The following is a 144,179-nucleotide window of genomic DNA, read 5'->3' as shown; positions in this document are numbered from 1 at the left end:
CGAAAGACTAAGGGAGGTAAACCTGAAATTAGCCACCAAGAAATGTGAATTTTTCAGAAGGAAAGTGAAGTACATAGGGAACATCATATCAGAAAATGGCATAGAACCAGACCCTGACAAGATCAAGAAGGTAATAGATTGGCCAACACCACAAAACCCAGACCAAGTACGACAATTCTTAGGATTCGTGGGGTACTATAGAAGATTTATTGAAGGATTCTCAAAGATAGCGAAACCCCTCACAGACCTTATGCCAGAAGGAAACAGAAAAGCTAAGAGAAAAGGAACATCACAAGAACTACCCACTAAATGGAAATGGAACAAAGATCAAGAAGAATCATTCAGAATTTTGAAACAGAAATTGACATCTTACCCAATACTTGGATAGCCAGATTTTTCATTACCGTGTGAACTACACACGGATGCATCTGCTATCAGCTTAGGAGCCGTACTTTACCAAACTCAGGACAACAACAAGAGAGTAATTGCTTATGCCAGCAGAGGACTATCAAAATCAGAAAGAAACTATCCAGTACACAAACTCGAGTTTTTAGCTGTCAAATGGGCCATCACCGAGAAGTTTCATGACTATCTGTACGGAAATAAGTTCACCGTTATAACTGATAACAACCCATTGACTTATGTTCTCTCATCAGCTAAACTGGAAGCCACTAGTCAACGCTGGATTGCGGCACTATACAATTTTGAATTCGATATCTACTACAGACCAGGATCTCAGAATGCTGATGCTGATGGATTATCGAGAATTCCAACTGATACGATTAAAGCCATCTCCAATATGAATCAAGTTTCACTGATAGAATCAATTTCCGTTTCACCTGAAGTCATAGACAACAATCTACCAACACTTCCAGACCATTCAGAAATTGATATCAAACAACAACAATGCAGAGACCCAGTCATCAGATTTTGGTACCACAACGTAAGATATCAGACCAAACCACAGAAATTTCAACTTCCAATGACGAATTATAAAGACCATCTATTTTTCCACAGAAATTTTGAAAGACTCAAGATCCAAGATGGCATTTTAGTTAAACAAACAGCAGAAAACAACAGGAGGAAAGTTCAAACTATTTTACCTCACTCATGTACCAGACTGGCATTGAAACTACTTCATACCAACATGGGTCATCCAGGACGAGACAAAACGAATGCTCTGATAAGAGACAGGTTTTGCTGGAGAGGCATGGGAAACGACATCGAGTATTTCATAAGGAACTGCAAAAGATGTATCTTGAGGAAATCCACAACAGAAAGAGTCCCATTAGTGAACATAACATCTCACCACCCATTAGAAATTCTGTGCATGGATTACCTTACCCTTGAAACATCGAAAGGAGGATACAACAGCATACTCGTAATCACTGACCATTTCACCAGATTTGCACAAGCCATCCCGACAAAGAATCAAACAGCCAAAACCACCGCAGAAACTTTATTTCAACATTTTATTCTTCACTACGGAATCCCAAACAAAATTCATAGCGACCAAGGACCTCAATTTGAATCACAGATCATTTCGGAACTTTGTAAAATTATGGACATCAAGAAAAGCAGGACAACACCATATCACCCAATGGGGAATGGAGTTTGCGAACGATTCAATAGAACACTACTTAAAATGTTAGGAACTCTGGAAACAACTCAAAAAGCAGACTGGAAAACTTACATCTCATCAATAGTGCATGCTTACAATTCAACAAGACAGGACTCTACAGGATTTTCACCTTTCTACTTAATGTTCGGCAGAGAACCAAAATTACCAGCAGACGTCATTTTTGGCTTACCCGATTCTTCAGAAGACAGTACAATGGATCAGTACATTGAGAACCTGAAAACAAACTTAAAGGAATCTTACAGAGTTGCTGAGCAGTTTATCGAGAAGTCACAACAGAAACAGAAACATCAATATGACCTAAAAGCCAGAAACGCAGAAATAAGACCAGGAGATAAAGTTTCAGTAAAGAGAGTCGCATTCGAAGGAAAACACAAACTGTCCGATAAATGGGAAGAAACACCATATGATGTAGTAGACCAACCTAACCCATCCATCCCAGTATTCATAGTCAGTAATGGAGAAAGAACAAGAACATTACACAGAAATTTACTGTTACCATTCCAGAATATTGACACCCCAGAGCAAGAATTGTTGAAGCCAAAACCAGCACCACGCCGAATCAAAACCAGAGCTTCTAAACAACAGAAACAACAAACAGAGAGTGACAGTAGTGAGTCAGAGGATGAATTTGTGACGGAATCAGTAGTGGTTGTAAAACACAACACCGGTACAGCTGATACCCAGAAATCACAAACAAGACAAAGGACAGATAGTTCTACTATGATAGAAAACCAAGGACAAGGTCACGGAATGCAAGATGCAGGAAGAAGAGAGCTCGAGCACAGTACAAGTCAGGAAGACAGAGTACAAGAGATTGAAGATTCCAGTGATCAGACAGAATCAGAAGTTCATCATACTGAACCTAAGGAAACACTACCGGTAGTGACCAATGAAGAAGAGACAGAACACAGAGAAACTGAGGAGACAAGAGCGACAGGAGATGCAAGTGCACCTTTAAGACCACTGAGACCATTAAGACCCAGAAAAAGACCCAAATGGATGACCACCGGAGAATTTACCATCAACAACCAAGTAACAACCAACAGTCAACAACCTGAATGGAAGATCAAAATAGACACTTTATTAGCACTGGCAGATACAGAAATATTTGAAGGATTTGACAAGAAGGATTTATCACAAGCCATGATTAATGTTATATTAGATGAGTAGTTTAGTCAGTCAGAAGTCCATAGTAACTATTATTTTATGCTTGAATTACAATATTATTTTATTCTGTTTTTATAACTTAATATATTCTTTCCTTGTAGATATCCGATTGAAAGTCGAATGTTGAGGACAACATTTTTCGCAGCAGGGAAAGAATGTGACCGCGTGTTTTTATCAATAAAAGTATTACTAAATAAAAAAACCATTTGAGTTATTGTTTTTAATTTTTGTCCATAATGTACTTCCATACTTAGTATTAAGAAAGAGCGTTTGTATATATTTATTACACTAAGGCTTTTCCATAGTATATCCCATTTTGGTCAAGCATGCTATTCATGCATGGATGAACCCAGGTATTTGATTGGATACTCTGGTAAGAACTTTACTACTGAAGTATTTTTAGACACTTTAAAAAAGATCCTTGAATTGAGCAGTGTGTTAACTGTCTCTAGAACAATTTATTGATTTCTACAGTTTTGACTATTCTGAATTAGACCTTATGGACATTGGACAATATACTAAACAGGTCAGTTTATTAACATTCTTAACATTATTAATTATGAGCATGCAGTGTGAAAGTTATGTGAATGAGATTTGAGTAAAGAGTTATTTTTCATGAGTTTTATATATTTTGTTAATAATCAGTCAGACTTACTTTGTGATAATTTATTATAGCTATGACTGACTGTGAAGGGAATACCCGGTTTACAGATCAGGTTCATATACCATATATTTGGTAAGATTTGTGTCTAGTGAAGTTTGTGTATATTGTGATGTCTATTTGTGTTGTAAATAGAATTTCTTTGGATACAATGAATAGAGATGCTTATAGAGAAAAGTGAATTATTTTATGGTAATGAATTTGCATATAATATAATGCATGAAAAGATATTTATGATCTTTGAAAGTTATAAGGAAAATGGAATTATTTCCTTGAGCAGAATATTCAGTGTTTTATGATATGTTTGTGTATGTGTGTTTGTCTGTGAATTTTTTGTTAAATATTTTATTTACAGAACCTTTTGTTTGTTTGTAAACAACACGACCTGAATAAATACATTGGTGATATAGAACCCATCTTACTCTCGTTGTGATTAAAATCAACGTCTACACGTTAACCACTATACGCTTCGGTTTCTTCTTGTTGGTTGTGTGTCAGTTTGCTTTTTAAAAAAATGAATTTTTGAGACAAAAAATATTTTTCCACTTATTATTTCATTTATCCTGGTTCGGTTTTTTTTGGCTTCTTTCACCCAACTGTTAAACTTTTGTTTTTATACTAAATTTGTTCGCGAAATGCTCTGTTTACTTGATCAACACATAGGGCTCACAGCGGATGTGACCGATCAACAAGGGATACTTACTCCTACGCACCTGTTCCCATCTCTGGTATTCTGTGGGGTCCGTATTTATGCCCTGCTCACATATTTGTATTTGTAAATTTTTCGACATAAATCAATGCTCATTATCCTCACTTTTTTAACATTCCAGAAATATTCGACTTTTAAATAGAATGGGCCCAGACTCCATTTAGAAAAAACACGGTGGGTTTACTTTTCCGTAAAATAAGCACAAAACATAGGATAGAAACCTGACCCATTCATATTCAGAAATAAATTCTTATGGCTGGAATCGTTTAATATTAACGTACTCATTTACCACTAAATAATTTTAAAAAACAATTCTCAATCAACATTTCTTACAGTACAATACTATTATATGAATCAAATATGTTGAAGATGACATTACCGACAACATAATAGTAGAAAAATCAAACATTTTCGTCATAGAGCAGGTGATTGTCCTCGCCTTATACACTTTCTCTCTCTCTTTTATAAATCTATGATAACGAGATTAAAATGCAACTTAAGTAATATTTAACCTATTTTCACACTATCATCAGATATCAGAACTTAAAGCTAAGAATCTGAAACAGAGTCTATGAAAATTAAAGAAATTCAAAAAATATATAGTTACGAAAAATAATTGATTATCAGTGATATGCTTTAATTTTTATGTAAAAAGATCCATGCATTTCTTCAAGAGATGTGGTACCCGATTGTTCTCTTTTTATTTCATGAAAACATTTTTTAATATCCCATGCAATCTCTTCTTGACGCTTATTTGGCTGAATTGAAATTTGTAAGCGGCATTAAGATTTGAAGCTCAATGCGTTTTAATCATTGTGTTTTCTTATCAAAACTTTGAATGCATATATATACCACTTATATTTACAAAACTGTGTGTATATATCAAGTCAAAGAGTTGAAATTGATCTTTAAAATTGTGACACATGGACCTCCTATGGACTGGGCCAGATTTGAAATGTAAGAATAGTCTGGGGAAGAAAATATTGTACAAGACTGTTGTAAACACAAGGTAACGTCAATAAATTATTTCACTAATTGCACTAGGCTAACTGCTATATGTGTACTCGAAAAAAGTATAGCTGTCATGACAACAAAGATAGCCTTCTGGATATTTTCTACGCAAACCAAAAGTAGCTCCGGAAAAGTTGGGTAGGTACATATTTAATGTGATTGTCAAGATATAACGAAGACCTTGTGGTCAAATTTGATAGCTAACGTTTGATAAGGACTTATATTAAACAAAACAATAAATGTTTTATTGAAGTAATGTCAAGAGTCCATATAAGTGGCTAATTAGTCGAAAAATGACCACCAGATTCGTGAAAAACGCGTGCTACTGATGTTTAAGGAAGGGTGGGTGACACAAAAACCTAATAATCTTTAAATATACCAAGAAGAAGTTTCATATTGGTTGAAGTAGTTTTATTATTACTAAAAAACCGTATATAAAAGACATTTTTGTCTAAATGTGCAGACAGAAACTTCGAATGACCCAAACAAAAATAGCTAGTGATCCAAATCAAGTTGATTTTCGATTAGCACTTTGTATACAGTGTATACGGTATGTCAAGTCCGTTGGCAGCTTTGAGTTGAATAACATTGTTTTTGATGAGAGTTGTTCCTAGAGGTAGAATGAATTCATTGTAAAAACTTTCTGTTAATGTTGACACCATAGAACCGGTATCCACTAAACATGGTATTTTAACATTACATATACAAATATCAATCACAGGACACTTTCCAATAACACGATGAATAAACGATGAGTCCTGCTGACTGTCATCTATTGCCGGACTCGCTCCAATAGATGTTACATGTTTTCCGACGTTTTGGTTGCTGTTTCCCGGAGTTTAGATCTACAATTTCTTTTGATGTGGCCAACTTTTCCGCACTCAAAACACACAGGTGGAGGACGTGAATATATAGTTTCGACTTTCCTTTGCTTGTTGACCGGCTTCTCGATCTCTGATCATACTTGTGAGATAATCTATTTGCTTTTGTTGCGCTTCAATGATTTTGTATAACTGTTCTGTGTTAGGCGAATCGGATGAATGGGAATTTAAATTTTGTTGATCCTCGATAGTGTTCGGCTGGTGTACTTGCGCAGCTGCTCTATTTTCTGTTGTTTCCTCTTCTTCACTGAACAATATGATTTCATCTCTGAAAGTGTGAAAAGTGTGAAATTCTGTAGGGTTATTCCGTAGTAATTTCTTTGCTTCTTTCCTAAGAAACGGATCCTTAAGTCCATTAGCAAATTTTTCACACAGAGTAAGTTGTTTATTTGGAAATACACTTTTGTCTTTTCTGAGTACGATTTGGTATAAATCCAACAGTGCGTATGAATAGTGTCGAATTGTTTCTGAATCTTGCTGATTTCTTTCAAAAAACTTCTGTTGTAGTAAAGTGACGGATTCTTGGTTACAAAATGCTGATCGGAGACAGTCTAATATAGCATATGGATCCTGTCGAATTTCTAGTCGGAATTTTATTTCTTCTTTCGCTTGGCCCTCTAAGTGGGAATAAATCAAATCAACTTTCTGTAGATCAGTGTATTTCCTTGCCGAAAATGCAATGTCAAGGTCGTCAATCCAGTCGTGAATCGAAATGTCAGATTTCGATTTTGGCCGTCCAGAAAATGTCTTGATTTTTCTTGTTTCTGGTAGAAAAGTTTGTTTCTCAATAATGGTTTTTGAATGTGAGTTGATTTTCGCTTCTTGTAGTTCCATTTCTAGTTCACGCACACGGTGTTGCAGTTCTGCTTTCCTCATGATTTAGACACAGGTGAATGACACAGGTAACGGTGAATAGTACTCACAGTGGAATTCTCTCAATCTATAGTAAGCCGTTGGTGCATGAAAAGTACTCAATGTGAAATTTCTTTGTCACAATAATAGCGTCGAACATTTAAATGGCTGATATCACGAAGTGAAATAAACTTAGCTGCATTTTCTGATATCTTTGGAAATTAAATTCCTACGGTGGTCAATGTCTGTAGATGATGTTTTTTCTCGCAGCGCCATGATGTAACCGAGCAGTTAATGGCAAATGATGACTCAGATGTTGGTATCCATTTTATTTATTGAAGAATTAGAATAAAGACATTGACCACAAGATGCATCTGATATCGGCTGGATATAATTTCTTCTTTAAAAATGTAATACTGCCCAATTTTGATTAGTTTTAACGGTTACTTATACTCAAGGTAAATTAAAACTATTGGATAATATCAAATGAGCCAATGAAATTGAAGATAAAAAATATTTAAGAGTACTTTAGATGAAACGAAAAATAGAATGATTCCAAAACGAATAAATATATAAGATAAATTATAATAGTAAATTTGGTCTACCACAATACCATTAATTTTCATTAATTCATAATTATCTCCCCTAGAAGAGGGTTTGTCCCTTCATTTGTACAAACCTGTATTCACTCAAAGATACCAGTTTGGGTGAAATTGGCTCAGTGGTTCTTGAGAAGAAGATGAAAATGTAAAAAGTTTACGATAACGTTAACGGCGACAAACAAGGGACAAATTTTGAAAAGGAAAGCTCAATTGAGCCTTTTACATGTAATAACATAATAAAGAAAAGCTTTATCTTGAAAATCCATCGTTGTTAACTAAATTACGAGGGCTGTTCAATAAATAATGTCCTGAACTATATGACATACATTACAGATATCATATGACATTAAACTTGACTTTCTCTCATTATTGAATCTTCCATGAATTAATAACAGCTTATGTGACCACTTTTCATCACATAGTTTCATCGTGAGGAGCTGGGAAACAAGGGCTTTTCGAAACACTGCATTATAAATGAATGGTAAAGAATCAGTAAACTAGAGTGAAAATAAAAGCTTCGTTAAAGCTGCCGTAAAACTTGTTAAAATCCCAAAGAAATATTTATTGAAATATGTGACATTTACAGCAAACAATGCCTGTTTTATAGACAAAAGAGCAGGCGGATTTCAATAATGAAAAATTATATAATGGGCATCGAAAATGGGTACTCTCCTTGCCAACAAAAATTATAACAACCTATGTACTGTTCGCCAAATTTCAACAAATAATATTTGATGATGTATGATTGATTTTAAGACACATAGCAAATTTGATAGACATCACATCGGGGGTAGTTTACACTGTATTTAAGATACGTTTGACGGTAAAAAAAAAGCTTAGTACTCAAAGGTCACCCTATATTTTGAAAAATGAGTGAAAACGATAGTGTATACGAAAGTCTTAACAATTATTTTAAAATATCAGTAATTGTAGTTATCCACGTTTGTTTGATTTTCAAACAGATATTGAAACTTGAATCTATTGCTTAAAACCCTAAAAACAAAATTTACCATAAGATGTACTTGATAAAAACGGCGAATGTCTGACAAGTGCACAGGTATGCAAGAGCACAAAGACAGATTTATATGTAATTTTCTTAAACAATAGTGGTATTGTTGTTCAAAATCGTAATTTTAGAGACAGTTTAATTTCTTGAGGAGTCTAAAAAGCACTTTTTGGCCAAAAAATCAAAAGTTTTATTAGATGAAGGACCTATTATCAGGAATCCACTACATTGAATTTCTTCAAGACAGCGTCCAAACCCGCATGCCCTGAAGAGTTAAGAGATTTTCGGGATAAACAGAAAGTTAATATTTTTTCACATTAACAATATTCGCCAGATCTGTCACCTTTTGACTTCTTTCTATTTCCAAACTTGGAAAAAAACACCTTTCAGAAGGAAGAAACAAGTTCGGGAAGTCATTGGATCTGCCATTTTCCAGTATACTAAGGGTCATACCCAAAAATGAGTTCTACAATCGATCAGAAATTGGATAAAAAATGTTACCGACATGTACTTTACTTAAAAGAGATTAATTGGTAAAATCACGAAGAATAAATAATTGAAAAGCGTTTTTTGCTTCTTTCTGAACACCGAGGACATTATTTATTGAACAGCCCTCGTACACGCCGTAAATTGCAAAATAAAGTCGTCGCAATAAAAATGGTTAACAGTAACGATTGTTAATTAATTGACAATACGTCATCGATATATCTACATGTACAAGTTTAGTTGAAAACATCAACAAGTGAATCCTTCTTTTCACGTATAAAATTTTTAACACAAATAATAACAATGTGCAATTGTTACCTATAGAAATTCCAATTGATTGTTGGAAAACATGGTCCATAAACGGTAAAAGATTAAAAATATGGTAATAAACATATCAATGACACCATTTTTATCTAAATTATAGCTTGTCCACGAACTTTACGGACAACCCTTGTAAATAGTATTTTAAACTTAGATACAATTTATACAATATGTTGAGGTGTTCAGGGTCCGCTGTTATAAAACATACTTAAGTCTGAGAATGCTCTCAAGTCTAAGAATTTTCTCAAATCCAAAATTCTCAGACTCAACAGCCGTCATAAAAAAATGAGAAAAATAAAAATACTATATGTCTTTTATTCTCAAATTCCCGGCTGAGTAATACTCAAAGAGTTGAGTTGAGAATTTTTTTTGAGAATACTCAAAGTTTTATGAAGGCGGACCCAGATCACAAGAAAGGATATTGCTTACAATTCAGCGGTAACACATAAAGACCATAAACCGAGAACAGACTTAAGTCAAAATTTCAAAACTATATAACTTTTAAAATAGTTTTGATAACAAAACAATTTTTTACCATATGTAAAGATTGGAATATTGTGCTAACCTACAAATCTTTAAATTTGTATGTATCATAAATCTCAAGCCACTCAAAATCATAGTTTTGATTTAAGCCTATTCTCAGTTTATGGTCTTGGGGCCTGATCTCAAAAAACTCATAAATATTGTCAATCAGAAAATCAAGCTTCTGTTTAATATCAGCTTCAGTGTGTATATAAAAAGGTGTTCCTTTGTGTGTATATAAAGAATTAAACTAAAAACTATTGATTGTTACAGGAACGATAAGAAAAAAAATCATTTAAGTTTTTCCTCATTGAATTTCAAAAGAATTTGTCATAAAAAAGGATCGACGATTTTTCTTTTTTTTCTGTATGTCACAGTAATATTCATGTATCTCCGACATTTAAAATCGAGTTTCTGTGTCAATAAAGTGAATTCCTGTGAGTATATTTTTACTAACAAGACAAGAGAAATGATTCTCAGTATTAAAAATACCTATTTTATTTTCGAAAGTTAATACCATGTGCATAGGATTTCGCATATATTTCCTGTAAATCTAATTCAAGAGAAAAGTGCCGTGTTTATTTCTAGTGCTTTAATGATGTGTAACTTGTACAAGCATAGCAAAATTAACGTTAAACATAGACATTAAGTGTTTGAATAATTAATTTCATAATTTTCCCACGATACTGCTTTGATATGCTTCGGCTTATATACTCACATTGTAAATACTAATTCCAAGAGACAAACAAAAACAAGCATATATTTCATTGAAAATAGTTGGTGGCTGATGAAGGTTGCACTAACATTTTTTTTTGCGTGGAAAATGGGGAGATGACCAGGGCAATAGTTTAACTACACTTGTAATGGTCGAGGTGGGCGCCTGCATAAACATTAATGCCAAAGCCTTAAAAACTTTTTTTTTTTATTTTGCATCATTGGAGGTACCATGATATAAATATTAATAACTTGTGAAATATAAGTCAAAATCAAATAATATTATAATAATTTAGAAGTTACAGATAAATTCATTATTGTAATATAAAAATGCTGATCATTACTTTCGAGGAAAAATCTTTAATCACTAAAGAAGTTTACCGTGTGTTTTTTTTCAGTATGCTGTATTAAAAAAATTGTTTTATCTATTTCCGCATAAACAAGGAAACGTGGAGGGAAAATAATTAAAGATACCAGACATGATTTGATCTATGGAAAGGATATTTTGAGTGGGGTCACATCATACTGGGGAATAACTAGTATGTTATTTTGGTGCAATTTGTTAATAATCAATTGTTACCTTGTTTTATTGAAAACTTAACTGATTTCCAAATATGCTGTAAAATGCTGGAACAGTTCCAATGAATTCACTGCTAATGATAATAAGGCAACATTTATAAGGCATAGACTTATCATAAGGTTTAATAGGTAAGTACATGTACATATTTTTTGTGAATATGTATCTCCATTTCTTTCCTTAATAGGATTCGGTATAGAAAAAAAAGGAGCAAGAGTGAGAGGATTAGACAATTAAAGTGCACAATGTAAGTTACAATGTTGATTTAACTTTTTAGAACTCTTTCATTCATCGCTATGGGATTTGGTATGTCGTTCCTTCGCTTTTTTATGAAAAATGAGCATCAGACTAAAAACGATGATGAATCAAGAAGTGTCTCGGAGGAATCTGACTCAGATGCAGATGAAGGATACTGTGTTTCCGATGCTTCGAAGAAAACCCATGTTACAAAAGGTATTTGTATCCAATTCTTTCATTCTTATATTCAAAGACAAATTGCATTAAAACAACAAACAGCCCTTAAACATAAAACCACTCATACATGTATTAGATGAAATCAACAGGATAGACAATCCTACTGCAGAACACGGGTATGTTAAGAAAGCATATAAAGCATTTCTCGGGAAATTCAGACTTTTTAAAGAAAATTAAGCTTGATAATTTACCAAAACTAAAGATAAACGTAAATTATTATTAACGTTTGCATAAAGATAAAACAGTGTATAACAAAAAGACGTGCATGAACACCACGCCATCACGTGACTTCTATTATTAGCGAAATGTTCTTTAAGGAAAAGCTAACAAAACAGCAATAACCCGTAGTCTAATTATTTTTTGAGTAAATAATATAAACGAAAAAAGCTTTTTTGCTGCCAGAATGCTAAAATAATTGTTCCACACATTTACAATCGTAAAAGCCTTAAAGAGTCTTCAGTCATAAAATTTTAAGAGATTTTTTTCAGTGCTCGGGAGCTCTATAAAGCTTCCAATCAACAACAATCGGTGGTTCCAATTTCCATCGCACACAGGTCAAATGTCTGATATCAACGCCAAGGACATAAAAAGAAGCAAAAAAATGTTGGAGGAGACTGGATTCCAATTCTTGATTCCGCAATTAGGTACGTTTACCTTTGAACAATCTCACTCATCCAAATAAATACAAACCCCGAAATATGTTACTATCCCAACCCCCACCCAAAAAGAAAATTTCTCTTTCCTGCGATTTTCGTTTCGTCCAAACCGTGTAGCGTTTCGTGTAAACTGATTAGCTTTTCGCGCAAAATATTAAGCAATGTAAGCTTCAAAGCGTTTCCTGCAAACAATGATGTGAGCGTGCGAGAAGTGTATGAAAAACGTGCGACTTTTGTGTAAGAATCGATTTATTTTGAATATGACTACTGATGAATCGACCTGCTGTTCTGTAATGTTTGTAACAATTACTTTTCGAATATATTTATTGTACTTATGTATGTATTGAAACTTTAAACAAAAATCAAAATCGACGAGTATTTTCTTTTAAATACATACATATTTGCTTGCGGCGGGAAATATAGCGTAATTTCACTATAATAGTGAAATACCACTATTATAGCGGAATTTACGTTTCGCCCCAACCTGTTTATGAAAACATTGTTGAAAATAGCAGGCTAACAAATGGGTGTACAGTCCTTAGCATTCATTTAACATATTGTATGTGCAAAGATTTTTTTTTTGTTGATAAATGAGTACATTTTAGCTGAGTGACTATGTTCTTCTTGTAAGAATTCACTCATTGTTTTATAACAGTCCATGCATTCAACCAACTGCGAGCGGAATCTGCTAGATCCTCAAATCAAAAGAACATGATAAATAGCTATTTTCATGAAATACTGAAACAAAACAGAAAATCGGTATTCGTCGTAACCGGCATAATTGGAATGGGTAAATCTCGTGCAAGTTTGTTATTGTTTGAACGATTAAGAATTATGAAAGATGCAACTCCCTTCGGTGTTTCAAATATTAGTGAACTTGAGTTAATTAAAGTTTTACCTGACATCAGAATGGCAATACTTGTAGACAGATTATTTGATCAAATAACATCAACGGAAACCCTCAAAAGAAGTATATTAAGTCTTAACAAATTAATGCAATTACTCGATAACTGGACAGAGAATAATACTCTTATAATATCAATGGAAAAAGAAGTTCTAAATTACCTTCAAACCTGGCGAAAGAAAGAGGAGTTTCTACAAAAAAGCTTGGTCGTCGATTTTACTGGGAAGTTGGATATAAAGACCGAGGACGAGGACATATTCAATCACATAAACGACATGGAGGGGAATTGTTTTTCTTGTTTGTCTACAGTGTTACTGAATCCAGGTTTGAGATTCCAATATCCAACAGACTTTCACAGGTTTCCTTCGGATCCATTTTGCAATGATTTCCTGATCCAACAAAAAATTGCAGAGTCATTTGTTGGTATTTATCTAGAGAAAAAAGATGGATGCTTATATATCAGTGATAGAAGAATCCGTAAGATTTTGTGCAAAATTCTTTTTGTAAAAAATCCAGAAGGATTTCTTAAAATATGTCCTTTTAAAAACTTGATAGAATATGCAGTGCAAGGCGAAGTTTGCAACTTAAATGAGGTCCTCCTAGATACGCTGTTTTTGCGCCTCTTTACTGCTATAAGGGAACATCCGTCTTTTTCTCTGTTTGAGGATTTCGTACAAATATGTAAAACAGAAAATCAGGAGAAACATACAAAAATTTCCGATAATACAAAGGCAATTTTTTACGAATCCCTAACACCAACGTAGCTCATTTGACAAATCAATTAGTAGAGAGTGGTGGGAAGTATTTTTTGTCAATCGAAGAATTGTTACTACACGATATTTGTTTTTTCGCATGTAACTCTTCTGGAAAATCAAAAGATGATCTCTCTAGATTGTCAGATGAAGGAATAACTCGATATAGATCCAGCCTTATGGCAATTGCTTGTGAGTTTGAACCAAAAAAGTGCAGTTTGGAATATAAAACAAATATTTGGGACATAGGCAATATTCCGAACAGATTACTTGAATATTTTCTGAAGAGTAAGTATATGGTTGACACACTGTTGTCGAAAACCTTTATAAGGGCAGCTGAACAAAACTTTCGCTCCGAGTTTAGCCTCAGCAATGACTCTTTTTGGATAGGGTACCGAATTAAAAATAGACGTTCTAGCTGCAAAAAATTTGTCATTGTCGTTCGTAGGGAAAGAATTCCACAAACAAAAGATGAAACCTTACCGTCAACGTACTGTGGACTAGAAGTTCTTGTCAAAGGAAAGTTTGATACGGATGGTGAATCAAGAGCAATTATGCAAGAAGAAGCTAAATACAAACTTGATGAACATTTAACAATAAACGACTCGATCATAGACCAATTACTTCAAGCCCATAGTAACATTACTGGCATAACAACCTCTCCTGTTTTGTCAATGAATTACAACGGAGACAAACCACATAAACTAAAACCTATTTCGTGTATTGTAATATTATGCCACACAAAGGGTGTAGTTCCAATGGGTGAAAAACCTTTCCCTACTTACATACATGGCTTTCCCGTGGATGTACGTGAATCATGCCCGGCCACCTCTGCAACACGTCCTCCTCACGTTGGAGACACTATCAAAGCAGACACAGGGATGACCAAGGGAACCTTAGGAGGATTTGTTTTTATCGGAAGTAAAAAAGTATATTACTTAACTGCTGCACATGTCTTAGTGCAAAAACATTTCCTGAATGAAAATCTATTTAATCGTCCAAATGAAATAGATACAAAAATATTAAGAAAGGTGTCCCAGGAATGGCAAGAATGCGGTAAACTAGAAAGAGGGTATTTTGGACATATAGTTTGGCGAAATAGAGTAACAGTTGATGCTATACTTGTCAGTGTCGATCATGATGATCACAAGCCAAAGGATACATGTACCTTTCTTCCCCAAGAAAACGTAATTAATGCAGGTAAAGTAGGCACAATTTCAAATAATCTTAGCGGAAACCACACCTTAAGAGAATTGAAGTATTGTATTCTTGCTCTTATTTTTCACTCATCAATATCCAAATTACTAAACAATACCTTTACTTTAACCAATATCTCACCCCGATTCCTTATTTGTAGACTTATAAGACTTTAACAATATATCTGACGAATATGTTTTTCTTTGTATATTTATATGATTTGTGTATATCACAATATGCTATTAACATGATTATTAATCTCTGCGTATTGTTATATAATTTACACTGCTACCTTTCCTATATTGTTCATTCTCACATCTCAGTAATACCATCCTATGGACACATATATCTGTATGATACACCTCCTCAAAAAGCCTAGATATAAAAATTTAATTAAACCCATGAGGCCTTCATTGTGCTTAATAGCACGAACTTTTTTTAACATCAATTAAAATTGTAGAAATATTGGAATTTGTTCAATGATTTTCGGTATATTGATATTCTTGAATTCTAATGATACCACACTTTTTGCTTCATAGGATTTTCAGAGGGTTCAAAACCATATTTTACTGGAAAAATAAAAGAAATTCTAAAACTGGACACGTCATTGGATATAGTAAAATATGGACAAAAAACGTTATGGACAAAGGGAAAAATGACAAGTTTCAATGCATTTAACAAAATATATTTTGAAGCAAATGATCCTGGTGAATACTTTTACAGGAATTATTACGGCCAAATTGTCGTTACAAGCAACAGTGGTAAATTTGCTGATCAAGGAGATTCTGGATCACTTGTTTTCACCGTAGAAGATTACCAAGACCCCGAATTGCAATGCATAGGACTTCTCAACGCTGTTAACCTATCGACTTTTGAAGTATTTATAACACCTATTAGAGCTGTACTAGAGAGCTTAAAACTTGATTTAAATGCATTCACAAGGCTTGATCCCCCATTTTACTTGAAGTATTTTAACATTATTCAAGAAACGCAAGCTTTGCAAACTGAAATTCTTTTTAACATCGAAGAAAATACAAGAGAATTCAGGACCTCGAATCTAAGAAATGCTCCAGTTTCATCAATGCAATGAGAGAGAATAATAAAATAACTAGTGCAGTTAAAGTTTTCAAAATGATTTAAATTATAAGGTGCATGAACAAATAATAGCATTTGACATGAAATCAGAACTATTTTTTTCTATTTTTTTTTTGTTTTAATTAAGACGACACTTTGAGGGGTGATCAAGGGTATGTTTAGGAAGCATTTAAATCGTTTATTTGGAAATTTAATCTTTCTGAAGAAAAATAATGTTAATTAATTGCCAAAGCCGCTTGATCACTCCTCCGTGGCACCTGATCCAACCTCTGATGTTTCGGGGGTCCGTGTTTGCTTTGCTCTTATTTTGTATTGTTTTATGGACTTTGAGCTTGAATACTGTTCTTTATCTCCATATCCTTCTTGTAAAACGTAAACATGATTAACTATTACATAAATATAAAATAATGTCTCAGGCAAAAACGTGCACAAGCACCAAGGCATCACATGACTTTATCAATAGCAAAATGTTCCTTAATTTTAAAGCTACAGATCAACAGTACCCCCGAGTTTAATAATTTCCGTGAGTAAATAATATAGTTGTAAAAGCATATATTATGCCTAAAAAGAAAAAAAAAATATTCCATTCATTCAAAGGAAACCTTTCCCAGTGTTTTAATTTTTTTCTCCTGTAACGCGAGATTTTTCTTGAAACCATTCTTCACTCGGTATTCTAGCATCACTTTCCAAGTACTTAAGAAGACAAGCTTTCAGTATTTACAAATCTCATGTTTTGACATATCCATCTTACTGTCGTTCTTTTGCATTTTTAGTCACGAATGCAATGGAAAGGTTTACCTGGATACGTGTACATAGCTGACAGTCTTCGAAAGAAAATAGCCCCGTGGAGATCCGGGTTAGACTAGGTCCTCAGTAACCCCTTGCTTGTCGTAAAAGGCGACTAAATGGGGCGGTCCTTTGGATGAGACCGTATCAACCGAGGCCCCTTGTCACATCAGGTGTGGCACGATAAAGATCCCTCCCTGCTCAAAAGCCTAAGTGCCAAACATAGGCCTAATTTTGCAGCCCTTTACCGGCAATGGTAACGTCTCCATATCAGTGAAATATTCTGGGGAGGGACGTTAAACAGTATACAATCAATCAATCAATCGAAATAAAATATAATCAACACAATGAATTACCATGCCTGTTTGATAAATCTTAATTCCGGATAAATTTCAAATAATTGCTTCAAAACTATATTTTACGTGTGTTTGTACATATTGTCATAGCCATATTCTCTTTTTAAAACAAAAGATCAATTTCCAAGTTACGCTGATGTACCCTAATTATGTCGTCAGTTGTCAAATTTAATCGAAAAAACCCAAACAATTGACGAAATAAATTGTATTTAACATGTAAAAAAAATAATTGTAGGAACTTATATTTACAATGATGGCCCTCTTTGAAAATAAATTTTTATTTAACAAAATGAAGTTTCATTCTGCCCCGTATTTGGAATGTAAATTAGAGATACGCTACACATATGTCGCTAATAAAAACCAACATGGTCAAGGACGGATACTTGTATGTCTGATATTTGTTGTTTAACCACCATTCGGTTTTTTTTAATGAATTTATTTCATTTAGTCAGGATTACGTTTAATTTATGTTAGACTAAGAGTATATATAATTCGCAAACTGTACAGAAATAAGGCATAGTATGAAGGCCTCAAATTAAAGTGAATTATTTGAAATATTTGTAATAAGATAACAAGATTTAAACATTCTATTCATTTTAGCTCACTCGAGCCGAGTGCTCAATTGAATTTTTTTTATCAAAATGTGTCCCTTATCTGTCGTTTTCGTAGTTGATGTCGTCGTTAACTGTTCACATTTTCATCATCTTCTCAAGAATCACTGGGACAATTTCAACCAGACTTGCCACAAAGTATCTTTAAGTAAAGAAGATTGAAGTTTATTCAAATGAAGGGTTACCCCTCTTTCAAAAGGAGATTATTATGAGTAAGTGAAAAATTAATGGCATCTATTATAAATTTTAGGAATCACTGGGCCAGGAAAGATAAACTCATGTGGAATCATTCTTAGGTAGCGAAGATTCAAGTTTGTTCAAAACAACATCCCCGGGGTTAGGGTGGGGTTACAATAAGGTATCAAAGTTAAACTTAGGAAAAATCTTTAAAAATCTTCTTCTCCAGAGTCACAGGGCAAGGATAGATGAAATTCATGTGGAATCATTCTCAGGTAGCGATGATTCAAATTTGTTCAAATCTTGACCCCGGAGTGGATGGGGCCGCAATAGGTTATCAAAGTTTAACATATCAATACATAGGAAAAATCTTTAAAAATCAGCCAGGACCAGGAAAGATGAAACTCATGCAGAACTATCTTTTGAAAGGGAAGATTTACGCAGGACGGTTAAGGTTGAAGTAAGGAGGTGGGCCTAATTTGTTCGAGAAATGTTTACTGTGACTTCACACACAATATAAGGTCTTTAAAATACCACATAATAAAATAATTTTTCTATTTCAAACAACTGGATAGCTGTTTAGTATATACAAATTTGCTATTACATGCAGTTTTGTCGTTTGTGTATTCCTACACAACAGTTTTTAAACGATGCATTGATTGCAATGCACTTCTCAATGTGACGTCATCTCGCAAAAAAATGCAGTTTGTACACAGTGAGAGGCTGATCAATTCACATTTTGTACAATGAAAAATGTCTTTTGTACTCAAATAAAATATTAATTGCAATTAAATAAAAGGCCCATATCTTGGATGCGATTTTTTTTTTTTTAGAATTTTATTTATAAACTGTCCGTACCTACTAAAGCCAAGTGATCCTGTCGTGTGTTTGTATGCAAATTCATTGAAATAGAAATTGAATGGTCCTAATAAATCGATTTATTGCAAGTGCATACCCTCAATGTATCTTGTAAGTTCTTTTTATACACAAACTCAAGAAGCATTAACATATTTGAAAAGTGCTGCGAACCTCATGAAATCTTGCAAATAAATTAATTACAGCTATTTTTATTGTAGTTGATAAGCAAAATATTCCACCTGCCGTCAAACATTTTAAATTTTAGCAATCAAAAAAGTGAATCTATACAGGTTCGCAGCACTTTTCACAAACTACATATAGTGTTAAAAAGATTTTAAATTAAACTATGATTTTTAACTTGGTTATGCCCTTGCAATATAGGAATTTATTGATGACCCTTAAACTGCAAGTCTAATTGCTAAAACCATGTGCCATCGACATCACGTGACAAGTCTAAATGAAAAATCTAAATGTTCCGAACATGTAGATTTAAACTACATTACTTTTTTGATATTAGTGAAGTCCTAAAAATAATCACCCTACCAAATGAAGTATGTATTTTTTATCTTTAAAAAACGCCGATATTTCCAATTGTAACCATAACAGTGCTGCGTAATCATGACCCATTGGGCAAGTGTGTGGCCACATATGGTGATCTAGGTTTTACATAGAAATTCATGATGAAAATCGTTGAAATTCTTCACAAAGCCATCATGATGATTGATCAATAATTAAAAGCATAAAAATGTGGATTTGAAATTCAGGAGAATAGAGAAGCCATAAAGTGGACAAATGAATTAGGCTATATCAACAAAATTTTTTCATCTTATTAACAACAAAACCATAATGTGTCACAAAATCATTCCAAGGAAGTGTAGATTTAAGTTTGTTAAATACTTAACCCCCTTCCCCTTAACTAATTTTTAAAATATATTTAACGTTAAACCTTTCAATACTGAACTACATGTAGTTTTTGGTTTTCCGTAGTAAGTTGCTCAGGTGAGCAATGTGGCCCCTTGGCCTCCTGTTTTTAGAATTTTCCGATGTGTTAGAGTTAAAAAAATGAGTCTAAACATTGGTTAATATGAAACAAAAGAATGTTTATTTCTTTAATCAATGCATTTTTTGTTGACTTTTCATATAGGTGTGCATTGCCCCTTTTAAAATGAGGTTTCTCCACAAAAATAGAGTAAATTCAATTGAATGTATTATATAGCATATAAAAAGATTGTGCATAACAGCCAGGTAGATCATTTTTGAAAGGGGGGGGGAATTCTTTGATTTACCTGTAAAGGTAGACAAGCAAAAAAAGGGTGTTTCCCAAACTCGAAAATCCTATGACCGGGAAAGGGAGGAAAAGAAGAAAAGACTTGCTGTGCCTTTCAACTCGACATTTAGATATATTGACGACGTATTGTCAATTAACAATGGTAATATCGATACGATATGCATTGTATATTGGTGAGCCTGAGATAGAAAATACCACAGAGTCTGACACTTCTGTTTCATACTTGGATATTTTACTTGAAAAAGACGCTAATGGTTATCTAACAACCAAACTATATTATAAACGTGATGACTTAAACTTTTCTATCGTCAACTTCCCTTACCTATGCAGCAATATACCTTATTCACCTGCATACGGAGTATATATATATCAGCTGATTCGATTCGCAAGAGTATGTTATACGTAAGAACAATTTCTAAAAAGAGGTAAATTATTGACAAGCAAGTTGATGAAAAAAGTATTTCATCAGTCTCGATTAAAGTCATCATTTCGTAAGTTCAGTGGTCGATACAATGACCTTGTCAGCAAATACAATTAATTTTTGAATTTAATGCTGAATGACGTTTTTCATACCAATTGTTAGTCCATTATTTATACATTGAATTGACGACGGATGTTTCCGTTATTTCCTGATCATGATAAGGAGCACACGGCGGGTGTGACCGGTCAGTAGGGGATACTCACTCCTCCATGGCACCTGATCCCACCTCTGATGTTTTGGGGATCTGTGTTACTCTGCTCTAATTTTGTATTGTTTTAGGACTTTGAGATTGAATACTGTTCGGTATCCCCATATCCTTCTCTGCTGATGTTTCATATGAATGGGGTTGCTGTCACAAACATGGTATTGTTCATCGTGTTATTGAAGGAAAAGACAATTTTATGGGTAAAACATTTCTGAAAATAAAAATGACATATTGAAATTTCCCAGCCACTAGAAAAGCTTTTTGGTATTTGTTGCTTAACAAGGAAGTTATTGTTTAGATACACTTGTTATTTTGTATAAATTTCCTTGTTTAAAATGATGAGTGGACATTGGATTATACTATGGGAATTGTATAGTGATGGTATTTATTTTTTTAAGAAATTCTTGACGCTATGATTTTGCGTTACATTGCCGTTTAATGCAGTCCTTGGATACAAAACTTGATGATTTTAAGGTGAAGTAAATTGAGTTCTATCATATCGAATGGAATGAATCTTCACCTATCAACAAAACAAATATTTTTACGTAATATTATATTGTGGTTATTGTTAATTTCTATTGAGAAATATATCCAAGATTGACATCGTCTACGAACTTTTCCAACATTCCTTGCATTTTGTACTCTTTAATATATAAAACCTCAATTCTTGAAGATAGTATAATTCATATTTCTTAAATAGTAAAACATACACGTCCCTACGTTCCCCAAAACCTTGACAATAAACAGATAAATATTCAACGACATTTGTATATTTTAAATGATATAAGATAAGCTTTGATGAGACCGGAAGATTTGTATTTTTGTCTATAACTCGACTCTTTATTCCTTTAGTAAGGGAATCCTTTGCAACCTCTGTTATATTTTCTTTTGTGTCTTGTTTTAGTCCGGTTATTCTTGACAAAAAATCAATTTGATGTTACATACGCTGTGGTTGCGAGTCGTTTGCCTCCTCTTGATCCGCCTCTAACTCTTCGACTCTCTATTTAAAGTTTTCTTCTGTATAGTTTGGATTTCATCTTCCACTTTCTGATGTAAAGTTTGTAAGACATGTGTATTATCTTTAATGGATTCAAGTATAGATCTTATTTTCTCTTTCAAAAACTTAGTAACGATACTTACGAAATTTTTTTGATGTCTGTCTTTTATTTCTGTCTTTAATTGACGTATCTCTTCCAGGACAGCTTTAATTGAGGTCTGCAATTTTTGTGAGTCAGAATCAGTTTTTATAGAGGCAGATGACCTTTTGGACCTTACCGACATAATGACAGCAAAATTTTTAACAACTTAAGAAAACACACAAATAAACGCACACTTTGGGATAGGCATACAGGAAAATCACGCACTTGTGTTTCGGTTTCCTACTGGATTGGCATCAAGGAGTTTATTGTGTCTTTGAAACTGAAAAAAAAAATTGGGATGCAAAAGAGCAATATACATTCATGTTGAAATCAAAGGCATATTAATATTTTTCAGAAAAGAAACTCAGATTCAACATGTAATGCAGCTATGAAACCGCTTTTACAACACTAATTTCATAATACATAGAAAAAACTATTTTTATTGGAAATGGTATGAGAAAAATATTTTTGGATAATGATTTACTGAACGAAGGTAGCCCCTTTATGAACTTGATTGCTTTTAATAAAACATGATATGAAAGTTCATATTCTTGAATATGATGCGGTCTTGGTAGTTGTTATAGTATGAGATGTGGAAGAATTACTCTTTATCTGAATGGGTCGATCCTCCGTAAAAAAATATTACTAATGAAATAATAGCAAAAGAAAGACAATGTATGGCACGCCAAATTCACAAAAATGAGATAATCATAGTTTCACAATTGATAAACTAAGTTTATCGGTTGTAAACTATAGTTTACGTACTGAAAACTATAGTTAACAACGTTAATCTATATTTCACATCTGTAAACCATAGTTAACGCGATCATCTATGTTTCACAACCGTAAACTATACTTAACACCGAAAACAATCATTTGCGATTGCAAAACATAGATTATCTGATAAATACAGTTTCACGATTTGTAAACTATAGTTTACAAACCGTTAACTGTAGTTAACGATCTGATAGATATAGTTTCACGGACGAACCCAAATTAGTATCCCCCACTTTTCAAGCGGGTGACAAAAAGTACAAAAATTGGCCGAATTTCAAAATAGGACAATTTTGCCTCTGGATATATCTTTTACGGGATGATTTTGTTCGTCTACACTGATTCTGGTTCAACCGTGAGCTTTCCTCTTATTGTTGAACCCAGATTCTTTTAAACCTCAAGACACAAACACGAGTTACTAATTTGTTACTTTTATATAGAATCAGCAAAGAATATACTTTTACATGAGCTTGGGAACTATCAGCACCGAAGGTCTGATTCCAACTGACTATAATTTTTCACAACAAATCAAACATACTGAACAAAGAGCGAGTAAAATAAAAGGATTAACAAAAGTATATAGAAATCAAGTATCAAACAATTATAGAGCGAATGGTGACATTTTAGCGGCATGTATGTAATAGAATTAAAGATGAAAGATTAAGTGTCAATAAATATAAATAGAAGTCAATTAAGGGATTAACTGTCCATCTCTGAATATGCCTCGGGTGGGATTAAGGCTGTGTGGAATTTATATAATTATCACATTTGCCGAAATATAAGAAAAGTTTTGACAACAATTTACACAAAGTCCGAAAAGTTAATTTACAAAGTATTTTATAATAAGTCCGAAAATGTCATATTTTACACCGTAACACATGCTTCGCCTTCGCGTAAAACACGTCCTCGTGTTTCGATTTTCTTTTCTTTTTTTCTCTCAATAAAACCGATCTTTTCTTTGTCTTCCCTGATGTCTGCGTGGATGAAATTGTTGTTTATTTTCTACGAACACGGCTAGCAGATGATCCCTTTCATCTTTCAATGATCGGATGGTCTGTAGCAGGGCGTTGTTATCCTCCCTTAATTGTTTTGCTGTCTGCTCAGCTTCTTCTTGAATTTTCACTACGTATTGACTGTAGTCCTTTCCGATGTTGTTTAATTTCCTCTGCATTAAGTCCATAAGGACTTTGTCCGCCTGGGCATCTTCTTTCAGTTTTCGAATTTTCTCACGAAATATGTTATCATTAGAATTGTTTGATTGTTCTTGCATCTTCTTTTTCATAACCATATTTTGATTTTCAAGTTTTTCGGTTTCACATTGCGCTTTTGATAATTTGATCACCATATTCTTATTCTCTTTATTTGACACGCATAGCTGGATTTTAACATTTTTCAGCTCAGCTCGTAGAGTACACGATGTATCACATATTGAACGAAAATGATTGTCTCGAAGAGAACTGAATGGTAATTCTCGCAGAATTCGTTTGTTTTCAAGATACTTGCACAGTCTTTTCCTGTCTCGAGCTTTCCTTTTGCTTGGGACTGGTCCTTCATCTACGAGTTTTGGTGCTGCTTTCTTCATCTGTGTAAAACACGTCCTTGAATAATGTCCAATTCTGTGACATCGGTAGCACTTCTGGTTGAACGCATAACAAAAAACGTTTGGATGCACATTTCCACACCTTCCGCACACTGGACGCTGACAGGAAGGAAAGTAAAACTTTTTCTGTCTCCACTGCGGTCGGAAAGAATACTCCATTGCTGTCCTAATACGTCTGCTTCATCTGTATCTGTACTGTCAATTCTGGAGAAACTCGCTGTTTAGCTTCTGTAGAGGTCCAGGATCTGACTACTACAAAGTATATGTAGCAGCCCCGGGTGTCGTTACCCTTAGGTTTCTCACACCAAGTTTTACGGGTTGATTTTCGTCCGTCTACACTGATTCTGGTTCAACCGTGAGCTTTCCTCTTATTGTTGAACCCAGATTCTTTTAAACCTCAAGACACAAACACGAGTTACTAATTTGTTACTTTTATATAGAATCAGCAAAGAATATACTTTTACATGAGCTTGGGAACTATCAGCACCGAAGGTCTGATTCCAACTGACTATAATTTTTCACAACAAATCAAACATACTGAACAAAGAGCGAGTAAAATAAAAGGATTAACAAAAGTATATAGAAATCAAGTATCAAACAATTATAGAGCGAATGGTGACATTTTAGCGGCATGTATGTAATAGAATTAAAGATGAAAGATTAAGTGTCAATAAATATAAATAGAAGTCAATTAAGGGATTAACTGTCCATCTCTGAATATGCCTCGGGTGGGATTAAGGCTGTGTGGAATTTATATAATTATCACATTTGCCGAAATATAAGAAAAGTTTTGACAACAATTTACACAAAGTCCGAAAAGTTAATTTACAAAGTATTTTATAATAAGTCCGAAAATGTCATATTTTACACCGTAACATATCTACAGAATATATATTTATTCAAACCAACTTTCTTTTTTCTATATCTCTTACATATTTTCTGTAAGAGGTCTTCAAAACAGCATATGTATATGGATGAATTTCGTACGTTTTACGGAACGTCTTAATGACGTTGTGAATTTTAATACTTCTGAATTCTCATAATAAAGTGGAAAATATTTATTAATTGATGAGTATTCTACCAAAAATGCATATTATAATATATTAGAAATAGTACTTCGATATTTTGTTAATAAAACAACAATAACTTTAAAATTAAAACATCAGGTTGAAACAACCATAGGTACTTGACAGTGTGTCCGTTACATTGTAAGTGTGTGCGGTACACGTAAATAATTAGATACATTATAACGTTTCATTATTGACACTGATAATGTTTTATATTTACATTACCAATGTCTTTGTCCGAGATGAAATTACAAAAAGTCAATTTACTTTATTTCTACATCGATGTACTGGTTCATCGATATAGGCGCGGTTTAAAAAAAAACACGTGCAGGGCGGGACATATAGAGACAAGAAGCTAGGCTTGTAGCACGTGGATTGGCGGAATCCAGAGCATATAAATATAAGGAATAACTGTCACATTTTTCGATTTCATGACGATGATCAATCGATAGGCTTGCGTGATAATTTTATGCATAAACGCCTTCGCCTTATGCATTTGATATTTTAATCAACCTGTATAAAGCCAAGTCTTTAAATGAATAAAACATGAAAATGATCTCATTGTTTCTGTTACAGTTAACATATTAATTTAAATTTCCCGCACCACAGGATTTCTGTGCTATTTTCTGTTCCATTTCCGTTCTATTGTATTTTTAACCTGCTTACTCTGTAAATCAGAAAAAAATATAATTGTCCGCTCAAATTTTGTCAAGCTCCGCCTTAAAGATTGCCGAGAAAAAAGTAATAATATTATTATTTACCGCCTGCCCGCTTGTACCTTTTAAAATCAAGTGTCCGACGAACAAGAAATCAAATTGGAGTGGCTTTAGAGACATAGGCATCGGAACCAGAAATTGGACCAATGAGGGCTTACAAGTAGCTGCCGTAATCAATTTTTTGCAAGGATATTTATTCTTTTAATTTTAATTTTGACACAATTCCGCCAGGTGGCATCATTTAGTGAGCTCAGTGTTCACAGTACATGTAGGTCTAGTTCTATGGGGGGGGGGGGGGGGGGGGGGTTCAGTGCAATTTGTACTGTAATGCTGAATATAATTTATATATTCAATATGAAATAATAGATATCATACAAACTCGCAATTAAAAAATAAAAGGCAAACAATATTCAACGAATCTATGCACGTTTAATTCTATTGAAGTACTGCATGGCGAAGAAAATGAGGGGGGGGGGTGTTTACGATATTCAATCGTAGAAGTATATCCCTACCTCCTGACCGGGGTACATGTATCAAATCAACTTTCGCCATTCCTGACACAGATTTCATTTTCAAGACCATTTCACTGTTTACCAACAATCACAATCATTTAATTATTTTATATGCCACTTAATTACAAATATTCACCATCTTGGATACATATTTGAGGAAGGGCGATCCTTTTTATACATGTATGTTAGTCACAGAAGTCAGAATTATAACTGTTTAGTCAGTCAGCTCATCACTTTGTCGATTCGAAGTGTATACTTTCAAACAAGATTTGCGATAACACAGTGGATACGATGATAATCTGAAAAAATAGATTTTGAATAAAAGTTTTGTACTTTTTTACCACTCTTTTATTAGAACATTTGACTTAATTATTCATACATATATTAATCGCAGAAGCAAAGCAGGGAAAGGAACAGAAAATCTCTCCTTTTTTTAAGATTTTGCCCATCATGAATTTATTATCTATGTAAAGGCCGTCTAAATCTCTTATTTTACGGTATACCTATACGTTTATATACGTTGCCTTTTTAACTGCCAGTGGATGCTTGTTGTTTGTCAGTTATAGACACCCCACCCTTAAAGGATGAATACACATGAAAAACAAGGCCACTGGCTGGGCTGTGTCACAACTGACATTGTGTCAATGTTTTACATTAGCTTATTGTACAGGTATTGGTAAGAGTTATCTTTATTTGGGCATTAGGAGTTATCGATTATTTCATTTACGCACTATTGGTCACTGGGTTGTACTTGTTGCTATTTTTTATCAACGTATACTCGTCGAACCCGTTTGAGTAGTTTGGTCAGTTATTTATACTGCTGGGTGTTGGCTAGTGTTTGTCAGATGAGGTCTGGACGCCGTGAGTTGTACTTTACCCATGCTTAGTGATCTTGGGTGTGCCTTTTATGTAACCCATGCTGTGTGAACTTGGGTGTGTTTTAGCTGTTTCCCCTGCTGTGTGATCTTGAGATTTAGGGATGTTTGTAGCGGCGTTGAGAGCAAGACCTGGGGGCCGACTGTATGGTTTTTATGTATAATGCCACAGCTCAGTGACCAAAATTGTATATTAAGCTTTTGTTCTGGACGGGAGGATTGGTGTATGTGTGAAGCTACTTAGGATATGGTGGACCGGACGGGACACTATGGTGGACAATATGGTGGACCGTGGATGACGTTGGAACGTGGTGTGAAACTCGCGTGACAACTATGATTGAACTTTCAGCCGTGTTTTTTTCATTGTACATATGGAGATAAATTTATTGTTTTTATAAATCTTGTTGTTTCTTGGTACACATGAAGTCTTCCAAAATACTATTTATTTTGGTTTGTAAGTTCTAATTTAAAGAATCCAGCACAACTTGCGGTCAGTTGTGACAGGCTGACATATTTGAAAATTACGATTTGATGAATATATTGGAACATTTAGATCTACAATTTTTTTTATAGGAATAATTTTTTAAAAGCATAATTTACATAATTTTAATTAATTTGACATTGTGCTCTCTCTCTCTCTCTCTCTCTCTCTCTCTCTCTCTCTCTCTCTCTCTCTCTCTCTCTCTCTCTCTCTCTCTCTCTCTCTCTCTCTCTCTCTCTCTCTGGGACATGCTGACTACATTTTAATATTCCGACTAAATGCAAAATATCAAATTATGAGCAAAATGTAAACATCAACGTATTCAGTAAACATATAAATCTAGATCTGACCTGGTATATAGTTATGTAATTGTAGACATCAACATTAATCGCTCTACCCGACAATGCAGCTGCGTGATAATTTGTAACAAACAGAATATGAGTAAACCTACATATTTTTGTTAAATAGTAATAATGTTATTTATTAAAAATTATCCGCATTGAATTTTTCAATAATTATTTTTTTTAACAGCTAGAATTATTTTATTTACAGTCATCATGTGTACGCAAAATATTGCAAGTCCCTGTACCGCTACTTTGACGTCATTTTCTTCAGACTGTGACGTCAAGAGAAAAAGACGACTTGTCAAATGTTTGTAATGTTCTAAATTTTGAATTTACCGGGTGGGAGTAAATTATACAAAATTTAGAACATGACAGTTGAATTTATCGGGTGGGAGTAAATACACAATTCAGAACATGACAGTTGTCATGTTATAAAGGACAAAATAGGGTAACAGCCAAATCTGGCCCCTTATTTGATATAAGAACCAGAACAATGGTAGAATTGTGTAAATTGTAGTTCAGAAGTTAAAATGATCCTCACTTTAATACAAGCACTAATTTTGATGCAAAGCTTACATGGAAGCCACTAGAGGGCGCAGAAATAGGGCATTTTCTAGAATATCCTCAATTCTGGTGAAATTTTATCATATTTGGGATACATTTCTCTTCGGAAAACATAGAGCACAAGTTTGCCTATCTGAGATTTGTGCTCTATGTTTCCCGAAAGAAAATGTGCTGTAAAATTGATGAAAATTTGCCTACAAATGAGAAATGACGGAAATTGACCCATTTCCTGACCTCACTTTGGCCCCTGTATATTCTAAATCTTAAAACCAATGCTCATTTTGTTGCAGGGGTGACAACAGGTTTTTATACATAAACTGTTGGATTATTCTGAAAGACATCCAAACTTGGGGGCCAAATACTGCTCTTACCCTATCTTGTATTTGTTGTATATCTTGTATCTTGTATTTACTCCCACCCGGTAAATTCAAAATTTAGAACATGACATGTTGATTAAAAAAATTAGTAAATAGACCTATAACGGTTATAACCTGGCTTTTGTTGAGGGCTCCTGTTAAACAATGATCCAGAACAGATGCAAATGTGGAAAGCATAATTATATAGACTAACGGGAAAACATTTCTCCATTTTTAAAAAAAAAAATGTTTTAATTTTAAACTAATAGACTGTTAAAAATCTGTTTAGCCTACCAATATTTACCACGTATACATAATGTATTTCTGATAAAAGCTATTTATGGTTGTGTTTATATAATTTACAGTAACTTTTCTAATGATAGATTAAATCCTTGCAATGTGATGTTTCAATAACATGAAATTATATAAGGTAACTTTGCTTTCTGAATGCGCCAGCTTACCAAACGACATTCATGAATATTAATTTTAAACATGGGGCGCATTCCTCTCGGAGAAAAAAAATGTTCAAAAATACGCATAAGATACCAATGATTGATTTTATACTTGATTTTTTTTCCGAGAGGAATGTGCCCCATTTGAAATTTGAAGAAGAATCTGTAAAATCGGCGAAAAATTCCGGAAAAACTCAAAACGTTCTAGGTTTAAGCCGTTATGATGAAATAGCCAACATCCGGTTTGACTAAAACTACCCACGCCTGCATTGACAAAGTCGAGTAGATAGGGAAACCACAAATAGTTATAATGAAAACGATGATTTATTTTTTAAGAATTCCGTAGGCCACATGTAGTACTTTCTGACTTTTGTTCTTTTGAAGACCATATAAGTAAAGATTCTTTTATATTATGTGTGACATTTTGGCCGATTATGTCATCAAATATATTTTTTTTTTCTGTGTAACAAGTCCGCGTAATTTTTGAACGGCCCTCGTATATATTTTTGTTGGAGAATCTATTTTCTTATCATATCCTAGGAATATTGATTATGGATTTCAATTCATATTTTTTAAAACAAATTTTACTCACTCAACAGACATTGCCAAAAAATGAAAATATATTAAAGAACTCTGGGTAAAACTTACGTTGTTTTTTCACCTCACAGTCGTATATTTTGCTCAATGTTTCTAAGTCTTTATACATGTAAATGAACCTGACGTTTTCTTTCATTTTTAAAAAAGACAACGATTCAGTCAACGAATCAGCACGAATGTCATAAAAAGCATGATAGAAGAAAATATTTCATTGACTTTGTAGATATTTAATTAATTAAATATGATCTTATTTTTATCAATGCAAAAAGGTCACACGATATTTTGCTCCTGCCCATTAATGTGTAGGAATTTTTCAATAATATTTTTTTTCAAAGTATTTTACATAAAGAAAGATAATATCTATTGCGATGATTACAATGAAGCGCATTGAAGTGGTAAAATTTTCCGTTCGAATGGAACGTTTTGAGCTATATTTAGAGTGTTTATTGTCATCTTTTGATACGCCCATTTCTTTAGAAATTGATAAAACGGTCAAGTTGTTTCTTCAAATACCTGTAGAACAGGTTTTCCATAAATATAATAGCCAATCAAATTGAGGATCTAAATAAACACCGAGTAAACACGTGTTCGACCGAAACATGTGTTGTGGTAACTTCAATAGACATGATAAGTTCAAAAGTATGTACATATTCGTTGCAATTTGTGTTTAACAGAAGCGGGGAGTCTCTAACTCCCTCTTCTAATTTTTTTAAAGCTCCATTTCAGTGTAACTCATGATGCTTGACGCGAAGAATGGGATGTCCTAAAACTACGACGAATATTACTTTCTCGTTTCTAAAAACATGGGCGTGTCATTATGTTATAATTGACCTTCAAAACATGACTCAGAACTTTTCATCCAAACGGAGAATTTTACCACTTCAATGCGCTTCATTGTACGTTCAGTAAAACATGTATCCGATACAAGTTATTTATCTTAAAATTACGATATATAAGTACAAAAATTTCAAGTTATCTGTACTGTTGCTCAGTATATAATATAACACGCAATCTTAAAAAAAAAATCAAGTGCAAGCTACTAATCGTGCATTTTAAGCAGACAACAACAAAATACTAAAGGTATTTTTAAGTTAACAATGTAATAATTTAAAACACAACAGTTACTGTACTTTGCGGACATCTATTGCGTAAAGTTTCCTGCGGATTTTTTTGTTTTACATATGACTTTGGCCTTTTGCAATTTTATAAGATATAGTTGTCCCTCTTTGATCAGACTAAAGATTTTAACACTCCTTACTATGGACGGTACAATTGATAGTCAAGTATTATACATTGTAACTTAATGATTGTGATTTTTCATCACTCTCTTGATGCTTAAAAATGATTGTCTGCTTGCTATATTTTAAGCTGATGGTAACAAATGTTTTTTTTTCTCTCTAAATGCTCACATTTTTCATGCGAAGATTGCATAAAATAAAGATATCGAAGTTGCTTTTGTTAATTGTTTTTTTTTAACGACAAATGAATGATTAATAAAAAAAACAAACAATCAGGTACAAGTTATTAATCTTAACATTAAAATTTTAAGTACAAAAAAGGTCAAGTTATCTGTACTATTGCTCAGTAAGATGCACACTGACCGCTCTTTCGTTTGCGATTTCAAACTATGCTTAATGAGTTTGTCTATTTTTATCTACTTTTCAAAAAGTCTTTGATATAACTCATATTAAAACTGACAAAAGCAAAGGGAAAAGATCAGAAAAAAAATTAAATATTATGTTGAGGGAAATTTTCGCCCCCATTTTATATTCGCCCCTACTCTGTTTGGGCGAATTAAGAGCGGGGCGAATTTAAAGAATACAGTATAAAGGTTTAAACAAAAGTCTAACTGGGAGAATTTAAGACGGGGCAATATTGTTTGCAAGAATGAAAGGACGAAAAAAAAACGGGGCGAATATAACCTTGTATACAGCATATAACAGAAAAATATTCATGGAGTATTGACTTCCTTTCAATGGCTGATGAAAAACGGTTCTAAACGGTTTGAAATCAAAATTGTTTGTTTTAAATACAGTGGATAAATTAAATCAAAGATACCAATGAGACCAAAAAGAACAGAATTACCAAATAAAATGAACATATACTGTTAACATCTCATCAAATAGGAATACAAATCATGCACGTCCAAAGCAAAGGAAACAGGTTATGTTTTTAAACACTGATGTCCTCGTATGACAGTTTTAAGCGAGTGCTTAAGTTTCTGAAATGCAAATTAAATTTCAAGGTCAAGAGATGAAAATATTGTTACGTAAAGAAGGAACTTGTTTTCCATGAATATATTTGTGAAACAAGACAGTCCAAAAACAAACAATTAAAATTTAAGGGGAAACCTCAAGGTAAATGAATCAAATGAACGGTTTCCAGGCTTAAGAATGTGAAAATTAAAATTCAAGCAACTCTTCCAACATTTTATGTATATATGTTATGGCAAAGTACTTCTAAAGAGTATAAAACTTCAAACGTGAATGTCACAATGTAAAAATTGTCATAAGAAAGTATGGTATTGATACAGGAATAAATCAGACGAGATATATTGAGCGTCTTGATATCCCTGTTGAATTGATTGATTGATTGTATATTATTTAACGTCCTTCTCAAGATTTTTTTTTATTCACATGTCAATTGAGACTGTAAATTGTGTCTTATACTCGGCAATAAGCAGGGGGAGGGGTCTTTTTTGGCCAGCACCTACTGTGACACAGATCTTCGGTTTATCCATTTCAAACATTTGGATTCGAACCCGCGAGATAGGGATAAACTCCTCAAAACGAGGGTCTAGAGCAGACTCTCTAACCACTGCAACACGCGATCGACTCCCTTTTTATGTATACGCAAGGTGAAAATTTTAAAAGAGTTGGTCAGAGGTCAAAGGCAGAGGTCAAAGTAAACAAATGTCACATCATGTACATCATGTGCATTGTTACACTGCGGACTGGAAATATTTCCAAAACTACCGGCATTGTCATTACATCTACAGGGAAAAACTGTACCTAGTTTTCTCATAAAAAATATCTTACGAAAGAGTTATTTTATTTATTACATTTGAAATAATTCATTTATTAAGGAGAAATAAGATTAAATATGTTATATATCCTTTTTATAAATTCTACCTAATGAGCATTTATTTTAAAGCACATTCATACTGTTTTCTTATCTCTGCGTAAGACTGAGTACATTTCATGAAGACAAAATGATAACCTACATTTGCAGCTGCAAAGTGAGGTCATTTTTGACATCAAGAACAGATTAAACCAACAAATGCGAACGAACTAATCATTTGACTGAAATGGCAGGCGGCATACAGGGTCAGTTTAATGAATAATCTAAAAAAAAAAAACATATGGATACTTTTTTTTGAAAAAATTGGCTGAGAGAGAGAGAGAGAGAGAGAGAGAGAGAGAGAGAGAGAGATCCGTTAAAAATATGGATACAGCACAAAACGCCTTATTCCGATTATTTTTCAGTGATTTTCGTTGGATTGGCAGTGATTGTATCGATATCATCTGGGGGTACGTGAGATTTTAGTAAGATAAGTTCATTGTTAATAATATTTCTGAATAGAGGATATTATATGATCTACAAAAACACTCACCTTAAAAAAGATTTAAATTTAAAGCATAAACTGTTGGAAACAAAGAAAAGAGAAAGCGTTTTGGCTGTCATATGGAACAGCAAGAATTGTTTTTTTTTCTTTTGCAATTATTACTTACATTTTACAAAATCTGGTGTTAAGTGTATATTGACAATTTTTGTGTTCATGTTTTGCATGTTTTGCGTAAATCGAAACACTTCAAACATGGAATGAAAATCCTTATAACGTCATATCAGCAGAATATTATAGGGCTCGAACACACCCACGAAGCTAGGTTAAGGACTCAGAAAGGTATAATCAAACCTCGGCTGCACGGGGAAACTTCATATTAGTTTTCGCTCAGCATTTGTGATACGGTTGCATATTTACCGCCTTGGGAAAACGCAACGTAACGTCATCTAATACAGGATGTCAAGTTGTTGAACTTTAAAAGTATACTTAACTGAAAGTAAACGTGAATAAGAATATTTAGTTTTGTTCTTAAACTACAATGTGGTAAACATATTTTGCTAAAGTATGCATATGGATAAGAAACCTGAAATAGTGATGTACTAAGGTGTTTTTTTTTTAAATGCACAAATGACAGTTTTATTCATCTCAAGTTTATATAATTATTTTATTTCTGATTTTTGTATAAAATTAAATAACTTATTTGAAATAATTTCTAAAACTTTGTATTTCCCGGTATTTCCCAGTTTGGCTATGTACCACTAGTAATTCTCACCATCGGCTTTTTCGGCAATCCCTGCCAAGGATTGAGAAAATATTTTGAAGTGTAATCAATTGTTATGTTTTCTGAGGTCATAAAAATCCTTTACAAATGCACTGGAGTGAGATATAGTTAAATGTTACCCAAAAAATTAAAAATATCAACTGCTGGAAGCTGTATCTGTTGTTGAGGGAAATTATTTCATACCTTGAAATGACTAGAAGCTCTTTTTTTCATTTAAGACAGATTATTTTATTAACATATTAAATAATCTCATTTAATTGACGAAAAAAGTCTAGTGTGATTTAATTGTATGCTTATAGTTATACTAAGTACAAGTTAATTTGGTTGCAACATTCCTTGGTACGACCTATCTAATATCACACAATTTCCGTTTCCGTTGTTTGGAGAAATCGCAGTAACCTGCACAACAAAATTTTCGTAAATTGAGAAGTATCGGCTGCCATCCGCGGTACTACGGAAAATATGCCACCTGTACGAACTCGCACGGCTACGAGGGGGAGAAAAGAGTATACACGGAGCTTCATAACGCCTTCCAGGGGCAGGGGAAGAAAACGGAGGGAGGGCGAAAGGACAGGACCACATGGCCTTGACACGCAACATCGACCAAATTCCCACACCAGCGGGGGCCATCGTCAATGTGGCCAGTCAGAGCCAGCCTCATGGAGACGAATTGGTCGGGATAACTACAAACCAGGAAATTGGTGAGTCTGATATTCTAATGGCACCCACTGAAAATTTTGTTGGACCGACTTTTAGTATTCAAGAATATCAACCAATTTTGAACACTTGCGCCTTTGACCCGATCAATGCACATGTCCCTCTAAAGCTCAAAACAAAAATTTGGGAGGGACAATTCATAAATTTGTCCCTGCTCTTAAAATCCGCTAGGGAACTGGTGGACCACGAAAATACACAAGATCATATTCAAATACGCAACGGCACTATGTGCCTTGTCAAGCAAAAATCAAACACTTTCCTATCTATTGAAGAATGGACATCTGCATTCATTATATTTACAAGTATTATGCTGGAAAAGTATAGAACAAGGTCTCAGGAACTATTAAAATACATGCGGGATGTAAGAATTGCAGCATCCCGACCTACAGGTTGGTTCAAGTATGATGAACAGTTTCGCCTACTCAAAGTGTCTAACCCCCAGTCTTCTTGGGGGCAAATAAACAGCGAACTGTGGCTATTGTATATCACGAACAACAGTCTAACTCAGGCTCAAGATAGGGTTAACCCTCAAGGCAAAGTCAATCACACAAATAACATGATTTCAGCCCAACAAAACCATTTATCATCTAGTGCTAATGCTACCCAATATTGTCATTATTATAATGCTGGTAAATCATGCAGGTTTTACCCAAATTGTAGGTTCAACCATGCATGCAATTTGTGTGATGGGGGACATGCAGCATCCACTTGCAAGAGCACTAAACAATTCTAGTCTTGTATCATCAATTTGTACACTGGGAAAAACTATTAATGTTAACATATTGTCTCACTACCTACATAATTTATTATAAAGAAAAAACAGTTATTTTAAATGGTTTCAATCAGGGTTTCAAATTGCAGTACCGGAGCGCCAGAGATTATAGGGAGGCAAACAATCTAAAAAGTATTCACCAACAAACAAATATTGCACAAGAAAAGATAAACAAGGAAGTCTCCTTACAACGGGTGGGGGTCCCTTTGATCATCGCTTATATTGGCATGGTGCACCATTAAAAAAGTGGCCGCAAGATTGATAAAAAACGCAGGAAAATAAACAAGCAGGTCAACAAATTCATTACTGAATTGGGGGGGTATATTACATGATAACATATCAGTCAACAACATAGGTCTATTTTGTTATGACGGGACACACCTCTCTGATGAGGGCAATCAGGTGAAGTTAAATAATCTTAAGTCGGGTGTGCTTATAATAAAACAATTAATGAATTAAACATGGGTGGTTTCGGTGCATAGGGTGTGGAGGAACATCATATCGATGTCTGTGGCGGGTCTGGGGGGATATAAGTGGGAAGTTTTCAAATTATCTGGCCTTAGGGTTTCCCCCCATCTGTCATCTAAGACAGAGGGCGGTTTGTAAAAAGCAAATTTTTACATATGTACGTATGTGTTTTGGAAAAGTGTGTCAAAGATTGGGGTCACTCAAGTTAGACAGTCTTGGTGCCCACTCCACCTCTTCACACAGGAGGGGAGGCTTAGTCCTGGAGTACATGGTAAAGTACTAACAACCAGGTGCAATCACTGGGAAACGGGGTAAACGGATATTTTGAAAACTCTTCCAATCCCAAATGGGTGGTATTTTCATAGTTTGGGATTTTTGGTACTGGCGCTCAACGCCGGGCCACCAGTTTGCCCGTTATACCTGCTAGGTTGGTATACTGGATATCCCCTCGGACCCTGGGTTAACACAATGTGGCCATTTACTTCCATTGTCCTTTTTTTCTTGTCAAATTGTAAATTGATATAGTATGATGTTTTGTCTAATTGAATAAATTTGGAAAAAGAAACATGTGTTTGTGACTGTGTCATGAGAACAGTTAAGAGAGAAGAGGAAGTACAAACTTATATGAAATACAAGAGTCTGTGGTGTCAAATGCGTTTATTTTGAATGGTCAATTAAGACAGATTATTTTATTAACATATTAAATAATCTCATTTAATTGACGAAAAAAGTCTAGTGTGATTTAATTGTATGCTTATAGTTATACTAAGTACAAGTTAATTTGGTTGCAACATTCCTTGGTACGACCTATCTAATATCACACAATTTCCGTTTCCGTTGTTTGGAGAAATCACAGTAACCTGCACAACAAAATTTTCCCCTCCCACCCTTCCCAATAAAGTAATAATATATATATAGATATATATGTAATAGATATAATTTTAAAATGTCCTTAAATTCAATAATCTGCCGTAAGAATTTTATCTTTCAGACCCAACACTTTCACCTTCAATAGGAGCAGTCCAAAAAAAGCCGTGTGTGATTCAATGGATCGTGGGTGCCTTTTCCAAGCAGATGACTTATGGAGACATAGACATGACTTTTGCTGCGATCTATATACTTTAGAAACGTTTTATTCAAGTTATGACCTTAATTTCTTCATTCGTCGCATTGTGTTAGGGGGGTCGGGTCTGGGGGGATATAAGTGGGAGGTTTTCAAATTATCTGGCCTTAGGGTTTCCCCCCATCTGTCATCTAAGACAGAGGGCGGTTTGTAAAAAGCAAATTTTTACATATGTACGTATGTGTTTTGGAAAAGTGTGTCAAAGATTGGGGTCACTCAAGTTAGACAGTCTTGGTGCCCACTCCACCTCTTCACACAGGAGGGGAGGCTTAGTCCTGGAGTACATGGTAAAGTACTAACAACCAGGTGCAATCACTGGGAAACGGGGTAAACGGATATTTTGAAAACTCTTCCAATCCCAAATGGGTGGTATTTTCATAGTTTGGGATTTTTGGTACTGGCGCTCAACGCCGGGCCACCAGTTTGCCCGTTATACCTGCTAGGTTGGTATACTGGATATCCCCTCGGACCCTGGGTTAACACAATGTGGCCATTTACTTCCATTGTCCCCTTTTTCTTGTCAAATTGTAAATTGATATAGTATGATGTTATGTCTAATTGATTCAATAAATTTGGAAAAAGAAACATGTGTTTGTGACTGTGTCATGAGAACAGTTAAGAGAGTAGAGGAAGTACAAACTTATATGAAATACAAGAGTCTGTGGTGTCAAATGCGTTTATTTTGAATGGTCAATTAAACGAATAATGAGTACATGTTATTTAATGTTAACAAATAAGATGTTGATAATGAACTTTTAGATGAATAGAAAATAATTCACAGGACAGACTATGACTGCATTGATTATTTATGATATAATGGTAGGCCCATGACTATGATCTGGTCTTATGTTGAGAAACTCTTGATCAAGCTAGGTCCTAGGTGGGAAGAATTTAAGTAATTGGAGCACAACATACTTATTAAAAAATTCTAAGAAAAAAAGCTCCCATGACTTTTATTTTAAATACTTAATTTAATAATGTTAGGGGACAGATTCAATGGACATGGACATAGTTTCAACTTAAAAAAAAACAATTTAAATGTTTACAATTCCTAAATAAGGCAATTCAAAAGTTCAGCAAATTTTTAACATTTGTTGATTTATATAGGAGATAGGAGATACAAAACTTAAAATTGCCCCGTGGGGATCCAGGTTAGAATAGGTCCTCAGTACCCCCTTGCTTGTCGTAAAAGGCGACTAAATGGGGCGGTTCTTCGGATGAGACCGTATAAACCGAGGCCACGTGTCACAGCAGGTGTCTCACGATAGATATCCCTCCCTGCTCAAAGTCCGTAAGTGCCGAGCATACGCGTAAATTTGCAGCCCTTCACCGGCAATGGTGACGTCTCCATATCAGTGAAATATTCTGGAGAGGGACGTTAAACAGTATACAATCAATCAATCAAAACTTAAAATTCTTTAAGTGTTAACAAGATCCGTGCCTTTTTTTTTGTTTACACATAGGTACATATATTACACAACAATTCAGCAAATCACTAGAAACTGACTAATCGTACTTAGAATTATTTTTTTTTATTTCATTTAATTTAATATGAATTGATATATTTAACTTCGGTAAAGTAAAAAAAAATGGTGTATGCTTTGTTTGAATGTTTCAAGCTCTAATTACGTCCTGTGACGTAAAACTAACATCGTTGTTACAACGTCGACATCTTACATTCAGCTGTTTGATAATAATTTACTGCAGTTTAAAATGGAAATTTTTCTTTTAAGTAAAACAGTGTCCATGTCCCTATACCAACTAATAAATTCTATTGATTAAGTGACATGTTGTATATCGGGGGGATTTACAAATTTTTCTATACAACCTGTCATTGTTGTAAATGTCTACCTTTTGCCCCTTCTACAAGAAAAAAAATTATCGAATTCTGACAATATTCCCATTTTTGTGCTTGTCCGAGATTTTTTCAAAATACTCCCCCCCCCCACACACACACACAGAAAAACTATGTGCCTGCATATATACTGGCAAAATTATTGAAGATTTCCTTTGCACAGTGTTTTTTTACCGTCTGAGCCTATATTGACTATGTTGATATAAGGGAGCAACATTAATAAGAAGTATTATATACTCAAAGTCTTGTACCGGTGTGTACTTGTGTGTAAACATCTGATAATCTCAACAACTACGTTCTTTTATATTCTCGTTATACAGCTGTTATACTTGGGAAATGCATTTTAGATTTTCATTTTATACACATACATATAATAATTCAAGTACAAGGCTAATAATTAAATATAATATACTATAAATATTTACCCCAAAGCATTGGAAGAAAACACAGCAGCTGATATGACGGGAAGTCTATGCTTCCAGGTGGTGGCGTTGCAAAAACAAGAAATTCAATGTAGTTTGGCGCGAAATTCAGTCAGTCCCCTTATTTTACATCGGTGTATAATAGAAATATCATTGTGTTTATACGTTTTAGGTGAAGTACCTCTCATGTTTAATAGTATTTAAAAATTCATGAAAATTCCATAGAATCAAGAATACGTTATTAATACATAAGTGATTGTACATCAGTTAGATAAATTTTACCGTTTTATATTTAGAGGCTAGACAAGGTCGAGGTAATTTCCATTTCCATTGACATTCAGGATAAAAAAATACTGTAACTGTTCCCTCTCATGTGATACCTACTTCTTTTTCAAAGCATTTAATGTTTTCCTCTAGCATAAAGGATATCACCACATAGGGTCTACTTGTACAAGATGATATTATCAAATTCACATATGAAATAATTTTAAAACGAATGTTGGTTAATCCGATAAATTTCATTTACCTTTTTAGAATTTTTTTATGAAATACGTAAATTTGATGTGCTTCTTCATATTCTTTTTTATGGTAAAACTGTTACTTACAGATACAAAATGGTACAAAAACAAGTTTTGATATTTTACTTGGAGAGAAAAAGAATAACACCTTTTACATATATATTTTGGCTCAAATCTGTTCTTTGATTTGAAGCATTTAAAAGCTTATATTATCGAGCTTGTTCTGGAAAATCGAGCTTATTTTTAATATATTTTGAAATCTCAAATTATTATTATATGCATTTATTTTACTACATTTGTCAATTGTCATTGTGTAAAAATATAAATGAAATTATTGTTCTGTAATAGTTTTGAGAAGCAACCAAAAAAAAAATCTAAATATAATCCCCTCTCGATTTTAGACTCAGGTTACCATTTGTATTATACTGTAAAACGAGAAAATTTGGCGCATACATATTTTAGCGCAAACGCAAGTGGGAATGCATTAGCGCAAATAAATTTTAGCGCTTGCACTTGTCAGTAAAATAACTAAATTTGATTTTTTTTATCCACACCCGTATTTGACCTTTTGGTTAGTCAAGCACGGAAACACATTAGTACTTCCGTATATCAGTAAACATTCGTTAACTTTACCGCGGTACCTGTTGCTATCACAAGGACGTGGCACAATATTAAATATTAATTTCATTAAAGAAACAGAGTATTTACTTGTTTAAAATCATATTAAAACAATACATGCATCGACAGAAAATTACTTAGATAAAACAGTAATCCTAATCAGGTATTGCCAGCAAGCTCAATTACCATGCTTGATTGCATTGTTTACCTCGAGGCGATAGATGATTGACACGCCAAGAAGCCAAACTATGAAGGTGCTAATGATAATAATCGTGTAACAACTACTGGGGTAACAATAATTTAATTAAATTATAATTTAGCAGAATTTTCTGTCTTCCGAACATGTGCAGTACTAGTGTGTATAGAAAATCCAATGACCCTTCGACATTACGTAATCGCGTGTTCCATTTACATGTACTTATGTAAAAGCTTTCAACACACACAAAAAATGATATTTAGTAATCTTTTAGCGCACAATAAATTTTAGCGCTCAGGGGCTCTTGCGCCAAAGGCGCTAAAATAAGTAGTGCGCCAAATATTCTCGTTTTACAGTATTATCTTCTATTTTTCTTACATCTAAATACAATGTATACAGGTGTACATGTACATGCACATGTATATGACATATACGAGAATATACTTTGAATATTTCATCTGATCTGTAATCAGAGAAGACTCACACTCGAAGGTATCTTTCTTTTCTGGTTTTTGACTAGATGAAATATTCAAGGTGCATTTGCTTATACACACACATGTATGTCTCACATGATGAGGTGTAAGAGATTTAAAAGACCATATATAACTTTCCTCATCACAATAATTATTGTGCAAATTTAAAGAAGTTCGCTTCTAAGCTTTGGGCTGAATTTATCTTAAGGAGGCTGAGGGTCAACATATTAACAAATAAAGATATAGTTTAAAGGAGCTGGTTGGTCGTAAAATTTTTCTTTGCCAAATGGCAGGTAAAGATATCATATCTAAAGAAATGTTATTTCTGGTGGATAATTTAGCAAAGAAAAATTTTACGACCAACCAGCTCCTTTAAACTATATTTTTAAAAATTATGCATAATGTTTTCATTGGTTCTTTCAAGAAGTTTGGCTTTACAGTGTCTATTAAACTATATTTAGTTCAAACTCGATGATTAAATCACATACCAAAAGAATGATGTGAGAAAGAATATTTTGTGGCGGAAGGTTTTTTTTAGGAGAAAGTGTTTAAGGTAAGTCACTCCTGAAATTTGTTATATCAAGGATTTTTAGAGAAGTATATTTTGGATAAGTACTCATAAAATGTAACTCAAAATTGCAAAGAAAAAAAGGGGTCAGTGTGCATCCTACTGATCTACGGTACATTTAAGTTGACCTTTTTGCACTTAAATTTCATCTCTTTGGTTAATTACTTTAACCCTTATTATATTTGATTAGATGTAAGCATGGCAATAAATTTAATCTAATTTTACGTAAAATAGTTTGAATAATGTTTATCATTAAACAAATCTTGCAAATTAATGCGCGTTAATTATTGTGTGACCTTTTTGCACTAAAAAATAACATATTTGGGGTATTAAAAAACTTAATAGGCAATAAAAAATTTTCCTATATCAAACTTTTTACGACTTGAGTGCTGATCAGTCACAAGTATCGAGTAGTTTAAAATAATGAAAGAAAAGGGTGGGGTCAGTGATGTTAATTTTGAAATATTAGTCAAAATATGTGATTTTCAGGCAAAAAATGGTGTAAATTTGACCTTGACTTCTTTGATATATTTTCATTTTTTGGAAAAGTTTGTTGAGGGAAGGTGTAAAACTTAGTCTAAAAATATAAATTAAGACCTATATTAGATATTTTAGCAATATCAAAACGGAAAATATTCTCCGAGTAAAAGTATGCGAGTCTAAATTTCCATTACATTAAATTTTATAAATGTGCAGATTTGCAGAATTTTCTGCTAAATATCCTTCCACCAAAAGAAATAGTCCCTCATAAATCTTGCTTCCCTGTAGATTTTTGAGCAGTTTTTTCATTGAATGTTAAAAAATTTACATTGTTGAATTTAAATATGTTATAAAAATGGAATTTTAAAAAGTAGTTTTGAAGTAAAAGCTTGTGCGTGAACTTTTCTAAAAAGCTGACGAGTGACTTACCTTAAATTACCGGGTATGTTAATTTTGGATTCCTATTTTTACACGCAGCCTGCCCAGAGATGTATTCTGCGCATTGAACTGTTTTATACTGGTTCAAGATTATCAATGAAATAAGATGTCATTAATTCTATCATCATGCTTGATAAATATAGCAAATGTATTGTAAAAATGAAGGGAAAAGTGGTTCCATTTGGCTTAAAATTAGCACTATTTGTATTATCTAAGAATTAACATCACAAACACCCAATTTTGATTCTTTTCTGAAAACGTAAATTTAATAGATTTTATATTTTATTATTATAACGATATATTGATCATTTTTCTTTAATTTATAAAAAAAAAACATCTTCACTATCAAATAATTCTCTTTTTTGCGTGAATTTTTTTTTTATTTCAGAAAAAAGAACATGTTTACGTGCAAAAAGGTCAAATAATTGAACATAGGGATTAATTTGAAAAGAACAAGGTACAGTTTCAATATAAACTAAGCCCTATATTTTTCTAAAATATGAAAGTGATATAAGAAATCAAAAATTATTCTATCTGAATCATAGGAATCCCTGCAGTAAGAATACATAAATCATTTTTCTCATATGTCCTCCTAAATGCTAATTGTGACGTCATTCTATGCATTTTCAAGGTATTTTCTTAAAAAGTTGCAGAAAACAGCAATTTTTTAGTGGAATTTTCTTTCAAAAATCAAATACACTGCAACTGTCGCCCAGAAAGATTTGGAGAGATGTGATTTTTCATTGAAATTTACAAAATATTCCCAAAAACGGTGGCAGACAGTTTTTGAAAGGAAATTAAGCACAGAAATGAATCATTTTGTGAATTTTCTGCAATAAACTTAGAAAAGTACCAAATTAGTGATATCATTTTTCCAGAAAAGTCACCTTTCATTCCAAATTCTTTATCGTTTTATCATATTTATCTGTACTCAAATATTGTTAAAGGCAATTTCATAAATTTTGAAAAATATAAAAATTTTTAACCCTAAAATTTTTAGGGCACAATAAAGCTCAAACCATACCTTCTTTTCTCTTAATTGTCACAAATTTAAATGTGTCTATTTACGAAGATATAAGACCTTGTTTGTTCTCAAAAAATATTTTAACAAAAAATATTGGATGAAAAACAAAAAAAAAATATTTGTACAGCGCATTTACATTGCAAAAAAGTCAAATTAAATACTCTGTAGCCACAGCAGAAGTGCATTAACCCCCGAAGTTTGTTTTGAATTGTAATTTTAAAAAAATGCGTATACATTCTAAAATATATACTTGATGGAAATTCTCATGACTTTTTTATGGCAGGATCCAAATTCGTTAAATAGAAATGGTTACATTTACATGATGTAACTGCATTTGAAAAACAAGCAGGGACTATATTTTGACAGAATCGTGGCGTATGAAAATATTTTCTTTTCTGTCTCTCAAAATTATTATCATAGTACATTGAGTTTAGATATCATTATTATGCAATCAAATACTATAATAATAATAAGGGACAAAAGTTCCTAAATATATCACATAGTTATAATGATTTTTCAAACAAACTAAAACTATGTTTTAGCATAAAATCCGTAAAAAGTATTTTTTCTCTTTGTAAATTGTCAATTTTTTAGGGGGGTAATTTTGTTTCTTTATGTGACAAATTTACCATATTCGAAAATGAGAAAAAATTAGATATAGGAAGAATATATTTGTTAAAATAACTAATTATCCTAAAAAATCAATATCCATTTTTTTTGGTTAATTTTTAATATCATCTTATAGACCATTTATGGTTGTATCTTTAACATGCCAAAAAAAAAATAACCTTATCAATGCAAATAAGGATAAGATTGGCGACATTGTATTTTTGAGGTCTTCCGTCTTCACGGAAGACCTTCTAGTGATTCTACTGTTTCTTATTATTATTATTCTTATTTTTTTTCCCCAAAAATTTGTGCAGGCGATTTCTCGAAAACTATTCGGTGGTTATGTACGATACTTTCAGGAATTATGCGTCATTATATGAACTTTGTTCCTCAGAAGGAAAATGTGGAATATTCACCTTCGGTTCCAAGTTATTGACAGTTTTCTGATTTTAAAATGGATTTTTGTCCCCCCTTTTTTACGAAAATGGTCAAAGATATTAACTGGAGACTTGTTAGAGATAATAGATGATGACTTTTAGATATGTGAAATCACCTTTTCGTGTGTCGTTAGAACTTCCGGTCGCTAGCGGAAGTGAATTTAAAAAGTCCGTATTTTCTAACTTTTTTGTTTTTCAATATTTTTCATTTATTTTTTGGAATGTAAATAGAAACCGTTCTTATTATGCTAACTATATAATTTGTTTGAACATTCATAAATCCTAACCGTAGATATTAACATTTAAAAATCTGAAGCGGGTCCAATATGGCGGCTGCCTATGTCAACTCCGACATTTCGCAATAGGTGGTTTCAGAGGCAGCCAAGCGTTTGCTTGAACGAAAGTAAATAAGGATAAATGAAATGTAAAGGAATACGGGGATTATCACGGTGTAGTTACGTTGCAATTCTGTGTCAAACTAAGTTTAAATCGATGGTCGTCTCAAACGTCTTCTATAATTGATTTTGGCTGGTTCTCAAAGAAGAAAAAGAAAAGACTAAATGTGCAAATGAAATACATACCTACTATCATTTGTTTTCGGAAAAAAACAGATCTTAAATCATAGTTACAAATAATAGTTTTAAGAAACAATATCAATGTATATAGTAAGAATTAAACGTATCCACTGTTTTCTTCATGCACACTTGAGTCATATTATACTAATAGGAAAGACAAACATAGTAAAACCATTTTTTAGAAGAATTGAGTTTATATTAATATTCTTGTCTCAAAGAATAGATTTAAGTTATTGAACATGAATGATATCTGACTCCTTGGCCGTCTTAGGGCGACACATGTTTTTCGGCGAAACATTTCAACCTTTTCATGAAAGTTTAACTAATAGGGACAGTTCAGTATGAGGATAAACAGAAAATTTTTAAAAGTAAAAAAATTATAGCAGTTTCGCTGATTTGGTGTTACTTATCTATTTATGCATAGAATTTGTAAATGTGTTGAAAACAATTTCTTTACCTTGAAATTTTAGCTATCAGAACGTTCTTTTTTATTTCCATTGAAGCTATCACACCTATTTAATTGGACATTCCAAAGAAAAGGCGCGAAGATTTACTTGTGGCGTTTGGTGCAAAATTATTAATAGTGACAGCCTTTCATTATTCTAAGACAGATGTACTGTTTCAGAAGTATATAAAAGTAGATTTAGAGCTGTGGTCCCAATAACGTTTTGTTTTGAACATATTTTATTGTATAATTTATACAATGGGATTGGTAACAAGTTCTTGCAGCTTAAAAAAACCTCTCCCTGTAATATATACAATAATTAAATTAGTGATTGCCAAAATAACAATTTAAGGTGTAAAGTTATACATATACATGATAAATACAAAATATTTCAAGTTAATACAAAATATTTCAAGTTAAGACACTTACTAAAGATTCAGAGTTCTTGCAATATGTAGATCTATAATGATACATGTAAATGATTACAATTATAACAGTTATTTGGGAAAAAAATATATATGACAATAATGAAAATAAAGAATAAACATGATCACAAGTAAAATTCTCGCATCATAAACAAACAATGTTGTACAGATATGATTAAATGACAAAGAAACAGAAGAAGAAAAACGGATCAAAATCTACCTGAATCATGAATGAACCTTTGGACACAGTGAAATATTTTATGATTCACATCAACTGACAATGAATCATTTCCAAATAATAAGAGATGGGAGTTGACTATTGCCAAGTGATTATATTGTAAAATATTGTTTAAGAGGCAATTTCTTGGCCGCTCATATTTTTTACATACAAAAAAGAAATGGTATACATCTTCAATTTGTCCACATGAACAGTTAGGAGAGTCAATTATATTTCTTCGATAAAGATCATTATTAAGTATACTACTGTGCCTTAATTTTGTGTGAATTATATTTAAATAGCGTTTCCCATATGAAAAATACGAAGGTGGCTTTGAGGGATGTGAACATATTCTTGTTTTAAATTTACTAATAGAGGTTGTGTCTCTCACGTCTTTAGAAAGGGAATTCCAGGTATTAATTGCAGAGGGTACAAAAGATTTTTTAAAAGTTTCAAGTCTACATTTGGGAATAGAGTAATCTTCTGTGTTTCTTGTATTATACGTTGATTCAATTCCGCGAGTTTTTGGAAATATTTGTTTGAGATAATCGGGTACAACATTGTTGTGTACTTTAAACATAGTGGTTAATTTAGCTGTTCTTCTTCTTGTAATTAGGGGTTCCAATCCTGTCTCTGAATAGAGAATTTCTCTAGAAATAAAAATCGGGAGACCAGTGATGGTTATTGCTGCAGCTAGCTGGACTTTCTCTAGTTTTTCTATATCGTAAAGTGTACAGCCGTCCCAGACAACTGAGGCATATTTGAGATGGGGCCTGACAAAAGTTGTATACATTTTTAAAAGAGTGTTTCGTCCAAGAGTGAATTTGAGCTTTTTCAAAAGGCCACGCTTTTTATATGCAGTATTTACAACGCTATCAATGTATACAGACCAGCTTAAATCTTGTGAAAAAAGTAAACCAAGATGCTTATGTGAAGATTCAAATTCTAACTGACACTGTTGAAAGTAAAGTTTAGGAAGCTCAAAATCTTTTTTTAGTGTAAAGAAAACAGCTTTAGTTTTTAAAGGGTTGAATTTGAGTAACCATTTTTTGGACCATTCGTCTAAAATATTTAGATCGTGGTTAATGTTATATTCTATACTGGCAACATTTGACGAAGAATTCTGTAGGGAATTGTCATCTGCAAATAATCTACATAGTGACAACATGTTTTCTGAAACATCATTTACATAGCTTAAAAAAAGTAGGGGACCAAGTACAGAGCCCTGCGGTACTCCGGCATTGATAGTCATGCTAGAAGATAAAATATCTTTATACAATACTTTCTGGCTCCTACTATTTAAATAACATTTAAACCATTCGTAAAGATTGCCGGATATTCCGTAAGTTTGCAGTTTAAAAAGAAGACCCTTGTGCCAGACTCTATCGAAGGCTTTTGATAGATCGCAAAAGACCATACAACATGACTTCCCCTCATCAATACTTTTAACTATACTATGGTATGTTTCCAGCAATTGGTAAACAGTTGAGTGGCCAGGTAAAAAACCTGCCTGATACTTGTAGAACAAATTATTTGCATGGAAATGGTCATACACGTGTTTAAATATTATTCTTTCCGTAATCTTACTAACGCAGCTCAATAAAGAGACCGGTCTGTAATTTGATGTTATAGAAGGGTCATCTTTTTTAAATAGAGGGAGAACATGAACTAATTTCCAGGAATCGGGAAAAGAGTTTTCCTTCAGAGACTTATTAAATAACATACAAAGCGGTTCTGAAATAGTTAGAATTGTTGATTTCAACATTTTGTGACTAATGCAATCTGGTCCGATAGCTTTATTTACTGGAAGTATTGATATTACATCAATTATTTCCTGCTTTTGAATGACGATTTCACTTAGCATATAGTTACACAATAGGTATTGGTCGGGTAGGTTGTTTCCAATGTCTTCAATATTCGATATAGAGGAGAAGTATTTATTCAGTGCTTCAACTTTTTCAAGATCAGTAAATGCAGTTGAACTGTTTCCGTTATCAGAAATAAAGTGAATAGGGGGAATATCTGATGAAAGTTTGACCCCAAAAGTGTCTTTCATTAGTTTCCAGTATAATTTGTTGTCATTTTTATTCGCATCATTAATTTGTATATCAATATTATCGTAGTAATTAGATATTGCATATTTTTTTCATATTATTCACTTTGTTTCTTATTTTTCGAAAGTTAGCCCAGTCTGAATCTTTATCAGTTTTTAACGCCTTATTATGTAGTCTATTACGTATTCTGATGTGTTTCCTTAAAAGTGAATCAATCCACGGTTTATCTTTGGGTCTAATAGTGATAGTTTTTTCAGGTATGCATTCACGAACACATGACAGATACTGTGAGGTAAAAAGCTCAGTGGCTGTGTCTATATTTTCTGATTTGCAAATTAATCTGTCCCAGTCACATGATTCAATTAAATTATTCAATTTTTCAATATCAGCATTTTTATACTGCCAAATTTTACGTTTATATGCACGATTGAGATTATAGTGTTGAGGAATTGAGATATAGGTCGCTTTATGATCAGTTAAAAGGGAGTCTATATTTAGAACACCTGACTCATTTGCGTCAACGTTATGTGTTGTTAGAATCGGGTCAATAAGTGTTTGCGTGGTATTCGTGACTCTCGTTGGTTCATGGGACTCTCGTTGGTTCAATAACGTAATAGTAAGCGCTTTGGATTTTCATGCTGGCGACCCGGGTTCAATTCCCTTTGTTTCCATGAAAGTTTCATCACTTTTTCAGCTCGACTTTGCGGGGTTTTTTTCAGAATCGGACGGAAGACCTCTCGTTGCTCGCAACGAGTTTCTTTTCTAGTTATTATTATTATACCATAACTTAGTAATGTTGTCTTCTTGATTCTGTTAAATTTCGATATGTTTTTTTTTTTAAAAAGAAGAAATATTAGGAGAATCCTATCTTGAAATGATCCTGCTAGATAAAATTATATGAACAAAAAAAAAAAAAAAAAAAAAAAAAAAGATCGTATACAGTTTATATACAGTTTTGACTTACCAAGTTTTACAACTATTCGAAACTAAGTAGAAAGTGAAAATTTCATACTCTTGTCATTTACTTCAAGGGTTGATCCAAAAGTAATGTTACAACTTCGATAAAATTGCTTCTATTTTACGTAAATTAACAATATTATAGATGGTTGAAGCTATATTTATTTCAAAAATTTCCTAAAAAAATTCAAATCATGATGATGTATACTTTTCAAAATAGCGAATTACATACCTTGTGCGATTAAGGTAGTCACCGCACCTAAATAACGTCCTATGACGGATACACGCCGTCATACATGTACATTAACGTTTCCCATTCGTTTCATTAGAAATATTTGAGATTCACGAACACATTCAACAAATTTCACTTTCTTTGAGAATTATTGGCACTTTTTGTAAACTCATTTTATTTATTATTTAGTCCTCTATGAAAATTCTTGGAACAGTACCATATGACAAACTTAAAGTTTCTCATCGCTTTCTTTTTGACGTTGAAAGTCAGACACCATTGAAAGTTTCCGTCCGACCTGCGATCTTTCGGTCTTCCTGTTCCCTGCAGATCAATCCATGACCCATATGACCCGCCTAAAATCGTTGAAAGTCTCTTATTTAAATTCTTTCTGCTGTGAGTTTGATTTATCATTGTAACTGCCCCTACTGGCGATTTTCCGATTTTAAAAGGAAAAAAATGCATTACAGCTCCTTTCGGCGTTTTATTTAATTTTGACTTCTCCATTGTTCAATGAATCAAATTTAAAACAACATTGTTTTTTACCAAAAAAATAGCAATGACGTCATCTAATTTTTAACTAACGGCTAGACAATGTCCTAAATGTTGTCTTTTTCAATTTTCTAACAATTTACATTTTAAAACGTGACGTTTAGTTGTCACGCGGCGACACCCTCTATGTTTAATGTTTTAAACGTATATAAAATGGATTCTATGAAACATTATTGAATGAAATTTTAAGCTTTGATTAGATTTATTTCAATACATCTTTTGGTACATAATATTTGATAATTAACATTTAATTTGCCAAATATTAAAGAAATGAACACAGTGAAATTACTTTTGGATAAACCCTCCTCTTGTCTTCGCCCGGTTTCGATGCCTATGCTATGTATCCAAAACACTTACATGTATGTATAATATGGATTTACATAATGGTATGACTTTCAATATAGATGAAAAGTAAAAAAAAATGTAAGTACTGTAAAACGTATGAAATAGAAAGCCTTTTCATAGTTTTGAAAAATCAAATTGCCCTCTTTTCTAAAGATAAATTCAATGCTTTAAGTCGTTCACTTTTAGCACCCCCCTCCCCCTTTTACTTCTACCTATTAACGACTAGAATTTTTAAACAGAAACAAAATAATGATATTAAAGAATTATCTCTCTATTTTTTCTGAAAGACTCATTTCCCTTTTATAACTTTTATCAAAACCTAAGATATTGAAATATTCAATATTTCATACCCTGCAGTGACCTCATCATTAAAAAGTTACCCAACAATGATCAATTATTTATCATACCATTTATTTGTTAGAACATTGATGAAGCTTTACATTTTTTTTCAAAGTGCATTAATATGGTCTATATTAAGGCACTTGGAAAAAAAAATTCAAAGTGCACTAGCTTGGTCCCAAATTTAACGCACTTTGAAAAAAATTTTCAAAGTGCGTTGTAACACTGCACTTTAAAACCTGAGAATTTCCATTATATAAACTAAAACTCCAGGATGAAAATCCCCATTTTTACTTTCCATGGTGATGGTAATATCATCACCAAAAATGAAATTTGTATCAATTTCAATTTATACACAAAATAAATAAAAATATTCCAAATCAAAAAGGAAATCCTTCACCACCAGACCCCTGTCCTGCTTAGCTAAACCACTGCCATTGAATGAATGAAATGAAACAAGAGTTCAGTCACTGTTTGTACTGTCTCTTTTCTTTTGTCAACTTATTAGACGGGTAAAAAAAAAATTGATGACAGAACTCCCATTGCTATTATCGGACTCCTCCAGGTAACTTTTGGACAATTCAATGGCAATGTTTTAAGTAAGATATACGCCTCATACTTTTCAATATGTAAAATTATCAGCCAGTTTTCGGCCCTAACGGGCCTCCAACAGTCTAATGATTTTACATAAATAGAACAGTATTCGGCATATATCCATTACATATTTCAAACTCGGCCTGTGGCGCTTTTTATTCCAATGCTCCCACTGCGTTTGATAAGCATTAAAGGCAGAAATAAAGACTATTAAAAACCTTAGGATATATCGGACTAAAATTTGGTATTGAAGGCACTCCTCTCTGTCTCCAACTGACGAACAAATAATTTTGAATAAATCAAATAAAACTTTGTACAAAGAAGAAAGTAGGTGTCACACAGAAAGAAAAGATAAAAGGACAATTTTCTATAGATGGACGTTTAGTAAACCATTATGTTACATGTAGGTAAAAACCGTTACTACGAAAAACACCATAGATCCTTGTGGTCATGGTGTGAAAACTACTTAATTGGATAAAATCCACTCAACGCCAATTGATAATTCGATGAATTCAAAATGCATTTCTTGGAATGTTTGATAATTTGCTAATCAAACGAATGATCAGAAAGCTTTCAGTTAAAATATCACAAATTGCAAAAAAACCAAAAAAAAAAAAAAAAAAAAAATCAGATCAGTAATTTAAATGAATGTGAATATTTAAAATCTTCTTATCTAAATTTTCATAACGACACTATACCCCCTTAAGTATTTCCCTGTTTTTGCAAGAAGTGGAAATCCGACTGATGAAGCGTAATGTGTTTTACAGATCCTCTTTACTGTTTAAGTTGTCAAGGCACAATTGCACCTCGTCACTGTCACACAGTGGTAAAATGTGAGGCTGACCAGGTAATTCGTTGTACATATCTTTTGACTTTTTAGGGATAATTTTTCTTGTAATTGATATTTTATTTATAATATCTTTTTCTCTATTTTAAGCAATATATTCAAAACCATCTGTTTTTTCATGCAATTGATTTTTACATAGGTGTGCTTCACAGAAATGTACACAACAGTAAATGGACTGACCCTATTTAACACCGGCTGTCGTAATCCATCGGTAATTTTGTAAACTTCTCTGTCTCCATGTTTGAATATTTATATACACTATTGATACAAGTACAATCCCTGCTAGAAACTTTGTTTTTTAATAAAGGATCAATGGCCTTTAGTAGCTTATTTCAGTGTCAATCTCTCCAATATAAACAACACAAATTTATGATGGAAAAAAAGGATGAACTCTTCAGAATTATTCCCAACTTGAATTTACCATGTATAGGAATGACCTGAATAAACTTTTCCACTGCCCTTGAAGTATTTTAATTACTTCTATTTCCTTATTAAATACATAAATTGCGTTAATTATCATCCGAAAATATTGAATGTTATATACCTTTAATCAAGTGCAACATATTCTTGTCTGTCTCAGAGAATGTATCAGGATAATTTAAGGGACTCCGACCCTCAGCTAGGAAGGACAACTCTTTAATTTATAATTGAATTCAAAAAGTTTTTAAATGAAGCTTGAAAATTAAATATTTTCATGCAACAATTTTCATTATATACCTCTCAATGTGCTTCAAGGTTCTTTGCAAAGCTCCATTAATCACTTCTAATTTCATATCATGTTAATAAACAATGGTATCTAAAAATGCTTTTTCGGGATAAAAATTTCTACTTTTAATTTGACCTTTCTGAGAGGTTCAAATTGAGGCACATTGAGAAAATCAGAAATAAATGACATGAAGTGAACGAAGAAAGAATGAACAGACACCTAAATTCCTATATTCAAAACATTTAACGCTCATAGTGCACTTGATTTGAAAATATCAGCCAATGGGCTGGTCTTTAAATTGGATGTGGTTGTTTCTCCTGGTATCCTACTTTTTATCAGAGATGTGATCTTGAATAAGCAAACAATCATAAATTCCTTATGCAAATTCATAAATGAAAAATGAATTTATGAATTTAATGATTGTTTTTCTTGAAAACAAATTTAAATAAATACCCTTTGTTGTACATTTTTTCTTGTATAAAGCTGTATAATATAAAATAAAGTGGTGGAAACTGTAAAAGTGTATAAGAAAATAGCGAAATGGTAAAAACCATTCACCATTATTTTATTAATGTAAAATGTCAAGAAAACGAAGAATAAATCATCTCATTGATATAAAAATAGAATGATCTTAAACAAGGCCAAACCACGAACCTCTGGGATCACTAGAGGCTGGATCCTGTGTATTGGAAGAGTAAACTAACTGTTATAAACATATCAGCAATCACATCAACCTTAATTTTTTTTCTTATCTTTAAGTTTTGCAACTCGACGTCTCTGGCAGAAGATCCAGAAGATCCTAATCTCAGAGTATTCCATCCTCACATCACTGAATGTAAAGAATGCTGCAATAAAAGTGTGTGTAATAACGATGGATGTGGTTCAAAAGGTACATGTACTGGAAATTAATATTTGCAATTTCATTACAATTTTCAGACAGGAATTATTCCCGTGACATCCACTTTTTTTAATTTAACATTAAATGCGTTACATCGAGTGGTCCAGGTGGCGCAGTGGTTAGAACATCAGTTTTAGAGTCACAGAGATCCATTATGGTTCGAATGTATTGCGGGGCAAGGCAATCAGTCTTTCTGATTAGACTGTATAAACCGAGGCCCTGTGTAGCAGTAGCTTTTGATAGGAAAAACAATAATCCCAGGATAGTGCTGACCTTTTCAATATTTCATTTAGGCATAATAAACATAAAAACAAGAAAAGAGTGCTCAATTTATCTTTCCACTGATGAAATCTATAGAAGGGTTAAAAATGGGAAAAAAATTGCATAATTTTAATGATCAGTAAATGTTATAATTTTCTAAAATATTATTATCTCCCTTCATTTTTTCTGCCGCCTTTACATACCGACACATATTTCTATGAAAATCTTCAAAGATGGGAATATTGTTAATATAAGAATACTTACAATTCCATATTTACATTTCTCCTTTATTTTCTTTTATAAAGAACAAATGGGTGTTTTCTGGCAATACATGTACACGTGTATCTTTTTGGTAATTGTTGTTTACTTTTTGTAGTGGTACCAAAAGCACAGCTTAACATAAAGGGTTTATTTCAAAATAGGAATAATCACATTTTTGATAACGACGTTAAAAGTTACATAATTATTGTGATAAATGAAAAACCAGAAGTCTCTGTCGAGACTTTACATGTAGCTTTGTTGGTTTATACTTATAACAAAAAAAAGGTAGCCTTTGAGACTTGAAACTATAAAACAGCAATAAATAGAAAAATGATCCTAGATTATTCACTTTTTGTGGCAAAATTGAAATAAGACTACAACTGAAGGAATAGCTTTTAATAAAATTAAAAAAAAAAATTCAATTCTCCTTACTATTGCAACATCATTCATCAAAATGAATTTAAAAAATGCAATAAAGACAATAACGTATCTTAGTGTAGTCTATCTGCATGCCACATTGTATTATAGTCAAACTAAAACTATTTGTACAGTGTATTTGCATTTATTTTGATAATTTAAGAAAATTTTATATTTTTAGTAACCGTGGCAACACCGTGAACTGAAATCAGAAATTGATATACAGAATTATGTTTCTAAGTGTAGTTTACTTGTGTACCAAGCTATATTGAAATCAGATCAAAACTAGAGAAGAAGTAGCATTTCACAGAATTTATATTTTAGTATCCATTGTCATCGAAATCAAAAATTGATGCAAAAAAGTATGCTTCGTAGTGCAGTCTTCTTGTATGCCAAGTTATATTGAAATCAGACCAAAACTGTAGGAGGAGAAGCATTTTGAAAGCATTTCACAAGTATTTTTACTTTTAGTAACCACGGCGAGATCGTTCATCTATACCAAAAAACCGATGCATAGAATTATGCATCTCGGTATAGTCTACATGTACTAGTGTGCCAAATTATATTGAAATCAGACCAAAACTGTACGAGGAGTAGCATTTTGAAAGAATTTCACAGAAATTTCTATTTTTAGTAACCACGGCAACATCGTTCATTGAAATTAAAAACAGATACAAATAACTATGTGCATTAGTATAGTCTACATGTGTGTGGAGTTATATTTAAATCGGACCAAAACTGTAGGAGGAGTAGCATTTTGAAAGCATTTCACAGACATTCTATTTTTAGTTACCGCGGCAGCGCCGTTCATTGAAATTAAAAAACCGATGCGCAGAATCATGTATCTTTAAATATTTTACATGTGTGTCAAGTTATATTGAAATCAGTTCAAAACTGTAGGAGGAGTGGCATTTTAAAAAAATGTTTACAGACAGACAGACAGACAGCTAGACATACATACAGACAGACGAACGATGGACGCATTACTATCGAATAAGCTCTTCTGGTCTTTGACCAAAGGAGCTAGTAAAGGGCATAGATATAAGAAAAAGGCCATATCATATTAGGGATCAGGTGCCTTGGAGGAAATAGCGGCCCCTTGCGACCGATCAGACCAACAGTGAGCCCAATGTATTCATTTAGAAGACATATATTTCAAAACTTCCCTCATCTATAATTCTTGGAATCAAAACAGGAACTGTAAACAAGCTAAATGTTAAGTCTTACTCTTACTTTCATTTGAAAATAAACATTTTCTGTTTCAAATCTTTTTAGTTATACATATATTTTATTATAACAGTAACCTGGTCCTAAGGGTCGTATCACGTCGAGTTGACAGGCGCGGATCGCGTCGAGTTTGATCTGATGATCCGCGCCTGTCAATGAGACGTGATACGGCTCTTCGGATCAAGTTACTGTTCAAATGATAAATTTATTATATGCTCCCTCATAACTAGTTAAAAAGAGCACAAAAACACTTTTAGATCAATTGTATAACATTTATCCATAACACAGAGCATAATTACAAGGGACTTTTTACAAGCAAGAAAAATTACATTATGTTTCTGCGTACTACGTCATCAGTTTCAGAGAGTGGTGATATGGATTCAGAAAACTGCAGTGTGGTGATCCGGAATGTCGGATCACGATGTCACGTGAGAGCATAAAATCAACAGTAAAATTGAGTGATACACAGTTGGTATATAATAAATGTAGTTATCTTATATACTTTCACAGGTTATCCAGTAAACAGGGGACCATTATGTTTTACTTGTCCACAAACAACAGATCCTGCGTTATGTGAAACTATCGATGTTTGCAACGAGGACGAGGTAAAATATTCCAAATAAGTATTAATTTTTTTTATTTTCCAATTTATTATATTTCTAGTTTGACTTTTAAAGAATTTATGCTAATGCAGATGTCCTGTGTTTCAGTTGTTCATTTTTCTTTCTTTGAATCTGTTTTAAAATTGAAAATACACATATATAAAGTTTTTATCCTAGATATATTTAGTAAAAAAAAAAATAAGGATAACGAATGATATTCGATTTCAAAAAATGCATTACCAACACACGTCGGGGTGGGATCAGGTGCCCAGAAGGAGTTTCCATTCCCTGTCCACCAATTACACCTACATGTACCATGCATGAGCACTACGTTTTGAACAGGTACGATGTACGTTGCCAATTCCAGTACTGAAAAGAACCTGAAATTTGAATTAAACACGTTCGTCAAAATGCAACCCGTTGAGAAGTATTTTTTCTAACAAATTAAAAACCACTATAAGAAAATGTGTAGTTGAACGTCAACTAGTCATAAACTAGCAGTAAACTAGTTTTCAATTGATTACTCGAAAACAGTTATTCACTAGGAATTGAATGATGCTTTTCTTGAAAACTGTCAACTGTTTTGCATTAAATGGTATTGACCATCAATTTACTGCTTTTCAAAAAGTTGACCACTGGTTGAATATTAATAGTTTGAAAATAAAAGGTAGAAAAGAGTTGACCATAGTTGAACACTACAATTTTTAGCTCACCTTAGCCGAAGGCTCAAGTGAGCTTTTGTGATCAAAAGTTGTCTGTTGTCTGTCGTTATCGTTGTTGTTGGGGTCGTTGTCTTAAATTTTTAACATTTTCTTCTTCTTCTTCTCAAGAACCACTGGGCCTATTTCAACCAAACTTGCCAAAAAAAATCCTTGAGTGAAAGGGATACAAGTTTGTTCAAATGAAGGGCCATGCCCTCTTTTAAGAGAAGATAATTATGAATTAATAAAAAAGTCAGTGGCATCTTTTAAAAATAGATTTCTCAAGAACCACAAGGTCAGGAAAGATGAAACTCATGCTTAATCATCCTCAGGTTGTGTAGATTCAAGTTTGTACAAATCATGACCCCCAGGGTTAGGGCGGGGCCACAATGGCTAAACTAAATTTTACATAGGAATTCATAGGAAACATAATTCTAAATCTTCTCAAGAATCACTGTTCCTGGGAAAATGAAACTTTTGTGGAAGCATCCTCAGATTATATATAGATTCAAGTTTGTTCTAATCATTACCCGCGATGGAAGGGCAGAGCCGCAATGGCTGATGAAAGTTTTACATAGCAATAAACATGTACATATATAGGAAAAATCGCATCCTCGGGTCGTGAGGATTCAAGTTTGTTCAAAACATGACCCCCGGGGTAGGGTCAGGCCACAATGAACGGTTTATTCCCTGAAAGTCTACTCATTATAAAATTATTTAATTATCACACTCAATTAAGAGGCCCTCTAAGGGGTACAGGTAGAGTTAACCAGTGTTACCTTGATGTGATTAGATAAATACTTTAATATTTACTGATAACTTTTGTACTCAAGTTCAAGTTTAGTTAATTCACCCAAACTAAAATATTTTTATAAATCTGGACTTCCTTAATACATGTACCATAAATAAACTTAAAATTATATACTTGATATATGTAATTGAAAGCACCGAACAAATATGAATGCGCCCATTACAAAAGGGCCTTATGTCATTTTTGCTAAAACAGAGAAATAACGTCATAAAGACGTGACGTTGCAGACTGACGGTGAACTTCGACGCAGATTTTTTTCACCACGTGTTTTGACGTTTGACGCATCCAGACTTTTTATCGCTGTTTCCAAGATGTGGAATTTATTTTAATGTATAAATTAATTTAATCAATACCCGAATCTCCTAATCCACCGACTTTAATAGGTATAAATAAAAAACATTTAGAACTGGTTTCTTAACAAACATATCTATTATATGAATGCGTCTCAAATACCAATTAATAGTTTTCCTATATACATGCATAATTTATAGATCGAAGCTGTAGACAATGTGTTTTTCTGATAGGATAATAAAACTGTATACTCTAGATAAATAAATTTTAAATACATATTTATACCAGTTTATGATACATGTAAGACAGGGGTATATTGTTAAAATATTGCAAAGGAAATTTGAGATCCCCTCCACCATTCAGTCAATGGTACATCGCGATCGCGTCGATCACATGCAATCATTGATCCATCGGTGCATACTGCTTAAACTTTTGTTAAATTGTTTGTACTACTGTTGAAACTAAACATACATCTTGTACATTTTACAAGTTTAGCAAAAAGTGTGTAAGAGCGACCTTAAAGATGTTTGTATTTTTTATTTATAGAAAAATACATAAATAAAATATAGGAGAGATAACTCTGATGTCAACAATCGATGTAACAGGGATACCAGAGAGGGACTTTTGCTCCCAGATTATAAAAGAGATCTTTTACGACCAAATAAAAACACTTTTAATGGTCAGCATAATTATGATTTTTTAAATAAAAAATATTGTTGTACTTTGGGAACAAGGTCCCGTTAATGTAGAAAAGGAAAAACAAAGAAAAAAAGGAAAACTGTAGTATTGAACAAATGTACTTTCTAATTTTTTTATTCAAATTTCTTATCCATAGCTTTTTTTTAACATGAAATAATTTAATAACGAATTTTATTTAAAAAAAATATACATGTATAGTATCTACCGTATCATGAATCATGATTAAATAAATTAAACTTTATAAATGTTGTTTTGCCTTAATTATTTTCTTGTTGCACTGAGACACTTCAATTTAGAGATACCGGTATTAAAACAAGCAAAAACATCTAAATGAAAAAAAAAGTGTTCTAAATGTTTTAACTAAAACAGCTAGAGCTGGTCAAGTAAATCTGATGAGAGAGAGAGAGAGAGAGAGAGAGAGAGAGAGAGAGAGAGGATGGAAGGTATAGATAGAAATATTTATATTGAATCCATTTATCTTATATTGAGAAATGTGAAACTCTACTGAAAAAAGATGAGTTTTGAAAACGAACAAAAGAAATGTGATAAAATACTGTAAAATGAAAGAAAAAAAAAATCTTTTTTGTTATCTAAACTACATATATGGCAATTAATTTTCAAGATCTCCAAATTTAATATCCATGTAACTCTATGGTACTTACGTGTTTTTTTTTTTCCATACAGAGTTCAAATGTTTTAAGCATTATCTGCAAATTAATTCCTAAAGCCATGAAGAACTTTGTCTTTCACAAAAGATCGATCAGCATTGAATGTCTCTTAACAGATCAATTACCATGCTAAAAACCCATTTCATCACGAGACTTATAATCTAATTTCAGTTATCAGTGTGGTGTATTTTGTTAAACCTGTCATCAAATTATGGATACATATCATTATACATGTATAAGCACATATTATGATTTTTTTTCATTTGATAGACAAAAAATCCTTATAAGTTCAGGGTCAGGTTTTATTTCTTCATGTAAATGCTGACATAGAATAAAATTCAATGCTGAAAATAAACAGCATAAAACCGCTCGGCATGCTTGCATTTTTTTTTTTTTTTTTTTTTTTTGGCTGCAGTGCAGGGGATGGGGGTGTCCTTTTATATTTCCGTAACATGTAAGGCTTTACAAGGCTTAGCATATCAAAGCTTCATACTCTGTAAAATTCACTTTATAAAATAAAATTAGAAAAACAAAATCATTAGAATGAAGGGGATTTTTTTTAAATTAAGTCATAAAATAATATGATGAATTTTTTAAGATGCTTACATCCCTACAAAAATCTGACATTTCAAAACTCAGCAAGTTGTTCACAGACAATTGTCAGGAAATACATCATACAAAACAGTCATATTTAACTGACTGTATATTTAGGCATGGATAATTACATGTTATTAATTTTTAACTCACCCCTACCCCAACAAAATATATTAAAATGCATGATTCAAGAAATATTTCAGGATATAGCTATTATTGATTTGTCTACTGGATATATATATTTTTTTTAAATTAATGAGAAAAAAAGAACGAACCAATTTTGTTCGAAATTCTTTTAAAAATTATTTATATGGTTTTTCTTTAATTTAATTCTATTGGTATGCCTCTAAAACCATCCAATTAAAAAAAAATAACCAGATTTTGTTAATCTTGGGTGTCATTATATACATGACAAACAAGATTGGATTCATAGCAATTTAGTTCCAGGCTCGTAGTGATCATGATCGCTAGGCGATTTTAAAAATGGCAGTTCTCAGAATTAAAGATACAAATATAAAATGAAGAATACCCGGTAATATGCAGCATTATTTCAAACCTAAATAAAAAAGTTAATACACAAGTTGTAGGGTTAATGGTCCTGGGTGTAGGAGAGACACCCCGCCTGTGCACCTAAAACCTGGGAAGTAAAAAATATATATATTTAATTATTTTAACTCGTGTTCACAAGAATTGTAAGTTTCTGCCATTTAGATTTTTACCCCCCCCCCTCACCAACGCACGCATAATCCTACCAATATTAATCCTAGGTCTGACAACCTATTGTGTAATTGAGTGCGGGTTATAATTCATTCATTTGCTTATAAAATTTCGACCTTTTTGATTGGTAAATATGAAAATAGTTTTACTGCTAGAACGAAAAATATTTCTTGTATCCTTTATATTTTTCAAACAGCAGTGTCATTTTTGACCCTATGCAGACAGACAACCTTAAAGATGCAGTGAATCAACCAAATTTCCCTTGTATTCACTGTCTATTGTATATCGTAATAACATGATATCACACTTCATAGTTTTTCTGTCTTTATATAAAATTTAGAAAAAAAAAACTATCAGACAAATTTTCACTTCGCAGTAGCATTTAGGTAGCGTATTGTTGTTTCATATATATTTTTTTAAAATTAATTTTCACATGTACGGTAACTTGAGATATATTGTTTTATGCTGAATTCAGGCAATAAAATTACATATCGACTTATCGAGAGCAATGTTTAAATTAGAATAATTTTCTAATGAATTCTGCAGGCTTATCAATTGACTCTTGCATGGATTACTAGTAAATATTTTTTTTATTGAGAAAATAGTTGTTCAAAAAAAAAAAAATGAATGCATGTCGTCCACTGCTCAGGTCTCCTCCTGTGAAATGTAAAAACAAGCACTCACTCATAATTCTATACACCATTGATGAATCCATAATATATATACAATGTATATAACTAATAAATAATTATTAATAATTATAAAAGAGACAATGAGATAAAAATAATGTGCATGAGTAAATATCAAATATTATAGAACTATTAATTACAGTAGTAAAATTGCAGAAGAAAATAATTTACGTTCACTCTGAAAACGTTTGACGTTGTTGAAAAACATGACGTCATTATGAACCTATTAAAGTATCTTCGATAAAAATGAAGAAAAAACCTACTTAGAGTGGACGTAGGACCATGAAAATTCATATTTGACAACTTCTATGCTTACTCTATCAAAATCCATGAAAATCTCAAAATGCATAAAAATTGCCATAAATGCCCTTTTTCCATGGGCGCAATCATATTTGTTCATATAATAAATATTTTTTATTAAAAAAAAAATCTTCAAAATTCAAAAACGAATAGTATTACACAATTAAGACATGTAAATAGAATTTTTGACAACTTATCTTCAAAAATAATTTCAAAAATCTAATTAATTGTGGTGGGGTTGGGAATTTAAGAGGCCTAATATTTTAAGTTTTAAGCTTGCTGTTAATAAAAGTACAATGTAAACATCTTATAAAACATGTCATGAAAAGCAAGATAAGCGGTGTTATTAATTGTTTGCTAAAAATTATCTATGAAAAATATACACCAATAAATATGTATAAGATATTTTTAAAAATTATAATAAAATTTGCTGTAGAATTCCTCCTTTAATAAATACAGGTATGGATAATTCAGGTATATTCTACCTGTACCCCTTAGAGGGCCCCTTAATTGAGTGTGATAACTAAATAATTTTATAATGAGTAGACGTTCAGGGAACACACCCAATGAACGATCAAAGACTATTCTCAAGAACAGTTAAGACATTATCAGTCATACTTTTGTGGAAGCATCTGCAGGTAGTGGGAATTTAAGTTTGTACAAATCATAACCCTGGGGATAGGGTTGGGCCTCAATGGACAATCAAAGTTTAACAAAGGAATATATGGGAAAAAAACTCTTTAAATTAATCTTCTTTTAAGAAGACCAAAGGATTGATTGTTCATATTTATTTGGAAGCATCCTCAGACAGAGTAAATTCAAGTTTGTTCAATTCATGACCTTTGGGGGTAGGTTGGAGCAACAATGGACAATGAAAGTTTAACATAGGAGTATATACGGACAATCTTCTCAAGAACATCAAAGCCATGGTTTGTCATATTTATTTGGAAGCATCCTAAAATACATTATGTAGTGTAGATTTAAGTTTGTTCAAATTGTACCCCGTCCCCCTTACCCTTTTTGCCTTTAAGGGGTAGGTCTGGACCACTCATGCAATTAAGCTTTTCATACATGTACTAAACTGATTTTTGCTTTTTTTGCCCTTGGGCCTCTTGTTTATGTAACAAGAAAACATAGGATGAGTTCACCTTGCATCGGACACATACCTTGCTTCGGACAACTTTAAGCAATAAAGTCTCTTACAACTTAAGAGTTCTGTGTATTTATTTGTTTCTGTCATAAAGATGAAAATTTAAATTTTTTAATGATACCGATTGTTTTTATCATGTTGTGATAAAAATACCCCGCAAATGGCCTTGAAGTTACATATTTTACATCATCAAAGGGGAATAACCCGAAATTTATGATTTTGCAATTTTTGGAGTTATCATTTTTTATAACTTCGACTTCCACGGAACGAGAACACTTCGGTGAATTTTGTCAGGGATTGGTAATTTTACATAAATTATGAGGAAATGTCACTTCAATGTTTGTTTAATTCTTGTTAGAGCTAGTTTTTACTAGTATGCCAATTTCGCCGTACATCGGACACAAATTAACCATGCATCGGACACTTTTCGATGCAAAGGTAAGCACTACCATTTTCATACATACCCTAGCTGACAGCTGTTTTTTGTGGAAAAAGAAAATGAAAACTCTATATTTTCAGTCAAAATAAAAGTTATCGATATATGACGTCTGGAATTTGACTCAATTTATTTCTACAAACCAGAGTATGATAAACCATGAGAAAAAGGCGCGAATTACCGCATTATTAGCATTTTAAAGCATTTCTAAGGCAGAGTGAGGTCTCTAAAATCGTTCTACATTTGTGCAATAATATCGTGGATTAAATTTAAGTTGAGGGTTATTTCTTAGATAAAAGATTAAAATATATCCATATCAAGGATTTTAAAGCACTGTGATAAAGGTTTGATATTTTTCCGGTCTCCATACCGTTTGTCCGATGCATGGTGAACAATGTCCGATCCATGGTGAATTTTCTGTTTTTCCTGAAAACTCGAATTTTGGCATATAATTGTGTCCTTAATTGATATTTTAATCACAAACTAAATGTTAAACTGCATTTTGATAATTTTCCATCGGTAGCGATATCGCTAGAACTTGTTGAAGTACAAGGGTGTCCGATGCATAGTGAATTCACCCTATTACAAAGACATACATGTAATAATGTACATAATATAACTCGTAGGTCCCAACGGCTGTGTACCTGTTAAAGAATTAAAAACTCCTATAACTTGTCGAGCATAAAGTATTTTTTGTGCTTTTTGTTGTGCTAATGGTAAAATATATACCATTGCTTTATAAGACTTTATCTGCTTGACTGCCGTCACGAGAAAAGAGCACTTATCTTTTGACGTCACAATGCTTAGAAAACGACGTCAAAGTCTCAGTATTTTAAACACGGAAGTAATTTTTGTCGACTGCGTTTCGTGAACAAGAGATAAATTGGATATCAAAGTGTAACAAAAATTCTATGTGTATTTGATGCTGACATTTTTTATATATATTTAATTTCATAATAATATTTTTACTATTTTATAGTACATAAATTTATTCATAATTCTGTTGAGTATATCTAAGTTGATGTTCATATAAGCGACATTGGACATGCACAGTGCTACATGGGAACACCGCATGTACATGTATTATCCTTTCAGTCCACCACATGGCAAAATGCTTGTGGCATTTGGTTTAGAATCACTAAATAAGCAATTGATCTTGTCTCACTGATTCAATCCCACAAATTAGAGTTCGAACGGTACCCAGTCATAGCGGTACCTAGTATATGCAAAACGTCACTTGTTTAATTCGGCACTTGTAGAATATGTGACATCTTTATACTTTTACCACTTATTACATTTATCGTAGTACAGTTTATTTTTTGACTTTTGATTCATATTTTTTAGACAAAAACATCAAAAAGGGTAACATTTCTCAAAATTTAACTACTGCATACAAGTATAAAGTATACTATTAATTTTTAGAGGAAGTAAAGTATTAATATTTTTTAACATATTTTTTTTCCATTTTAGCCAAATAATAAATGCTACTCTTACATATCTATTGCAAAAAAAATTTACTTCCTCTATAATCAATATCAAAATCTAAAAATAAAAAGTGCCATTTTGACTTTTCTTAAGCATGTGTTAAGTGCGTGCCCTTCTGCAAAATCCCAAAGTACCGTTTTCAACATATGCCTTTTAATTTGTGTGAGACAACAGTGTGAGATTTTTCTGTCTTACACTGTGTATTGCTACGCAGCGAACGATAACGTAAATAATCCTTTACATAAAGAAATTGTAACAGTTTCAAAAAATATCAAATATACTAAAAAATGTTATTTAATGTATTAAAATAAACTTATTTCCATTCAAAGAATTAGTCGTATTTTCACTTTTTAAATGGTACTTTTTAAGATCTTTTTTAGATCGCGCAAAATGAATCTGTACGCAATCGGATAGATATGTTTTTTTTTATTCCTAGCTGTTTATTTATCAAATTAATTTACATGGACTGATGATACGTTTAAACTATTTTCAAGTACGCTTTCTCTGATGGTGTTTAAAGATTTTTAATTAGATGGAAAATGGGAAGATTACATTTTTAGCCTCATGACGATGTCATTGACAGGCCGTTAGTTTGTTTGAAATAATGCAAGAAAAATAATCATTCATTACATACTCGCGTGGGATAGTGAAATTCCATCCCTGGGCCAAGATTCACTCATTATCCCCCTCAGTGGAATGTCACTATCCCACATGAGTATGTAAAGAATGATTATTTTACGCTAGTGTCGCACAAGATGCTGGCACAAAAAGTATCCCTCACTGCTGATTGGCCTTGATTGTCGAGTATGTTTTATTTTACAGTTCGCCGCCACACCCTTGTGACGTCTCAAAACAAGTGAAAAATTTCTTTGAAAGGGACGTTTTATGAACACACATACAAATAATTATCTTTTTAACCTGAACAGGGTTCACTTCAATACTATTGGTTGCTTCTTTACCTTAACCAGATACATCTTTTGATAAACAAGTAAGCAACCGCATCCCAATGAATCATTTCTTGGAACCGTCCAGGTTAAAAGATCAACTCCTATAGTGGTCAACATCTTTAATTACTTTTATCTTTAGAGCTCTCATCTGTTACACTGGGTGAAAAAAGGGGTTTCCCATCATTGGAAACTTTATGGAAACCACATGGAAACCTCAACCTTCATAATTCCCAGAGGCCAGGTTATTCCGCTAAGTTTCCTTGACATGGAACTACTACGCTCCGATTCTATAAGGTATCCTGAACCATGGAAACCTCTGTAAACCTGAAGTTTCTCGAACATCCTTGTAGTTTCCCGTAATGGGAAACCTGAAGATTACACTTGTTTCCAGAATCAGGAAACTTGATGTAATCGGAGCGTTGTAGTTTCGTGGAATGGAAACTTGGTGGAATCTTTAGGTTTCCTTTTAATTATCTCTCTCCGCAAATACACAAAAATGTGTCACAATCTTATTTTGCTACAATTTTTGCTATGATAAATCCCCGTACTGACGAAAATCTTGTCCTAAAAATTTGTTTCAAGTGCTTCTGATACTTGAAACATATCTTGAGGACAAGATTTTCGTCAGTACGGGGATTAATCATAGTAGAAATTGTTATGTGATTATGATACTTGATAATCTGTCGTGTTGCGAACTTTACATAAAACCGAGCGTTTAAAGTGATATTTATTTGATAATATTGTACCGAATTTGATTGCATTGGAAATCTATTTACAATTACGTATTTTCAGATGGCGTTGACCAAGGAAATATATAGACATACATATAACCATATATTTTGTAATTTAAGTGCAAACACAAAGGTAAAGAATCACAACATACACTTTCAAGAAAAAGGAGCGAATTACAATATTTAAAAACTCAAAAGATGCGAAAAACAGTATGTACAATTGTCTTGGTTTTTTTCTCTCTCTGGTCAGATTCTCACTTGGCAGATTACTCTCAATTTTCTTTAGAAAAATACTGTTGTGAAAAAAAAGTAACAATTTTGATTCACAAAAAAATAGTTTGACAATTCATGGAAAAAACCGCTCTTACTGTATGGATTGAGACACTTTTCACAAAATTGCCACATAAATATCATTGTCGATGAATATACCCCTTTTTCACATTTGACCAAAAAAAATACGTTTTCACAGCACCGCAAAGTATACACTTTTATTACAAGACATAATTCCGTTCAAATGCATATATTCCTACCTCTGACGCTTAATCTACTCTTTTTTCTGCTTTGAAAAAAAAATTATAGTTAGTCTGAATTACTTATGAAAGGAGGAATGATTCTCGTTATTATCTCGGAAGAAGGAAAATAGCTATATCACTTCCATTACGATCATTTTCCCTTATTTTTTTTTTACCCCCAAACCCCTCGTTTGGTTGACTATTAAGTTTTGACTTAACCTTTAACCTCTGGCTAAATAAATTGTATACGGGTTTACCTTTAGTATCTTTCAAGGCCCTTCCAATTAAGGATTTATTTTAATTTGTCACTTGCTTAACTTATACGATACGGGTTTACCTTTACTACAGTGTGTCTTTCAAGGCCTTTCCCATTCATAGGTTTTCAGCAGATTTTCTCTCAAGATCTCGTGACTTAACCATTTACCTAAATGAACGGTAACCAGGTTATCCTTTACTATCGTTCAAGGCCCTTAATATTTAGGATTTATTTTCTCTCTCTCTAGATTTCATCTAATAAATTTATGAACACTACATCTCGTATTTTGCAGGTGCGTTTTATTTCTCTGCGCAAATTCACAAAAACGTGTTTCAATCTTGTTTTAATACAATTCTTGCTATGATAGCTTTATGCCGACTCCGGGCCGTGTCTTGAGACGATGATAACAAAGTGATTTTTTTTAAAAATAGTTTTATGAATCTATTTGCATTGGTGTTTATCTAAAAAAAAGAGTGTATATGAAAGGTTTTTCATGCGGTGCAAATTTAATATATTGTTGTTCTGTACAGTTACCGGCGAAAATCTCAATATACCCCGACTGCACGTTTTGTTACCCCACTGTTATTTCAGGTAGGATTCTTCTCTGGTTTCTGACTAGATGAAACATTCAAAGTATATTTGCTTATATGTCTTATATATATATTTAGGTGTAAGGGATTTAAAAGACCATATTTTTGTTTTCTCGTCAGAATTGTACAATTTTCAATAGAAATAGTACACTGCGTTTGAAAACTAACAGGGACTATATTTTTGGCGGAATGGTGGCGTATGAAAATATCTTCTTTTCTGGCCCTCAAAATTATGAAAGAACAATGAATTTAAGTATAATTTTTACACAATCAAAGACTTGAAGAAATTTTCAAATGTAAATTAATTAATTATAAGGGACTAAACGTTCAAAATATATCAAATGAATATGAATTTTCAAGCAAACTAGAACTATGTAAGCTTTTAAAACCTATCAAAGTACAGATTTGAGCAAAAAATCCATTAAAAGTATTTTTCTCTCTAAGTAAACGATGAAAATTTTTTGTTTTTGTACCATTTTGTACATTTATAAAACAACTTTATTATATGTGAAAATAAGAAAAAGTTAAATATAGGAAGCATAAGAAAATAACTAATATATCCTAAAAAAAAATAAGAAAAAAGAGAAAATTTGGATTAGGGAGTATCCAGATTAGTTAAATTATCTATTTAAATTTGGTAATACCATACTGTAGACCCGATAAAGTAATATCTTTTTATGCAAAAAAAAAAAAATCTTAAATTTTGTGAAATAGAAGTAGGCATCACGTGATTGCCAATAGTCCTTTTTTTTTTATTCATAATGTCAATTTGAAGGAAAAAGATAATAATATTGACCTTGCCTCTAATATAAAACGGTCAAATTTAATCTCACTTATACTATCACTAACTGATATTGTCTTCTTGACTCTGTGAAAATTTCATTAATTTTTAAATACAAGTAGTATGAGAAGAACCCTACCTTAAGGAATTACTGTCCTGTTAGGAGGGTTTGTCAGGGCATCAACAATAGTGGAAAACATTGGATAATTTGCATAACGGGCGAAGCCCGTTAACTAGGCTTAATTCCTTATATTTCCATGTTTACTTGAAATACCAATCTTAAGATAAATAGGAATACCGTCTAAGTGAGTAGATTTGAAATACACGAGACATTTCATGTTCTTTTCTATTGCCCCTCCCTTATACGTCAAATTTTACTTATATGTTGACGGTGCGACCGTTAGAGCGAGCGCAAACTCTTCTATTGTTTTAATTTTGATCGGGCTCGTCAAACCGCACGTGACATTTGGTGCGTCTAGACTCTGACGTCACATGACGTCGTGTGTAAGTTAAAAATACCATGAAAAAAACTGAAGAGTGCTGAAAGGTAATGAAAAAAGTTACGTTTACAATTTATCTTCAATATTTATCCATTTAATCAAGGCGAGTAAACTTTTTGTTGAACATTTGCCGTCATTCTCGCGAGAACGCAACTTTGCTAAGTGATGCATTGTGGGTCAAAATTACTGCAGCAAAAAATTCTAAAGAATGAATGTGCAGTAGTCCGAATTTTCTCTTCGCCCAGGCGTTGTCGTTAGAGCTCGCAGTTACGAGCGTCGCTTCGCGACGCTCGCTGCGCTCACTATAAGAAATAGTACCATGAAACACGAACCAAATTTAATGATTATTTAGTTACTGTAGCCAAAAATCAACATTTATAGAAGAAACAAAAAAAAAAGAATTTTAAATTTTGACCAAAGCAATCTTGTTAACTTTAATTATATATATGACCTAGATTTAGGTTGTCGGAAGCACTAAAACGTGTTATAGGCCCTAGGACACTTCTCCACCGCCATATTGAATGCAATGTGTGGACTTGGTGAATTGCGTTTGATCCGGAGATAATTCATTATTTATTTTATTTGTAAAATTTATATCATATATAATTACTAAGTAAACAATTAAAAAACATCTATTTTTTTCTTCAGTGTATTTATACGCCAGTCATGTACCACACGTATAAATGCAGGTTGAACTAAGACCTTTCAGGAGTCTTTCAATATCAAGAAATTTACATGCCACAGGAATCACCGAGATTAAATAAGATGTACCTTTGTAGTGTAGGTAAAACAATAGGAAATGGAAATATTGTTAAATATTTACTAGTATGCATGTTGTTGTTGATGAGGAGGAAGAAAAGGATGATGTTTCTAATGATGATGCTAATGATGCTGATATTTATGACAAGATGGTTATAATATCAACAATAATACAAGAATTTAAATGATATCGCTAGCTATGATTATTTAACGGTGGTAATGTGTAATATACATGTACTAAACCCTGAAACAGAAAAAAAGTGCAAAATACATGTACATAATACATTTTAATTTATTTAAATTTGTTAAACCTCTCTCTCTCTCTCTCTCTCTCTCTCTCTCTCTCTCTCTCTCTCTCTCTCTCTCTCTCTATCACACATCCACTTTATCTCCCGATTTACTGATATCCAGTGAATTCTAAAGTATAAATTTAAAATTATTAAAATTTATAAATGGAAATGCTATTTGTCATAAAAAATATGAAAAAGTACATAATAAATATTCTTAATAGTTTCAATTCTTCAAGGCATTCTCTGTTACCTTCTATTGACGAGTTATTGCCCTTTCATTGAATTTTTCATACTTGCGATTTCCAGACAAAGGCTCAGAAAGGATATTGGAGCTCAAATACCTTTTAAATTGAGGAGAGGAAGCATTGAAGTTGTGCATATCGGTTTTTGTTTTTTGATTTTTGCATTAAAAATGGCGCTAAAGGGGGGTCAAAAGTTAGAACGCGGAAAACAGCAAAAAAATTCAACATATTTTCCTTCATATCTTAAAAACTAAAAATATTTTGTTAAGACATATAGAAGAAAAGTTGTGCGTAATTGCAAGGGCTTTCATACAATACTATTCAAAAGGGGCAGGCCCCTATAATTAAGGATCTAGGGAGTTGAAAGTTTTTACTTTATAACACAAAAACCGTAAATATTTCGATCTGGATCTTACGAACAAAATTGTTCTTTTAAACCTTTTTGATCTGATGAAAATGTTGTTTGTTCAAATGTTCCGGGGTATTGCGTAATACATGGTAGAAAGTACGCCAGGTAAACAGGTAGCGTTTTTCATTCGGAAAGGAAATCAGACCTCTTCACGTGTTTAACTTAAACAGACTTGTCATCAATTATATGCCCTACGGTATTTAATTTTAATTTTCTTTTAAATAAGGTTTTAAACGTGCCCTATGGTTAACTATTAAATTTTTATTACAACTAGTCTTTCTTTTCTTCTTTTTTAGTTAGTTTAATAGTGTTCAGTAGCAGAGAATATTAAATCTATCTTTCTATGTTTATTATAACAACAAACTATGTAAGTAATTTTAAAATTTATGCATTGAATAATTGACGATCATTAGCTGTATGCATATTACGATCGCCATTTTCAGCTCGATGTTTACAGTGTTATGTAACCCAACGCGCTAATCCCACGCTGCCGATCGAGGTCACCAGTGTAAAAGCCACCTGAGGTCACAAACAAAGCAAGTATTTGTGATTGCGTTTAAAATGTATCTGTTTTGAACATATGTTAAAATGTATCTTGTACAAGAACTATTAATTAATGGAAAATTATGTTTTTAATTACATCAAATCAATAAGATATTACTTGACCGATCTTTTATAATCTTAATTCCAAACACTGGTGCATAAAAAATCATTCTCATTTTAATCGCTGTTTTGATCTGTTCATGCAACAATACATTTTGAAAAAATATTGCTCTATCTCGTGTTTTTTGTATTTTAATTCATCTGCAATTGTAATTGAATGGGGTCTTCGGTAAATAATGGAATTACTACGCATGCTACGCACATATTTTTTACCATCACTCTTGTGATTTAGTTTAAAAAAAACGAGACGGGAGAGACGAAATTTCCTTCGGTTAACATTCAATGTAGCATAATTTATTTTAAAAACAATTTCGAGCTTAAAATAATTTACGGTCATTTAATTCATGCATCGTGAATTTTCCTAGGACCCTCACTGCTTTATCACGCATTGACCGATGTACATTCAGAGAGTCGGGTACATTGTAGTATGTGAAATCCAGTGCCAACTAACATCGGCACTTATATTTTCTCCGTTCAATGTTAGAACAAACAAAAAACTGAGTTTATAAAAGAAGCATTAAATAACATTAAATAAATCAGTCTCTGACTGCACATATCTTCAATTCAATATTTAATTACAACCCTTTTTTCGATCAAATGTTGCATGGGAAACAAAACGTTAGAAATATCTGTAGCGAAACTATAAGTGGTCAGGTACACAAAATAAGCATTGCTGTTCTATTTCTTATTGCTTCCACATGATTTAATTATTTTTATGCGCCCGGATCGATAGATCCGAGGCGTATATTGTTTTTGTCCTGTCTGTCTGTTGTCTGTTTGTTTGTTTGTTTGTTTGTTTGTTTGTCCCCAAACTTTAACCTTCGCCATAACTTTTGAACCATGAAAGGTAGAAACTTCATATTTGGTATGCATACTTCACTAATGAGTTGATTTCAATTGACACTAATATTAATGACCTTGTGACCTTGAATGTGACCTATATGCTAAAAAAAGCTTTTCTGTCTGCAAACTTTAACCTTCGCCATAACTTATGAACCATAAAAGATAGAGACTTCATATTTAGTATGCATACTACACAAATAAAGTTCTTTCAGATGACACCAAGGTCAATGACCTGGTGACCTTGACTGTGACCTATTTGCTAAAAATAGCTTTATGTAACTTGCATCATAACTTTTGAATCATAAAAGATAGAGACTTCATATTTGGTGTGCATACTCCACTAATCAAGTTCTTACCAATAACTTCAAGGTCAATGACCTGGTGACCTTGACTGTGACCCATGCAATACTGTATGCTTGAAATAGCTTTTTAGATTTTTGTTGCCGCCGGGCGCATTGTTTTTCACAAACACATCTTGTTTAAAAATAATATCGGGTCTTGGAAATGATTTGCTGTCATTAAGGTCTTCCGTTTCCAACGGAAGACCTTCTACTGATTCTGAAGATTAAGAATATTCTTATTATTCTTTTTTTTTTTGTTTTCTTCCTAGACGCCAACTTTGACTCTTCATATCTTCATCATTCCTGAACGGATTTTGTTCAAATTTTCAGAGCTTTTAGACTTTCTAAAACCCTTTTAGAATTCTGTTTCAAAATTTGGAAATTACCTTCTATCAATGAGTTATTGCCCTTTGATTGAAATTTTCATACCTCCGATTTCCAGACAAAGGCTCAGAAATGGTAATAATTGGAACACAAAACACTTTGGAATTGAGGAGAGGAAGCATTGAAGTTGTGCACATCGGTTTTTGTTTTTTGATTTTTGCATTAAAAATGGCGCTAGAGAGGGGTCAAAAGTTAGAACGCGGAAAACAGCAGAAAATTCAAAAATTGAACAAAAGTTGTGCATAATTGCAAGAGCTTTCATTCGATACTATAAAAAAGGGGCTGGCCCCTAAAATTAGGGATCTATGGAGCTTGGAAGTTTTCGCTTTATAACTCAAAAACGGTTAAAATTTCGATCTGGATCTTACGAGCAAAATTGTTCTTTAACACCTTTTTGATCTGATGAGAATGTTTATTTGTTCGAATATACCGGGGTTATTGCATAATACGAGTTGAAAGTAGGTCAGGTAAACATTTAACGTTTTTATTCGGCAAGTAAATCTGACCTCTTCATGTGTATAACTTGCTGTAAATAATATTCCCTACGGTATTTTATGTTGATTTTCTTCAAAATAAGGTTTTAAACGTGTTTTATGATTCACTATTAAATTATTTATTACAGCTAATTTTTCTTTTTTTCTTTATTTAATTAGTTTTATAGTGAACACGTCTTTAAAAGCGGAAGATATGAAATCTATCTTTCTACGTTTATCATTGTAACAAACTATATAATTAATCTTAAACTTTATGCATCGAATAATTCACGATCATTAGTTGTATACATTTTATGATCCCCATGTTACAGTTATGTAACACAAGCCGCGAATACCACGCTGTCGATCGAGGTCACCAGTGTACCAGCCACCTGTGGACATAAACAAAGCAAGTGTTTGTGATTGTATTAGACCATTGTGTACAAAGACCTATCAATTAATAGAAAACTGTGTTTTTAATTACATCGCGATTCAATAAGATTAATTCACCCATCTTTTATATTTAATCGTAATTCCAAACACTGGTGCATAAAATCATTTTGACTTGTTTTCGCTTTCTTTGGCCTGTTCGCGCAAAAAAAAAATAATTCTCTATTCTGCGTTAATGTATTTTATTTCAATTATAATTGAGAAGGGGCTTCGGCAAATAATTATAAATAGTGATGGATAGTGATTAAAACATTGAAAATAAAAAAAATACTGTATAATATTCTGTTATTCACGTATTTGTAATATAGCAAACAGTTTATATCCAGCTTTGTCGCTTTGTGTCTAAAGTTGTGTTGCCCGGTCCTCGTTTACAAGCACGTGGTTGCAGAGAACAGTGGGCATATGTGAAAATCCATTGTGTACTCCGATAGTTACAAATGGAAAATTGGGTTTGAAATCATGTAGTTTCTTTCATATCATTTAATTTCACTTTATTTCAGCTTGTTTAAAATCAATCGTAATCTCTTGTACATTTATTCATTGCAAGTTTTATGTATTTTGATAGCCGAATAAACACTAGCTGGGTTTGCAATATTTTTTTTTCCTGTTTTTATCGAGGTGGATATTGTTTTATGAATCTTAAACTTACATGCACACGTGCATGGTTAATTGGAAGTGGCGTTTCTAATTCACGGGAAAACATCCAACATTTTCAGCCAATGTGAGTATAAATATACATATATGCACTTTTGCATAGAATAACGGCCTGTATACATTCAGAGTTTCAGAATGCGATTTTTAAAAATTGAAAATTAGTTAATGCTATTTATCATTAACCAGTATCTCGACAATAAAATATCAATTGAATTTAAATTTTTTCCCAAACGTCCTTCCGGTCAGTCATTGTTAATGTTGGTGACATCAAATGTAGATACTAGGGTGTCAGTAAATTATTTTCATCGTCCTCGGTGTTTTCATCATTAGAAATAAATTGCTTGAGGACGTCTTGTTTTCTCTTCTTACATTGGTAACGCGTATGAACAAGCTTTTAAACAAAGCAAACGGCATTTTATAAAAAAGGAAAACGAGAAGAAAAAAAAAACGTGTTTATTTAGATGAAAAACACAATCGCATTCAATCCACATACGGTTTTTTTCCTTCTCCCATGCATTTCGACTATACGGAAAAAAGGCTCAGCAAATCCTTTAGTAATATTAAATGAAAGGTGTTGTACCTTCAAAAGACACTTTATCCAAACAGTTATTACACAGACTACCAAATATATCACGGCGTCCCTAAAAGAATTATTTAAATATTTCAATAAATTCTAATTTAATTCAAAGAAAGCCACACAGTTTTATACAAACATTCCAAAAATAATCTTTCATGTTTCATGGACCGACACGTGGTTATATTTCCTCTCATCACTATAAGTAATACCCCCCCCCCTCCCCTTTAACATGTTTAAAATGAATACAATGTCTTCCTTCTGAGCCGAGAATGTAAGTTGGGTTGATTTGTTTTTGTACATGCAGATATACATGTAGGTTAAGGCTAGTGTTGAATTCCGAAAGAAAGTCACAACCTATTTTTTATGTAAACCAATAATCATACACGACATTTCTATGCCCCGCCATGAATATGGCTTGGGATATAGTGTTTGTCATGTCGGAAGTCTTCCATCCTGCCGTATCTCCTTCCGTCACACTTTGCCTTTAGCTAAGTTTAAAGCTCATTTTCAAACAAACTATCCAAGATATTTTAATCAAACTTCATATACAGTATAGCTGCAGATCTGTAGCTCTCCAAAAAAAAAAAAAATGACAGACCGGAGAGTTGTACAGAGCCACCCACTGAAAAACCGGTCCTACTAAACAGAGTACTACGACGGCGTATTAGTCCCATTTTAACCATGTAGAATTTTTTTTTTTAAATAGTTTGTACGATTTAATAAATCGTCTGTACAATTTAATAAATCGTTTGTACGATTTAATAAATCGTTTGTACGATTTATTAAATTGTACAAACGATTTACTAAATTGTACAAACGATTGATTAAATCGTACAAACGATTTTCTTGTAGTTCTCATATTTTCAGCTGTCACCTTTATATGTAGCCATGTTTTCAAGCATTAATCAAGTGTTTTCCCTTATATTCATGTCATCCTCTAAAACCAATTTTAGACTCGCGGAGGGAGGTGTTCATCTTTACCTCCCGGCTTCGAATCTACAGCGGGACATGATCATGATTTCATTTAAATGTTTATTTTATATACACACAATATATATGGTTTATATAAATGGTGTTCTTTTTCCATTGCTCTGATGAGTATCTTACAACTTAAGATGAATGCATGATGTTTTGTGCAACATCGCCATAATTTACTCTAGTGAAATAATTTAACCCCCCTCCCCAAATGTAAATGTTTATAGCTTATCATGTCTATATATATTCTATAGATATTGATGACATTAGTCAGGCAAGCTTTTAAAAAAACTGTTACTTTTGTTATTATTTATTTATTTATTCGCACAAAGGACATTGGGTAGTAAAGGAGTTCTGGGAATGTTGCACAACAAAATTTGCTTGACGTGTGTACAATTCCGAATTTCTTCTTTTCTAACACGTTATTCTACTGAGCTCGCTGCGCTCGCTATTATACGGTACTTGAAAATGAAAGAAACGTCGTAGTCTTTATTCAAAGTAACCGATTTTCTTGATTGTACAAACAATTTCTAAGAAATTAGATTTTTTAAAAAGTTATAATAAGGAAGAGAATTAATATACGTCTTTTAGATTGCCGACGTGCAATGATCTGATACATGTGTACCGTATTTATGAGAGGTTCATATCTCTTCCCTCGTCTGAAAAGTGTCACATCCATTGATATTTTCTTTTTTGCTACGATTTAAATAATGCTTTAAAAATGATGTCTTTATTTATTTTGGTCATTCTCGAGTTGTAGAGTGCATCCTGGCAATCATAAAGTGACGATAAACTACAGTATATCGATGATGCAATGTATCCAATACATAAATATCTGTCCCACCTGTCTTTTTACGCGGCAACGAAACTCCCCTCCTCAACGTTAGAGTGCAACAAGGGAGATAATTTCAATACTTGCGCATACCATTCAAAATGGAGCTTAAAAACAAATTTCACATGTTGATGCATACTGATGAGAACTATTCAACTGCATATATCACCATTTTTGATCTTGACTTTTCTTTTGACATTGAACTTTCTTTTGACCTTGACCTCACTTCTTTTAGATTAGTGTTTAACTCATTTTTCCTCGGAAGAGCTTATGCAATAGTAAAGTGTCCGCCGTCTCTTCGTCTGTCTAGCTGTCCGTCTGTCTGTAAACAATTTTTCAAAATGCTACTCTACCTACCGGTTTGGTCTGATTTCAATATAACCTGGCACACAAGTACACTTCTGTAAGATACATAATATAGTGCATCGGTTTTTGAATGCTTTAAAATGCTACTCCTTCAACAGTTTTTGCCTGAATTCAATATTACTTGGCACATAAGTAGCCTTTACTAAGATACAAAATATCGTGCATCCGTTTTTGATTTCGATGAACGGTGTTGCCATGGTTACTAAAAATAGAAATTTCTGTATAATTCCTTAAAAATGCTACTCCTCCTACAGTTTTAGTTTGATTTCAATATAACTGGGCACACAAGTAGACTATACTGTGATACATAATTAAGTGCATCGTTTTTTAATTTCGATGAACGGTGTTGTCATGATTACTAAAAATAGAAATTTCTGTAAAATTCCTTTAAAACGCTACTCCTTCTACAGTTTTGGTCTGATGGCAATGGCTAGTTTTCTCTTCCTTTGTTATAAGAACAAACAAGTAGAGCTATAGTCTCGACATTGTGTTGAACCTAATAAATTATTTTGCTTCGATTATGGTCAGGAAAAAAACACATGGCTGAGCATATCCAGTCATTTGGACGAGTCAAGGTTAGTGACAGTGAAACTGTAAATTCGCTACCATTTTTCTACTAGTGAAACATTGCTGATATAATGCAGGGTGGGAAGTGACCTTGACTCAAGTTCAAAGTCACCAAGGATAAGATGTTTTTGGTTGGATGCATGGACAGAAAGAATATCTAAATAAAATGTATGAAATTTTCCAGACAGTAATACATGGATAATATTTTTATAACGAAAGTTAGTCATTGCTTAGATCAAGGTCACTTGGAAAGTTCAAGGTCACATATATATTCCTTTACAGTCTTTTTCCTAGCTAAACATTGTAAGTTGCTTCTCTTACAAGGTTTAAATCTTCACTTGTACAACTTTAGAATGTGGCTTTTGACTTAGACTCAAGGTTACGTCTTCTTATCCTTAGCTCAAACGGAAGACCTATTCGTTGCTTTGCAACGAGCTCGGCTCTAGTTTCTTAGATTTTTATTCAAGCCGTAGAGTTATCTAAAACGTTGCTAGGTCATCGATTTACTCAGTTTAAAATAAAAAAAAATATATATATTATTAACGTAATTCTTAGAAATATTTCTACATATGAAACATGAAGCTGTTCTTGAAAATATATGTGCATATTTTCAAAGATTTGAAAGTGTTAAATGTGAATTCTATTCTTTGACGAATGAATAAAAGTTGCTGCGATTTCGCGTTTTCCTCGGCCGTCAATACATCTATGGACGAGTTCATCGGTTACAGTGAAAGGTGACACAGGGTGACCTATCGACAAAATTTTCCATAATGATCTGCCAATTTTGAAATAATTTTAATTGTACATATACATAAATTAGTGTTAAAGATTGTACCGTCGGGATGTCGATTAAAGTTTTATTTAAAAAAAGGGGGATACCACGGCTGTAACTTGTTCTTGATTTGTAGGGATGATTCTATTATTGGAAAGGTTAAGTTTTTTTAGATCCTATCCCCCTCTCCACATTGAAGTCAATGCAATCGCTACATGTATACGGACATATATCAAGCTATTCTAATTGCTTTATACTTGAGAAATGTGTGATGATGTTTAAATTAGCAAAAACAAAGAAGCATGATAAAACTGTTTTTGGAAGTTATGTTTCCAATTCTCATAAAAATCGAAAATCAAATTAAGCAATTTTTAGTTTTGCTTTATTTGCTACAGAACTTATAATTTTATTGTACAGAATGATATGCTTATGTATTTTTTTTTATTTCCTTGAATAAAAAGAATACCACAATGAGACGATTTTACGGGAACATGATTATTAAAACTAAATGCACGCAGTTTTACATGGAAGAGCTCCCAAAATATATACATTCCGAGCTTTCAGAATACGAGAAAAAATGAGTAATTAGACATTTCTTTAAACAAAAATTGATTCAGTTGCATGCATTTATTCCAAGTCATTCTTTTATTTTTAATGGACTGAGAGATTTTTAAATTTTCTCTCATCGCAATACGTACATGTAACACCCCTTCCCTGAAACGATGCAATGTTTTCCTTTAGAGTTGAGAATGTCAAGTGGTAAGTTTGTTCAAATATGTACAGGTCAAGGCTGGTGTTTAAATCCGAAAATAATCCAAAACATTATAATAATTGTACATGTCAAGCATGCAGATAGTTTGGTTCTAGGTTTCGACAAAACGCATGTTGCCCTCGAGCTCAGTCAATAAATGTATAACGTTAACCAATAATCATACATACACAAGATATTTTTATTAGCAGATCCTCGAATGAATGGAAAAGAATCAAAGTCGGCAAAGATTTTAGTTTCCGTCACAAACTTTCCTATTTAAAATCATAAACTTTTTAATTTCTAAAGCTTATGCCAATTAGAGTATTCAATCAAGCATCGAAGTGTGTACACGAAAGTGTATAATACATTTACTAGTTTCTTTAGATAAGTGGAGGTAAATGTACAATACTAGTATACCAGTTTTCGCTGCGAGTGATTTCCGGTGTAACGTTGAATTTTGACCCGGGTTGAAAATTGACCCGAGGGTCATTTTTCAAAGTTGAATTTTGAGACCAAAGGTGTGGAATTTTGAACATGAAACCGGTTCAAAATTCAACAGCATATCTATGACTTGGTTTTCACAACTGTAATTTAAGCACTGAACAATGTGAAATTGGTTTAGCCCCCCCATCCCCCCCCCCGCTTTCAACAGGCAAGTTACAGTGAAGTCAAAGAAAGAAGATTAATTGACACTGCTATAAAAAAAGCAATTGGATCCCAACTCCACACAATCTCCCACAAATAGGATTTCCGGGTTTGGACTACTAGTTTGGACAATTATTTCTTGTCATTTTTTTAAGATTTGAAATTCATTTTTCTTTTTCAAATAGCCCCCCCCCCCCCGCACTTTCAATTTGCTTCCGACACCAATGTAAACAATGCACACTTAATTCAGTAATTCATTTATATTCTTAGAATAAGATATTCTAAAAAAAATATCTAAGATTTCAAAGTTAGCTTAAAATCGGAATATTTCGTGTAATATTTATTTAAAAAGAAGTACATTTGTATATGTAAATCCTAAATATTAGTAAACATAGTTAAACAATATACAATTTAGTTCATATTTTTTTTTATTTATATTTTTATTTTTTCTTTGCTAACAACACTTCATTTATGTTAAAATACCTAATATTAGTTTTTGGAAAACGGTGAGTCTTTAACGCATTATACACGTACGTTTTAATGCTTATTTCCACAACATTAATAACATAATGTCCATGAAAAACGGATTTTTTTTCAAAGTAAAAGGTTTAGTGATCTTTTTCACATAGTTAAACAAACAGTTCAAGAACGAACCTCGCAGTTAATACATATTTATTTTGTTAAGTAGAGGATGTAAAAAAGGGTGATCTCCCCTTTTTGGGATTAGTTTCATATATATTTGAAGAATATGGGTTTTTGTGTTTGTGACTGGGCTGTTTTCTTCAATTTTGCAGTTGCTTTAATTAGAAAATGTTTGCCTGACTTTCAGCGGTATTTAATTTTTGTAATAAAGTAGTTAAAATTTAACAAAAACCCCCCACCCCCACCCCCCATCCCCCCAAAAAAATCTTGGAAACACAGGATGGTTTTTGAGGATTTTATTGAAGCGGCCTTTTCATCCAATTAAAGAAACATGGTTTGGTTTTCAAGATTGGCTAGTTTCTATTTTTACTTTTTGTTTGCTTGTTTATTTATTGCGTTTCGTTTATTTATTTTGTTCATGGTTTTTTGTCACACTATTTTAGAGGATTTAAACACCATAGCCCCGCATCCGAGAAAAACTTTAGGATTCTCTCTCTCCCTCTATCTTTGTTTGAAGAGGAATGTGCTTTTAGTTGATTAGATCAAAAGAAGTTGCAGGTACGGCGTTTTTTTTAATTCTTGATATAAAAGATGGTGGGAAGTGCACCTTCTAGTCCTTCTCATTCTCAAGGTTATGCTTTGAAAACGATCGATTTTTAGGTCGCGGCAGGCTACTGACAGATACGTTTGTTACAGGGATTTCACCAACCTTGTTTAAAGTCAGCATTACTAACATGTTATGGTCGCTATATTGATCTTTTCACAAACATAACCTATCATTGGATTGATTTTTACCGATGTGTTTCATTCTAATTTTTAGGCTTTTAATTTTGTAAATTTTTATACTGAATTTACCTAGATGGGATGTTCTGTCCACCTGATCAATATTATATAGGGTTCACTTTCTAGACACCAGTTTTCAGAAATTTTGTTTTATGCCCTATTCATACTTTTGTAGTTATTTATTGATATAGATTTTAGAAAGTATTGTCAAAACAGCCACGTAGCATCGTTTTTGAAAGTGGGGGGGGGGGGCAAGACAGAGAAATTTTTGTTTTACTCACCTGAAGAAGTTGACAAGCAAAAAAAAAAAAAAGGAAAAATTTTATGTAACCCAAAGTCGAAAATTCTATTTCGTAGGGGGTGGGATTGGGGGTAGGGGGTAGACGCCAACTTTTCTCAATGCCAACTACTTCCAGTATCATTTTTTAATAATACATTTTCCTTATATCTGGGGGGTGGGGGGTGGGGCAACCAACCTTTCAATGAACATTTCTTATAGTATAAGTAATTTTGGGGGGAAAAGTGGGAGGAGCCCTCTCTCTCTCCCCCCCCCCTCCCCCGGCCCCCCTTTCCTACTTGCCTGCAAAAAATAATGATGTCATGCTTGAAGGTAATTAAAATCGTGTATTGATCAAATTGTACATATATACACGGGATGATAGGTTTATTTCTATTATTCTTGAGAAGGGTAAAAAATTGAATCCGAAATATAGACATAGAGATACTGATAAATCCCGTAAAACAACTTCCCAGTTCAAAAAAATGTTCAAACTCTGAGGCGGGGTCAACATTCAACAGGGTCTATTTTCAACTTGTTTCAACTTGTTGAGGTCATCGGGGATAAGAAAAAAAATATCAAACTGTTGAAATATGACCCCGGTTATAAATTCAACGACTTTTGGTCTCAATTTTCAACGGAGAAAAAACACCGCTGGTTCAATATTCAACGTTGAAAAATGAACCTCGGGTCAATTTTCAACTGGGGTCAATATTCAACGTTATACCGGAATTCGGCACTGCATTTCTGACAATTAATTTCATTTCTAAGAATTCATTATTTTCATTCTGGATTTTTACACTAGATTTCTAGCAATTAAAGTTGACAAAGTAGATGGAATCATAGTTTTAATAGAATATATTTGGTGAAAGGCTAGCTGTAGCTCTCTAGCTCGGAAAATCACCAGAGAGCTACAGTGCCCTTCATATTTAAAAAAAATATATATACTCATTAAGTACAAAAAATGCGCTCGGTTCCGGATTAATTTTCTCCTAATCCTGACCTCAACTGCACAAAAGATGGATTTCAAATGTTTCTGAAACCTCTATCAAGTAAATGTACTAGTACCTGACATCTGAAAGAAGCTCGTTGGACTGAATTATCTTGCCACCCAAAATGGTAGAATAGCAGAAGATATTTTGATATCTCAAATCGGGCTCAGGAGGACTATTTAAAACGGTTGTAAGGGATGTTTTGTTGTAGAAAAAATGAAGGAATGTGCTAGAGACACATTTCAAATCTTTTCAATTACTAGAAATAATGAACTTTGACCTTGAAGTTTAACCTGCTTTTCCAAAATTCCAACATTGCTTAAATTGACCATAACTTTTGACAGAGAAAGGATAGAGCTACCTAGTGTTACACATGCATATTAGTTGTGAATAGGCCTGACGAATAAAGTATTGCTTATATAATGCTGATCAGTGTGTCATGGCCTTGAATCAAAGTCATTTAGGATAAGATATTTTGGCAGGATGCATTGTCTGAAAGAACATGTGTGAAATTGTCAATACAGTACCAAATAAATGGGATATGCTCATCACCAGCGTGTGTGATGATGTGATGCAGGGTCATTTTGACAAGGTCAAGGTAACAAACATTCCTAAGCTATCTAAAACGTTATAAGATGATATCTCCCTTTAAAAAATTGCTTTAACATTAGAATGTGGCATGACATTGACTCAAGGTCATTTCTCACTGTCCGAAGCTCTGACGGAAGACCTACTCGTTGCTTTGCAAAGAGCTCGGCTCTAGTTTTATAGACCGTTGCCACATTTATCGCATGTTTTCTTGAAGGCATTTGTAAGAAAATAGGGCAACTATCTTATAGAAATATTGTTAATTTTATTTCTTTGTCAAAATTCTACAAAATGTTGTGAAGATTTAATGTTAAGTATCTTAACGATGGCTTTCTATGGTAAAATCGACCAGATTGATTATAATATTTAAACTCTCCTTTTTTCCTTCTGAGCATATACGACATCAAAGATAACTTTTTTCTACATATAAAATCATATCTTAAATATAAGTTCTTTGGCGATTTATGTAAAAATCACAGTTTTCACATACGCTATTATTTTCATTTTCTTGGCAGAGATAATTTTTAAACAGTTTCCCGCACAGTGTCGTGACCATACTTACTTTAAAGGTGAATTTCTTTGCGAAGACAATGGGAAACTTATTGGGGTTTTCTGTATTTAGGACCTCTTTCATAGATCATTTCGACGGTAAAAAAATAAGAATAAATGCCTCAACATTTATTTAGCTATGCTGTAAGTTGCATTACTTATTGAATGACCATTGCAGGTAGTGCCCATAAAACTTTTAATATGATTTTCGGGTGCAAAATCTGATCATTTATAATATGTTTCTTTCTTTCTTTCTTTTTAACATAAAGGATTGTCGGATAGGGCAAGCCACTAGATGCTCTAATGGAATTAAATGAACACAATAAAATTTATACCAGTACATGTACTTCGTTTGCTAGTCATGTGTATTTTAAACAATAAAACCAAAAATATGTTTCCTTTTATTTTTAGGATTGTCATGTTCACCAAGAAATGGAGTTTGGCGACGTTTTCTTTTCACAGTCCTGTCAAGAAAAACATGTACGTACATATTTTTTTTCTATTTTTAAATTGATAAATTTTTCATACGAAATCGTATTGCTGCCGATGGAAAAAAAATTTTAAGATGTATGTACGAGATAATAAGTCATACGTACCAAATGTACGAGATACTAAGTCGTACATACGAGACAATAATAAGTCATACGAATGAAATATTACGTTGTACTTACGAAATGCTATGTTGTAAATGCGAGATACTTAGTCGTACATGTACGTACGAGATGATATGTCATACTTTCGAGAGAACATTAAAGCGTACATACGTGATTCTACGTCGTACCAGCGACATATTAAGTCCTACGAGATACATAGTCTTACTTTCGAGTTAAAATCTAGTCCTCCACACGAGATTATGTTTTACGTATGAGATAATATACATATGTAATATACGAGGTAATATAAAGTTAACATTAAAGACTTAATGTTTTAATGTTTAATAATTTTATGAATTATCAGGTATGGACGGCTTGCAAACAGTGCTTGTGAAGTTTATTCTTATGTTATGATTTTACCTCAAGGAAATGATTACTAAAACATATATATATATATATATATATATATATATATATATATATATATAAAGCACAAATTACAACAACTCTTAAACTAATATAACTGCCCTAAGTGAAGGAATATTAATATAGAAAGCACAGAGAAATTCACTTTTACAAGGATACTCACTTCCGCCCCAGCCCGGGGTTGAACTCTCGACCTACGGAATCTGTCTCCTAGCAGTGCAGGAACAGCGCGTTAGACCACTCGGCTATCTAGGCAAGTTAAAAAAACTTGCTTTCGATGCCGATGGAATTCTCACAACGCTGCCCTACAGTACACGGTCATTGAGAATGGAAGTGAGATACAATTATTTGGACATTAGTTTTTAGAGGATCGTTACCAATACATGTTGTGATAAATTAATTTTTATTTATAAAGCACAAATTACAACAACTCTTAAAGAATTATTGGTAACGATCCTCTAAAAACGTGCCCTACTATTAGGAGATATAACAGCGAAAATTGATTGATTGATTATACGTTGCTTAACATCCCTCTCGAGAATTTTTCACTCATATGGAGATGTCCCCGTATGCCGGTGAAGGGCTTCAAATTTTGACCTTTACTCGGCACTCGGCCATTGAGCAGTGAGGGATCTTTATCGTGCCAACGCCTGCCGCTGACACAGGGCCTCGGTTTTTAAGGTCTCATCCGAAGGACCGTCAACTTTCACTTCAAAGTGCCGAGAGCATGGCGAAGGAAGAGTTGCTACCCATTTTATCGACTGAGATACGAACTAACGACCCGATCACGGAGCGAGCGCTCTACCGACTGAGCTACCGTGAACTGTTAACAGCGAAGATAAAAATGCAGTTATTTTTTTAAATGTCTTTTGTTTATGCTACTATTTTACTTCTTTACATTTTATGATGGCAATACTTGATATCGCGATTACTTAACTTAGCGGAACTCTTTCGCGAAGGAGGTAGGAATCGTCTGTTGGGTGGGGGCAATGTGCTTTTCGATACAATGCAAGATCGATCAGTGTAGCATTAATAAGGACAGATAAGTAAAAAAATCCTGGTGGAATACCTCGCTAAACAATCGCTGAACCAGCCTAATATATTTTTGAGAGGAGCCAATCCTAAATTGTCACATTTTTAACGATATTTTTAATTAAGCGGACTCTTAAATTTTCATAGAAAATCGTCACATTTTTAAGCAGATAAAATATTTTAAACTTTCCTTATTTGACAATCTACTATTTGAGGTTCAATATCTGGCAAAACATCGTGATTTTGGCATTAAATTGTTCGAATCATTTGATTGTCACTACTGTAAACAATTTCATTTGCCCCCAGAAATGTAGACTTTTCTCGACTTCCCCGCAAAAGAGCGGTAGTAAGTTAGATAACTGCGAGGTACTCATTGGTAGTCGCGATATAACGTATTAAAAAACACAATTATCTTTTATTTTGGGAACACGCTTTATTCAAGTATGCTCAATCGTCCTAAAATTTTGCAGATTTAAAGTTTGCAATTTAATTTCAAATTATACTTTCTGCATTCAACACTTGATTTGTATAATGTAATATGATGTTTTAAACATATATGTTTGTAAACATGATGATTATAACTAAATTAAATCACGTTGCGAGCAACGAGTAGATCAACCGTTTTATTTCTGATACGACCTTGATTCTGAGAGTTTGATTGATAAAATAAAGAAAAGAGCTTTTGATTTAAAAAATCAGATCAATTCTTCAAAATACGTAAGCAACACAAAAAAGAATGAAATCTATCAGTTTCAAACAACTTTCTGTCTTTTTTATTCACTTACTGTAAGACCAGAATTACTCCAAATGACTCTTTTAACTCCTCTCTGAATTTGAAGGAATCATTGTTGCTCATTTTTAGACAAGATTTAGATGATTATTGAAAATGGTCACGAAAAAAGTTCGTTATTCTCAAAGAATATTATTATATCTCAAATATATTATTCAGATATGCCAATCAAAGTACCTGTTATGCCTTTTTATTTTTTCAACAAATTTATTTTTGGATAAAACATTATAGGTATACAGGCTAATTTGGAGAAAAATGCATGTTTTAATTCTATTTTTGGTACTTTATTTCTTCTATTTAATTCATTTGTTTTAAAATGAAAAAAAAAATATTTGTACTATCAATGTTAAGACATAACAAATCATATCTATTAATAATAATGCTTTATTTCGAGAAGGTAACCCGATTAGTACAAAGTACTATTCTTCCCCGGGGCCTTCTACATTTCAAACAATATACATAAAATGGTACAATCAAACATAATATACAATGTACATGAAAATGATAAGTTCATTTTATAATTTCATAATCGAATGTAGTATACAAATTATTGAAAATATAGGACAATAAATAAGTCAATATATAAAGTTTAAAAGACATTGTTAATAACAATAAAAAGGACATCTATAATAATAAAAATTACAGACGTTGGCTAATTATAACTTTTTCCAAATTCTTTCTAAAAACAGGTAAAGATGGCGATAATTTAACATGTAACGGTAGACTATTCCAGAAATGTACACCTGAATATTGTAAAGAGTTTGTAAATAAGCTTGTTCGATGCTTTGGTACATGTAATCGAAGATTATAATTAAATTCTGAACGCAATGAGTATGATTCAGAACTGTGAAAAATAAAAAGATTCTGGATATATTCTGGGCTCATACCATAAAAAGTTTTATACAATAAAATACATTTATGAAACGTAACTAACTCAAAAACATTTAACCATCCTAGTTTTTCAAACAAAGGCTTAGATGGTTGGTCAGGTGCTGCATCAAGAATAATTCTAGCAGCCCGTTTCTGAAGCTTATGAATTCTCTCAATTATTACATTTGGACGTATTACCCCAGACTGTGAGACAATAGTTTATTGTAGGCAAAATGTATGCATTATACATGTAGAAAAGTTTTCTTGTACTTAATGGAAGAAATTTCTTAATTTTACGGAGCGTAAATAATTTGTATCTCAGGGATTTACAAACTGCATCAACATGACAATTATACTGAAGAGATTGATCTATCTGAATACCTAGGAGTTTTTCAACTTCAACATTTTCCAAGTTTTTGCCAGAAATTTTTGCATCAAGTACTGGGTTATTTAATTTTGATCTTTTTTGTTGTGTACACATAAGCATGCATTTTGATTTGTCTGTGTTCAGTATCATTTGATTCTGTAAACACCAGTTTTCAATTTCACGTAAATCAGAATTTAAATTTGTTTCAATATTATGTACATTGCTGTTACGTAAATGCAGAGTTGCATCGTCCGCAAACATATCAATATTAGAGTAATTTACACATAAAGGAAGATCATTAATATACAATAAAAATAGGAGTGGGCCTAAAATGGATCCCTGTGGCACCCCTGCTGTGATAGGTAAAATATCGGAAGAACATGCACCAATTTTTACACTTTGCTTCCTTTCGTTTAAATATGATTGGAACCACTTGATTGTTAGTGAATCAAAATTATAATGTCGTAATTTCTCTATTAAGATATCATGACTGAATAAATCAAACGCCTTGATAAAATCTAGAAAAGCTATGCCAATTAAATTTCCTTGGTCCATTTCATGCAACCAGTTATCGGTAAGTTTGGTTAGTGCTGTTTGGCAAGAGTGGAATTCCCTAAAACCAGACTGTGAGCTCATAATGAGGTCAAAATCTCTCGTAAATTCACGTACTTGATTAGCAATATGCTTTTCAAAAATTTTCGACAAAGTTGGTAGGATAGATATTGGACGGTAATTACTGGGATCACTTTTATCGCCTTTCTTATATATGGGGGTGACTTTTGCATGTTTCAGCTGGGAAGGGAAGATGCCATTAGTAATGCTAGTATTAATGAAATGAGTTATGGGTTTAGAATTACATTTGCAGAAAGTTTTAAGAGACGGGGACCAATGAAATCTACACCTGCTGATTTATTAATGTCAAGTGAGCATAGCATAGTTAAGACATCGTCCTGGCTTATAGGAAGTAAGCTAAACACATTTTCATCATTGAGTTTGGACTTCGTGAATTCTTTTCATTTTTGAGAATTAAAGCTATGATTGTGTGTTTTAGTTAATAAATTGTCAGAAATTCTTGTGAAATGCTCATTAAAAACATTTACGATTTGTTGTAAATCATCAATTTCTGATTCATTGTCTTTAATAAGAGTGGGTGAAATATTTTTTGACTTGGAAGCTAAATGATTAAGATAGCTCCACATTTCTCTAGGATTAGAGCTCTCCCCAATTGCTGATTTGTAGTAGGTACATTTTGCATTATTAATCAACAGAGTAACTTTATTTCTCCAATGACGAAAATTATCAAAGTCTTTATGTTGATGATAGTAATTTCGTAACTGTCTAGCATCATTAATTTCTGGTGTGAACCATTTCGGACGAGACTCGGTTTTTACACGTTTAGTTTTTACCATAGCATGTTTATTGAGAATGGTATTAAATATGCTGTAGAAGTTTTCCAATATATCATTAGGATTTTGCATATTTGTTAGAACATTAAAATTGGCACTTTGTAAATCAGAGAGAAATTCTTCCTCATTAAAATTCTTAAAATCTCTGTATTGAATTTCAGTGTGTTTTCCCTTACGCTGCATGCTGTTAGATTTACGGGTTGCACAAACAGGGTAATGGTCAGAGATAGCTATTATATAGTACATTGTATTATCATATCATGGTGAAAAACATTTGGAGCAAAGGCTAGATTATGGGAAATTGTTTTTCTTAAATACAACGCATTTAATATACATGATTTTACACAATGCTTTTATACTGATGACTGACTATCAGTCCAGAAAGTGTAAGACTTCTGTCTTTAACTGTTGTCGACCATTCTTGAGAACAAATCCTAATTTTGAAGGCAGGAAAATACGCGATCGGAAGTGAATTAAAAAATATCAGAAAATTCTAGACATATGTAGTATCTACAAGATACATTAAGAGAGATTTAAAATACGTTACTTAAACGCAATATGAATGAGCATGTATTAGAAGGTTAAACATTGGAATAACGTACATGTAGTTTATCTTTTAAAACCGGACGTTGTATTTCTTGTTTCCAGTGGAATTTAACATATTTCAAAAGAGCAAAACTGCAGATACAATTCACATCATTGGGCAGCGATGTTAAAGAGCGTTAACTCTTTATTGAATTTAAAAAAATGACATGGCGGAAGGTAGCATTTGTTCGAAACATTAAAATATGTATCGCTTGTGACACAAACTATGGCACACTGCAAAATATCTTCAACTTCAAGCATCAGTTTAGGCACAGGGGTCTGAAGTTTTAATCGTCAAAAAAAAAAATCCGGAAAAAATTTTTCCTACCATTAACTAAATAAAACCAAGGATGGCAACGTGTTTTGGGGGGGACCCACCTAAACAAATAGATCTGGTCTTGGTCGGAAAAATCTCGCAACTAATTCAGTATCCAGAGTGTTTGTGCTATCTATTCAAGTTAGGAAATCAAATCTGCTTGACGACTACGGGCTGTTCATGGCCTTTTTTCCAGTGTGACAGCTCATCCTGGACTCCATGCCACTAAACCGGAAGTGAACTCCGAGGTGAATATATGACGTAATTAAAGAAAAGAACCAAAAAAATGCATGTAAAACTTCATATACAATTTTATGTTACCAAACGTGATCAATAAAAAGATATATTTTTCAAACAAAATAATGCTTTATAATGGCGCTTAGTCTAACTGTTTGGCTCTTTGTCGACATGGCTTTTCAGTGATTTAAATTTGGCGCTTGTAAAAACTGAATTATCTGTCCCTGGTACACATCGTCGTACAAGTAAGAAAAAGAATAAATAACTTTTTAAAGTTCTGTTTAATATATTTAAAATAACTGAATAAAATTACGTTGAACAATTATTTATTTTATTTTATTTGAACAATTTTTTATAAACGTCAAATATACACTGCGAGATTCTCTTCCGGTTTAGTGGCATGGAGTCCAGGATGAGCTGTCTAAGTGGAAAAAGGGTTAGGAACGGCCAGTAGTCGTCAAGCAGATTGAATTTTTCACATTAAATAAATAACAAAAACGCTCCGGAAACTGAATTAGTTGCGAGATTTTTCTGGCCAAGCCCAGATCTATTTGTTTAGGTGGGTCCCCCCAAAACACGTTGCCATCCTGGGGTTTTTTTGGTTAAGGGTAGTATCAAATAAAATATACAACATGACTATAGTCATGTTGTATATTTTATTTGATAAAATAAAGTATATCAGGAAAGACAGTAGGAAAAATTTTTTCCGGATTTTTTTTTTTTTTTTTTTTTTTTTTTTTGACGATAAAAACTTCAGACTCCTGTGGTTTAGGCAAAATAGCGTAATCACAAAGATTTCCCATAAACCGCAAATACCCCACAGATGCTTCCGACCTATGTGCTAATTTTTCCAGGCATATACTTTCTGCAACATTTTTAAATCTATTTTAAGATCAGCCAAATTTCTGAAGTTAAAATATTTATTGTAAAATGATCTTAGACGTTTGGTGTGAAACAATCGATGCGACAAACGTGTAGGTGACCTAGTCTAATTGGATATATTTCATCACTTCCTATGACAACTGGAAGTGACGGACTGAAGTGTTAACCCCGATTTATTTTGCCTTCACTTCAAGGTCTCAATCTCTTACCGTTTCTGAGATCACGCTCAACTAACTTTCAATTTTGAGGACAGGAAAAGACTCCACAGAAAGTTATTTTACAGAGATATTTGATGTTACACTAGACATTTGCAATCTTAATAATGTATTCAAAAAACTGTTTAAGTTCTGTATCTTTAAAAAGATATTAATGGGAAAGTAAAAAGCTCAAATAATGTATTTTTTGTCTAATAACCACAAGTTGCAGGTATATATTTCCAGATGGAATGACATATTACGAAAGTAAAAATACGTTTAGTGTCTTAATCTCTTACCAGAAGTAGCAGCTAACTCGTCGAATGTTCTATGTTTTGCTTACACCTCACGTTCTATAAATCGTATAGGTTTAGTGTCTTAATTTCTTACCGTTTCCGAGAACTTGCTCCGATTATTCTTATTTTGAGGAGAGGAAAACACACGGCCGGAATTGAATTTTACAAAGATATTTGATGATACTCTAGAAATTAGCAGTCGAATATTATATCCAGAAATCATTTCATATACTTAATCTATCAAAGATATTTGTATTAAAGTAACATAATCAAATTATGTAGTTTTTTTTTTATTTATAGCCGGCAGTTGTCGTTTGTGTTTTCGTGGGGACTGACATATTTAAAAAAGAAATAAGATGTAATAAAGTTATGCAAAAATGATTCAAAAAAGAAAAGTTAAAATAATTGTGTTTTCTATGATCACTTTCTGTGACGACCAAAGTGACGACTGACCTTCCAAACCAAATTGAACTTGCCTACTCCTCAAGATCTATTATTTATATATATATGGTTAACAATAATGTCTCAATCTTTTACCGTTGATTAGTTATGACTTAGACAACATACTTAAAAAAAGTAATTACATGTATCTGACGACTGGGAGTGAATTGTAAAAAAAAAATAACGCCTCTGTATATTTACATTCTCTTTTAACCCTAAAATTTTTAGGAAAAACCTTCCAACAATCCAACAAGTAATGAGGACCTTTCTTGTTATATAACCTCCAGTTACATGTTCTTTCCAACTCAGGTAGAAACAAAATTAGTGCAAATAATCATTTTTTGCATTACTTCCTGTCACGACCAGTAGTAATGCCGACAAACGATTTCAACACAATGTAAATAAATAGATGAATGACTATCAGTCCTAATAGTTTTTGACTTTAATAGCTTACGGTTACCAAGCCATTGTGAGAACAAAAAATAATTTGAGAACAGGAAGACTCACAACCGGAATCTAACTGTATGAAAACTCAATTTATCTCAAATTTATCATTTCAATTAAAGTGCATTTTTCTGTATTTTTTTCTTAATTAATCTATAAAAGTTTTTTCTAAATAATTCTATAGTTCTAAAAATAGAATAAAGGTCAATTGCACAGGTCTCCACAGGTACTTGGAAGTTTGAATAATGAGAATTACGAAAGGGCACATGATTCTAATAAAAACTATAGCTTAAGCTAATATGGTTATAAAACCTTTCATAATAAAATGTAGATTTCACATGTTTTTCTTGTACATGTAAACACTCACTTACATGTAAAAAATAGAAATATTTTGGGGGTACTTATGAAAATTGTGAAACCTAAAATCCAGAGCATTAAGATTATAGATACGAGAAATCAAATCCAACTCATAAGTATTGTCAGCCCGTACACTGTGAATATGTGCATATTAACAAATTAAACAAGCCCTTGAAAACATTAAACACTAAAATAATAGAACTCTGTTTATACACACAAGAGATGTTTGGACGAATGTAAATTGAAGTTATTTTTGAGAAAATGGACGTTTAATATGATAAAGAAAGAAACTATGTCAAGGCTACTCTAAAACATTCAATCAAAATAAAACAAATCAATTTTGGAAGTTCATGGTTTTGTTTTTTAGGATTTAGATTTCAGCTGCATTATTCGAGTTTCTTCTTCGACAACGATTTTTATTCAAATAACATGCTTCAAAATGAAAAAAAAAATTCTTGATATGATATAAGTCGGACATTCGATTTATCCTTGATTTATAAATGCGAAAAAAAATATTGCATTTTCATTTTTTTAGGGATGTCTAAGGCAAGCAGCATTGCAAATCTTTGGTAAACGTTCAGAGCAGGAATGCACAAACTGTTGCAACGAAGACCAATGCAATAGCGAACTTGTCTGTGCTGCGGGTTACATTGGTTTGTATTTTGTTTACTTTATGTTTGATATTTATTTACTGCTTTGTTCCTATCACCCAGAAGAAAACGTTGGTAAATATTTTTGCTATGTGCTTAATTAACCCCTTTCCTCACAGTCACGCAATTTAACGCATATATGAAATTTCCTGTCTACGGTACCGCAAAATCAAGCAGATACTATATTTTTCCGCAATCACACACATTTCACGCATTTTCAAAAGATAATGTAAGGTTCAATTTAATGTCAATTTATTTCTATTTTACACTTGCTAAAATCTCATAAAATAAGAAAAGTTATAATATTATTAAAATATTACGACATAATTCTTTATGCTTAACTTTATAGAAATTTGTAACGCGTTGTAAAGTGCCTGCGGGGAAAGTTAACGTAATATTTCTATAACGTCAAATTAAGTGTATGGCGTATCACAGTTCAGTAAATTGTAAAGAGTTTATGTACACTAAAGCTAACATCACAAGTTTTAATCTTGTAAAAAGAAATTAATAATTTTTGTGCATACAATAATCTATCACTATTAAAGCATTTGTTAAAACGTTATATCTTGTAAAAAAAAAAAAACATTGATATAGAATTGTTTGATTCTTTATGTGCAAACAGTAATCTGATGCATAAATTACAAAATTAATGAAAATATAACTTTTACATGTAAATAGCAGACTTAGTTTATCAAATTTATTGATATATTTGTCTGTCATTTATATTTTCAAGGTCACCGCGCACTTGATTGTTGGGAAATATATCAAAGAGGAGTACGAACATCTGGCGTCTATATGATATATCCATGGAATGATCGTCGTTCAATAAAAGTGCTATGCGATATGGATCTATTTCCTGGTGGATGAACGGTAGATATTCTTTTGGGTTTTTTTTAGTAAACTTTACTCAAGTGAATGGTATTTTTAAGTTAATTTTGATAGATCAAAAATCTTGATTTTTAATATTTCTAATTTAAAAATAAATTTGTAGGGTGTTGCAAACGGAAAAAAAAATAATTATGTAAAAAATAAAACAAAGGTAAGGGGAATTCATTTTTTCAAGTTCACTTGCAGGTTATACAAACACGTCTCAGACGAAATCATATTGACTTCAACAGAACATGGATTGAGTACAAAAATGGATTTGGAAGCGTCAATACAGACTATTGGTTAGGTATTATTATTATTATTTTTTAAATTTAATATCTCTTTGATAATTTAACGAAGGATTATTGAAATTACAGTGTATTAGAGAGGACAGGTAGTAAAACCGATATATAAATTTACTTATTCTTTTATAGGAAATATATTTTCTTTGTTGCTTTAATAAGATTGTTAGGTTTGAAATCTCCTTGCACGTTTTTGATTATGTGATGATCATTTGTGTGTGGTAAAGGCAATGGGGAATCGTTTAGGTAACGATGCAATTCATCAGCTAACAACAGCACATCGGAATATGTTATATATAAGGATAGAAGACATTAATTCGAGGCATTATGAGGAACAATATTCAGATTTCAAGATAGCGGACGAGGATAATAAATACAGACTTAACATTTCCTCAGGAAATGGAACAGCAGGTATGTTTATATTTTTATGTTTATATTTCCAAAAATTTTGTTTTGTCGTCAGCACTCAAAGTCATATACATTATAAGACCACTATATGCTGAAAGGAAAAAGAAACGCATGGTACATCAAAGCTTTTTAAGTAGATTAAAAAAATACTTCATATATATTTTCCAGAATTGTTATCAAACATTTAAATTCGTCTCAAATGAACAAGTTACCAAAATATTTAGTTCATGCGTTATTGAAATTCAAATGTCGATACCCTCCAAAAGAGAGTGAAAATTCTCAGAATCTCCCGTACTTATAGATTCTCTTGTGCCTTGAGTTCATTTGAACATTTATCTGTTTCATACAGATGTATATCAACCCTTTCAACAGGATAGCATACAGTACCGACCTAACACAACCTAACACCAGAGCGATCCCGAAGCGGACCCCGGGTTCGCTTCCTTGGTTCGCTCGGGGTCCGCTTCAGGTTCGCTTTTAGAAATTTTGGGACCGCTCTGGGTACGCTTTGGCTTCGCTCGGGGTCAGCTCAGGGTCCGCAAGAGCGAACCCGGAGTTCGCTTTCTGGGACCGCTTTACGCACTGATGCGTGAAGCGGACCCCGCTTTAATCTCACCGCCACTAAGCCCCGCCACTTGTATATTCCGATACTGTGAGTATTGGGATTATGGATCGATCATTGTTGTTAATGCGGCGATCGATACATGTACACTGTACATGTAAACAGTAACAATATGGAGAACATTGATAAATTTTCCAAAATTCAAGTGTACATTCGACGTAGATTTACATGTATAATTGATTTTTTTTTATTTCTCCGATCTCGGAATTTCGATCCCGAGAAATCAAAAGTGATTTAACAGCGGATCATTAGGCATTTATTCTCTTTAGTTACACCATGACAACAAAAAAACAGAAGAAGAAAAAGGTGTTGAATTAATTTTAGTGTATTGAATAGTGTACAAGTGAAACTGAAGTTAGCATTTTAAACTTTCAAATTCATGCGTTATATACTTAAAAATTATATTTGTTATTCCTTAATTTTTGCAAAATCATAGTTTAAATCTTTGCCAAAGACGTGAATTATGATATTGCATCGATAAATTTCATTAACCTTTTGTACACGTGATATATATAGATTTCATTCATAGTAGTTACACATTGAAAGTTTGTAATAAATATATATAAGAATCAGCTGATAATGCCTGTAGAAACATACTTCAATCAATCGATCTCTCTTACATTCATTCAAACTTAAATAAGTATTCTCTATAATACAATTTTCTGCAGCCATGAATTCAAATTTCTTTTTGGAAAAATATTTTTGCATGGGAACCGGGACTATGTTTTTGGCGTCAGATTAGCAAATGAGGCACCAGCATGATTTTAAGGTAGGACCAAATAGATACGTCAAATTTTTCCTCAAATTCAATTTTTCTGAAACTTTGATATTTTGTTCTTGGATACAGAATCTCTCTTTATATATGATATGAAAGAAATTCAACCGCACATTTTTTGCCGACATAGTCTGAAATATGGCCTTTCAGACCCCTGTAAGAAGTTTGTGAAATCAGACATTCGACTTGAGAATGAGCCTTATTTTAGAATTTTCTATTGATCAATGCAAATTTTTGTAATACTTTTAATAAAGATAACCTTTTTGTTACTTTAAATCAGTAAGTCACATTGATACTGGAAAATTTGGGTAAAATATTACGTAAAAAAGAACATACATTGTGTCAGAAACTGAAAATTCACATGTAAAAATCCGAGAGTTTAAGTTTTCTTAAGAGAAAATGTATAATTCAATTTTTACAAAAAATAACAGAATGATTCAAATGGGTCCTAAAATAAAATGTGTAAAAATAAAGAAAATTGAACCGGTGGTTTTAGATATTTTGGTGATTTAAAAAAAATTAACTGGCAAAAAACTAAAAGATTCAGTAGATGACGTCACAATATTTGACCTTTGACCTCTTGATATGACTTTGACCTTTGTAGTACATAAAGAATTCAGACCCCTTATATATGTGTCCAAATATCAGCCCTCTACTCTTTATGGAACAAAAGTTGCACTGCATTTTATAACAGACTGTTACATGCTTGTTTATTGCACTTAGATAGCGTAAACACATTCCAAAATGTAAGCTCCCAAATGACCAATATATAGGATTCTCTGATTTTTTTTCACAAAATATAACGCAAATTTGCCAAAACTTATTATTTTTCTTTCAGAGATCATTCATTGTTGTCAGTATAGTAATATTACTATTTTTTCCTCCAGTACTTTTTAAGAAATGGGTTAAAATAGAATCCACGGGTGTTTTGTCCTACCTTAAAGCTGAACACTACTCGTAAATAGGCATAGTCCGCCATATTTCCCGTTCTTCAACGCTCTCCCTACAACTCGTATATAAGGAGCAGATTGCTAGTCAGTTCAATGTATTTCACTGTAGAGATCCGACGAGTGTAGACGTACATCTTACAAAGTGTGCTACTCAATCTCGATGAAATTATCAAATTTTACGTCTTTTTTTCAAAACAGGACAAAAGTATCATTGAAAATACAGGTCAATACATTATTTACAAACAGAAAATGCACATAAAAGCAAGAAATAAACGCAAAAAATCTAAGACCGCGATAGGAGTATTACATGTCGGCCATGAGTTTCGAGTGTGCAATCGGGTGTAACGAAAGCGAAGGGTTTATATACCCGTCTGACAGTGCCTATTTATGAGGAGTGTTCAGCTTTAAGTGACCAATCATCTGAATGAGTATTGCATTATGGGTTACTACGAATACTACAGGAATTTTATGCAAGAAAAAAGGAAAATCTTATTGTAAATAAAAAAGCATTTTTAAAAATATCATGTTCATGCTCATAATGACAAACAATTCATTTGTTCAATAAGCGGTGGAAGTCTAGCTTTCTGAAAGTCATACTGCAAAAGCGATTTGCGTCTGTATTAATGTCTTTGTTGTACTATCGGTGAATACAATAGCCAGGTGGATTCCCTGGCCAAACACGTGATCACGAACGTAAACAAAGTTTTGTCCATTTAAATACATAAGAGATGCTGCTCGTTTTCTTTACCCTTGAAGCGCTGGTGTTCTGAACTAGACACGAACTACATTTTATTAAACATTTTTTTTCCAGTAAACAATAAAGCGAGCTTTTATTTTCGCCGAAAAGTATAAGATATATTGTTATTTTAACATCCCCTCCTTTAGCCACCCCCTTCTGTTGAAAATCATGAAAGTCTTTTAGAAAGGTATGGAAACATTTATTACAGGACATGTTTTCAAAAGAAACAAGCTATAGCGATATCCTGTTTACTGCCAATTTTATTTATAAAACCGGTTCTACCCTATAACCTTTGAATAGATCAACCTAAACCACGTGTCTTGAATTTAAATCACAATAACATTAGTAGGGGTGTTATTGTCACAGAATCTCAGCTGGTCTGCATAGATTGACGGTATTGTAAATAATGCTTATACAAAACTTGGGCTTTTAAAAAAAACTTAAGTTTAAATTGAGTAGAAATAACCTTTCAAAATTGTACACTACATTTATTAGACCAATGCTCGAATACGCTTCTGTTGTATGGGATGGGTGCTCTTAACAAGGTTCTGAAAAGATGGAAAAAGTACAACTAGCTGCGGCTAGAATTGTCACTGGACTTCCTATATTTGCATCTACTGAAACACTTCATTTAGAAACTGGTTGGGAAACTTTAAAATTTAGGCTTTATGTTGCAAAAATGTCTACTATGTTCAAAATACGAGGGCCGTTCAAAAATTACGCGGACTGTGCTATTATTTACTCTTACAGACATCATATAGTTCTGAAATTTCACAGAAATATGTATCCTAAAGATTCCAATAAATTTTGGGTAAAATTTCTGTATTTCAAAAAAATTCTACTGAAATAATCGGTATGTTGATATCGCTGATGGAGAGGTACGGAGCACGACAAAAAATTCGAAGTAAAAGCATGCGGAATCCAAAATTTATCTCATTTATTTTCTATAATTCGCGGTATCTTTCGACAATTTTCTCAAATGAATCTTTAAATTGTTCTATTATTATGCATTTAGATTTCTGACGTGATATTTGAAGTTCTAACAGAAATATACTGATTTTTCTTTGATGCAACTCCCGTAAAAACGACTGTGAAAATGACGTCTCCTGAAAGCACCAACTTTTGTTAAATTATGTGTAATGCTCGAGATATCACCAACATAGATCCAAATTATGCATAATAAAACATGTAGTAAACAAGGGTATTCGTGACATTCGTCCACAAATAGCAAATTGAAATTTTAGATCGTTAGACCTGTGTAAAAAGGCTATATCCGGGAGGACGAGAATAAGATTACCGATGAAAACTTTATCCGGACTGTAAAGAACGTGATTGAGAGTCACCAATATCACACTATATCTCAGAAATACCTGCAGTTTTTAGTTTTAAGGACAGATGATACAAACAATTTTTTTCTTTGAAAAAGATTTAATATCATGTCACAAGTTTAGAAAAGTGGATAATTCTTAGAATATTTTCTCCTAAGAACTGGAAAATGAAAGAGACTAGTAAAATATTAGTAATATTTAAATGAAAAAACAAATATAGACAAATCACATTCAGTAAAGGTTTACAGATGAAAAGAAATTTCAGAATATGTTACCTTGTTGCTAAAAGTGTAATATAAACTTTAGAAAAAATATACCAAGCCAGGTATATTTTAAAGAGGGGGAACAAAATGACAAAAAATAAGTAATATCACATAGGCTGATTTTCACAATTTAGCTTTTCCTAATAAGATTCACCTGGCTTGGTATATTTTTCATAAGTTTATAATGCACATTTAGCACCGAGATAACATATTCTAAAATTTGTTTTCATCTGTAAACCTTTACTGAATGTGATTTGTATATTTTTGATTTTTCGTTGAAATATTACTAATATTTTCCAAGTATTTTTCATATTCCAGTTCTTAGGAGAATAAAATCTAAGAACCATCCAATTTTCTAAACATGTGACATGATATTAAATCTTTTTCAAAGAAAAAAATTGTTTGTATCATCTGTCCTTAAAACAAAAAAGAATATTTTTTACTTGTTTAATAGATTTTCAGCTTGACAAGAAATGGTGTTTGGATTTTGAGTAGATAAGGTAACTCAAAATCTACAGGTACTCTTGGGAAAATGTTGAGAAAATTAAAGCTCAATAACAGATATATATATATATATATATATATATATATATATATATATATATATATATAAATGCCTTTGACGTCAAAGATTTTGCTGCATCCTGACTTAATGATATGTCCTGAAAAATCACTCAAAATTGATACCAATTTACAACATTTTGATATGAAATTTTGAAGACCATATAAGTAGAGAATCTTTTATATTATGTGTGACATTTTGCCCAATTATGTCGTCATATATTTTTTCTGTGCAACTAGTCCGCGTAATTTTTGAACGGCCCTCGTACATAAAAGAACTGTCCCTGAATATTTAAATAATATTGTACCAAACAAGCATGAAAATGTATCAAAATACAATACCTGCAATAAAGAACGGTGCATTTTTCCAAGATGTAGATTAGAACTATTCAAAAAGTCATTTGTGCCAGACGCCGTGAAAAAAATTGATAAATAAAACAACACTGTTGCTATGGTTACCAAGAAGGGAAAATGTTCGATTTTGTGAACTTTATATTAATATTAAACCCTGTGTGCCAACTTCTTGCATCCACTTAGAGATTTTATGATAGTCAAAATTTAAAGTCAAGTTAGCTGTTAATAAATATCAATCATAAAAATTTTGGGAAACTATATTTAAGGGTACGTATCCAAGGAAAAAAAAAACATTTTTCAGGTTTTTAAGCATATATATTCTGCTTATTTCCATAGCAACGCTCTATTTAAAGAATCTAATCTGAATTTTTTCAAATGGGAAAATTTGGGACATACCAACATCCTGTAAAATTGATCATTAGTTATGAGGAAATGTGTTTTTTAAAAGATAAGATCAGATTTAAACATACAGAGTGTTACTTTGAAGGCTCTCTGTGGTATAAAAACCTTGGCAACCATTGCCAACCAAAATAATATATCATATTCTGTTCTTGGTATATGTTTCAAGGCTCTGTTTTCTATTATTTGGTCACATTTCATCCTACAATTGCTTTTTATTTTTACGCGTATGAATTTATAAAATTCAATGAATGTTTTTTTTTTTACTTTTGAATACTTTGTTACGATAGTAACGTATGTAATAGTTGATTTACCAAACAAGTGTATCATGCATTTGAGACATCTGACCTTCACTTTTGGAAACAGTCATTGCCAATTGTTTGCTTTGCCGCAAATGTTAACTATGGGGCTCTAAACACGTTAAAAAATGCCATTTTTCGAACTTTAAGACATGTTGCCATGGTATCTATAAAACATAGCAACCAATTTTTGCCTGATTTCAGTTCAGGGTCTCAATGACTTTTATCATAGAGAGTTTGGAGAAATTCTGAGACTATGCGTGCCACAGTTCCTATATAAAATTCAAATCAGTACAGAGAATGGCTCTTTACTCTCTTCATTACACTAGATTTTAATTATAAAGCCTGATGACTTTTTCTTAAATTACTATAAGACGTCCTCCCAATCTCGTACTCGAATTAAGGTCTTCCGTCTTCACGGAAGACCTTATAGTGATTCTACTGTTTATTATTATTATTATTATTATTATTTTTCCGCCCATCTAATTTTGTGCACGCGATTTCTCAAAGATTACTGAATGGATTTTCATGAAATTTAGGGAAACAATGTGTTATTATCTGAAGTTATTTTATCCGAGAGATTTTTTGAAGATTCGCTTCCGGTGCCAAGTTACGGGACATTTCCTGATTTTAAAATGACATTTTGTCCACAGATTATATCAAGAACGGTTAAAGATATCAAAATGAAACTTTCAGGGATGATAGATCGTTGTAATTACTATCCAGGACGCAACTTTTCGTTCGTCGTCATTAGTTCCTGTTGTTACCAGATGCGAATTTAAAAAGTCGATTTTTCTAACTTTATTGTTTTTCAATATTTTTGAAGTATTTTAAGCTTGGGTAATAGAGACCATTCTAATGATGCTTACTATATAATCTGTTTGAATATTGACAAATCCAAAGTCTAGATATTAACATTCAAAAATCTGAAGCGGGTCCAAAATGGCGGCTGTCTCTTTAGACTCGGCCATTTCGCGAGTAGGGGTTTATGGAGGCAGCGTTTGATAAAACGATTCTGACATAAGGATACATGAAATGTAAAAAACTACTTTGACTCTCACGTAGTAGTGGAATGGTTGGAGGAGTTACCTCCCGTTACTTGTTTATATTATAATATATAATCAATGTAATTATTGCAATTAATTGGTCAGTTCACAAAAAATTATACAAGTGTTATTGATTAATGATGCTCTCTTAGAAAATAATAATAGTGTTGCCAAAAGGAAGGCAATCTGTTGTATTTTATCAATATGATATCTGAAAACTTATGATCATTGATTAAGTTGAGGTACAAGGGGGCAGTACAGCCAACTGGTTTGTGTTTTCACTTTGGTACAGAAACCAATAGGTGTATCGATCAAATCGGATTGTGCAAAGTTGCCGTAGTCAGTGACTAGTTAAAATATAGCTGTGTGACGTTAGCTATAGGTTTGTCATTAGGACAGATAAGCTCTTACAAAGTTAAATCATACTGTGTAAGTATATTGTAGCCACTTGGCTAGAGTTATATAGGCAACTTGGTGAGCAGTAGGACAACAGGCAGGTGTTAAAGACTAAATCAAGAGGCACCAGGCAGGTGGCTGTTGACTTATATAGTCAGTTGTATAGTGAGGCAATTGTCATATGGCACCAGGCAGGTGCTGGTATTAACTGAAGATATATAATTGTACAAAGCACTTAGGTTATTTTATTTAAAGACACCAGGCAGGTGTCATATTATTATCTGTATGTATTGCATTCAATCATATCCCCAGTAAATCTCGGTAATCCGAGCACAGACCTACTGACCGCTCAGGTCTGACACGTTACAGTAGAACGTTGCAATTGAGTGTCAATCTTAAAAATTTCCGTTTCACTGCTTTAGTATAACTGGGCTAGATACGATATGTAATATGTATAATGTGTTACATATACTTTCTTAACGTCGAAATAAAATAAAGGCGCTAAGAATGTTTTATTTTTAAAATTTGATTGAACCTATCATACCTATTTAATATATCAGTCCAAAGAAAAGGCGCGAATATTTACTCGTGGCGTTTGGCGCGAAATTATGAATGCCTTTTATAATTCTTAGACAGGTGAACTGTTGCAAAAGTATACACAAGTATATTTAGAGCAGTACTCCCAATAGCTTAATGGTTAGTGCGTTGGGGATAAAAAAGTTTTTAAAAGAAGCACATTCACGTTGGCGACACGGGTTCAATCCTCCTTGTGACCAAAATTTTGAAACTCTTTTCAGCTCGATTTTACGTGGGTTTCTTTTCCTAAAGCGGACGGAAGACCTTTCGTTGCTCGCAACGAGATCGTATCTAGTTATTTCTATAATCCTGCTGCAATCGTTTTTATTTTAATATGCAGGAAGACGTACATGTATATGTATTTTTTTTTATTGTGCAATGAAAAAACAATAATTTTGATGTAAATTTTAAATAATTTAAAGGAACCCGTAAATAGAGAAACTGGAAATAAAATTATTGAATAATGGGCATGTAAATATTGTTGTACTGTTAGTATTGTGACGATTTGATTTTTATCCTTGAAAATATTACTCGTCACTACATGTTTTCGTTTTCACTTTTTATTCAAGGAATTCCTAAGGTTACATTTAATCGCTAAGCTATCAAAACTAAGACTCACCCTGATACACAACTCACATCTCAACTCTTTCCCCTAAACTCCGCCCACATTTATAAAGATATCCATTGAAATTCAAATGTAACATCAAAGGAAAGAATGGTTGACATAAATTTCTACAGACTTCTCTGGACAGGAAATGCTCAAGCTTTTATCTCTACTCTAAACATATAACTCACAATACTGTCATTGATACTGTGGGACGGAGAGGGGAGAGATGTCAAATTTGATAAATACAACACAGATGCTGAAACATCAAAGTAAAAGTAAAATACACAAAATCACTCCTTGACATTACCCTCGGCTCATTTCAAAATGTTTCCACTACATTTTCTGTATTTAACTAATTGCTCAGGGGCGTAGTATCCGGGGGGGCCAGGGGGGGCCTGGCCCCCCCACCTTTTTTCCCAACCTTACTTACACTATAGGAAAGGTTAATTCAAAGCCTGTTTGGCTCCCCCACTTTTAGAAATGTACCGAAAATGTAAGATAAGAATTGGTACTAAAAGTAGTTGACACTGAGTAAAAGTGTACTCCCCCCCCCCCCCCCCCACCACGAAATAGGATTTTCGACTTTGGGCAACTTTTCCCTTTTTTTTTTTTTTTTTTGCTTGTCAACTTTTTCAGGTAAGTAAAAAAAAAGTCAAAAACGATGCTACGCCACTGTTGCTACTATGGTGAAAAAAAAAATTATAAACAAAAATAAGATAAAATAAAGACAAGAACAACATTGTTCCATATACAATGAAACCGAAGGGATCCAAAATTCAGTAACATTGAAATTAATTCATAAAAACAAATCATAATAACGACCAGCATCAAAGATTTGTGTAAGTAAAATCAGTTATAAAACAATGTAATTCTTCCATTATTTTACTACTGCATAGGTGATACACATAATCATGAAATAACAAAGGGGGACAAAAATAGAAATATGTAGTCCACTTCGAAATTGTAATTGATTATAAAACTGGGTTTTACATGTATTTCTTAGAAACGTGAATCATGACCCGTGGTTTTACAATGAACTGACAAATCTACTGGGTACATAATAAACATATGGATATAGTACATGCAAAACACACAAAAAATAAATGAAAACAAACATTATTTATTCCACAATTGTGTGCAAACTCATAAAACTGATTTCACGTGTTTTAATACTTGAGAACAAGAAAATATGAAAATCCTTCGTGGTTTTAAATATGCACTATGAAAAATAAAATGTAAGTCCTCTCAAGTAAAATGAGAAAAACAAGATTAGTAAATTTGATAAATACAGCACAGATGCTGAAACATCAAAGTAAAAGTGAAATACACAAAATCACTCCTTGACTCTTTCCTTTGATGTTACATTTGAGTTTCATTGGATGTCTTTATAAATGTGGGCGGAGTTTAGGGGAAAGGGTTGAGATGTGAGTTGTGTATCAGGATGAGTCTTAGTTTTGATAGCTTAGCGATTAAATGTAGCCTTAGGAATTCCTTGAATAAAACGTGAAATACACAAAATCACTCCTTGACAGTATCTTGAGATGATGAGATTTTACAAGAATTGTCAAAAAACCAACTATTTTTCTTCTCTCCTCTTTTTGACAGTAAAAAGAGTAATATCAGTCATTGATTTCCTTTTTTACGCATTGACTGATGTATTTACACAAATTATTTACCTATGGGCTTTAAATACTGGTTTAAAGAACTAAAGAAATCAAATACGTAAATATGCATGTATCACTCTACATTGAAAATTAAAATATAAGATTTATTAATTGCTATAATAAAGAAAAGAAAATATATATACACTGTAAATATAAAATACAACGAGGAGAATTAAAATCAATAAATATTAAATTATATCTTACAAATTCTCGATGGAGGAAAATGATAAAATTTAAAGAATCAAGCTGGATTTGTAAATTTGAATGTTTGTAAGAGAGACTTGTCAATCACTGGCGGCATTTAGCTGGAGTGAACATTCTAAACAATACGCATACAATGTTTACGTGCTCGAGTGAGAGTCATACTGATGTAAAGTTTCCGAGCTTGCGGACCAAAGTAGAGCAAAGATGTTCTTTTCGTTTAAGGGTGAATGTTTCGGGTATGGCTGTGTACTCTATACATATCCGTTCAGGTGATAATACCTTGAAGATTACCCAGTGCATGATGAAAACCCTGTCTTGGTGTGACGTTGTAATACACCAACGTCACCGTCATTGTTGGTTGGACAATTTTAAAATAACAATCTTACGCCTGGAAAAAAGACATTTTGACGGAAAACTTAAAAACAAACTGCACAACATCATGTTGCCTTTTTTTCTATTCTTTTATGCAATTTAATTACTAGACCCAACGATCTTTCCTCAGCTATTCCATGATTTCAAGAAAGAGCAAGAGCCATCTTATGCATGAAATTGCCCTGTCTTTATATTAATTAATTAACTATCCCCCTCTTTTCCTTTTCAATTTGAGAATCCAGATATTGGAAAACAGGCTTGAGACATTGCAATGTTCTTGAAATTTGCAGAAAACATGCGTATTTGACTACCTTCAGCAAAAAATTAAAATATGAGCACAGCCCACGATCCAAAAAATAAAACATGTTTTTTTTTATCTTCATTAACAGAGCTTTCGTTATGTATTTGCATATTTTGGATCGGAGGTTGTGCTTTATATGAAATATCGAAAAAATGCTTCAACTTTAGGTCATTTTAAAAGAATTTACAGGATATGAGGAAAATGGCGCATTTATGACGTCATAATGCATTAACTAGATTGGGAATTACGTCACAATTAATAGATACGTGGTCACCAACACCTAAAGTGATAAATACTGCATTTGCAACCTAAACTGTTTTGATTTTTCAGAAATTCTCGGGGCCAAATACGGCCCAAAGTGGCTCTTGCTTTTTAATTTGATTGCAAATATGCAGAAACGATGGCATCAACTAGTACTAGAATATGATCTCAAAACTGACATCATCAATATGGACGTGTTTTTAGATTTCTACCACTTTCCCAAAGTGACGTCATACATTTCACGGTTGAGTAGTTTTGAACATCATTTATTTTTTGCAATACACCACCGATCAATTTTTTAAATAATTTTTGGCTTCATAAACAAAAGAAGTTCGCAAATTATGTTCTCATAGTTTTTTTTCCTTTCAGTATGTTATCGCAGTTATATTCTAATGTATATGAGAAAGCTGCGTAGTATACTTACAATTTCTGAGAAAAATGGGTAGTAGGTGCAATTTAGACTTAAAGCCGAACACAACTCATAAATAGGCATAAATCATTTTCTCTAGATCATTATCTACGATTCATCAACCCCAGTATACACTTTCGCATTTATTACACCTTACTGCTTTGTTGTGAGGGGTACATGTATATGCGTTGAATGGAAACCCGTGTTCGTGTTGGTTATCTTGTATTACCTCTGTTTACATTTTATTGCAGCTACACATATCTGTGTTTGTTTGTATAATGCGCTGACCTGTGCAACTGTTGTGTCTTTGTTATCGTACTTCAAGGCATTGGAATAAGTTCACAGTTATTTTTGGTCGTTTCTGAGTATTGTTTAGCATACGTCCATGTAAAAAGACAGAAGGGCATTCCGATCACTATATACCCTCCAACTTTTCAAGTGGGGGTAAAATGATCATAAATTCCTAATTGTTCTGGATCACATAGATTAATTTAAAGAAATTTTACGGGAGGGGACAAAAATTAAATATGAAATTTGATATTCATACAAACCATGCGAGGATCTAGAGGGGGTTGGGGGGATCCCCTTTAGAATAGGTGAATCTCTTCTCGAAAGCAAGGATCGCTATGTGAAATTGGTATGAAAAGTCACTGGCCGGTATAATGTAAAAAAAAAGCCAACGACTTACCCCCCCCCCCCCCCTCCAACACACTCTCCCTAATACAAACGAAATATGATTTTTTTGTTTGGGAATTGATTTTATCCTTTTTTTTAATTCCTTTATTCGTTTATTTTTGCTTGTAAAGAAATTCCGGGTTGGAAATTTTTTTAAGAGGTGGTACATGTAAAATATTGTTATGTGATGGCCGTCGTGTGTAGAATTTTAACCTTCTCGCTGTTTCTTTACACTCGCCATTGTTATTGTTTTCTAATGTAATGTTTATGAAAGGATTTTTTTTACCTATAAATTACTAATTAAAATTAAATCATTTCACTTACTTTTTTCCACGGCAAGTTGAACAATAAACCAATAAATGATACACGTATTTTAGTTTCAAAAAATAACATAAGTTATAGATTACTGTTACAGTAGTAATTGGTAATACAACTGTAATGACATATGATGTACATAATTATATATTTGCTTACATGCTATGACTGACACGAAATAAATGTTTTGACATACATGTAAGAAATCTAATCTGCAGATGAAGCTAAAACTTTTTTTAAAAAGTTTTTAAGGTTCCTTGAAATGAATAGGTATACACTGTAGTTAAACCAATAGAGATTTCTTTTCATTTTACGATACCGGTATTCTGTTGCTTTGAGAACTCGATTTTTCATTGAAGTTTCATTTCTTAATCCATAAACTGGATTAACATGAATGTAAGAATGATCTATCTTTAGTTTAGAACACTTTTATTTTCAAAGATAGTTTTTGCTTGTTAACACTGTAATATTAATCAGAATAAACAACAACAAAAATAAGGTTCAACAATTTGAAACTTTTCTCATTGAATTCATGAGCATAATTATTGAAAAAAATAATTAAAATTAAACTCAAATAATTTCAGGTCAAAATAAATAGATACGCATGAATGTTACAGATTTTGTTCCATATATATTTTTTTCCATAATGTTTTATAGGATTTAGTTTCAATAGTGATAAACACAGTTTTAAACTGTTTTTCCAATACACGGTTAAACGTTTGAACTGCTAATAAATAACATGTTAAAAATATTTCTATACTACGGGAGCAAATTTTTATGAAGAGGAACAAAAATCAAATGAATGACCCTCTCTGGTACCCCTTTAGTATTTCGATCGATTGTCAGAGTTGCCTCTCCTGTTTTTATTAACAAAACTTCGCCTCTGTCATTTGTCCATTATTTTGCCAGATTCGGGGAAACTTATAAGGATACTTTTCTTCCCAGTTGGAGGAAATGTGTTTCGGTTTCAAATTCTTTTGGCACTAAAGCATTTTACAACAAAAATATGGAAGATCATGCACCGGTGATTCAATGTTCACATGTTTGATGTAAATGCTGAGAATGGCTGGTGGAGCGGATCTCATACCATATACATACAGGGAACGATTTTTTCTCCAATATTTTGATAAAATACCCGTGCCCTATACATTACTTCAATTTTGTCTGTACCAGTTAATCAAAATCTGCATTAATTTTGTTAATCCGTATTCAATTTTGTAGAAAATTACTTTATATATAAGCGCCGTCTATACATGTACCATGTATACAGTCATGCAAAGGAAATGAATGCAAATCAGAAACATTTATATACTGAAAGGAAAAAGATACGCATAATAGCATAATAGCGAAATATATTTAACTATATGGCCGAAAATTATGATAATTGGTCAAATGTGTATTTTGATTACTGATCACTAAAATTGCTGGTCAAAATTACTCAACCATGAAATGTATGGCGTCACGTAGGGGAAATGATAAAAAGCCAAAAACACGTGCATGTTGATGATGACAATTTTATGATCACATTTTGTGGTGCTAATCGATGCATTGGAGTTATAGACATCGTTTTCCGCATTTGAAATCAGTATAAATTTCGTGCAATCATGGTATGGCTGACGGAAGTTACAATGGTTCCAGTAATTGAATTGCGTAAGTGAATAAAAAGGCAACAAGATGTTGCTGTGCAGTTTGTTTTAAACTTTTCAACAAGAAAGGGTTTTTCAGTTGTCAGAGAGTAAATTAAAAGGTTTCCAACCAACCATGGCGGTGAAGTTGACGCGTAACAACGTCACATCAAGACAGGGCTTTTCATCATGTCACCTCGGTTGTTGTCAAGGTATTATCACTGAAACCGATATTAATACAGCAAACTATCATACCAATATTTTCACCCTAAAATTGACAGAAATTCCCTGCTCTAATTTGGTCCGCGAGCTTGGCAACTTTTACGTCGATTTTACTCTCACGCGCGCATGTACACGTCGTGTGCGTAATGTTTTTAGCATGTTCACACTGGGAAAATGTAGCCAGTGTTTGTCGAGACTTTCTCACAAACATTCACGTGTACCAAACCAGCTGGATTCTGTAAATTCTATCCTAAAATGAAAATTCATGGCACTCACTTGGCGGGGGGATTTGTTGGCTTTGGAATAATACAGCTTCTATCAACCATTAAGACTATTGTCGGAAGAGTTGAATAATAATCAAATGAGAAAGATAAATGCTCTGGTGAACTCAATGCACAGGAAAATCAAGGCTGTTACCAATGTGCAAGATAGATTATGAGAATTTTTATTTTAATTTTAGGGGGTATCGACATATCAATTTCAATAACTCAGGAATTATCAGTCAAAGTCACACAAGATTTTGGTAACTTGTAGATTGAATATGAATTAAAATGTTTGATAACAATACTGGAAAACATTTTCGAAATAATAGTTTTAATTTCATTTAAAAGTAAAATATGCGTTTCTTTTTCCTTTCAGTATATATAGCGATATGTATACATGTAGCTAGAAGTAGTGAAGAAACGGGCTTCAAATTCTAGATAGGCCTACATTTAAATTAATGCCAGTGGACTTGAGGATCCAACATAAAAATTCAGAATTACCTGGTATTTTTTTTAAAATTGACAGACTTATCTTTATATACAATGGTAATGATCGAACCACAAAAAAGATAGACGTGTCAAAGAGTAAAACACGTGTATAAAAAAAACGTATACAAATGTATACAAAAATCTGCAACGACTCTTACCGTCTGCAACGTCATATCTTTATGACGTTTTTGCTCTGTTCTAGAAAAAAATGCCAGACCTTTTGTCATAGTGTCAATCATACATGTATATGAGAACTACACTTAGGTCTGAGAATTATGAACAGTACTGGAGATATTGATTGATTGATTGTATACTGTTTAACGTCCCTCTTCAGAATATTTCACTGATATGGAGTCGTCACAATTGCCAGTGAATGGCTACAAATTTAGGCCTATGCTCCGCACTTACGGCCTTTGAGCAGGGAAGGCCTCGGTTTATACGGTCTTATCCGAAAGACCCCCCTCCCCCCATTTAGTCGCCTTTTACGACAAGGACTAATTTAATAAATTGGTTTTAAATTTTAGAGAAGACCAACTGTTTAAAGTTTAAAATGTAATACATTAAAATTTTTTGTACTTTACGCTACGTCAAAGATTAGAGAGGGAAAGTTCCTTCATTCACCTAAATATATCTTTGCCATTCAGTAAAATTAAGAGCCCCCCCACCCCCTCCCCGGCGCCGAATCCCCCGATATCCTGACTCCGCTACATGTACACCTATCGAGCCTCTCCGATTTCCGACCTTTGACGGAAGGACCCGAGATGATGCGATCGATTGAGAGTTAGATTTTTTTGCGGATTCAAATTTCAATCTTTATACACATACTTTATACACAAACTAAACAATGACTATATGGCACAGGCATTTTAAAAAGTAAGAAGAACTTGCAGTATATAGATAACTTAACAACTTGAATTAAAAATTTTATTCAACGACTAGTTCTAGATTTTTAAAAGAACAAATCTTCACCGGCATAAGTTTTGTGCATCAAGGCTGGCAAAATAATTTGATATACAGGAATCCAAATATAGCTTCATACAAGCCTGTAGCAACGATTGTCCATGATTGGGGAGCTCCGGAAAAAAAATGCGTACTACAGAGCTGTGCTACACGTGTTCTATGGGATCTAATTTCCCAATGTTAGATTTCTTCCGAATAAAATTAAATACTAGTATACATAAAGTCCCAGCCGTTTTGGATTATGTAGCAAAATAGCATGAGTTTGAAAATGACAAAACTATATGCCAATCGGAGATAAAAATCGACAATTTTGCTATTAAAGTACTATCAATCAAAGTAGGCAGATCATTGTTAAAAATGTGAACGAACCTACCTGATTATCCAATGAACTTAACTTTTCTTTAATTGAATTTCGGATAGAATCATATGCATATGGTCCACGTAATGTAGTCCTTTTTTAAAGGACAGCAACTTGTTATATTACTATCACTCAAAGTGCAAATCAGTTGCAGGCCTGTGGGAAGCAATTTTAGTTTGGGGGGTACAGTTATACATTTTCTGACCATGCATTGTAGAATTTGCTAACGATAGGGTAACCTGGGTCACCTTTCAGAGTAACAAGTGAACTAGTCCAATGGTGCTTTGTCGGCGACTGTAAAAGTTACCTGAGATTCTTACGCAAAGAAAAGAGCGAAATCTCTGTATAGAAACTGTTGCGGCTGCGGAGCTTCATTCATTGTTCATTCTCCATAGAATAGAATCCGACATTTAACACTTAATAATTTAATTTTGTTTATTTTCTAGTCTGTCATTGGTTGATTTCCAAAAAGGAACACAAAATAAAACGTAATAAAGTGGTTTGGTTTGGGGACACACCCCCTTGACAACCAGCTGATTCATCTATATCTATGCAATCCCACATTTCCAGTCCATGGGATTACATGGAAAATTCCACATTTAATAAATGCAGCTTTAACTTCAAACAGTAGCTCGCTCTTACCTCGTGTAAACAAACATCATGGCTGTTAGATCTGAACATTAGTTATTACGTCCCCTTGTTTCGAATCACTTCCGTTACTAGGGATGTATTATTGAGCGGCAAATTTGAACTCATAAAAAGCAGCACAATTTTACATCCACATTTGTTTAATTATTTAAAAATCAAATTATAAGGAATGACTCAATTTCTTGGCCAAATTATTCGATTATAACCTGGTTTGGGCCAGTTTACGCATTTTTATAATCCGCTTCGCGGATTATAAAGCGTGAACTGACCCAAACCAGGTTATAATCGAATAATTTAGCCAAGAATTAGAGTCATTCCTAAAATATCTTTGAATATACAGGCATTTTCAAGATAAGTTTACGACAATATTTTCAAGTTTTTAAATAGAGTACGAGGGGTTATCAAAAAATTCGTGCACTGTGGTTATAAAATTAGTACTGTGTTGTCCGAGATTACAAAATTTATAAGGAACAAAAAACAACAAAAAATAAAGAAATGCTGAAAATCATAGCTTGATACGTTCATTATTTTTCAAATTATTATAAAATAAAAACGACATTATATGATCACCTGGCGCTGTCGGCGCTTAGTTTTATGACGTCGAACAACGTCATTATTTTTAAATGTCCGCTTCTTCTACATCGTACACTTATTTTGAAAAGATTCTTTAAAGCTGAGTAAGGACTTCAACCCGTCTTGTTTTAATGACTTTATAATGTCATGAATAGCAGCTGTCAATGCATATATTATTGCAAATGGATTTATACATTGGGAGAGATCCTCTCTTGATTGTGTCAGCATATTTGTTTTGTTTCTTATGGAGTTCAATATAGCTAAAACACATGATCAACGTCATTATATGACATGATAGATTTTTCAAACCTTGACTACAAATCGACATTTACTTTGCATCCCTTTTCTGCCTGAGTCTATTTTGGCATTGAAAACAAGTAACGTGAATGCAAATTATTTCTCCCTAGCCAATTTAAACATTTCTATGTGTATACCAGTTTCCCCAAGGGCAAAGTTTTATAGAAAGTTGGGGGAAAAACCTTCACCTTTTGACGTCATTTGCAAGGAAATATTTGTTTGGATATTCCATGTAAAATTTACAATAAAATTTCATAGAACTTCCAGAATGAGGTAAAAATTCCATATTTTTAAAATTTATTTATTTGTTCACTTAATTAGTGGTATAATAGTTTCCAGTACTAACAATCAGCTTGTATTGTTGTAAGGACCCAGTTTTACACACGCAGACTTCTTGTTATGTCCAAATATCATTAAAAAGCATTATCAGGAAATTATAATTAGCAAAAAGTAATTGCTTTTCAACGTTAGATAATTGTTCTGTTTGGTATAAATTTGTAGGAATTATCAGTGTAGACTTTAGTTAGACGACCAATTAATCTGGAATATACTACAGAATCTTTTGAATTTTCTATAAAAAAAATCAATCATTACATTTTGGTTGTATACTATTCAATAATTAAAAAAAATACATAATTGTCGTGCATTTTTCGCTCTACATGAGTATTTATTCCAAAATAATGGCATAAAATCTATACTGTTTGACAGGAGAGTGAAGATATATATTTAATAATGCAAGATGTATTTATTTTATCGAATATTCGAATATATTCGAATACTCCTATCGAATATTCGAATATCAATCATTGACAATTTTGACATCCCTAATATTTTATGGAACTAGTGTCCTGAATTAACGGGATATGTGGGTACAGTGCACTAATTGTTTTCCCATAGGTGACGATATTAAAGTTTCTTCTCATATCGATTTTCCTTATTTCCGTTCAGCAGTGACTGAGTGACCCCTCAAATCAAAGCACATCAACTTGTCTTTCCTTGCTCAAAATCTCGAGATGGCATGTCAGATTCGTTTTCTGGCAAAATGCGTCTGTCTGCGGGAACCTCTAAAAATGAAAGTGAAAGTAGGTGAATTTAAGAGTTATCACTGGCGTTATAATACACAAAATAATTCGGCTGATCATCTTGATAAATTACATTCGCCAAGTTTTTTTTAGTAGGAAAGATACTCCGTATCAACAAGTGTGAGGCTCATTTCATAACTATGTATTTTAGAATTTAATGGCGTACCTAAAGCAGTTTTAATTTTATGCCGCTAGTCCACACACTTTTTGATAGCCCCTCGTAAAATAACTCAAAACTTAAGTACAAAATGTTCCATCAAAGTATCTAGATAATAAAAGTATCATTTTCTTTAATTTTCTCAATAGGAAGCAAATTCAACAGCTACTCCAACGGAAGAATATTTGCAACATATGATAAGGACTATAATCGATGTGCTCATAACGATGGAGGAGGATGGTGGTATGACGGTTGCGCATATGTTGATCTGAATGTTCCTCTATTTGTCCAACACAGCGATTATGTTTGGGTTAATCTTATTCCACAAGGAAAACAGCTGCATTCATCAGCTATGCTAATAATACGGAAATAAAGAGAACAATGGAACATTTAATTGACTAATAAAAAATAATTTCAGAAAGATGATTTTGCACTCTGTGCATCAGTTTTCCAATAAAATGTCTAAAATGGTTCTTTTTTTTTGCAGACGCCAAAGCATAAAAAATCGTCTTCTTTTTTGATACGCAAGTGCGTTTAGGCCAAATATTGTCTTTCTATGCAAATTAGTTTGTAAAAATGTATGACTTCTATATTTTTATACACAAAAAAGTTCATATGGTGTAATAGAGCTTGATGACGTCATAATATGACGCAATAATGTGTACTGGTTATTGCATATCATGGGTACCAAAACGTATTATAAAACAAGTCTTAAGTTTTTCTGTGCTAGATGTGAAGAAATTTTGTGTTTAAACGAGATTTTTTGCATAGAAACTTCCATGCATTGTCTTAACTAACGTGCGTATTGCAAATCTTAGAAAGTCGTACGGTAACCCCACTTTATTATACCCCCCGCTTGAAAAGCGGGAGGGTATATAGTAATCGTTAATTCCGTCCGTCTGTACGTCGGTCCGTCCGTCCGTCCGTCTGTTACGCTTTGGGGTACCCATCTCTTATCCGCAACTCCTCTCATACCACTGAATGAAATTTGATGCAATTTTCACAGAATCTTTATTACATATTGCCATTGTGCACCTTCTTTTTTACTTTTTGATCCGACACATATTTTGGGTTTCCCGGCCACAGGAAAACATGGACTTTTTCACCAGTTATAACCATATGGAAGGCGGGGGGTATCATTAAGTGAGCTCATCGCTCACAGTACCTCTAGTTATAATATTTCCTATATAATTATACAAAATAAAAATCTCATCCAAAAAAAAAATGTAATTATTATTTTTTCCTGCAACAATTATAATCTTGTCTGTTAAATGTGCATTATTCTTATTTAGTCTTACAGTTATAATCATTCATCTTACCAAGTTTAATCTTGCTAGTCAATGTGGTCACATTATAATTTTTTCCCCCAGATTACGAGGGTTGATCAAAAAGTAATGTTACTGTGAATATATCTTTAATATTTGGAATTATATAATCCAATATTATATATTTGCCAAAAGATGCATAAAGTAATCAAAATTGAAAATAATCATTTAATAATTTTAAATTGAATTACTTTCATAAACGTTTAGATTATTAAATATAAGGGGTATCGCCGCGCCACAAGTAAATGTCACATTTAAAAGTGTCTATTGTTAGAATGAAAAAAAAGACAAACACATTAAAAAACATCTAAAAAGGCGTTTAAAAGATTAAATTTTACGACATTCTCTTGCCTTAAGTTGAAAATAAATGATATTGTTTTTTGTGCATGAACAAAGGTGATGTCGAAATGGAAAACAAAAACGTTGAAACGAGTTGTAAAGTGTTTTTGAGGCAAATCGAGTCGTAATGTGTTATTGTGTCAATAGAGACAGTTACGATGTTTTAACAAAAACACTGAGGAAAGAATGGTTTCAGGGATTTTTTGCTGTTCTTGGGTCATTGAATGATCAGCAGAGGACAGGTAGACTGAAAAATAGAAGTCGAGCGGAAACCATCAATAGTATCTGACGTTTTCAAAAGAAGATACACGTAGATGTGTCATGGTAAGAGCGATATGCGAAACTTTAAGTTTTTCTTATGGTTTTCTTCACAGGTGCACAATGGGAGCCAATAACTATGTTCCACAAACGAAGTTGGGGAACATATAGTTTGTACTCTGTTTCTTCTTCTTCTTATTTTTTTTCCTGGGAAAATTTTGTATTCGAGTGATCTTGACAACTACGCATCCGACTAAGGTAAAATATTTTTGGGGTCAGTAGACATGTTATGTTCTAGTAGATTTGCCGAACAAAGGTTATTTTGCGCGCACGTGCTTGCAGGAGCGCGGACGTGCAACATAGGAAATGATTATTATAATTGATATAGGCGTAATTTTTTCAATTTTTGATGAATGTTTTGAAACTCATAATATGATGATATATTAGTAGCATAGACAAAATGACTTGGTTAAAATAGCAACATTTCACGCGCATGCACGTTCGCTTTGCTCTGATTGGCTGAAACTTAAGTATCAATATCTTGTTTTTTGATAAAATCCTTTGAAATTTGTAACACAGTCATATATTAGGGAGATCTACAGCTTGATATATAAGTATTATAATGAAAGCATGCAAATACACTGTGCTTGCAAGAGTGCGCACATGCAACACGAGAAATGAAATGTCCAATTTAACTTACATAGATATAACTTTTAAACATTTTTTATGAAATGCTTTGAAATTCATAATACTTAGTATAAGGATATATTGGAAGCATAGACAAGAAGACATAGTCAAAATAGCAAGATCTCATGCGCATGCACGTGCACTTCTCTCTGATTTGTTGAAACTAAAGTCTCAATATATTACTTGTTTTTCGATAGAATCCTTTGAAATTTTCAACATCCTTATTCATTATGAAGATCTACAGCATGATATATAAGAATTATACTGAAGGCATGCTTCAATCTGATTGGCTGAAAGTTTAAATACTTATGATATAACTTTCTTAGTTTTCAACAAAACGGGATGAAATTTAGAATATGATAAGGTACAATGGATTCCTACATTATGGTTTTATCAAAGTTGAATGCACAACATGCACGCATGCAGTGTGCGCAAAATACGCAAAATAACCAATATTTTTGAAAAACAGTAGCATGTATATTTTAAAGATTTTTCTAATTGATTCTCAGAAAATATAGATATGATTATGGTTTTGACAACATGCCATGATCATCTTGCATGTGCATGCACGTGCTTGCGTGTACAATGCATTGAATGATATACGAGTATAGTTGATATCATTGTAGCTTTTTTGATGAAATCCTTCGATACTGATCATGTTTTCAAAAAATGTCTTGTAGGATTAAGGCACAAAAAGAGAGTTGGGGAGCGTTTTGGGAACATCTGTATTTTTTTTTAAGAAATAAAGTACGTGTTCACGTAAATCTCAATTTTTTGGTGAAATGAAGGGGAAGCGTTTAAGTGCATGAAGGGGCGTAAACATTATATGACGTTATTTAGGTGAGGCGATTACCATAATTGCACTTTTTGTTTGTTTCGATATTTTGAAAAAAAAGAAGTCATTTTAAATTTGAAGTTTTTAAAACTGATCTGTAATTAATGTAGCTTAGTTCCTGTATTATTTGGTTGATTTACGTCCACTAGCAGTAATTCTATCGAAGTTTCGGCATTTGATTTTCAACCGACGTATATTTTTGTCATTCCATGTCTTAACACAATAATTCTATTTCAACTCAAAATTATGACAATTATGAGAGGTGTTAGTTGATCCAAATGTAAATGTATAAATCTTTAAAATTTTGCATCATATTATCAAAAATAATGTAGCAAAAGATGCATAAAAAAGTAAACCAAAATTGAACATTTCAGTAGTAATTTTAAAAATGTTTAATTGAATGAAATTTATGGACGTTTAAATATTAAATGTAAGGTATCTTCGCGTCAAAATTAAACGTTTCGTTTTAAAGTGTATATTGTAAGAATGAAAAAAAAAAGACAAACACATTAAAAAGCATGTAAAAGCGTCTAATCACGCAATATTTTAAAAGACAAAATTTACGACAATTTGTAGTCTAAGTTGAATATATCTCACGTAATTGGTATTTACCATAATCAGTGTTGTTTTAAACTGCAATCATACAAAAAAAATGTAAAATTATAAAAATAACTACTGAAACAGCAATCATTTCAATATAGTAAAAGAAATCATAATTAAATATAATTTTGAATTAAAATTTAAATAAAGATTTCATTTATCGACGGACAGTAACCATGTGTGCACGATCGGAATATTTATTTTTCTAGCGACAATGATGTCCTTAATATTTACCATTTTCGAGGATATGTGTGTTTTTTACCACACTTACCATGTTCACAGATTTGTACATCGTACGGTTTTTAAAGCTAGATCGCTGCTCGTTATCTTTTTTTCTTTTCATCACAAATTTTAAGGAAATTCAAACAATAGTTATGACATTTCTTTCAGAAAGATTATGTAGAATGTATCTATATATATAAAATGATTAATCACGTGAGAGAGGAATCTTTCGTTATTTATGCCGTAAGTGCTAAATGTCTTTTCTTCTTTGTTCTATTCCATTTTGTTATATTTGGTCGACTGATGATGTGGCATTACGGACAATTTTAGCATTCTTCAAAGCCACAGGTTAAAAAAAGATAACTCAGAGAAATGTATCGGTCTTAGCTGCTACAGAAATTTTTTCCCTCTCCTAATCCAAGTCTTAGTCATTAAGGAAAGAGCTCGAAAAACAGTTATCTTTTTCTTCGATAATTCACAGTTTTAATATCTTAGACATCATTTCTAACAAGTAACAAAGAACTGTGTAGAATTTATTCATAATCAATTATTCTTTTTTAATTAAAATTTTCCACTTATATAACAACGACTTGATTATATTTTTTACTTTTAACAAGTGCCTGACGTAGTCCAAAAAGGAGACGTGTCACGGTTAGAGTGATATGAGAAATTTTTAATTTATCTTATATTTCTATATGTGTGAATGTGTTCGAGAATCTCAAATATTTTTTTCAATAAAACGATGGGAATGCGTTTAAGTGCATCCGTAATATGACACTACTTAGGTGCGGCGACAACCATAATCCCGCTTTGTATATAATTCGATATTTTGAAAAGTATAAATCGTTTTAATTTGTCAGTATGTGTACATCCATGTGTATACAATATTTTCATTTTGCCTTAAAATTATAACAATTATATTCCAACAATTTATAAAACTTATTTTTATTTCCGCAGAATAATCTTGTTCATCACATCGTTCATACAATAATTTTAATGTGTGGTACTAAAAGGATAGTAATCGCGACAAAAAATTTAAGATGGAAATTATAAAATTATTGTTCAGAAGCTTGTCAACACGGAAAGTCAGTCTGCTATAGATAAACACCTGGAGTAGGGCCATGGACTTTTGTTAACAGTTCGAAAGTGCCAGTGAGAAAGTCAGCCAAAATATCAAGTTAGTTATTCACATCTTGTTTGTCTGTAAACCTTTCCCATTTTCGATTTCTTCTCAAGATCTACTACTCATATTTCAACTTATTTTGAAGTTTTTTTAGCTCACCTGAGCCGAAGGCTCAAGTGAGCTTTTCTGATCAAAATGTGTCCGTTGTCTGTCGTTGTGGTTGTCGTCATCGTTATCGTCGTAAACTTTTTACATTTCATCTTCTTCTCAAGAACTCGTATGCCAATTTCAATCAAACTTGCTACAAATTATCCTAGGGTAAAGGGGAATCTCATTTGTTCAAATGAAGGGCCACGCTCTTTTCCAAGCGGAGATAATTATGAATAAGAGAAAAATTAATGACATTATAAAAAAATCTTCTTCTCAAGAACCACTGGGCCAGGAAAGATGAAACTCATGTGGAATCATCCTCAGGTAGTGTAGATTCAAGTTTGTTCAAATCAGGACATCCGGGTCTAGGGTTGGGCCAAAATGGCCGACCCAAGTTTTACATAGGGGTATAGGTAAAATCTTTAAAAACTTCTCAAGAACCACTGGACCAGAAAAGATAAAACTCTTGTAGAATTATCCTCAGTTAGTGTATATTCAAGTTTGTTCAAATCATGACACCCGGGTCTAGGGTGGGGCCAAAATGGCAGACCCAAGTTTTACATAGGAATGTATAGGAAAAATCTTTAAAAATTTTCTTCTCAAGAACCACTGGGCCAGAAAAGATAAAACTTATGTAAAATTATCCTCAGGTAGTGTAGACTCAAATTTGTACAAATCATAACCCCCGGAGCTAGGGTTGGGCCAAAATTGCAGATCAAAGTTTTACATAGGAAATATAGGAAAAATCTTTAGAAATCTTCTTCTTTAGAAACACTGGGCCAGGAAAGATGAAACTCATTTGGAATTATCCTCAGTTAGTGTAGTTTCAAGTTTGTTCCAATCATGACCCTCAGGGCTAGGGTGCAGCCAAAATGCCTACCCAAGATTTACATAGGGATATATAGGAATACCTTTTAAAATCTTCTTTTCGAGTACTTCAAATCCTTGATTAGTGATACATGTATTTATACGGAATCATCCTCAGGTATTGTAAATTCTAGTTTGTTCAAATCATGAACCCCTAGGGGGAATAAAATTCAACCCCCCCCCCTCTTCAGTAAACTTTCAGTTCTGATCTGATATGTGCTTTTTCCTAACCGATGCTCAGGTGATCGCTGTGGCACCTGGGCCTCTTGTTAAATGAAGGACATGCATTCTAGATCCTCTAGGGGTATATGATTAGAAATTACCGAAAAAAATAATGTCATATTTTTTTTCTCAAGAACCACTGGCCAGGAAAGAATGACACTTGTGTGGAAAGAACCCAGGGTAGTGTCGATTCACATTTGTTTAAATGTTGATCCCCCGGGGATAGGATGGGGTTACAATGAAGTATCAAATTTTTAAAAGGAAATACATAGGATAAATTTGTAGAAACCTTCTCAAGATCAGGAGAGCAATGAATAATGATACCTTTTATTGAAGCATCCTTTTGAAGTATAGATTTAGATTTGATCAAATCATGAGATCCTCAAGGAATATGCAAAGTAATAGGGAAAATCTTTAAAAATCTACCAATGCCATGATTAATTAAAGAAACGATACATAAAAGAATCCTTAGGTAGTGTAGTTTCAATTTTGTTGAAATCATGTTAAAGGAACCCTTATATTACTTTTTGAACAAAAAATGAAAACGATATTAACTTCTGTTTTTTATTCATTGCTATTAAGAGCTAGTTGATTAATTATAGATATGAGACATTTTACCTTTTTTTGCCCAACCATCAATCACCACAATAAACAAGAGGCCAAGGGGCCGCAGCGCTCACCTGAGCACATCAGGCTTGAATTACTCCCACCCACCCCCTCCAGGTGTTCATTATTTGAACAAACTAGAATCTACACTACCTGAGGATGATTCCATATAAATATCATTAATCATAGCTTTGAAGTACTTGTAAAGAAGATTTTAAAAGGTTTCCCGATATATCCCTATGTAAAACTTGGGTCGGCCATTTTGGCCCCACCCTAGCCCCGGGGATCATGATTTGAACAAACTTGAATCTGCTCTACCTGAGGATGATTCCACATGAGTTCTATCTTTCCTGGCCAAGTGGTTCTGGGGAAGAAGATTTTTGAAGATTTTTCCTATATATTCCTATGTAAAACTTGGGTCGGCCATTTTGGCCCAACCCTTGCCCCAGGGGTCATGATTTGAACAAACTAGAATCTACTCTACCTGAGGATGATTCCACATGAGTTTCACCTTTTCTGTCCTAGTGGTTATGGAGATGAAGATTTTTAAAGATTTTTCCTATATATTCCTATGTAAAACTTGAGTCGGCCATTTTGGACTCATCCTAGCCCCGGGGGTCATGATTTGAATAAAATTAAATCTGCTCTACCTGAGGATGATTCCACATGAGTTTCATCTTTCCTGGCCAAGTGGTTCTGGAGAAGAAGATTTTTAAAGATTTTTCCTATATATTCCTATGTAAAACTTGGGTCGGCCATTTTGGCCCAACCCTTGCCCCAGGGGTCATGATTTGAACAAACTAGAATCTACTCTACCTGAGGATGATTCCACATGAGTTTCATCTTTTCTGTCCTAGTGGTTATGGAGATGAAGATTTTTAAAGATTTTTCCTATATATTCCTATGTAAAACTTGAGTCGGCCATTTTGGACCCACCCTAGCCCCGGGGGTCATGATTTGAATAAAATTAAATCTGCTCTACCTGAGGATGATTCCACATGAGTTTCATCTTTCCTGGCCAAGTGGTTCTGAAGAAGAAGATTTTTAAAGATTTTTCCTATATATTCCTATGTAAAACTTGGGTCGGCCATTTTGGCCCATCCCTTGCCCCAGGGGTCATGATTTGAACAAACTAGAATCTACACTACCTGAGGATGATTGCACATGAGTTTCATCTTTCCTGTCCTAGTGGTTCTTGAGAAGAAGATTTTTCTTATATATTCCTATGTAAAACTAGGGTCGACCATTTTGGCCTCACCCTTGCCCCGGGGGTCATGATTTATATAAACTTAAATCTGCTCTATCTGAGGATGATTCCACATGAGTTTCATCTTTCCTGTCCTAGTGGTTATGGAGATGAAGATTTTTTAAAGTTTTTTCACATATATTCCTATGTAAAACTAGGTTCGGCCATTTATGCCCAACCCTTGCCCCAGGGGTCATGATTTGAACAAACTTGAATCCACACTACCTGAGGATGATTCCACATGAGTTTCATCTTTCCTGGCCCAGCGGTTCTGGAGAAGAAGATTTTTTAAAAATGCCATTATTTTTTTACAAATTCATGATTATCTCCCCTTGGAAAAGGGCGTGGCTCTTCATTTGAACAAACTTGAATCCCCTTTACCCAAGGATACTTTGTGCCAAGTTTGGTTGAAATTGGCCCAGTAGTTCTTGAGAAAAAGATGAAAATGTGAATAGTTTACGACGACAACAACGACAAAGGCAACGACGACAGACAACGGACAAATTTTGATCAGAAAAGCTCACTTGAGCCTTCGGCTCAGGTGAGCTAAAAATATTATACAATAGCTTTTTTAAAGAAGTATTTGCACATTTAATTTCATGGGCATCAATGTGTCTTAATTATAATGTTTAGATATGTGGTGATCGTAAAGCAAAAGAACAGTGTTGTAAAGAAAGACATATCTTGCAGTGAAAGAATAATAGGTGAAAAGAGAACAATATTCGATGAAAAGAATAAAGAAATCATTCATTAATAACAGTTTTACAGTTTTATAGGAAGGGTGTAGGGTTGGAAAATCTAATTGATACATGTAGGTTTTTACATTGCCTTTTTTAAACTGCAGGTTGGTTTTAGGATTTCATTTTCTAGTAGGTGTTATATTTAGATTTATACTTTTTTGATATGTATATAACAAGCATTTATTTTATAAATATTTATTATACAATACGTAATACAATTTACGTCACCTGAGGTTCAGGTGAACTTTTCTGTTTCAAGAATGTATGTCATCTGTCTGCCCTGAATAAACATTAAGTGCCAAGTGTAAACTTTTCACATTCCTTTTTTGTATCAGAATTCGCTCGATTGAAATACCGTTTAAGGATGGAGCCACAATACGGGATTAAAAATCAGCATGGGAATATACAGGTTACAAAAAAATTATCTTTAGAACATAAATCCCCACCTACATCATGTTTAGTAATGCAACGTAAAAAATATGAGGTTATCTCTTTAAATGAAAGTGTGCCTTCATTTTTTTTTTTATAAAACTATTAATTAGAATATATTGATATTGTGAGCATCAAATACGTATCATGCTTAAGTATTAGTAAATATAATGACTTACTTATGGACTTATGAGGAGTCTCTGTCCTTTGCAACATTTTGAAAGTCTAAATAAATTATGATAGAAAGCATATATCAACAGTTGTTTGATTTTACCTATTCATCTTTCCAAAATATTTTTATTTATTGGGTATGAATTTTGTTTAATATTTTTTTTCAAAAACCAATAGCATCACTAAAGTATTAAGAGTCATTCTCTGTGAGCATCAAAATGGGCTGGAATTTGAAAATCACGAATATTGCTTAAACTTGGTGAAATAATTACATAATAAGCCCTATTTACAGAATGTTATTAAACGTGATCAATTGGTCTTGTTTCCATGGCAACCATGTAACCTGTTTTTGCATATAGGTGGTAAATACCTAAAATGATATTTCTTCCCATTAATGTACATTTAATTAAATAAAGGTAATTATTATTATTTTTCCTTTGAAATAATTGAAGATTTTATGAGGGCATATTGCCCGAAATGAAATATTGATTATATGAAGAAAACTCATAAGATATAACATTGCAATGCCTTCAAATTTAGCTCAAAAATCAGTTGTTTAAAGTGACCACCCCTATGAAAGTTTTTTAGACTCGTCCATTTACAGGTGAATGACACACCTGAGTGACCACTAAACAATGCTTTCAATTTTGCAATTGTGATTTATAACAACACAATATTATTATTTCAATCCTTTAATAATTTCAATACTGGTATAACATTTTTCCAGGACATTTCTGTGCAGCTCTCTGACTCACAGGGTCTCTTCACTCTGAAATATATTAGAATTATAATTACATATCAATGTAACTCAGTAAAAGAAAAATGCATGAATTAAAGTCAAAATCTGATTATGGGTGGGTTGTGGAGGGATTGCAATGTTATATCTTATGAGTTTTCTTCATATAATCAATATTTCATTTCGGGCAATATGCCCTCATAAAATCTTCAATTATATTTCAGAAAACATCATAAGATATAACATTGCAGGTTCAAAGCTCCAACTAACCTAAAGTCAAAACTGCTTTGGAAAATCCATCTGATTTATCTAAGCATGTAGACCTACAATAAAATTCATAAAAGGTTCCTGCATGTGACCAGTCTGCCATTTCTAATACCTCATTTACAGATGTACCTTTTTTAAAGGCCTTACTGGTTGATGCACTACGAGCTGAATGAGGCTTAAATTTAGGAGTATCAATACCTGCCATGGCCATAACATCCCTTATCCAATTTGAAACTGTATTAGCTGTTAAACCTTTATGTGGCTTAATAACCGACCGTAATATTGGATCACCTGAATGCTCATTATGAGTCCTAAATGTCTTTGTTCTGTGTAAATACTCAAGTAAACATTCAACTACACACAGATTTTTGTGATCTGGAAAACGTGCATAAAACACTTCTTTTGAACGGCAATCTCTTTGCGTCTTTGACAACCCTGGCAAAAGAAATTCAACACCCGATGGTATAACTTGCATGAACCCCTTATCTAATCTTGCTATTTCTGAAACTCTTTTGGGGGCAGCAATAGCTAAAAGCATAGCCAACTTTTTTGACAAGAGTTTTAGAGAGAGTTCTTCATTACTTGGGAGAGAAATAAAATAATTTAAAACCTTATCTACATCCCATGTCTCTTTATATCTTGGTAACGGGGGATTTCCTCTTAAAATACCTCTCATTAGAAGTTTTACCATGGAATGCTGACCAATGGGCAAATTATTGACATGAGGCATCACAGAGGAAAGAGCAGATCTGTGAACATTAATTGTTCTATATTGAAACCCCTCATAATACAAATAGCTTAAAAAATCTAATACAAAGCTTATAGGGGCTGAAAATGGATCAACCTCCCTTCTGACACACCAGCTAACCCACTTTTTCCAGGCTGAATTGTAAGAAGATGTTGTGCCCTTTCCCCATGAGTTACAGATGAGATCTTCAGTCTCTTGTGATAAGTGCATTGTTTGCATGGATCTCCTGAGACAACCCATCCGACTAACTGGAGTGAGTTGTTTCTCACTAGTGGGTGAGGTTCTTCCTTGTCTGACATTAGGAGATTGGGAATTATTGGGAGGAGAATGGGATCCTGAATGCACATCTTCAGAATCGTTGCATACCATGGTTGGGCTGACCATGCTGGGGTTACTAGGAGAATCGTTGCTTTTTCCCTCTGAATCTTGCTCAGACATTGAGAAATGAGACAAAACGGGGGAAATGCATACCCCCTTATTCCCACCCAGGGATGCAACAGTGCATTGTGTGCCATTGCTTCTGGATCTGGCATCCAACTGATGAACTTGTCTAGTTTGGCATTGGTTCTGTCTGCAAACAGATCTACTTTGCAATCTATTGTTTTGTTCATTAGAATTTGAAATATGTATGGATCTAACCCCCAACTGCTTGAGTCCTTGTGATGTCTGGACTCCCAGTCTGCTATGACATTTTCCTTTCCCGGAATGAATTCTGCTCTCATTGAGATACTCTTTTTCAGACACCATCCCCAGAGATCTAATGCTAACTGATTGCACACCTTGGATACTGTTCTACCCATTTTGTTGATGTAAGTCATCGCTGTTTTGTTGTCTGTTTGAATAAGAACAACCATGTTTGTTTCTTGTTTCAGAAATGCCTTTACTGCATGCGTTATTGCTAAAATCTCTAGAACATTTATGTGATAATGAATCTCGCTTTGTAACCATGCACCCCCTATTCTGACATTTTTGCAAGTTGCCCCCCAACCTAGATTGCTTGCATCTGTCTGTATAACTACTGATGGCTGATTCATTACAATACTCTTCCCATTTGTGTCGTTTAAATGGTGAATCCACCAGAGTAGATCTCTCTGGGTTTCTAGAGTTAAGAAGACTTGAGCATTGTAATCTTGATATTGACTGAAAATTTGGTTCTTTGCCATTTGTAGATGGCGATAATGTAATGGGGCTGGGTATACTGCTTGAATGCTTGCTGTGAGATTTCCTATCACTTCTGACAATTTCCTTACTGAAACAGGATTTGAACTGAAAACCTCTTGACAAATTGTTCTTATCTTCTTTGTCTTCTCTAATGGTAAGGAGAGTGTCATTATACTGGAGTCTATCTTGAATCCCAGATATTCTAGAACTTGGGAAGGGACTAAATTTGATTTCTTGAAATTTATCAGAAACCCTAAACTTTCTAGCAAATTGACTGCTCTCTCGCCATCTATCAATGCCCCCTCCTTGGTCTGATTCATGATCAGAATATCGTCCAGGAAAATCACTAATCTCAACCCTAACCTTCGAAGGTAACTCATGGGAACTTTCATTAATTTGGTGAAAACCCAAGGGGCTACTGTTATCCCAAATGGAAGACAAAGGAATTGATACACTTTCCCTTCCCAAATAAATCTGAGATATTTTTGATCTTCTTTTACAATGGGAATTGTGAAATAAGCATCTTTCAGGTCTATTTTTATTAGCCAGTCCCCTTTTTGAATCATATCTCGTACTAGATTGATTCCCTCCATTTTGAAATGTCTGTATATCATGTAACCATTTAATTCTTTCAGGTTTATTACAGGTCTTTGCCCCCCTCCCTTTTTCTCTACAAGAAATATGGGGCTTATGAACCCGTCCAATGTGTCTTCCACTTGTAAAATTGCTCTCTTTGACTTTTCTAACATGTTGAGAATTTCTTGGTTTACCAATGCATTCTTTTCCTTGGAAAATCCCTTGAAATGAGGAAGATTCACTTGAACGGGGGGATTTTGAAAGAATTCTAGTTTTAAGCCTAGCACTGTTTCTAGAACCCAGCAATCTTTTGACAGATTTTCCCAGTTTTGATGGAAATATTTCAACCTCCCCCCCACAGGGATATTCTTGAGATTTTCTGTCAAAACAGGAAATTTTAATTCTGAAGTGATTGGCCTTACCTTCATTTCTACTGATTTTCTGTCTTTCTGGAAAGAGGAAACTTTGCTGAACCTCTGCCTCTCTGGCTCTGTTGTCCTCTGTAATTGTGGCCCCCAAACTGGTATCTGTTGTTTGAGGGCCCTGTCCGAAAAAACTGCTGGGGTCGACCTGCACCATTTCTGAAAGAGTTCCTTCTCTCGTTATTGTTATCATAGAAATAAGAGTTCTTATTGTCAGACTTGAATCGTTTTCTTTGTGGAAGAAGATCTGAAATCTCTCTATTATCTTTACTGTCTTTAGCTAACAGCTTCCTAAATGTGTTTCCAAACAGTTTATCTTTTGATTTCCTTAATGCTTTCTTTCCAGAACTGTCCTCAATTAGGTCAACACACTCTGGTACAAGTTTGCCTAATAAAGTCTTGCGTCTGTCTGTGAGATACACATAATGAGCATTTCCAATCAACACTAATGCTCTCTGTACAATATTTATAACATCATTGGGGTCTATGCCTTTATTAGCTTTTCTGACCTTTTCAGCTTCATGCCAAAGTATGGCTAATGGACCAGTAGCATCAACAATGCGATTTTGTGTATTTATTATAATTTTCTCTTTTTTGTTGGACATGGCCTGATTGAATCTTTTCCTAAAAAGTTTTTTAATGAATCTGTCAGTTTCTTTTGATTTTAATCTTTTTGTGTTTGGTGTTTTACAGTTCTTTGTTATTTCTTGTCGAGTAGCTTTGGTAATGCCATTGTTAGCATACTTCTCAATGTATTTCGTTATTTTCTTTGGTAAGTTCTCACCTCCCTTCATCTTCAAAACCTGTGAAGGACTGAACATATCTGAATCTGAATCTGACTCGGAATCATTTGAACTACTGCTGTCATCTGAACTTGATTCTTCTGAATCGCTATCGCTCTCCTTCCCACGCTTTCTCTTTCTACTTTCACTTTTGGATGCATTAACTCGTTCGTTTCTCCATTCTCTTCCCGAACCCTCATCAGAGTGAGGTTCTTCATTAGTGCCCTGAATCGGCGTACCAGCATTATTAGTGCCCCGTATTGGCGTATTTCTTGTGCCCCGTATTGGCGTATCTTTTGTGCCCCTTATTGGCGTGTTTTTGTCTTTATTGCCCTGAATTGGCGTTTGCTCATAATCACTTTCTGCATCGTCGGAAATTTGCTCGTTTTCCGAAACACAAACCTGCAGTCTATCAGAAGACGGTGTTCTTCTCCCTAAGGCATCTGGGGAGAAAAGCTGACTTTGCGCCATTCTAAACGTCTGCAATGCCTATAAAAACATGCGAAACGTGGAGCGATAAACTTACGTCCACTCACTTGTAGAGCTAAAATTGAAAGCATTGTTTAGTGGTCACTCAGGTGTGTCATTCACCTGTAAATGGACGAGTCTAAAAAACTTTCATAGGGGTGGTCACTTTAAACAACTGATTTTTGAGCTAAATTTGAAGGCATTGCAATGTTATATCTTATGATGTTTTCTGAAATATAATTTGTAATTTATATTTTCTATACAAAAAACTTGAAAAAAAAATTTTGAACCTGCCGTTAAATGTCAAATAACATAAAAAATTGAATTAAAAAAGGGGGGTTGAACATAACAATGTATACAAAAAACGCAGGCACTGGTGGAATATTCTGATGCTCTGAATTTTTCTTTGTACAATTATGAAGAACATATGAAAAAAATGGAGAGGTAATATTTACTTAAAGAAAATAAATTGATTGTAAAGTTTGTACAAATCTCTTAATTTACACACATTTTTGTCAAGAGCTATTTCCCTTTTCGGAAATCTTTTGCTTTAATCGATGAAAATATAGGTAAAAGTACACAGCAGAAAGCGACTTTGAGTGTAAATACTGTGGATATTTTCAGGGGTTTTAATTAATTAATCCAACTTGTAAAGTATTTAACATTACCCATAGTTAAATGAATGTTTAGGCTTTACTGTGTCTGAGAAATATTCATGTTTATGTATAGATGTGATAAACTTGTGACAACAAGAGCTGTATCATTGAAAAAAGTGTTTAAAAACAAAGTAAGTATCAAATCGACTTCAGCGCTAAGGGTAGGATAATAAGAGGGCATGACTTAGGATTTATTATAGAAATATCTTTAAAACGCCCAAAGCATAAAGAATGACATGATTCTTATTATATCACTAATTTATAGTATACGAGGGTTGTCCGTAAAGTTCGTGGACAAGCCAAAAATTAAATATAAGTTGTGTCATTGATATTTATTATTGGCATATTTCTAATCCTTTACCTAATGTGAAATGAATAATGTAAAAATTTATTCAATTTCAAATGTTTAATTACAATTATGGCTTAATAATTAGATTTGGAATGGAGACCCGGAGCACCGCAAAATTTTAATTAAAAAAATATTTATCACTTTTTAAATTTCATTTGTATTTTTAAAAATTCTTGGGAAATCTGAAAGAATTTTACATTATGAGGTTGACAGAAGTTATCACGTCAAATCTGCAAAATTTGAACGTTCAAAGTCTCAAGATGGCTGAGCAATCAGCGTTAGAACTTATTAAGACAGGATCGGTATCGTTTAAAAAAGAGACGTTTTCGGAATAGGTGGAGCAGTGAACAGTGATGAAATTCTGCGTGGACACCGGAAAAAAACCTACAGAAACCAGTACATTCTGTAAACAAATGGGAAAACATAGTAAAAGAAGTCGTTCACTAGTATTTAAGTGGCATATAATATTTTCGGACGGAATGAACAGTTTACAGGATGACATGCGTGAAGGAAAACCATTATTCCAAGAATGCAGTGCTGTAAAATATGAATTTCGTAGCGTGATCATGCCGTATTTCCGTAAATGAAATCGTCTTTACACGGACAGTGGTTGGAGAACATGATACAGGCATTGTTAAATATTATTTTAAGAATGAAGCCTGAACATTTTGTGCATATTTTCATGACTGGTCAAAAAGACATAAGGAATTGTATTGAGTTAAACGCTGACTATGTTGAGAAAAGTTACTAGTGCTCGTATTTAGCTTTTGACGTCGGCAACGTCAAGAATTTTCGTTTTAGTGCTCCGGGTATGAGTGTGTGTCGTTTTTGTATCTGATAAAATTATAACTATTTGTGCTTTGTTTTTGTTGAAAACTTGCATATTTATAAAATGAAACATGAATTAAATGAAAATAATAGTTTCAAATATTTTGCCAATGTTTGTCCGTAATTATCAATGTTGTCCACGAACTTTACGGACAACCCTCGTACATGTAGGCATATTATCAATCTGATTAAAATCAGATGTTGATGAAAATTATATAAACCATCTGTCAGGCCATCCTTAAAAAAATGTTTGTTTGGAATTGCTGCCTAATGGGTTTCAGACACAGGAGGGAGGGAAATTTTTTTTTAAATGAAGGTGAGTTTTAAATTTTAGATAATAATCTCAGTAAACAGTCACTACATTTTCTGACTTTTAAAAAAAAGTATCTACAATCAACTAAAAAAACATAATTTTACATAGATCTGACACAATATTTCAGTGTTTTGTATGGTGTATGTGATACATGTAATCCCCCCCCCAAAAAAGATTAAATAAAAAAATATCTTCCTACTTTTGGTCAATAAAATTTTTTCAGGAGGAGGCAATTCAATGGGGTGGGAGGCAATTCCAAACAAACTTTAATTTTATCTTGGCCTCAATAAAAAATCATATATGTTATTTTAAAAACAAAATTAAACTAAACAATTCTGTATATGACAAAAGCTAAATACCTCCTTACAGCTTTTTAATTGTGTGCTTGAACAAAAAAATGAGATAGGGTGGGGGGAGGTAAAATGTTATTGCCATGCAGGGTATTTCATCAATTTTTAAGAATTAATATCATTTATTTATCTTTTTTTTTACATTACTGGTAATTATTTTTTTTTTTAATTTACAAGTTGAGCTTATGAAATCACATCGTTAAACTGAACACGGGACAAATCTGCAATTTTCTTTTAGATTTCAATTTGTGAGGGGCCGGAATTTGTTGATGGAATTCTTTTTGAATGGGGATCAATGATCGTGGGTGAATGCCTTTTCATTCGAATTTGAAATTATTGCAAAAACTAAATTAATATCAGATTATTTAATTGCAGTAAAAAAAAAATATTTTTTTTAATTATTTAGATTTTTTATCATAGCAAAAACTGTCACAATTGAATTTAAGCCAAATTTATAATACAATGTGTACACTTTACTGAAACAATGTATAATGAAGGAGTACATTAAGGTTTTTAGGGAATATGGAAATTTTCAGCGGAGAGGAGAAACATTCACGTACATGCAGAAATTAGGTATTTGTAAAAATGGTCATTGTTGAAATCATATATAACTAGGATTTATGTGCCCAAATTATCGCTGAGAAAAAAATATTATGTTTGATTTTGTCATATTTTATGAAGACATATCAGTATTCCATTTATAACAGACCTCTGGAATACAGGTTTCTGGAATATTTTTTTTAGAAACTTTCCAAATACTGAGTAGTTTTAGATAAAAAAAAAAGTTATTTAACTATACAAATAATAATACAAATAAATCAAGCCCCCTGTTTTAACATATTGGACGAGGTTCTGGTATAATTTTATTGCCCGCCCCCCTCACTTCAACACCCCCCCCCCACCCCCCCAGAAAACTATTGCAATTAATTATATTTTTCTTATTTTGAGTCAAAATGAGGTTCTTTGTTCATTGAATTTCAAAAGCTTATAGGGAGTTCACTCCCATAGGCATAGCCCCACAGACAGTGTTTGGACCTAATAAGAGCATAGTGGTTTGTAATTATATGCTTTCCATCTGCATAACTGCACTTTCCTTAATACTTACTTTAACCCTGTGCCTTTATGAGGAAGAACAAAATTACAAAATCTTTAAAATACATTCTCAATTTTGAGTGTCATTTTTAATGTGTATGAAAGACACTTATCTCTGCTGGGAAAACTACAACGAATTTTTTTTAGTCCCCTACCGGTGAAATCGGAGGGGACTATAGGTTTCCCCTGCGTCTGTCCGTCTGTCTAACTGTCCGTCTGTCTGTCCCCGTCTGTCTGTCAGTGTGTCTCACATGGTATTCCGCACTTTTTTTTTCTAAACGCTTGCAGATATTGAGCTGAATTTTGGAATGTGGGTGTATCTTGATGAGTTACAGATCAAGTTTGAATTTCGCATCACTTCATTGGTTTTTGACAGAAAAATGTCATTTTGAATTTTCCACATTCGTTTAATTGAGATCCGGTTCATGCTGCTCTAACTTTATCGTCGCAAACCACAGCCAAAATGTACGCTCCTCTCCCATCTGGAGAGAGCTATATATGCGGACTCCGGACCGTGGCTTGAGACGATGCGCTAACTTCCGATGGTTGACTTAAATATGAAGCAAAAAAAGGCGTTGGAAAAATGAGTGAATTTGTGTCTTAATATGGATTATTTTATTAGGTTTAAGGCATCCACAACCTCAAAATCAAGCAGTTTTACCTTGGACATAACTTTTCAAATTATTAAATGACATCCTGAAGAAAAATCAAAAAGGATAAACCGGACATGTATTGATTATGCAATACTCTCTGAATGCTTGCTTATGTATGGCACAGACAGACCGTGTGTGACACGCGGATAAACAGGAAGTTGACATCAGATTTAACCTTAAGTGTTACCCACCATGCATATGGCATGCCTTAGCAAACACTGTGCTAAAATTGCAAGCATCTTCAATGAAAAGCTGAGTTGCTGAGAAAACTGCTACCAAACATTTGCTACATACACACACAGGCAGACAGACAGAATAGGAACTGCAAAATATCATTTGAATAACATCAGAAACAGGTTGAATCGAGGAGGGATGGGGCACTCTTGATTATGTGCTTGTCCTACTTAAACTAACAGGTTAAAACATGTGTATATATGTTTCAATTAAGAAAGCAAGTTGCTTCCAAAAGATCGGTCAAGATTTAATGTAGGAATTTTATCGTTTCCATGGAAACAAATCCTGCTGCAGTAATTCAGATAAATGTGATCAGTTTCAGTTTGAGTTTTTTGTCCCGCTAAATAGATTAGAAGTATAATCAAACACTGGTGGCAGTTCTATGAGTTTTGTATACTGGTACATCAATAATTTTTAGGATTATTCCTGAATTAATTGGTTACCATAGCAACTGTTTATTTTAATAATGAATGTCTATTTTCATGTATTAGTGAAATGACAAGGTTTACATAGTTTGTGAAATTTATTTCATTGAGGAAGAAATATAATCAGGCAATAAAGCAATAGATTTTGTACATTAAGGTAAAACCTATGTCGGAAAAGTCACAAGATTTTCAAACTTTTCAAAATGAAAAATTAGCACTCGCTTATCAATCAATCGAAAGCACATGACATGTTTCCTTGTTATTAAATGTAGTGCAGCCTGTGAAACATGGAATGGTATTTACATACTGCGACTACACATTTTGAGTTATTTTTAGGAGTACATGTTATAAAGAGAATATGAAAAATCTCAAAAATACTTATTTAAACATCTTTGTCCGTTGACTTTAGTAACTGAACAGTATTAAACAATATTTCTGAGAAATAAATTCTTTTTTATTCCATCGAGACAAAGGATTAGTCCAATCTAAGAAAATATAGGCGAATGAACTTTATTATTTTTAGTCAATTTGCGAGTCTAAATTTGTCAATGTTTTTCAAAAGTCTTTGTCACAACGTTTTCAAACTTTAATATGATGAAGAACATACCCAATTGATTATAAAAGATGATAAAAATTTATACATTTCCCCTTTAATTAATGAGAGATAGGTAATTTACTTGACCCTTTTGCACTTACATAGGATTTGATTATTAAATGACTGTTTGGGTTACTTTCAGATTAAAAGTGTCTATTTTCAACTGCACTTTAATTTTAAAAAATCATATTTGATAGGAAAATTGTAATCAAACACCAAGAATATGAATAAGTAACAACTATTATTAAAAGGAATGCACATCATTTTATGATAGATATAACAAAAAATGTACACACGATCACACTATCTACAACATGTACCTTTTTGACTTAAACACATTTCATCAAGATATTACACTATTTAGTTGGCAACTGAAGATTTTTTAGGATTTTTCATTCCTTCAAAGTACATGTAGTTACATATCATTCACATTTTTACAGTAAGTTGTATACAATGTACATTGTCACAGAATAATCTTAGATTTGTCAACTTTATTAAGGCCAAGATCTAGTAAATGAAAGGTGCCTACAGGTTTCTCTAATACCAGAAATATATTGTCATTAAGCATTTTTTACCCCCCCCCCCCCAAAAAAAATAAATAAATAAAGATTATTATGCATTACGATTATTTCGGCATTCTTTTAAATCGAGTGAATTTCAAAATGCAGCATTTTCTACCATTTCTATTGAAGCTGTAAAGTACGAGAATAAGTGACATTGAATTAATTATGACTTCATAATGGATTTAGCACAGGCTAAACACATTAACTAGTTATGATGTCATACGACGTAGGTTCAACGTTAAACATATCAATGATAAGGATTTTCCTGAACTATTGGCTGCCATAGCAACCATTTTTTTTTTTAATAAATTATTAATTACTAAGTGAATTTTGATATTTAGTGAAATACAATAAAATTTAATTTATTTTATTGAAAAAGAGAAAAAAAAATCATGAATGAAGCTTTAATGATATCTGTTTTATACTTGTCAGTATCACAAAATTTGTGATAGCCACCGTTAAAAGGAAGTGTTCAAAAACTGTTTGGTTACCATAGCAACGTGATTTTAGAGGTTGAATTTTTATTTATTATTTTTTTTAAATGTACATAAGTGAACTGACAAATATAATAAGTATTATCTATTTATTGAAGAAATTAAATAATGCACTGAGGCCATAGATTCTGCATAATGAAAACGTCAATAGCTACAGTGATTTTTTCCTGACTTTTTGGTCGCTATAGTAACAAAGTATTTTTGTTAAACTTATGAACTTATATTTTTATCATTTTATTTTAAAATTATGAGGTTTAGTAGTGTGATTTGTTTTACTTCAGATTTTTTTAAAGCTATTATGTACAAAAAGGAACTAAATGTTGAATCTACAAATTAATCCAAAATCTCCATAGCAACCGTTTTCATTTTCGTTTAATTTTATTTTAAGAAATATAACCACTCTAGATATTAAATATTTGTTGAGTAAGGAATGGCCTTCTTAGTGATGGTAGTTGTTTGTTATGGATTGCTCGCGTTTTCTTGCTACTACGCTTAGAAAATGCCAAAAATTGGCATTTTTTCAAATTTGTTAAGATTTGAAAAAATTCACACTTTTTACTGAAAGACAACTCTTTTATGACGAACCACGGAATAATTTCATCAGTTTTGGTAGTTACTCCAACAAATATTCTATCAGAGTAGGCAACATTTTAAACTGTAAATAAAATGCAGAAAATAGAAATTTATGATGACGATTGTATATTTTCAGTAGGCTTCTCTGTATTTTTTGCCTCAAAATGGTGGTTTTGGTTACCAAGGCGACCGGGACTCAAAATAAAAAATTATCCCAAAAATGTTTCATACATGGTGTTTCTACATTACATGCAAAAAAATCAGCAAAATCTGTGATGTACCATTTCCAACTTTTTTTTTTCTAAATTCTTTGATTCTTACAGAGAATGACTTAAATTACCTTAAGCAACTTGTTACATAATGTCTTCATCAATATAAACCTCTTCTTTTAAAATTAAGTTATGATTCGAGTTCTTCACTTCATGCAACAAAATACATGTTGTCTATGTAAGGTGATTACAAATCTGAAGTGAATTTATTTATCTTTTTAAGTTATTGTGAGCTTTTTTATACAGTATTAATAAAATAGATATCAAGTATTGTGAACTCGTTCTCATGGCACTAAAATAATTAATCAAAATGGGACTTTTGCAGGGAAATAAATAATCGGAAAAAAACAGGATGTGTTTGTGAAACACTGATGACCCCAAATGGCAATTTTTTGCGAAGGTCGAACTTTCTCAAAAGCAAATAAAATATGTTTTTATCCAAAGGAGAATCTTTTCACAAAAAAAGGATATATGACGGGCCGAAAGATAGCATCACCTATTCAAAAATTATGGCCAAGGTTAAAGTTTCTAAAAAGTGAGTACATATGTAAAACTATAAGGCCAAGGGCAAAATTGTCAAAGTTGTTGCTATCTAAAGAAAGGTCTTGTCACAAGGATTGCTTATGTGAAGCATGGAAGCCCTAGCCCTAACCATTCAAAGGTTTTAGTCTAGTTACAAAAATTAGATACTTGGAGAACACAAAACGTCGCTCAAACTTTTCCAATGTTATGGCAAAATTTCAAAGTTCGCAGTACTGGACCAGACAATAAGACCAATGTCAAAAGGTCACAATTTAATGATGCTCAAAAGGGTATTTTGATGCGAAATGCATATGACAAATATAAAAGTCGCAGCCAATCAAATGTTTTGGAAAAAATATGATTTATGGGGACAAATAGACAAACAGATTAACAGGCAAACAGTAAGACAGACGGGCTGCCAAATGACTGAGCTTGTTTTTTGTTAAAATCAGAAAAAGAAATATTATGAAGAAGTGAAACATGCCATTCAATAAGGTAAATGACGGATGAGGTATAACACATTTAGCAATATAATTTGATTCCTTATTACTGGAAAATAATCAATTAGATACACCACCTTGTCAAAATAGATTTTTCCCAACTACATGTATATTATTTACTCAGAGAAATCATAAAACTCCGGAGCATTTTGTTTTGTTGGCTTTTTTATTTATCAAGGAAAATTTTGCTATTAATATAATGATGCTGTGGCGGTGGAGCACGTCATTGCGTTAGACACTCTTTTATCTTAATGTAATAGATGATGATAGTTTACATTTATCAGCTGTTTTAATTTGTTAAATCAAACATTTTCTTTAAAAAGTCTAATTTTCCCGAGAAATGACTCATATGTTTTCTTAATATACAGTCCCTAAAACCTTCTACTTTCCCATTTTTTCGTTCGTTCACCGTTTGTTCAGCATTTGTTCACTATTCCTTCAGCATGCGTTTACCGTTCGCTCTCCGTTCACAGTTTTGCCTTCACCGTTCACTGTGCGCTCGTGTTCACCGTTCACAAAATGTTCATTGTTCGTTCTTTGTTCCGTTTACTTTGCGTTCACCTTGCGTTTACCTTGCGTTCACTGTTCCCTTATTGTTAAGTCTTCATTGTCATTCAGAACTCCGAAGTGAAAGAAATTATCTTTAAGATGGTAAGGATTTACACGTTTTTGATTAAATAACTAAGATATCGTGTTTGAAGAATGATTATTTCATTGCAGAAAGCATCTACTATATTTATATTTCTATTATTATAACTTAGCTGTTACTTTATCCATGAAATTTCCCTAGAGAATAATACAATAATAACCTACATGTATGTAGAACGACGCTAAAATATCAAATTTAAATCAGGGCAATGTACAAATGCTTCAAGCAGGGAGACATTTTGTTGTAATGTAAAAGACGACAAATCGTTAATGAATGGATATTACTCCAAGTCTTCTACAAAAATGCACACACAAAAATATTTCTAACACGTATTTTAAAAAAATGCACGAAAACATATAAGAACTACATGTAGGTCTTAGAATAAAAAATAGTACTACAGATATTCAGTTAATTAAATATCTTGAGAGCTAATTAAATGGATAGTGTGAATTTAAATTTTTGAAAAGACCAACTGTTTGAAATGTAATACACTGAATACATTTGATTTTTTTCTACTTTACATTAATCATTAGAGAGGGAAAATTCCTTACTTCACCGTACCTAGATATATGTTTGCCAATCAGTATCATTAAGAGCCCCCCCCCCCCCCACCTTGCCTTTTCTCCCGAAATTAAGGACATTGGCAAGTCACGGTTTTTTGGAGAAAAAAGGGTTTATATCATGGGTTTTTTCTATTATAAAACTCATCGGATCACCTCGCCCTTTTCCATCGCACACTAGAAAAATTCTAGATACAAAATGAAAACCAACAAAGCGTATTTTATAAAGGTAAACAAAAACGCACGTGCTCCCTACAACACCTGTTCAACGGGTAGAATCATCTCAACAGCAAGAATGAAAAGCGGTGATTGATTTGTTCTATATTATATTCAGAGACAGGCAGTAAACAGTGTTCATCAGGCTGTAATTTGATTTACCGTGGTTATACTGGACAAAGATAAGTCAATTGCTAGTAGCTCCTATAACTGTATAAGATCGTGCTAAGAAAGCAACCTTTTGTAACTGCAAACATATATTAAAAACAAATCCATACCAATGTTTTATGATAATTTGTTTCCAATAAGGTAAATTACATAATTAACGGAAATAGTTGAGCAGTTTATGAATTCATACAAATTAGATGTTAAGGGAAGTAACTCTAAAATAAAGAACAGTGTTGGCAGATCTGTTTCTAAATTTACATTTTCAGTCATGGTATCTAGATATCATTCAAAATGAGGATACAATAATGTATATATTACATAAACATTCTGAAATAAATGGGTTTTGGAAAAAAATTATGGTAAAAAATTATGTAGGTACTTTTTATGAACATTTTACATAGGAAATGCATTGAGAACTGTAAAAACATTGATTTGACAAAATCTTAAAAGGGAGGGTGGCTTGGTGGGTTAAATATACCAGAATATAAAACGTTTCATACCATTACACCTGCTCAAGATTTCTTCAAAAATTCTATACTAAAGCCAGTATTTTCAGTATATTTAAATTGATATTTAATGCGTACTGTAACACAAGAAAACAGTCATAAAACAAATATCAAAACAGCCATTAAACAAAAGTATTTCAAAATATACATGTACCGACAATAGTATTTTAAAATGACAGGGAATATGTTTTAAATCAATTTCAAACTTAATCCTTCCAAGTTAAATATTCCCATTATTTTTTTTTTTTCTGCAGAAATGCGAAAATCGGATAGAAATGATATGAAAAAATATGAAAACTTTTTGGAAATACTAAGTGACTCTTGGCCTTTGGCATGTTCGGTAAAACGAGATTTCCAGACCTCCACTGTGTCGAATGATTTTGATTGACAGCACAAGCACGTAGACCTCTTGTGAACCGTGTGAACTTGAAGAAGGAGAATAAAAGCCGATAATTACTGTCAAATGGATTTGTTAATCTTAAAAAAAAAGATTATTTTTACTGCTTGGAATATTTAACAAAAATAGTAAGATTTTTTTATTTGATATAACAGAAATATATGAATTGAGGGGATATCTCTCTCTCTCTCTCTCTCTCTCTCTCTCTCTCTCTCTCTCTCTCTCTCTCTCTCTCTCTCTCTCGTACATTTCCTTGTTCAATAAGAACTAGTACAACACATTACTTATGAAGTTTTGAAAATTTAATCAATTACAAAAAAATTGATTGCCACTTTCAATCATCTTATCCAAGTATAATCAAAGCCAGGAAAAGTCTACGGATACATGAAGATGTTAGCTAAAACAATCATCATAAAAGAATAAAAATGACACGTAAATATAAATATTTTGCATTAGAATTTTAAAATTCGAGTGTATTTACGCAATACGTCAACAGTCATTAGTAAATTTAAAAAAAAAAACAATCGTCATTTTACTCAGGATCACCTTGGCACGGAAATATATATATTGCTCATCAATGTGCAATGTACAATGTGACTAAATAATTCTATAGGTAGAAGTTTTACCTTCGAAAGTCCTAATTATTTTATTAGTTAAACTATTAGAATATCATTAACAAATACACATGTTTTACGGCAATTAAAATCGTGTTGTTAAAATATCGATTTAAAACATACGTATGTGCAAAAAGAAATGTTTTAATTATTTATTCATCTATTGTTTATTTATATTTTAGCATTTGAAATAAGAATCATATAATAATAAAAAAAAATTTCAAGGAAAGAAAAGACCGGAGGCATTCCGAATAAATCGTCCATCTTGCGCTCACGGTTCGTTCACCGTTCACATTGCGCTCGCGTTCTCGCATCGTTTGCGTTCTGTGTTCACTCACCGTTTACCGTTCACATATCGTTCACCACTTTGCGTTCAGCGTTCGCACATCGATCACTCAACGTTTACTCTGCGTTCGTTCACCGTTCGTTCAGCGTTCGTTCATCGTTCAGGTGGAAAAGTAGTACGTTTCAGTGACTGTACCCGCGTTTTGCTTGGAGTTCATCAATTGAAATGTATTGACCCTTAAATCTAATATGGATACTCCACTTTTCAAAAAGCTGTCGCTATCTTCATATGTTTCCATGTTTTCGATGTTTGTCTGAATCGTTAAAACAATAGGTGACTTAATGATATACCATTTCTCTGTTATAATGCAAATAAACATAAATATTTTTATCAACACCCAATCGATAAAATATTTGATTTTATGTGTAAGCAGGCAGGATTCTAAATAAAATTAATCCAGACCCATACAGATAATTTACATAGTGTACCTGCTGTCCACAATTTGGTATTTCAAATTTCACAGGTAAGTGTAATATGTAGATATTCCTGTTAAGAGGAATAAAATTAAAGTAGATCTATATTTATTTAATTAATACATTTGAATTCAGATATAAAAAAAAAAAACGAAAAATGTAATTTTCTACTAGCACTTTTGACACTCATATCTTTCGACTAAAGTTAAAATATAAATTGTTATTCTATAAAGGAAAGATTCATCGTGTGGTATATAAGAAGAATTTATTATTAAGAATCGTACATGTAAGTGTTCCTTATAGAGGCTTATATTTAAATGCAATATTATCAACCATTAAAAATGACTATCAACTTTATTATAGATTTGCTAAGACCCTGTTGTTTCTGCTGACTTTTTTTGTTTTCAAATTTTGAAGTAGAATAAAATAAATCTTCATATTCTTGCAAATTTGCACCTTATATGGGCATATATCGTCATTCATCAGTGAAATTGTT

The 144,179-nt window shown here is 32.9% G+C and overlaps 2 protein-coding genes and 1 long non-coding RNA gene across 4 annotated transcripts in view; all 3 read left to right on the top strand.

Moving 5' to 3' along the window:
• The window catches only part of LOC134230687 (uncharacterized), an 8,984-nt gene extending 5,062 nt beyond the window's left edge, over positions 1-3,922 (top strand). For both annotated transcript variants that reach the window (XR_009984400.1, XR_009984399.1), the window contains 2 exons: positions 3,485-3,545; positions 3,826-3,922. This is a non-coding gene — a long non-coding RNA (uncharacterized LOC134230687). The remainder of the gene's footprint in view (positions 1-3,484; positions 3,546-3,825) is intronic.
• An 8,275-nt stretch (positions 3,923-12,197) lies between these two features.
• LOC134230683 (uncharacterized) lies at positions 12,198-16,245 on the top strand. The gene is made up of 3 exons (XM_062712520.1): positions 12,198-12,269; positions 12,937-15,137; positions 15,674-16,245. Exons 2-3 carry the CDS (start codon positions 14,117-14,119, stop codon positions 16,222-16,224), a joined length of 1,572 nt encoding a protein of 523 aa, XP_062568504.1. The 5' UTR covers positions 12,198-12,269; positions 12,937-14,116; the 3' UTR covers positions 16,225-16,245.
• A 17,713-nt stretch (positions 16,246-33,958) lies between these two features.
• LOC134230682 (uncharacterized) lies at positions 33,959-116,770 on the top strand. The gene is made up of 11 exons (XM_062712518.1): positions 33,959-33,998; positions 53,032-53,111; positions 53,251-53,322; positions 54,577-54,706; positions 57,392-57,486; positions 85,577-85,645; positions 94,937-95,054; positions 95,785-95,921; positions 96,126-96,225; positions 96,467-96,631; positions 116,568-116,770. Exons 3-8 carry the CDS (start codon positions 53,266-53,268, stop codon positions 95,916-95,918), a joined length of 603 nt encoding a protein of 200 aa, XP_062568502.1. The 5' UTR covers positions 33,959-33,998; positions 53,032-53,111; positions 53,251-53,265; the 3' UTR covers positions 95,919-95,921; positions 96,126-96,225; positions 96,467-96,631; positions 116,568-116,770.
• The last annotated feature ends 27,409 nt before the right edge of the window (positions 116,771-144,179 follow it).

The sequence above is a fragment of the Saccostrea cucullata genome, unplaced genomic scaffold (assembly GCF_032062105.1).
Source record: "Saccostrea cucullata isolate Sc308-1 unplaced genomic scaffold, CSIRO_AGI_Scuc_v1 ctg695, whole genome shotgun sequence".
In the NCBI taxonomy this organism is placed as follows: domain Eukaryota; kingdom Metazoa; phylum Mollusca; class Bivalvia; order Ostreida; family Ostreidae; genus Saccostrea; species Saccostrea cuccullata.
The sequence above is the reverse complement of the archived record's forward strand: the minus strand, read 5'-3'. Positions and strand labels throughout refer to the sequence as shown.

Coding starts and splice junctions, on each gene's coding strand:
- LOC134230683 (XM_062712520.1), top strand. CDS start 14,117: ATGGCAATTGCTTGTGAGTTTGAACCAAAAAAGTGCAGTTTGGAATAT. Junction 15,138..15,673: donor AGAAAACGTAATTAATGCAG/GTAAAGTAGGCA, acceptor TTTGCTTCATAG/GATTTTCAGAGGGTTCAAAA.
- LOC134230682 (XM_062712518.1), top strand. CDS start 53,266: ATGTACACAACAGTAAATGGACTGACCCTATTTAACACCGGCTGTCGT. Junction 85,646..94,936: donor AGTCCTGTCAAGAAAAACAT/GTACGTACATAT, acceptor TCATTTTTTTAG/GGATGTCTAAGGCAAGCAGC. Junction 95,055..95,784: donor CTGTGCTGCGGGTTACATTG/GTTTGTATTTTG, acceptor TATATTTTCAAG/GTCACCGCGCACTTGATTGT.